This window comes from Bos indicus x Bos taurus, chromosome 19, assembly GCF_003369695.1.
Source record: "Bos indicus x Bos taurus breed Angus x Brahman F1 hybrid chromosome 19, Bos_hybrid_MaternalHap_v2.0, whole genome shotgun sequence".
Classification (NCBI taxonomy): domain Eukaryota; kingdom Metazoa; phylum Chordata; class Mammalia; order Artiodactyla; family Bovidae; genus Bos; species Bos indicus x Bos taurus.
The window spans coordinates 48,323,504-48,445,399 of record NC_040094.1 but is presented as its reverse complement, the minus strand read 5'-3'; the positions used below and the strand labels follow the sequence as shown (position 1 = coordinate 48,445,399).

Here is a 121,896-nt window from a genome sequence, read left to right as displayed (position 1 = left end):
TGGAGGAGGGAGTTGCAAACATGGAAAGTGAGAAGCCCATAATGAACTCTGTAATTTTGGATTGGAGGAATTTGTGTGAACTCAAAGTTTTATGTATCTGTGTTCTAATTTGGATGCTTGTGTTAAAGTTCTATAGGAGCATGTCCTTGTTTTTAGGAAATGTACACTGAAGTATTTAGAGGTTAGGGCTTCATGTCCACAATGGATCAGATGCCTCAAATGGTTCAAGGAAAAAAAAAAAAAACTGTATGTATATAACATATATGTAGGGTGGGGAAACAGAGAGAAGAGAAGAAGCAAATGTAATGAAATGATAACAATTGGGGAATCAAGGTGAACAGGTTATGGAAGTTCATGATGCTACCCTTGCAACTTTTCAGTGAGTTTGAAATTATTTCAAAATAAAAAGTTGTAAAAATAATTTCCAGATGTATCAAAATCTAAGTAATCCTCCTTCGTAGGATCTGTGCCCCCAAGTATCTCACATATACACAAAGATGTGCATGTATGAGTTCATATTTAGAAATCATAATGAGAAAATGTAGGAAATATGCATCAGTAGGGAATGGTTAAATAAACTATAGTTAAACATTCCATGGAATGTTGTGCAGGCATAAAAGAGAATAAGGTAGATTTACTTGTACTGACAATGTACTGACGTGGGAAGATCTCCAGGATGTATTGAAAGGAATAGCAAGTGACAAACCAAGAGGTGGAGTATGATCCCATTTGTGGTTTCATTTTTTTTTTAATATTTATTTATTTGGCCACATTGGGTCTTAGTTGTGGCTCCTGGGATCTTCCATTGAGATCTTTTGTTGGGGTGTGTGGGCTTCTCTGTAGTTGCCATGCACAGGCTTAGTTGCCCTGCAGCGTATCGGATCTAGTTCCCATGCAGGGATTGAACCCATGTCCCCTGCGTTGGAAGGTAGAGTCCTAACGCCTGGACCACAGGGAAGTCCCCCATTTGTGGGTTTTTTTTTAAGTTTTTAAAAAACCTGCTTTGAGTGTCAGTTCTAAGTTGTACGTATGTGTGTATATCAATGCTTATAAACACATTTTAAAATAGTCTGAAAGAATACACATCCAGCTATTAGCAATGGTTAACTCTAGGGAAGGAGAATAGTATTGTATTTTCCACATTTCCTGTTTTGTTAATTTGCAACCCTATGGACTGTAGCCCATCAATCTTCTCTGTCCATGGGATTCCCAGGCAAGAATACTGGAGTGGATTGCCATTTCCTTCTCCAGGGGATCTTCCGAACCTAGGGGTCGAACCCATGTCTCCTGTACTGGCAGGAGGATTCTTTACCACAGAGCCACCAGGGAAGCTCATGCATGTAATAATTTCATTATCAGTTGGAAAAAAGAAGCCTAAGTACAGAAAGGCAGAAATATATATAATACATTCTAAAAGAATTCCTCTCAAGGTGATTATAATATTTAATGCTGGCAATTATCTCAGGTTATCTGGAAAACTCCTAGTCCAACCCCCACATATAGAGAACTGATCTTCCAGTGAAGGTGCCCAGGTACATTTGATCATTAATTTAATAGAAGATTAGGCAGCCGGCTGAGCCACTCCTCGCTTGCCAGGCCATCGTCCAGAAGCGAATTCCCTTGCAGCTCTCCAAAAGGAGGTCAAACGAGTCCCCGGGGATTCTCAACAGAAAGAAGTTGCCAGAGGTTAAATTTGGCATCGTAGCCAAGCCCTAGACTGGGATAAACTGTGCCAGCACTTTTCAGTTATGCTTTCAAGACCTTGATCAGAACAGGCAGGACTAGATAGCTGTTTCCAAGAGTGCCTTCGCAGCCTGAATTGGAAACAATTGTTCAAACCTGAATTGCGGGATGAACTTGAAAATGTCAAATTCCTCCTCTGCCTCCTTGACCTATATTATCATTTTTTAAAGGATATTTAAATTCCCTTTCTTTTCTCTTGCTCCAAGCAGTTTATCATAGTAATAATTTCTGCTGACCTGATCAGATCCTCAGTTTAGCCTTTCTTAAGACAGGAAATACAGGCTAGCCATCTGTTTTATTTTTCTTTTATCTTTTTAAGTGTAAATGGCCTATTTTGTATTTAAGTTCCTTTCCCTCCCCCCTTTATTGGCCTTTTTTTTAAAATAAAAATATTTTGGTGAACTGTAATTCACATACCATCAAATTCATCCTTTTTTAATAAATAATTTTTGTTTATTTTTGGGCTGTGCTGAGTCTTTGCTGTCGCACAGGCTTTTCTCTGGTAGTGGTGAGCGGAGGACTACTCTGCAGTTGTGGTGTACAGGCTTCTCATTGCAGTGGCTTCTCTTGTTGCAGAGCTCGGGCTGTAGGGTGCACAGTAGTCGTGGCTCCTGGGCTCCAGAGCACAGGCTTAATGGTTGAGGCACATGGGCTTAGTTGCTCCACAGCATGTAGGATCTTCCTGGATCAGGGATTGAACCTGCGTCTCCTGCATTGGCAATCGGCTTCTTTACCACTGAGCCACCAGGGAAGCCCCCTAAATTCATCCTTTAAATAATTCAGTGGGTTTTAGTAAATTCAGAGTTGAGCAACCATCACCACCATAGACTTTAGAACATTTCATCACGCCAGAAAGAAACTGTTTACCCATTAGCAGTCATACCCCATATCTCTTTCCCTCCTGCTCTAGATAACTATTACTCTCTTTCTTTCTATATAGATTTGCTTTTTCTGGATATTTCATATAAATGAAATCTTTCAATATGTAGTCTTTCATGTATAGCTTCTTTCATATAATGTTTTGAGGTTCATCCGTATTGTAGCATGTGTCAACTCTCCATTCCTTTTTAAGTAGCAGAATAATATTCCATTGTTTGGCTATATCACATTTTATTTATCAATTCATCATTTTATGGCTATTTGAGTTGCTTCCACTTTGGAGCTATTATGAATAATGCTGCTATGAATATTTATATACATGTTTTTGTGCAAATATACATTTTCAGTTTTCTTGGGTATATACCTAGGAGTAGAATTCCTGAATCATTTGGTAACTGTATTTTTAACCTTTTTGCAGGGGAGAGGATGCTTCTCTGGTTTTGTTTCTCTTTTTTAATTTTTATTTTATATTGGATTATAGTTGAGTAACAATGTTATGTTAGTTTCAGGTAAACAGTACAGTGATTCAGTTATACATACACAAGTTTCTGTTTTCAAATTCTTTTCCCATTTAAGTTATTGCAGAATATTTAGCAGAGCTCCCTGTGCTATACAGTAGGTCCTTTTTGGTGATCTATTTTAAATATAGCAATGTGTACGTGTCAATCCCAAACTCCCAGTCTATCTATCCCTTTCCCCTACTCTCCCCTCAGGGTGGTGGTTGTTTAGTTGCTAAGTCATGTCTGGCTCTTTGTGACCCCATGGACTATATAATCTGCCAGGTTCCTCTGTCCATGGGATTTCCCAGGCAAGAATACTAGAATGGGTCACTATCTCCTTCTCCAGGGGACCTTCCCCACCCAGGGATCGAACCTGCATCTCCCGCGTCGGCAGGAGAATTCTTTACCACTGAGCCACCAAGTAAGCCCCTAGGGTAAGCATAAGTTTGTTCTCTAAGTCTGTGTATGAGTCTGCTTCTGTTTTGTAAATAAGTTCATTTGTATCACTTGTTTTAGATTCCAAGTCCAAGTGATATCATATGTTTGTCTTTGTCGGTCTGACTTTCTTCCCTTAGTATAATAATCTCCAGGTCCATCCATGTTGCTGGAAATGGCATTATTTCATTCTTTTTAATGGCTGAGTAATATTCCACTGTGTGTACCATTTTTAACTTTTTGAGAAATCTCCAAACTATTTTCCAAATCAACTGTACCATTTTACATTCCTACCAGCAATGTATGCAGACTCTAGTTTCTCTATATCCTTTCCAATGCTTGCTGTTGTCCGTTCTTTTGATTATAGCTATTTTGTTGGGTGTAAAGTGGTATTTCATTGTAGTTTTTAAAAAATATTTATTTATTTTAATTTTTACATTTTTTGGCTATGTTGGGTCTTAGTTGCATCACACAGGATCGTTGGTATGGTGCACAGGCTCCAGAGTGCATTGGCCCAATATTTGTGGTGCATAGGCTTAGTTGCCCCACGGCATGTGGGATCTTAGTTCCCAGACCCGAGCTCAAACACGCATTCCCTGCATTGTAAGGTGGGTTCTTAACCACTGGACCACCAGGGAATTCCCTTCATTATGGTTTTAATTTGCATTTCACTAATGACTAATGATGTTGAACATATTTTCATGTGCTTATTGGCCATTTGTATATTTCCTTCAGAGAAATAGCTATTTTCATCCTTTCCTCATTCTTTAATGGGGTTGTTTGTCTTTTTATTGTTGAATTGTAAGAGTTCTTTATGTAGTCTGGATAATAGTCCTTTACAAGATATATGGTTTGCAAATATTTTCTCCCATTCTGTGGATAATCTTTTCACTTTCCTGATGAGGAAGAAGGAATAATAGAAAGAGGACATTAATGGATAAAGATTTCTTTTTCAGGTGATAAAAAATGTTCTGGAATTAGATAGTCATGATGGTTATACAACTGTGAATATAGTAAAATCACTGAATATATTAAAATGGCAATTTTATGGTACATGAGTTACATCTCATTTTTAAAATATAAAAGTCACTTTAAAAAGTATCAGCTGATCCACATGACTTCAAACCTAAAATCACCATTTCATTTGAGTTGAACAATTTCTTTTTACTGATGCTGCTAGATGCTCAGATACAAAGGTGAAAAGACTTTGTTTCTACCTTTAAAGAGGCCAGAGTCTAAAAGGGGAGATCATCATATACATACTTCATTTTAATTGAACTTGGTTAGGACTAAGATAGAGGTGTGCTTTGGGATCATGAGGGTCATACTAAGAAACCTGGGCTTCATTAAGGCAGTAAAGAATCATTGAAATTTAAGCTGGGAATTGACATGATCAGTTTTGTGTTTTAGATACATCATCTTGGCAGCTGTGTAGAAAATTGCTATGAAGGCAGCATGGCTACTATCAGTTCAGTTAGGAGACAATTGCAGTAGTTTGATGAGAAGTAGTGGAAACTTGAATGAAAGCACTGGTGGTAAGAATAGAGAAGAGGTCAGGTTCAAAAAATATTAGGTAAAACTCTACAAAACTTGGTGTGATGAGGCATAAGGGGGAGGGAGAAAGCTGAGATGACTCAGATTTCTGGCTTGAGTCAGTGGGTGGATGGTGGTGACATTAACTGAAAAAAAAATATAAAAAGAAGAAATTTGTGGGCTTAAGTAATAACTTTAGTTTTGCACCAAACTTTGGCATGAGACACCTGGAAAATGGTCAAGTGGATGTGTCCAGTAGGCAATAACCTCACTCTTTCTCTGATACAGTTTCCTGATTTATAAAATTGCAGTATTGTAATGAAAATAAACTAACTAACTATTAGAATTGGTGTTAGGGGTATTCACTTAATCTGCTTTGGGAAAATTGCAGACTCTATTAACTATTAAATATTTGCCTAGCTTTCTGAAAAGAAAAAAGAAAACACCTTGCTCAGTGGTATCAGAGGCATATTTATATTTACAGGTGCAACTTCATTTAAGCCCACCCAATGAAAATACAAAAAGATCAGTCAGAGGGTGGTAATTTGCTATCCCCAAAGACTCAATGTAAGATTCTTTTAATTAGACACTCCTCCTAGTGAATATAAACCAATTGCCTTAGAGATATTAGACTTAACATAAATTTCAAAAATAATAAAAGTTAACATTTATTTTGTGCTTGTTGCATGCTAGGCAAAGTGCTAAGCTCTTTATAACTATTAGCTTTTTTATCCTCACATTAACATATTGAGGTAGATATTCTTAGCATTCTCATTTTATAAAGAAAAAAATGAAGGTTTAGAGAGATTAAATAATAGAACCAAGATCATTAATCTAGTAAGCAATAAAACCAGGATTCAAACTCAGGTCTCTCCTGAGTATAAGTTTGTGAAGAAGAGCTATTATTTTATATGAAAATCCATGGTTATATGCATGCTTAGATCAATTTAATGATCAAAATAGCAATCTAATTTCACTTATACGGAAATTATTAACCTTCCACTATTGCATTCTTTGCAGCCAAAGATGGAGAAGTTCTATTCAGTCAGCAAAAACAAGACCGGGAGCTGATTGTGGCTCAGATCATGAACACCTTATTGCCAAATTCAGACTGAAATTGAAGAAAGTGGAGAAAACCACTAGACCATTCAGGTATGACCTAAATCAAATCCCTTCTGACTATACAGTGGAAGTGAGAAATAGATTCAAGGGATTAGATCTGATAGATAGAGTGCCTGAAAAACTACAGACAGAGGTTTGTGACATTGTACAGGAGGCAGGGATCAAGACCATCCCCAACGAAAAGAAATGCAAAAAAGCAAAATGGTTGTCTGAGGAGGCCTTACAAATACCTGAGAAAAGAAGAGAAGCTAAAGGCAAAGGAGAAAAGGAAAAATATACCCATTTGAATGCAGAGTTCCAAAGAATAGCAAGGAGAGATAAGAAAGACTTCCTCAGTGATCAATGCAAAGAAATAGAGAAAAACAATAAAATGAGAAAGACTAGAGATCGCCTCAAGAAAATTAGAGATACCAAGGGAACATTTCATGCAAAGATGGTCACAATAAAGGGCAGAAATGGTATAGACCTAATAGAAGCAGAAGATATTAAGAAGAGGTGGCAAGAAAACACAGAAGAACTATACAAAAAAGATCTTCATGAACCAGATAATCACAATGGTGTGATCCCTCACCTAGAGCCAGACATCCTGGAATTCGAAGTGAAGTGGGCCTTAGGAAGCATCACTACGAACAAAGCTGGTGAAGGTGATGGAATCCCAGTTGAGATATTTCAAATCCTAAAAGATAATGCTGTGAAAGTACTATACTCAATATGCGAGCAAATTTGGAAAACTCAGCAGTTGCCACAGGACTGGAAAAGGGCAGCTTTCATTCCAATTCCAAAGAAAGGCAATGCCAAAGAATGCTCAAACTACCACGCAACTGCAATCATCTCACACGCTAGCAAAGTAATGCTCAAAATTCCCCAAGCCAGGCTTCAACAGTATGTGAACCATGAACTTCCAGATGTTCAAGCTGGATTTAGAAAAGGCAGAGGAACCAGAGATCAAATTGCCAACATCCACTGGATCATTTTGATCCATTGGATCAAAAGCAAGAGAGTTCCAGAAAAACATCTATTTCTGCTTTATTGACTACGCCAAAGCCTTTGACTGTGTGGATCACAATAAACTGTGGGAAATTCTGAAAGAGATGGCAATACCAGACCACCTCACCTGCCTCTTGAGAAATCTGTATGCAGGTCAGGAAGCAACAGTTAGAACTGGACATGGAACAACAGACTGGTTTCAAATAGGGAAAGGAGTATGTCAAGCTGTATATCGTCACCCTGTTTATTTAACTTATTATGCAGAGTACATCATGAGATACACTGGGCTGGATGAAACACAAGCTGGAATCAAGATTGCCGGGAGAAATATCAATAACCTCAGATATGCAGGTGACACCACCCTTATGGCAGAAAGTGAAGAGGAACTAAAGAGCCTCTTGATGAAAGTGAAAGTGGAGAGTGAAAAGTTGGCTTAAAACCCAACATTCAGAAAACTAAGATCATGGCATCTGGTCCCATCACTTCATGGCAAATAGATGGGGAAACAATGGAAAAAGTGAGACACTTTATTTGTGGGGGCTTCTAAATCACTGCAGATGGTGACTGCAGCTATGAATTTAAAAGATACTTGCACCTTGGAAGAAAAGTTATGACCAACCTAGATAGCATATTAAAAAGCAGGGACATTACTTTGCCAACAAAGGTCCATCTAGTCAAAGCTATAGTTTTTCCAGTAGTCATGTATGAATGTGAGAGTTGGACTGTAAAGAAAGCTGAGTGCTGAAGAATTGATACATTTGAGCTATGGTGTTAGAGAAGACTCTTGAGAGTCCCTTGAACTGCAAGGAGATCCAACTAGTCCTGGATGTTCATTGGAAGGACTGACGTTGAAGCTGAAACTCCAATACTTTGGCCACCCGATGTGAAGAACTGACTCATTTGAAAAGATCCTGATGCTGGGAAGATTGAAGACAAGAGAAGGGGACGATAGAAGATGAGATGATTGGATGGCATCACCGACTCGATGGACATCAGTTTGAGTAAACTCTGGGAGTTGGTGATGGACAGAGAGGCCTGGCCTGCTATAGTCTATGGGGTCGCAAAGAGTGAGACATGACTGAGGGACTGAATTGAAGTATTGCATTCATATCCTTAATTCCTCTCTAGAATTCCTAATTAATTTCCAGATTCATTTTCTAATCTTCTTGTAGGTCTCATTTTTCTCTCTGCCCATCTTCCCATCTTCTCATCACATTGTTCTATTTGGTACACAGATTGAAGACATTCAGTAAAATAGGGAGGCTTCTGCTTTCACATAGCAACATTTATGGTAGCTTTCAGAAGGGCCTTTGTCAAACTCATTCCCTAGCTGTGTTCCCAGATTCAGGACTCATTGTGGTTCAGCCCAGAAGCCCATCAACACAAAAACTTATTGGAGGAGGAGGAAAGGCCAAAGCAAATGTATGTTCATGACAAGATGGCCAGTGGTCCCAGAGGAGTTTGCTGAGTGGGAATGGAGAAGTGAAGAGCCATTTGTTCTTCATTAGACAGCATGGCTGTGCTTTTTCAGAAAATGGAAAGAAAGCCAGCTGAGCAGAATCATGTGTGGTAATGAGACATTTGGGCACACAGAATGGGCACCACAGAATTCTTCATAAGATGGGGGTAGGCTGGCAGTAGCTGCTCGGGGCTCACCTAGAATATGTTTGGGGGGACTTCCCTGGTGATCCAGTGGTTAAGAATCCGCCTTTCAATGCAGGGGACGCAAGTTCGATCCCTGGTAGGAGAACTGAGATCCCACATGTCTTGGGACAAATAAGCCCATGCACCCCAATGAAGAGCACCACAACAGCAATATGATGCTGCCAAAAATAATAAAATATAAAGAAATAAAGAAGATATGTTTGAGTGACGGTATTTCTGGACTCCTCAGACCCAATTAGATTGTTTAGGCTAATAACAATCCCTGTCCATGATTATTTATCTGAATAGTGACCAAAAGTTTTTAGAAGGACCTTCCCAAAGGATAGAACTTTAATTTAACTTGCAGATTTTAAAAAACTGTTGGACTGAATTTATCTTTTCAGGATGAGACGGCACCTCAAATAATCAGGATGCATTGTGCTCAGGATCTAATTTCCCAAATGTCAGCATGCAATCCATTTCAAAAGTAATTCACTTTGCAATGTGTTTTCCCCATTACACTCATATGGCAGAAATTATTGCAAATAATAGCCTACAAAGCTGGGATAGTCATTAGATCAGCTAAAGGGTCAGACTGGGCTGTTGATGGTGAAGCTTATTTCTGTTGAAAAGACAAAGAGAATCCACACTATTTCAAAAATAAACATATTTGATTTCTTCTATCAACTCTGCCTCTTTCTGGATTCACATATTCACTCCATTCTTCAAGCTTATCTGTACACAGTTGCTTGAACATGACTTACTATTTTGACTCTTTGCCTTGGGTGTTCTTCTCCCTGCTTAGAAAAATCTATGCCCTTTCTCTTCTATATATTCCCATCTAACCTTCAAAACCAGAACATATCTCTTTTCGTATGCCTTTCCTAGGATCACATCGCAAATGTGATCATTTATTATTTTTAGTTTCCTTAGCTATTACAGCTTTCGTTTACACTATACTCTTTTTTTCTTGAAGCTATTAAAATATTTGTTTGGATTTCGTCTCAAATTGTGTTGTGTGCACATGTTTTAGCCCCAAATTATTAATAGATTTTACATTCTTTGAAGAGTTAGAGAGCTGTGGTTTTTATTTCTTTAGCATCTAGTAATAGAACAACAACTCACAAAAACTAAATACCATATTTGTGATAAACTCGAACCAGTTGTAGACATTTGACAGTGATACCAAGAAAGATTTCATTAAACAGGTATCAAATCAATTTCAGAAGATTAAAGATGAACATCTAATCTTTCCCTTGTGATTCTTTCATCTCAGAAGTTACTAAAGCTTTTCCTATATATGTTTATAGTAATTACCTTTATCAAATCTCAGTATAACAGTTTATTAACTAATGCATAGAAGGTTCTGTCCTAGAAAACACAAGGTCATCTCACTCATTACCAACTTATTCTTCAACAGATTTAATTATCCAACAAATATTTACTGAGCACATACTGTATAGAAAACATATAGTAGACACTTTTAAAAGACATTAAATTTACAGAAGAAACCAAGAAACACAAAGTGAAATAAAACAAAAAAAATAACAGCACAAAAAGTTGTCAGTTTAGGTTTTGAATAAGTGAGCCGTACAACATGGTGCTGAGTTAGAGGGGTGGGAGAAGAGATATAATTGAAGTGTCAGTGAACTCTTCCTGAAGATGTTGTGTTGTAAATTTGGCTTTAGAGAATGAGCAAGGGAGAGACCATAGGCCCAGAGACAAGAATGTATATGCCGTGTTTGAGTGGCAGTGGGTTTGTTCCATCTCTATGAAAAGCTTTTTAAACATCACATCCATTCATCACAAATAAAAGGGGGGAAAGTGGAAACAGTGATAGATTTTATTTCCTTGAGCTCCAAAATCACTGCAGACACTGACTGCAGCCACAAAATTAAAAGATGCTTGCCCTTAGAAGAAAAGCTATGACAAACCTAGACAGCATATTAAAAAGCAGAAACATCACTTTGCCGACAAAGGTGCGTATAGTCAAAGCTATGAATGCCAAAGAATTTATTTGAACTGTGGTGCTGGACAAGGCTCCTGAGAATACCTTGGATAGCAAGGAGATCAAACAGTCAATCCTAAAGGAAATCAACCCTGAATACTCATTGGAAGGACTGATGCTGAAGCTCCAGTATTTTGGTCATCTGATACAAACTGTCAACTCATTAGGTAAGGCCCTAATGCTGGGAAAGATTGAAGGTAGAAGGAGAAGAGGGCATCAGAGGATGAGATGACTGGATGGCATCACTGATGTAATGGACATGAACTTGGGCAAAATCCAGGAGATGGTGAGGGATGGGGAGGCCTGGTGTGCTGCAGTCCTTGGGGTTCCAAAGAGCTGACACGACTGGGTGACTGAAGAACAGTGGTTTTTCTGGTAGCCATGCACTGATGTGAGAGGTGGGCCTTAAAGAAGGCTAAGCACCAAAGAATTGATGCTTTCTGTATTGTGGAGCTGGAGAGGACTCTTGAGAGTTCCTTGGACTGCAAGGAGATCAAACCAGTCAATCCTAAAGGAAATCAACCCAGAATATTCATTGGATGAACTAATGCTGAAGCTGAAGCTCCTGTACTTTGGCTACCTGATGCAAAGAGCTGACTCATTGGAAAAGACCCTAATGCTAGGAAAAATTGAAGGCAGGAAGAAAAGAGGGCAACAGAGGATGAGGTGGTTAGATGACAGCCCCAACTCAATGGATGTGAGTTTGAGCAAACTCTGGGAGATAGTGAAGGATAGGGAAGCCTTGTGTGCTGCAGTCCATGGGGTTGCAAAGAGTCAGACACGATTTAGCAGCTAAACAATAACAACAACATCATTATTATTCTTGTTTTGAACAATTGGTACCAGTTTAGATATCTTCTTTCTGGTGTTGTTTGTTCCTTCCTGCGTTTCTGGGCTTCTAGTTCATTTTCTTTCTTTTTTTTTTTTAATACAGAAACTTAAAAAAAAACTATTTATTGACCACACCATGTGGCTTGTGGGATTTTAGTTCCCCAACGAGGGATGAAACCCAGGTCCTTGGCAGTGGAAGTGCAGCATCCTAACCACTGGACCACCAGGGAATTCCCCTAGCTCAGATTCTTGGACTTCTACTTGAAAAATTCTTTCTATTATTTCCTTTTAGTGCACATCTGTTGACAATGAACTCTGTAGGTTCTTATTTTTATGAAGATGTCACTGTTTTACCTTAATTTTTAAAGGATATTTTTTATTAGGTATAGGATTCTAAGTTTGCTTAATTCTTTCCACTCCAAAGATGTAATTCCATTGTCTTCTGGTTTCCATCATTTATTTTGAAAGTTTTATTGTATTGTCAACTTTACTGTAGCTCATTTGAAGATAATGTACTTTTTTTCACTCTGGCTGATTTTAAACATTTTTATATTAGCATTTAGTTTTCATTGGTTTGACTAAGTGTGGTTTTCCCTGTATTTATCCTGATTCAGATTCATAGGGGCGACACAGATGATGAAATGGTTGGATGGCATCATTGACTCAATGGACATGAGTTCTAGCAAACTCTGGGAGATCGTGAAGGACAGGGCAGCCTGCCATGCTGCAGTCCATGGGGTGGCAAAGAGTCAGACATGACTTAGCAACTGAACAACAGATGCATAGATCCTATTGATTCTATACCATGATGTCTTCTATTAGTTTGGGGACATTCTTGGCTAGTATCTCTTCAAATATGGTTCATGCCACATTCCTTGTCTCTCCTCCTCTGGGACTCCAGCGACAATTATAATGATACCGTTCATCATGTCCTATATGTCTCATATTCTTTTCTCTATATTCCATACTTTTTCCTCTGTGCTTCAATCTGGATATTTTCTATTGCTCTATCTTCTAGTTCAGTAAGCTCTGCTGCTAGGTCTAATACTGTTAAACCCATCCATTGGATTCTTAATTTAGTTATACTTTTTAATTCTAGGATTCACAAGTAATTCTTTTTTATTAATACCAATTCTCTGCTGAAATTCTCCATATTTTCATATAATTCCTTGAACATACTAATTACATTTAATATATATATTTACAGCTGTGACTAAATAAATAAGTATGTTTGTCCCCTGTAGGTTTACCTCCATGGTCTATTTTCTCTTGATTTTCAATCATTTGGTCCTGTTTCCCAGCATTACTGATCTTTTTTTTCTTTTTTTTTGAATGCTAGACTTTATAAAATTGTAAGACTCTGCATGATGGTGCTATTTTCCAAAGAAGACTTCACCTTTCACCTTCTGGCAGTGAGGTACACTTCAGGCACATTGCCTTTATCCAGGTAAGACTGGCTTACCCTCATTCTAGGGCATAACCCTTCCAGGACTTTTACTTAAAACCTTCTTTGTTTATCAGAATCCTTTCTCCTTAAGCAGCCCTGTAATGGTTAATTTTATGTGCCAACTTGACTGGGCTGAGTTGTACCCAAATAGCTGATAAAAACATTTCTGGAGATGTCTGTGAGGGTGTTTCCTGGAGACTTTAGCATTTGAATCCGTAGACTAGGTAACGAAGAGCACCCTTACCAAAATGGGCAGGCATCATCCAATCTGTTGAGGGTCTGAACCAAACAAAGAAGTGGAGGAGGAGAGAATTTTCTGTCTCTCTCTTGAGCTAGAATGTCCATCTTCTCCTGCCCTCTAGCCTTGGTGCTTCAGGTTCTTGGGCCTTTAGATTCCAAGACTTACCCCAGTGGGTCCCCTCTCTCAGGAGTTCAGCCTCAGACTGGGAGTGAATCATCAATTCCTCTGGTGATCAGGGCTTCAGACTTGAATTAAATTATACCACCAGCTTTCCTGGTTCTCCAGCTTGCAGATGGAAGATAATGGGACTTGCTTCCATAAATCCTTGAGTCAATTTCTATAATAAGTCTTAGGAATTCCCTGATTGTCCAGTGGTTAGGACTCTATGCTTGCATTGCCGGCAGCACGGGTTTGATCTCTGGTCAGAAAACTGAGATCCCACAAGCTGGGTGGGGTGGCCAAAAAAAAAAAGAATTGCTATAATAAATCTCTTCTATTATCTATCTAGCTGTCTATCCATCCATTCATCCTACTGGTTCTGTTTCTCCAGAGAACCCTGACTAATATAGACCATGAACTCCAACTTTTGTTTCCCAGGACAATCTCGAAATACTACTACTGGTACTAATACTATCACCATTGTGGATAAACTTAAAAAAATTTTTTTTTACTAATGTTCTGCTTCCTTTTTTTATAGTTGAACTACATCTACATTGTCAGAGCATATAGCCATTATATAACATATCTTTCTTTGCGCCCTCACTTGGTCTTACTTATGTAAGAAACTGTATTTAATGTTCACCACCAAGCCTTACACTGATGTCTCCCCAGTCATTTTGTTTTGTCTGAAGCTCATTTACCTGTAGATTCTTCAGAAAAGGCCCATTGGAATAATATTTCTTGAGTTCATAGATGTCTAGTAATTTTACTAGATTTTGTCATTCTGTGCTTCTGGAATGTTCTACCAGTGTGTCATTTCAAATATTTTTTTCCAGAAAGAATTTCTTGAATATAGTTTTACTGTTAATTGTTCTCTTATTTTGTTTTCTTCTTTAGGGTCTTCTGTTGTCCGTATTTTGGATCTTCTTGGTCACTCTTCAGTATCTGTCACTTTCTTTCAAATCCTTTTTTGTCCCTTCATCCAAAAATTTTAATAAATATTTTCTTCTGTTTGACTGATTTCTTGTCAGGCACTACTGTTCAATTTATTTGCTCTTATTTCCTCTCTAGAATACTCTTTATTTCTTAAATTATTGTTTATTTCTTATTATTTCCAGAATGCTATCACGTCTTGTCTGAGTTTCAAATTCTTTATTTCTGTTATTTCATATCTTTTATTATTTTCTAGTGTCTTTTAGCTCATCTGGAACTAGAAGTTTATGCTTGTCATCTGTTTTATGGTTGTCTTTGCGGAGTGCTTTCGTTGTCTGTTGGGATGTTACTCAGCTCTTTGTCTCCCTTTCTCTTTCCTTCAAAGAACTATGTGACCTCGGAATTTTTCTCTTGCTTCTTTTAATGTGAAATTCGTTTCCCTCAACTTTTTTTTCAGTTTATTTGTCTGTGCCAGGTCTTAGTGGCAGCATGCATGATCCTTAGTTGTGGCATATGAAAGCTTACTTATGAATAGTTGCAACATGAGGGATCTAGTTCCCAGACCAGCGATTGAACCCAGGCCCCCTGCTCTGGGAGCATGGAGTCTTAGCAACTGGACCACCAGAGAAGTCCCTAGTTTTTCTGAACTTTTCTTATAAGGTGGCATTCGGGAAAACTTTCCTTACTTCATAAAACTTCCTCTGATTTGGGGGCATGTCAAAAAATCAGGCAACTTGCTTTATGGTATTTCACCACTTTGGTCCAGAGGTTTTCTTTCCCTCCTGTCTGTTGTCCGTGTCCTGTTAACTTTTATTCTATTCCAAGTATCTTATCTTTTTGAGGTTCTGTCCTACGAAGAGGTTGGTTTTGCGAGTTCATAGGAGCTAGGCTGCTCCAGCTTCATCAGACCTTATTCCCATGGGTAGAGGAGCCTGGCAGGCTACAGTCCATGGGTCTGCAAAGAGCTGATCACAACTGAGTGACTGAGCACACTGGTTTTGGTTAAAACCCCTTCCAGCTTCAGCTGGTGTTCTCACATTGCTTGTCCTCATCCCAGTCAATGCCTTTGGGCTATTTTGGGGGTCTCCTGTTCTCAGTTCCATCAGGTGTAACTTCTTTATTGTTTCTTTCACATGGAACTGATACCATGAAGATTCTGGGGCTATTGATGCTTGGTACCCCTCTGCTTGCATTTTTGGAGTTTGTGAAAACACTTTGTCACTTGGTTTTGTTGAAAATGTTGTTCATGGGTTTTAGGTTTTGCTATCCATTTGTTCTGTCTGTTTTTATGTAAGAATTCAGAGAGATGAAAAATATGCTACTGATGCTGTCATCTTCCCAGAATCCTCTCCTGAGTTAATTCAATTATAAGTGTATTTTGTATTACAGTCCCTCTGGGAGTCTGCTCATAACTTATGGGTGTTGACATTTTGCTTCTGCTTGGGTCTGAGAAGGTTAAGGGTTTTAAATCTTAGCTGTTTAGGATACCACAATTAATGACCAAACATAAGGAAGCTAAAATATGAACATAGTAAATTGCCAACTCACATGAATTTTTAAAAAAACCTTTAAATTTAATTACAGCAGAAATATTTCTGAGGATGTGGGGATTGCTTTTAACAACAAATGAAAGAAACCATTTGTGTGTATATGCTTAGAATTAACACAGTGCAGTTTTCTTTTATGGGGTACATATGCATAAATTACTTTATACATGCTCCATAGGATATAATATATTTGCATATATTATAAATTTAATTTTAATTTTATGGCTCTTGTACTTAGGAAATTGTAACAACTGGCAAAAAAGTTTTTGATTTTTAGTAGGCGGGCAATCATTCAATACTATCATTAGCTCTAAAAGAATCTAGCATGGACTTTTAGAACTAGAAAAAGTCTTAAGTCTTTTTTCCAGACCAGAGATCCGGGCAATCCAGTTAGATTCTGCCTCCAGAACCTAACTCAACGTGTTTAAGTACAAACAATTTTTTTTATTGAAATATAGTTGATTTACAATGTTGTATTAGTTTCAGGTTTACAGCAAGGTGATTCATATATATCTAGGCTTCCCAAGTGGCTCAGCAGTAAAGAATCCGCCTGCCAAGAGGAGACGCGGTTTTGATCCCTGGGATGGGAAGATCCCCTGAAGGAGGAAATGGAAACCCACTCCAGTATTGTTGCCTGGGAAATCCCATGGACAGCGGCGCCTGGCAGGCTACAGTCCATGGGGTTCCCAAAGAGTCAGACATGACTGAGCCACTGAGCACCACTATATATATTCAAGTATTCTTTTTCAGATTTTTCTCCATTATAGGTTATTCCAGGATATTGAATACAGTTCCCTATGCTATACAGTAGGTCCTTGTTGTTTATCTGGTCTACATATGGTAATGTATATCTGTTAATCCCAAACACCTAATTTGTCCCTCCCTTCCTGACTTCCCCCTTTGGTAACCATAAATCTGTTTCCTATATCTAGTACAGACAATTTTTTAACAATTAACAATCTCTGTAAGAAATAGCTTTCTGGTTTGGCTATCTATTTTCCTGCCAGATGAACTGAGGTGTACTGACAACAAGCATAACAGACAGAAACAGTACTTAAGCAGGACTTCAAAAAATTGTATCAGAGCTATGGTAGCTAGGAAACAGCAGCACAGATAGTGCAATGAAAAGGAATAGTTGAGGAGCCAGGGGTAACTCTAGGGCCATGTTATGATGCTATGCGAGTGGCATTGCACACAGTTGCCATAGCTACGGAGCTGCACGAGCTATAGACACGCAGACCCTATGTACCCACCCACTCTGCCGCAATTGCTTTCCACACCTGCCCCTCCGAGTTTTCTACAGCTCCAGTGTAAGGAGGAAAAGGCCATATGGCTTAAATCAAAATATTTTTTTCACTTCTAAAAATCAGAATACCAGAGATTCAGAGCAGAAGGCGAGGAAGCATTGGAAAACGCTTCTTTCCCAGGGGTCAGGAGGTTTCAGAACATCCATTTCAGGAGGAAAGGCTGGTGACCTTTAGTCGCCCACCTCCATGTCTGCTTTCATGTTCCTTTTTACCCTCTATTCCTCTCCTGGCGACATGGATCCTGTCTCTCTCTGCCTTCCCCACCCCCAACTCCTTGTCTTGACAGCAGCACCAGGGAGAGTTTTAATATTATTCAAAGGAATATATGTGGATTAAAGTGCTAGAGCAGGGGATTAGATATTTTGGTACTCTGTTTTCTTCCAAGGGGATTAAAGAAATTATTTTGGATGCCACTGCCAGTTTTAAAGCAAAACCAAGGTAAGCCAGGAAGGGGGAAAAAATCGTTGTTGGGGGTAGGGAGTAGGGAGGAAAACAAAGAGCAGGGACTTTCCTGGTGGTCCAGGGAGTGAGAAGAGAAGAACAGGCAGAGTACAGGGGGTTACAGGGTGGTGAAACTCTTCTATATAACATTTTAATAGTGGCTACATGTCATCACATATTTGTCCAAACCCTTTGACTGTGTGGATCACAATAAACTGGAAAATTCTGAAAGAGATGGGAATACCAGATCACTTGACCTGAGAAATATCTTTGAAATTTCAAAGAAATTTCACTTGAGGTCAAGAAATATCACTTGACCTCAGAAATATCCTGAGAAATATTTACTTGAGAAATCTGTATGCAGGCCAGGAAGCAGCAGTTAGAACTGGACATGGAACAACAGACTGGTTCCAATTAGGAAAAGGAGTACGTCAAGGCTGTGTATTGTCACCCTGCTTATTTAACTTCTATGCAGGGTACATCATGAGAAACGCTGGGCTGAAGGAAGCACAAGTTGGAATCAAGAATGCCAGGAGAAATATCAATAACCTCAGATATGCAGATGACACCACCCTTATGGCAGAAAGTGAAGAACTAAAGAGCCTCTTGATGAAAGTGAAAGAGGAGAGTGAAAAAGTTAGCTTAAAGCTCAACATTCAGAAATTAAGATCATGGCATCTGGTCCCATTGCTTCATGGGAAATAGATGGGGAAACAGTGGACACAGTGACTGACTTTATTTTTTTGGGCTCCAAAATCACCACAGATGGTGATTGCAGCCATGAAATTAAAAGACGCTTGCTCATTGGAAGGAAAGTTATGACCAACCTAGATAGCATATTGAAAAGCAGAGACATTACTTTGCCAACAAAGATCTGTCTAGTCAAGGCTATGGTTTTTCCTGTGGTCATGTATGGATGTGAGAGTTGGACTATAAAGAAGGCTGAGCACCGAAGAATTGATGCTTTTGAACTGTGGTGTTGGAGAAGACTCTTGAGAGTCCCTTGGACTGCAAGGAGATCCAACCAATCCATCCTAAAGGAGATCAGTTCTGGGTGTTCATTGGAGGGACTGATGTTTGAAGCTGCAACTCCAATACTTTGGCCACCTGATGTGAAGAGATGACTCATTTGAAAAGACCCTGATGCTGGGAAAGACTGAGGGCAGGAGGAGAAGGGGACAACAGAGGATGAGATGGTTGGATGGCATCACTGACTCGATGGACATGGATTTGGGTGGACTCTGGGAGTTGGTGATGGACAGGGAGGCCTGGCGTGCTGCAGTTCATGGGTCACAAAGAGTTGGACACGACTGAGCGACTGAACTGAACTGACAGACTGTGCCACATCAAGAGTCAATTCTAGGACCTTCAGGTGGTTAAGACATTACCTTCTAATCCAGGGGGTGCGGGTTCGATCCCAGGTGAGGGAGCTAAGATCCCACATGCTCCATGGCCAAAAAACCAAATCATAAGACAGAAACAATAATGTAACAAATTCAGTAAAGACTTTAAAAATGGTCCACATCAATAAACAACAACAAAACACTTGGGCTTCCCTGGTGGTCCAGTGGTTAAAAATCCACCTACTAATGCAGAGAACATGGATTCGATCCCTGGTCTGGGATGATCCCCCATGCCACAGGGCAACTAAACCCATGTGCCACAACTACTGAGCGAAAATGCTTAAAGCCTGTGCTCTGCAACAGGAGAAGCCACCACCATGAGAAGCCCACGCACTGCAACAGAGTAGCCCCTACTTTCCACATCTAGAGAAAGCCCACAAACAGCAACAAAAACTCAGCATGGCCAAAAATAAATAAATAAATCTTAAAAAAAAATAAGCCTTTAAAAAACAAAAACATAGAACAGAAGAAGGAAGCATCCTGGGTATAATTAGGGAGGTCTGCAGGTATCACCCTGGATTTGGGGGTGGTAAGATGGACAACGATAAACACAGGGGATGGTGCCCAGCATAACATGTAATTATCCCTGGTGGACTCTACCTGATGACATAACTTGTCAAGTGTGGAACTTACTTCTTCACATTCATAGATATAATGTGAACTGAATGGCTGAGGGACTTTCTGAACCTACTTTGGAATTTTCCATGAAGCCTCCAGATCCTTTACACACACATTCTTTCTCTGCTCATCCCACATAAGACAGTTCTGTCCTGAATGTCTTAAACTGGTGTGGCAGAGAGGAAAGATAGCTTTGCCATCTGCATTAGTTTCCTAGTTAGTTGCCATAACAAAGAACCACAAACTAGGTGACTTAGAACAACAGAAATTTATTATCTCACAGTTCTGGAGACTGTTGTTGTTGTTCAGTCGCCAAGCCGTGTCTGCCTCTTTGTGACCCCGTGGTCTGCAGCACACCAGGCTTCCCTGTGCCTCACCATCTCCCAGAGTTTGCCCAAGTTCATGGCCATTCCATCGGTGATGCCATCCAACCATCTCATGCCCTCTTCTCCTCCTGCCTTCAATCTTTCCCAGCATCAGGGTCTTTAACAATGAGTTGGCTCTTCCCATCAGGTGGCCAAAGTATTGGAGCTTCAGCTTCATCATCAGTCCTTCCAATGAATATTCAGGGTTGATTTCCTTCAGGATTGACTGGTTTGATCTCCTTGCCGTCCAAGGGACTCTCAAGAGTCTTCTCCAGCACCAGAGTTCAAAGGCATCAATCCTTTAACACTCTGCCTTCTTTATGGTCCAACTCTCACATGACATCCAAAATCATACTTCTTCTGAAACCTGCTGGTGAATCCTTGCTTGCCCAGTCCTAGCTTACCCTTGTTTGCCTGTAGTCCTTACTATTCCTTGGTTTGTAGATACATCCCTCCAATCCTGCATTATCATGTGGAGGTCTCCCTGTGCCTCATCATGACATCGTTTTTCACAAGGACGCCCAACAAACTGGGTTACAGTTACATATATTCACTGGACTCTTTATTGAAGTAAAGTGAAGTGAAGTCTCTCAGTCGTGTCCGACTCTTTGCGACCCCATGGACTGTAACCTACCAGGCTCCTCTGTCCATGGGATTTTCCAGGCAGTAGTACTGGAGTGGATTGCCATTTCCTTCTCCACTGGATCTTCCCGACCCAGGGATCGAACCCAGGTCTCCCACATTTTAGACAGACGCTTTACTGTCTGAGCCACCAGGGAAGTCCTATTTATTACTATTTATTACTCAGCCATAAAAAGGAACAAAATTGAGTCATTTGTAGAGACACAGATGGACCTAGAGAGTGTTATACAGAGGGAAGTAAGTCAGAAAAAGAAAAACAAATATGGTACATTAATGCATATATATGGAATCTATAAAAATGGTATATAGATGATCTTATTCGCAAAGCAGAAATAGAGACACCAATGTAGAGAACAAGCGTGTGGATACCAAGGGGGAAGGGGAGGGGTGGGAAGAATTGGGAGACTGAGATTGACATATATATATATACTATTGGTAAGTATGTATAAAATAGATAACTAATCAAAACATACTATATAGCACAGGGAACTCTATTGAATGCACTGTGGTGACCTGAATGGGAAGGAAGTCCAAACGGGAGAGGGTTTATGTATATGTATGGCTGATTCATTTTGCTGTGCAGTAGAAACCAACACAACATTGTTATGCTATACTCCACTAAAAATTTATTTTTATAAGTGGAAAGAATTAAATACTGAAAAAAAAAAAAAACTGGATTAGAGGCCCACCCTACTTCAGTATGATCTTACTCCTTACCTCTTATACAATTTATTTATTTATTGGGCTCATTTATTTAATAAAAAAAATAGTTGAGTATATTTTAAGCAGCATTTCTATGTGCATGGACTTGGAAATGGGGCTCTTTTAAATTACCTCCATTCTCCATATTGAGCAGAATTTCCCATCTTTTAAGATGAATAGCCTTTAAATGAATGAGTTAATAAGATGTTAGCTAGAAGGCTATGAAGAGTCATGAAAGACTTTTTTAGAGGTGAGAGATGACCATATACCTATGCACAAGGAGAGAGACCATGGACAAGGGAGAAATGACAGATCAGGAATGAGAGGGAGTAATATGTGTAGAAACAAGGCTTGAATCAAGAATGGAAGATCTTGGGATTTGGAGCACAGATAGAGGAATTAGCTTTGAATGAGAGTAGCTTCACTTCTTCCTTAAAAACAGGAAAGCAGGAAAGAAAGGGTACAGGCTTTCTTCAGTTATTGGGGAGAGTCTAGAAACAGGGGTCAGATACCTTTGTTTTCTCTGTGGTTGGATATAGGGTGAGCAATGGAGTTGGAAGCCTGGGAAGCATGGAAGCTTTGCAGTATCAGCTGTGAGGAACAGGAGAATGAGTCACATATGCATACATACAAGGAATTCCAAATAGACAAGCCTAGGATGGAAACTGTGATTTATAATGCACCAATACAGAGGCTAGGTAATGTATTTAGGGGCTGAGTAAGCCCTAAACTGCTCACAAAGAGACAGTAGAGAAGTATGTAGTTGAGTTGGTAGAGGGTTAGCATTTGCAATGCAGTCACAAATAAAGGACAGTCAGGTAGGGGTCCAGAGGATGGGAAGCGAGTGGATGAAGTGATGAAGTACAAAAGTTGAGCTGACCTTGAACTAAACCCATCCCCCAATGGTAACAGGAAAATGGAACAGACTGGACAAAGGTCGATGACAGCGCCCCAGTGGCACCTCCAGAAATGGCAGCATCACTCAGGATGCAGTGTTGCTGTTGTGAGCAGGTTTTCTACCTACCCCTTCGGTAACAATTGTCCTGTCATTGTGGTGACAAGTACACTCTATTTTTGCTTTTGCTATTATATACATATATATATAATTTAATTGTGTGTGTGTGAGGAGGGGCCGTTGCACTGGATCTTTGTTGCTTTGCACTTGCTTTTTCTCTAGTTTCGGTGAGTAGAGGCTACTCTTCGTTGTGGTGCTCAGGCTTCTCATCGTAGTGTCTTCTCTTCTTGTGGCTCCCTGGCTCTAGGGCATGAGCTCAGTAGTTCTGGCATACCAGTTTAGCTGCTCCATGGCATGTGGAATCTTCCCAGACCAGGTATCAAACCTGTGTCCCCTGCATTGGCAGGCAGACCAGGTGCCACCAGGGAAGTCCGCTGTTGCTAATCTTGGTACATAGATTCACTATCTCCAGAAGTCTTTAAACTCCCCGAGAGTGAGCATGAGATAGGTATGGCCAGTACTCAACCCTATTGAACACAGTCCTTAGATCAGGCCATTACATTGGTCTTTGACCTTTGGATCAGGTGTCCAGCCTTGGCCCAATCAGCTGAGGTCAGGGTGATGGGGTCATACGGCATGTACTTGATGCATAAGGGGCTTCTCAGAAATGTCAAAGACTTCTCACAATACTTTCCAGAAAGAATAAAACTGCAAGCAGGACTATTCTCATAAACATTGGAATAACATTTCTCCTCTTGGACTTTCTGACAGATTTCCATCCATTTCTCTCTTCTCTCCCATTTGGGGAGCTGGACATGGTTCAAAAAATTCCCTTTATAGAGCACCTAATTTTGTAAGTTGCATATGTTGTAGCTGCTTGAAAATTTACTCCACCCACACTCCCTATTCACATACACACATAAATAAGTTTATACACTTATATATATATATAACCTTGGATCCTGTTTTTGAGGAAGAAATGAATTATTTTCTACACATAGCTTTCTTTCTGGTGTGCTGATATTAACAGTAGTAATGTAGAATCTTCCAAAGTGTGACAAAATGAATGGTTTCAGTTTCAAGGTGGAATTTTTTACCACTTAATATAAAACATTCTGGCAATGTCTACCAATGTCTATTATCAAGAGTAGGGCTCTGCAAACTCTTTCTGTAAGGAACCAGAGAGGAACTATTTTAGGTTTTATATCACAACCACTATCCATCACAACCACTCAACTCTCTCTTTGTAGGACTAACACAGCCGTAGACAATGTGTGTATCAATGAGTGTGGCTGTGTTCCAGTAAAATTTTATTTACAAAAGCAGACAGCAGGCTGGACTTGGCCCAAGCTTGTAGTTCACTGATTCCCTATCTAGAGGATAATTATTTATGGCTTCTCCTGTTAGGCTGGGTAAGAGCTGAACCTCCCAATAGTAGTGTTTTTCTAACAGATGGCCTGGAGGTTCACAGCTCTATTGACTTTCCTTATGTAGATGTAGTTACACAATAATAAATAACTGAAGGTCACCACATCACACAGCTCTGGAGCCATGCAGTGCCTGGCCTGTGTGGCCATATGCAGCAGCACTGAATGTATTTAAAGTGTTTTTCTGCTGTTCCAATCTGAGACCAGATTGAAGAAGTGAAGTGAAAGTCGCTCAGTCATGTCTGACTCTTTGCGACCCCATGGACTGTAGCCTGCCAGGCTCCTCTGTCCATGGAATTCTTCAGACAAGAATACTGGAGTAAGTAGCTGTTCCCTTTCCCAGGGGATCTTCCCAACCCGGGGATCGAACCCAGGTCTCCTGCATTACAGGTGGATTCTTTACCGTCTGAATTATCAGGGGCAAAGGAATATGATGTGTGTTCAGTTATTTAAACATCCAACATATTGGTTCAGACACTGTGACAACAGCCAATAATATATCAATTAAGATCCTTGTCCTTAAGGAGCTTGTGGTTTAGTAAGGTGTTTGCTAGAGCTGCCCAAACAAAGTACCACAAACTAAGTGGCTTAAAAAAAGACAAATTTGAGACTTCCCTGGTGGTCCAGTGGTTAGCAGCCTTGCAACACAAGGGGACGCAGGTTTGATCCCTGGTCTGGGAACTAACATTCCACATGCCATGGAGCAACTTAGCCCATGCATGGCAACTACTGAGCCCACACGCCCCAACTAGAGAGTCTGTGCAACACACTGAAAGGTCCTGTGTGGCACATCAAAGATGGAAGATCTCAAGTGCTGCAACTAAGACCCAGTGCAGCCCAAAAACCAAATAGGAAAATCATCACTAACTCTGAGTGTTACTCACTCAGTCGTGTCAGACTCTCTGCGATCAAACTTGGGTCTTCTGCATTGAAGGCAGATTCTTTACTGTCTAAGCCACGAGGGAAGCCCTGTCACTATTATTTTAAAACACACACACACACACAGAAAGTTATTATCTCAGAGTTCTGGAGGTTAGAAGTCTGAAATCAAGTTAAGAGCTGGGCCACGCTTCCTCTGAATGGGAATCCTTCCTAGACTTCCTAGACATGGGAAGGAATTCCTTCCTAGACATGGGAGAATCCTTCCTAGACTCTTAGCTTCTGGTGGTTTGCCTGCAATCTCTGCCTTATAACCGCAGCTCTTCAATTTCTGCCTCTATCATCACGTGGCATTCTCCCCTCTTTTGTCTGTGTCTCTGTCTCTTTTCCTCTTCCATTAAGGATACCAATCATAATAGATTCAGAGCCCACCCTACTCTAGTATGACCTCATCTTCTCTGAGCTAATTATATCTGCAACAACCCTATTTCCAAATAAGGTCATACTCTGAAGTACAAGGAGTTGGGACTTCAACACATCTTTTTTGTGGGGGACACAATTCAGTCCCTAACACAAAGTGAGAATATGTGTGAAATGAATGTGAAAACTTAGGGGTGCTATGATGGAAGTTGGTGTCGAGTACACGGTGAGGGCAGAGAGAGAGAAGATAAACTTTACCTGGGAGAGTCAGGAAAGGTGGTATGAATGAGGTGAAGCTTGAGCAGATTTTGGAAAATGATGCTGAATGTTTTCCAGGTGCAGATGGGGTGTGAGCTGGGCCTGGGGATTGGAAGAGCGTTCCCTGTTGGAGCAGCAAGAGAGGCAGGAAGTACTGTAGTATGATGTAACCCATTCCATAATGGTCCAGTACAACCTGAGAGGGCTTTAGGCTTCCTGTTTTCCAAAGAAATAAAAGTGAGGTCCAAACACTTTGGCTATTTGATGCATCCATGAGTTAAGATCACTGGCAGCTTCAAAATTTCAATACAGAAGGGGATCAGGAGGATAATCTAATTGGAAGGTTTGTGACTAATCAAAGCTGCTGCTGCTGCTGCTAAGTCACTTCAGTCATGTCCGACTCTGTGCGACCCCATAGCTACATGTGCATAAAAAACACTGTTTTTCTCTAGTTTTGCTTAGTTTTCCTGTTATAGATGAATAAAGATAGCAATGCTGTCTAAAGATGCCTTCATTAGCACTTAACATAAAATGGAGAAAATTGAACATTTCTTTTTAAAAGTACTCATTTTTATTGATTAATTTGGCTGCACCTGGTCTTTGTTGTGGCATGGAGGATCTTTAGTTGTAGTGTGTGGGATCTAGTTCCCCGACCAGGGATGGAAACTTGGCCTCCTGCTTTGGGAGCATGAAGTCTTAGCCACTGAACCACCAGGGAAGTCCCAACTGCATGTTTCAAAGAGTAAGCACACTCAGAGGTGGCTTGAAGGGCCAGTGATGGAGACTGGAAAAGCGCCAACCCTCCTCCTGGCCTCTCACCCATTCACATCTCTAGGGATTGAGTGTTGATTCTGTTCCTAACACTGTACTAAGTGCGCTGCTGCTGCTGCTGCTGCTGCTAAGTCGCTTCAGTCGTGTCCGACTCTGTGTGACCCCATAGACGGCAGCCCACCAGGTTCCCCCGTCCCTGGGATTCTCCAGGCAAGAACACTGCAGTCGGGTACTAAGTGTTACATGCATTATATCTCATTATCCCTAATTTATAGAAGAAGGCAGTGAGGTTGAGAGGGGTTAAATACATTCCCTCACTCAAACAACTAGTAATTTCATTTTAATGATCATCTAAAAAAATTATAATAAATACGTGAACTAGGATGCTGCCCTGTCCAACGCAGTAGCCACTAGCCACATATGTCTATTTGAATGAAAATTAATTATTGAATAAAAATTCCGTTCCTGGGTTACACTAGTCCTGTTTAAGTTCTCCATAGTCACATGTGGCCAGGGGCCGCCATGTTGGACAATGCCAGATATAGAACATTTTAACTAAGAATAAGATGAATACTTTATCACTGAGTGCTAGCTCAGGATTTTGCTCCTGTTTGCTTTGTGTCTGTGATCATTTTGGCATGACATGGCATTCCTAACTGTCCCAGGCTAATAAGAATAGAGTTGGCCTTAGTATGGAAATAATGCATTACCACTGTATTAATGAAGATAATCTAATAGTTCAAATAAAGAAAATGGAGAGATTATTTCATAAATGCACCAACATCAAAAGAGCCTGCCCTGTGGCGATCAGTACCCTGTTTACTCTGTAATCAGTTATGGAGTTGCTGCAAAATAGCATCATTCATCTCATTAAATTAGTACTGTCTATTTAAATATCATTGGCTCCTTAGTTTTACTTAAATTTATTATTTAAAAGAAGCCTTTGGTTTATAAGAAGTATAACTTTTAGGGATTTGCACCTAGTTTTATTTTTTTGTATAGATTTCTTTGTTTCTTTGTTTGGCTGTGGTGGGTCTTTGTTGCTGCACATGGGCTTTCTCTGATTGCTGCAAGCAGGGGCTGGCTACCCATTGCAATGGGTTCTCTTGTTGCAGAGCACGGGTTCTAGGGCTTCAGTAGCTGCAGCACGTGGGCTCAGTAGCTGTGACTCACGGGTCCTAGAGTGCTGGCTCAGTAGTTCTGGCCCACGGGTTTAGTTGCTCCGTGATACATGGGATCTTCCCAGACCAGGTGACCCTTGAATTTCAAGGCGAATTCTTGACCACTGAAGCACCAGGGAAGACCTGCACCTAGGTTTTTTTGTGTACATACTAAGATAACATTTATACTAAGGATAATTTAAATAACTTATTCAACTTATATGCAGAGTACATCATGTGAAATGCTGGGCTGGATTAAGCACAAGCTGGAATCAAGATTGCCAGGAGAAATATCAATAACTTCAGTTATGCAGATGACACCACCCTTATGGCAGAAAGTGAAGAAGAACTAAAGAGCCTCTTGATAACTGTGAAAGAGGAGAGTGAAAAAGTTGGCTTAAAACTCAACATTCAGAAAAACTAAGATCATGGCATCTGGTCCCATCACTTCATGGCAAATAGATGGGGAAACAATGGAAACAGTGACATACTATTTTTTTGGGCTCCAAAATCACTGCAGATGGTGACTGCAGCCATGAAATTAAAAGACGCTTGCTCCTTGGAAGAAAAGCTATGACCAATCTAGATAGCATATGAAAAAGCAGGGACATTATTTTGCCAACAAAGGTCCATCTAGTCAAAGCTATGGTTTTTCCAGTAGTCATGTATGAATGTGAGAGTTGGACTATAAAGAAAGCTGAGCATCAAAGAATTGATGCTTTTGAGTTGTGGTGTTGGAGAAGACTCTTGAGAGTCCCTTGGACTGCAAGGAGATCCAACTAGTCCATCCTAAAGGAAATCAGTCCTGAATATTCATTGGAAGGACTGATGCTGAAGCTGAAACTGGAATACTGGCCACCTGATGCAAAGAACTGACTCATTGGAAAAGACCCTGATGCTGGGAAAGATTGAAGGCAGGAGGAGAAGGGGATGACAGAGGATGAGATGGTTGGATGGCATCACCGACTCAATGGACACAAGTTTGAGTAAGCTCCGGGAATTGGTGATGGACAGGGAAGCCTGGGATGCTTCAGTCCATGGGGTCACAAAGAGTTGGACACAACTGAGTGACTGAACTGAACTGAATTTAAATAAATATAAGAATCACTGGAGAATTTTCATTCCTCTTATAAGAATTCATTTTAAGGACTTCCCTGGTGGTCCAGTGGTTAAGAACCTGCCTTGCAAAGCAGGGGAGGCGGGTTCCATCCCTGGTCGGGAAACTAAGATCCCACATGCTGCAGAACAACTGAGCACTGCCACTACTGAAGCCCAAGCACCATAACTAGAAAGTCCGTGGGCTGCAGTGAAAGGCCCAGATGACACAAGGAAGATCCTGTGTGCCACAACTAAGACTGGATGCAGCCAAATAAATATTAAATAAATATTCATTAAAAAAAAAAAAAAAAAGAATGGGTCATTATATTACCCAAGATTGAGAAACACTATGAAAGCCTTTAGGATGAAGAGACCTGAACACCTTACCTGTAACATATAGTCCCAGGCCCACAGAGTGGTATGACTGTCAGGATCCTATCAAATCTGGATGAACTAGAGCCTCATAGCTCAGTTGGTAAAGAATCTACCTGCAATGCAGGAAACCCCAGTTGGAGTCCTGGGTCAGGAAGATCTGCTGGAGAAGGGATAGCCTATCCACTCCAGTGTTCTTGGGCTGCCCTTGTGGCTCAGCTGGTAACGAATCGGCCTGCAATGTGAGAGACCTGGGTTGGGAAGATCCCCTGGAGAAGGGAAATAGCTCCTGCTATTCTGTCCTGGAGCACTCTATGACTGTATAGTCCATGGGGTTGCAAAGAGTCGGACACAACTGAGCGATTTTCACAATAGCAAGAGCCCTCTTGGGCACCAGTATGCCATAATTCTACCCAGGGGTATATGTTATACATATTTTTAACTTTATTTATTTTTGGCTGCACTGGGCCTTCATTGCTGCGTGTGTGCTTTCTCTAGTTGCAGAGACGGGGGCTACTCTTTGTTGCAGGGCACAGGCTTCTCATTGCGGTGGCCTCTCTTGTTGCAGGGCACAGGCTCTAGGCATATGGTCTTCAGCAGTTGCTGCTCAGGGTCTCTAGATTGTGAACTCAGTAGCCATGGCACACAAACTCAGCTGCTCCGAGGCATGTGGAATCTTCCCTGACCAGGAATCGAACCCGTGTCCCCTGAATTAGTAGGCGGATTCTAATCCACTGGATCACCAGACCCTACCCAGAGATATATTATTAACAGAAGACCAACTGCAGCTGTGGCAAGACTTTCACACTGACAAAGCACACTTTTCTAATTACCCCGTTCTAGAATTCCGACAGTGAAACTTGATTTACACCATTCCTAAATGCTGATTTTCCCACCACCTCATTCATAGTTCTTAGTACACAGAACATGTTTGTAGTGAGGAAGGAGACCACAAAGCCAGACTTATATTTCTCATTTTCTGGCTCATGAATATTTGTTTTTTCCTCGTCTTCATCAAATCAACTATTCTCAAGCACCTCATGGATGGGAAATAGGACTCGAGAGCGTCATTTTTATATTACCACTTCACAATGTTTTACCAAAAGATTTCATGTCTTCTCACTTAATCCTTGGCCTCCAGCTTCCCCCTTGAAATCTGCAGATGAGTTTCACACTCTCAGAGGCAAACACCGCTTTTCTCGCCATAAATGAGAAACAGGTGTATCTAGGCTGGGCTATCTCACTGGGTGCACCCCAGGGCTACCATCAGCTCAAGCTGGTCTTTTCACTGTGATTGCAGTCGTCAGAGAAGCCTATTCAGGCAACTCCTACATCACTGGGAAAGTAAACTATTATTTTTAGTGGTTTTGTAGATTACGTTGAGACTCCTTATTTATGTTGTTGCCCAGAATATGTATCCCCAGAACCTTGAATTTCTTACCTCTTATTTCTGAAAAATGCTTGGTAAATATTCCCACTATTTGCTGCAAAATGAGACTTCAGGAAGACACAGGTTCTTATGTAAGCAGCAAATAAGCTCCCAAAACCTATGAACTGGAAGGATACTGCTACTGCTACTCCTAAGTCACTTCAGTTGTGTTTGACCCTCAGCGACCCCATGGACCACAGCTTTCCAGGCTCCTCCGTCCATGGGATTTTCCAGGCAAGAGTGCTGGAGTGGGGTGCCATTGCCTTCTCCGGGGAAGGATATTAGAAACTGCTAAAAAAAAAAAAAGAAAAAAAACACCTGCTTACCACCTTTCAGTATCCCCCAAAGATATGCAAACTAATACTCACAAGAGTTTTTGAACTTCACTTCCCTCCCCTTGAGAAGTTTCTGGTTGTTAAGTAAGGCCATCTTTTACTCAGACTTTTGCAAGTGGAATTATAATTGTTGAAGTTCAATTATGCTACACTAATAATAGTGTTCACCACTTATTTGGCTCTTACTCTATACTAGATACTCTGCCAAGCTGTTTATGTATTTTATTTTTTCCTTACGACTACTTAGTGAAGGTAGGTAGTATTATCTCTATTTTATAGATTTAAAAACCAAAGGAGAAATGGGGAGGCTTAGAAATTAGTCTGAGGTCATGTAGATGCTGAACGTCTGAGTCAAGATTTGAATTCAGAACTTCATGAAATCCCAAGCCCACACTCTTAGCCTTGCAAACAGTAATAAAATAAGACTATATATAATAATTTGCCATATTCGAGTTAATTTGTTGTTACTTCTCAATCTAAGCATTCTGATTTTTTTTTTTTTTAATTAGAGGAGGGATTGGGGGCAAGAGGAGAAGGGGAGGAGAGAGGATGAGATGGCTGGATGGCTTCACTGACTCGATGGATGTGAGTCTGAGTGAACTCCGGGAGTTGGTGATAGACAGGGAGGCCTGGCGTGCTGCGATTCATAGGGTCGCAAAGAGTCGGACATGACTGAGCGACTGATCTGATCTGATCATTGCTTTTTGGGGTCCAGGTGGCTCCGTGGTAAAGAATCTGCCGGCCAAGCAGAAGCCATGGGTTCGATCCCTGGGTCAGGAAGATCCCCTGGGTCAGGAAGATCCCCTGGAGAAGAAAATGGCAGCCCACTCCAGTATTCTTGTCTGCAAAATCCCATGGACAGAGGAGTGTGGTGGGCTATAATCCCTGGGGTTGCAAAAGAGTCAGACAGGACTGAGCAACTAAAGAACAACATTGTTGCTTTAGAGTATTGTGTCAGTTTCTGCTGCACAGAAAGTGAATCAGCCACCTGCGTATGTATTAATATGTATTAATATATCCCTCTTTTCTTGGATTTCCTTCCCATTTAGGTTACCACAGAGCATTGAGTAGCGTTCCCTATGCTATACAGTAGGTTCTCATTAGTTATCTATTTTATACACAGTAGTGATTTTCAATATTTACTTCCCATTTTCGGGAAAATGTCAAGACAAAGTTTCACTATGGTCAGTTACAGATCATTCTTAAGTTATATCGCATGGTATCAGCAACTCAAATATCCTTCACAAAGTACCTTTTCTCCCTGCCCCCGTCCCCCCCACTTAGTTCACGAGGTTTGGCCCTGAGTCCCCAAAGCACTTTCATCTGTAGTCAGAGAGTCCTTATGAAGAGAACTGATGCCCCTTTTCATCCCAAGGTGAACTCTCAGCAGTGCTCTGCAATCAGGACTTCACTTCTCCAAGTGGGGTCACCTTTGCCAGAGAGTTCAGCCACCCACAGCTGGGCGTCCACGGGACAGGAACAGAATAATGAATTGCCCACTTGAAGATTCAAGGGGAATTTTGAGAGCCTGGTGTTTTTCCAGGTTCTTGGTAAGCATCCTAGTTTCAGTAAAAAAATTACTGCTCTTTAGAAAAGCACAAGCAGGGTTTACATTCAGATTACTTTTGGAGAATCTTGGTATTTCTTTTGAGTATCCTTAGGTAATCTTTGATAAGTAACTCCATAAACCCTAGAGTAGCCAGTTTGTTGTAAACTCAGCTTTGCCCTCCTCACTCTGCCCCCACGTTCAGGTCCAGGAGCATATTCAGAAGCCGGCTTGCTGGTGCTTGTGCTCAGTTGTGTCTGACTCTTCGTGACCCCAGGGACTGCAGCCTGCCAGGTTCCTCTGTCCATAACATTTTCCAGGCAAGAATATGGAGTGGGTTGTCATTTCCTCTTCCAGGGGATCTTCCTGACCCAGGGATCGAATCCACGTCTCCTGCATTGCCAGGCAGATTCTTTGCCACTGAGCCACCTGGGAAGCCCTATCTACTCATTATTTTTGCCCCTTATCAGTTTATTTAGGGGAAAATGTATCCCCAGAGAAGTGTAACAGTTTGACAGGTACTAACTGGTTAGTTATTTCACATGCTGTAAAACCTCTTCCATAAAATTTATCTAATGTGGAATTTGTGATGTTTGTTCTGAACTTGTCCAAAGTTTGTGTTTGCACCAGAATTACAAGGATTTGCTAGGCAAATAAATAATGTCTGCATAATAGTAACTTGCAAAGAAAAGAGCTTAAAGTGAAGGGAGTAAAAAAGTCTTTTGCTATGAACTGAATTGCATATCCCCCAAATTTGTATGTTGACGCCCCAACCCCAAATGCAATGGTACTTAAGGAGGCCCTTTGAGAGATAATTAGGTTCAGGTGAGGTCAGGAGGGTGGGATCTATGAGGGGAGTCTGTGTCTGATCAGAAGAGATAGCAGTGAGCTTATGCACTCACTCTGCCTTGAGTAGCCAGCTAGTTGGGTCGTCTGCAAACCAGGAAGCAAACCCCACCATGTCAGCTCCCTGATTTCAGACTTGAAGCCGCCACAACCGTGAGAAAATTAATTTCTGTTATTTAAGCCACCCAGTTACGATGTTATGGTAACCTGAGCTGATAAATGTATCTTTCATGTCTTTAGAAGTCCCTATTTGCATGTAAAGCTAATTAGTAATTTTACAGTTATCATTTATGTGTGTGTTCATTAAAGGAAAGCTAAGCCTCTCCTTGGCCGATGTTTTTTATGATACTCTTTAACTTGGAAGTGATAAAACTGCCTTTTAAAACATTGTATAGGGCAGCTTTTTCAATAGTTTGGACAGAGTTGTAGCTAATTAGCCAGAATTTGTGAATTTTTATTCTTTTGCCCCCAAACTCTGAAGAAGTTATTATGTATCATAACACGTTATAACCTATTAAACACTTGGGCATATTTCTCACAGCAGAATTGTGTATCTTATTAAACGAACATTGAAATGGAATGAATTTATGTGAATAATCGTTGAAGCTGGGTATCGAGTATGTGGGGTTTGTTGTATTATTCGCTCTATGTTTGATGTTTGTGGACATTTTAAGATGTTGATAATACAGAGTTTTAAATGATTATGTACACATGGGCTATGTATGAGCTAATGTGTTGACAAATTGACCTTGCAACAATATAAGTGTGGTTGCTTAGCTGTGTTTTGGTCCATAACCAGTTTTTTTTTTTTAATGGAAAAAAAACACAATCTCCTGGTCTTTTCTTCAAAAGTGCAAACCGTGCCAGCTGATTTGAATGAGAGAGAATGTTTTTCACTCTATTTTCACAGCTGTCTTATCAGTTTCCTAAACTCAATTAGGGTGGAGCACAGGAATTTCAATATGAGGGGACTAGGGGCTTTGTTGTGGTCTGAAGATAATGTTATCTTCCTGGGCTAACCTCTTAGAGTGAAGACATTTCCCCAGAGGGGGAAAAAGTAGCGCCTTAAAGATGTCTTCATAGACTTTGCAGAATGGTTGAAACTTAACAGTCTATGGAGAACTCTGCCAGACTCGTGGGAAAATGATTTGGTATTCAATTGTTTTCACTTGGGCACTTTCCCAGACTAGATAAAGCCTCTCCATTCCATCCTACCCCTCCTCCACCCTAAAATTCCCTGAACCCTAGGTGTGGCAGGCTTGCTTTTGTTCAGGATGAAATAGGGCAAGAACTTTCAGGTAGATAAGGAAAGTACCCTTTCAGTTTCTTGCCTGCTGACGTCATGCCTGTGTTCTCTTGGCTTCAGTGTGGAAATGAGAATTTCCACAATTTTAGAGGGAGTGTCTGTTACTGTTCATCACGAGCTGAATAATTATTTAGGTTCTTGACCTCTTTACATGATCTGGATTTCCATGCCTGTGAGATATGAATTGAGCTGAGGACTTTATGAGAAAGAGGTTTTTTTTTTTTTTTTGCAGAGTTTTCATTTTACTCATAACCTAGTTTTAGACTGGAGATGTGGGTGGTGCGTATTCAGGCCCTTCATGAGGCATTACACAATCTATTTGAGTTATACAAAGTGGATAGAAAAGTGCCTATAACCCATTTTTTAAAAAGTGTTTCATAATAGACTCGAAAACCCTAGAAAATTCTTCAGGGCGTGGAATTCTTGACATTGTTTCTTGATGGAAGAGAAGAATTCTCAAATAATTGTAAATACTCACTGCTTCTATAGGTCACAGGGTAGAAGGGGGGAAGGAGGTTAAGTGCGACAGACTGAGGGTATAGGGGAGGCTTTGCCCCCTGGGACTCATCAACCACTTATTGGTTCAAAGGCCTGAACCCTAGACCTAGACGAGAATCCCATGTTCGACTAGAATCCCATATTTGGTGGACCGCAGTTAGTATAACTATTAGATTTATCATAACAGATTTTCACTGGAAAATTTCACTAAGAGTAATAGAAGTAATGAATGAAATCTGAAACTTAATTTGGAAGCCCCTCATGCCCCCTAAGAAAAATGAAAAAATGGCTTTTCATTAAGATAAAAGCAAACATTAAGATCTTCTCTTTCCCTGTCTCTCCAGAATTTTTACAGGAAATTTATTTTCTATGCTTTCATCATCATGAATCATATTTTGAGAGCTCATAAGATCTGTAGCAATGTCATTAGGCAATTGGGGAAATTATGTAGAGGTTTATGAGTCATAATGGTCCCAGATTTCAAAGATCGTATCTTGTACTAATTTATTAAATGTTGAGTACCTGCTATGTGCTAGGCACCCTTTTAGTGTGTATGGCAAAACTACCCTTTTCGTAGTGTAGGGTGTTTGGCAAAACACAAGACAGACGAGGCTCCAGCTCTCGCAGAGCTTGCGTTCTAATGTGGATGGACTCACACAAAGCAATGAAGCATCAAGTAGTAATAAGCACTCTGTGCGTGTGGGTGCATGCCTGCGCGCTCAGTCATGTCCAGCTCTTTATGGCCCCATGGACTGTAACCTACCAGGCTCCTCTGCCCATGGAATTTCCCAGGCAAAAATGCTGGAGTGGGTTGCCATTTCCTACTCCAGGGGTTCTTCCCAACCCAGGGATTGAACCCATGTCTCTTGCATGTCCTACATTGGCAGGCAGATTCTTTACCATTAGCACCACCGGGGAAGCCCCAGTAAGTGCTAATATCAAATAATTTAGGATAGGGTGATAGCAGATGAGTGAATGTTTTCAATTGGGTGATATGGGAAGGCCATTCTGAGAAGGTGACATTTGTTTTTTGTTGTTGTTTTAATTTCGTTTTGGCTATGCTGGGTCTTCATTGCTGTGCACAGGCTCTCTCTAGTTGCCATGAGTTGGGGCTACTCCTTGTGGCAGTGCCCTGGCTTTCCATTGTTGTGGCCTCTCGTTTTGGGGTGCCCTTCAGCATATGGGATCCTCCCAGACTAGGGAGTGAACTTGTGTCCCCTGCATTGGCAGTAGATTCTTAACCACTGGACCACCAAGGAAGTCCACAGAAAGTGACATTTGAATTGAGACCCGAGTATTGGAAGAAGTCAGCAATGGAAGATCAAGGGAGTTGATAATCTAGGGAGAGGGAGCAAATAATACAGAAGTTCCAAACCTTAACCTGCACAAGGAACAGAAAGACAGTATGGTTAGGGCTTGGAGAGCAGCAGCAGGAATGATCTGGTCAGAGGGAGGACCAGAACCCTAGCAATATAGAGCCACGAAAGCCAGAATTTATACTAACCATGATGGAATGACATTGAAGGGTTTTGAGCAGAGGAATGATATTACTTGAGTATAAAAATATTACTTTGGTTACCACATGGAGAATGGATTATATAAACTGTCTATAACAATTTCAGTAAGAGATAGTGATGGCTTGGATCAGGATCAAATGGAGCAAAGCAGATAGGTTTGGGATGTGTTTGAGGTAGAGTAGATAGCTCTTGGTGGTGGGTTCAAGGTGGGGGGAGGAGAAAATGGATGATCCCCCCAGGCTCTCTGGGCTCCTGTTAGAGCTTTTTGCCAGATAAGGAGGGGCTTCAGGCTGGAAGAGGCATTGATCTGGCTGGGGAAAAGAGATTTTGCCTTCAGTTCAGTTCAGTCGCTCAGTCGTGCCTGACTATTTGTGACCCCGTGAATCGCAGCATGCCAGGCCTCCCTGTCCATCACCAACTCCTGGAGTTCACTCAAACTCTTGCCCATCGAGTCAGTGATGCCATCCAGCCATCTCATCCTCTGTCGTCCCATTCTCCTCCTGCCCTCAATCCCTCCCAGCATCAGGGTCTTTTCCAATGAGTCAACTCTTCACATGAGGCGGCCAAAGTATTGAAGTTTCAGCTATAGCATCAGTCCTTCCAAAGAACACCCAGGACTGATCTCCTTTAGGATGGACTGGTTACCTCCTTGCAGTCCACGGGACTCTCAAGAGTCTTCTCCAACACCACAGTTCAAAAGCATCAATTCTTCGGCACTCAGCTTTCTTCACAGTTCAACTCTCACATCCATACATGACCACAGGAAAAACCATAGCCTTGACTAGATGGACCTTTGTTGGCAAAGTAATATCTCTGCTTTTTAATATGCTATCTAGGTTGGTCATAACTTTCCTTCCAAGGAGTAAGCGTCTTTTAATTTCATGGCTGCAGTCACCATCTGTAGTGATTTTGGAGCCCAAAAAAATACAGTCTGACACCGTGTCCACTGTTTCCCCATCTATTTCCCATGAAGTGATGGGACCAGATGCCATGATCTTAGTTTTCATGAATGTTGAGCTTTTAGACAACTTTTTCACTCTCCTCTTTCACTTCCATCAAGAGGCTTTTTAGTTCTTCTTTACTTTCTGCCATAAGGGTGGTGTCATCTGCATATCTGAGGTTATTGATATTTCTCCCGGCCATCTTGATTCCAGCTTGTGCTTCTTCCAGCCCAGCGTTCCTCATGATGTACTCTGCATATAAGTTAAATAAGCAGGGTGACAGTATACAGCCTTGACGTACTCATTTTCCTATTTGGAACCAGTCTGTTGTTTCACATCCAGTTCTAACTGTTGCTTCCTGACCTGCATATAGGTTTCTCAAGAGGCAGGTTTTGCCTTGGGAGCATGTTAATTTGGAAATTAAACATCCAAATTAGGTGTGAAGTAGGCAGGGGTCACAAAGAGTTGGACATGACTGAGCAGGCACACAGACAGCTGGTTAAGAAGGTTGGAGCAGGAAATACATATTTGGGAGATGTCAGCATAGAGGGTAAGCAAGAGCCAATGAAGTGGGTTGAAGAGAAAATGAAAAGGTGAGAAATGAAGACAGTAGCTACAGACAGCTTTTTTTAAGGTGGCACTGTAAGTGGAGAATAGAGAAATACAGTTCCAAGAGCATGAGGGGTCAAGGACTATTTTCTTAAAAATAGTTTATATGAATATATATGCATATATATATACTTGTGTATATATATACTTTTTTAAGTTCTCATGCTCAGTCGTTTCAGTTCTGTCTGACTCTGTGAACCTCTGGATCGTAGCCCGCCAGGTTCCTCTGTCCATGGGATTCTCCAGGCAAGAATACTGAAGTGGGTGGCCATGCTCTCCTCCAGGGGATCCTCCTGACCTGGAGATCAAACCCGCGTCTCTTGGATCTCCTGCATTGCAGACAGATTCCTTACTGCTAAAGCACTGGGAAAGCCTATATATTTTCAGATGAGAGTACTAAACCGTGTAAGCTGATGGGAATGATGCTGGACAGAGGGGAGAATTATAGTCTAAGAGGTCACCTTTTCCATCTCCTCCAAGCATAGACCCAAATAGAGAGGACAATTTGGAAAGACTAAAAGCATAATTTACATTTGTTATGTATATATTTCAGGCTTTGGGAGAGCAGCGGGACAGAAAGAGAAGAGAAGCTTGGAGAAAAGGGAATTAGGAAAGGCAAGAGAAGAAAGAAATATGATTTTTAAAAATAATACAGAGTTAGAAAATATATCTGTGGGACCTGGAGAAGGGGGCTGAGAAATGAATGAGTTATACTTCTACCCTCTAGAGACACATTTTTCTAGGAGATAGCACTTCCATTGCCCACCAGAGTCTTTCTGCCCTAGGGAGGGCATCAGTTAAGAATGCTGCCGACATTCAGAGTTCCCTGGCGGTCCAGAGGTTAAGACTTTGTCTTCCAATGCTGGAGATGTAGGTTTGATCCCTGGTTAGAGAGCTAAGATCCCATATGCCTCATGACCAAAACATAAAACATATAAGCAATATTGTAACAACTTCAATAAAGACTTTAAAAACGGTTGACATCCAAAAAAACCTCTTAATAAAAAAAATTCTCAGTGCTTCCAATACAGGGGATGCATGTTCAATCCCTGGACTGGGAACTAAGATCCCACATGCTGTGCAGTGCAGCCAAAAAAAAAAAAAAATTTTTTTTTTAGGAAGAATGGTGCCGACATAAACTCCTGGCTCTAGTTCTTGCTGGAAGGGAGCAAGTTATGGAAATTCTTTGTGCCTTGGTTTCCTTACCTGAAACATAAGCTCAGAAGTGCTTGCCTTGTGAGGTTAATGTGTGAATTGAAAAATGAAACTATTCTTGCAAAGCACATGGCAAACTCATTCTCCTTCTAGACACCTCTGAGCCTTTGAGCAGATCCTGCCTTAGGTCCCTTGAGGCCAGGGAACATGTCTTGTCTTTTAATTTTCCAGGGCATTTTATATATATAGCCCTAACCGTAAGTGAATTTTGAATGCTTGCCCTTTTCCCCCTTCTTTTCTTTCCCTTTCCTTCTTCTGTGCGAAACCCCGTCTCGTGCTGCTCACCCCCCTACCTCATATCCCTTTATACTTGCATTTTTGGTCTGTAGAGTGTTCTGTTGGATGTAGAATCACAAAAAGGTAGGACTTTGGCTTTATTCTATCTTCCCTCCCAAAGCCAGAAAGATTTCAAGTTGAACACCTTGATTTAAAAATGAAAAGTTTATGCCAACACTAAATTTATCTTTTATTGCAGCATGTACAATTTCTTTTCTTGATCTAGTTGATCAGCGCCACAAAGATTGGTTCCCAAGAAACTCTCTGACCCAAGATCGAGCACAGCCCAACATCGGTTTCTGACATTCTTAGTCTGTTTTATTATGAAATATTTCAGTCAGAGGGAACAATAGAAGTAAAAGCAAAATATACAAACATAGACATTTCATCAAGTTTAAACTGCCTATATCCCCACTCTCCCCATAAGTAATCTCTATCTTGAAATTTGTACTTAGCTTTTATGAAATAGTATGTTTTTTTTAATTTTTATTTTTTTATTGGACTGTAGTTGATTTACAGTGCTGTGTTTCAGGTGAACAGCGAAGCAATTCAGTCATTACATATACATATATCTATTCTTTTTCAAATTTTTTTCCCATTTAGGTTATTATAGAATATTGAGCAGTTTCCCGTGCTATACAGTAGATCCTTGCTGGTTATCTATTTTAAATATAGTCATGTGTACATGTCAATCTCAAACTCCCAACTTGTCTGTCTCCCCCACCTTTCCCCTTTGGTAACCATAAATTTGTTTCATATTCAGATTTTTATCCTTGATTTCGTATGTACGAGTCCGTATCAAGTTCTGCTTTCCTCAGGTTTCTGATGTGAACATATAGTAGGATCTCAAAGTGTTGAAAGAATAAAGCTTGCTTGCTTGAGAATAGGAAATCGGTCTTTTCCTTCCTTCTCTGTTACTCTTCCCAAAGTCTGTCTCACATACTTGGTGATCTTGGATGGTAAAATAGATGCTTAATAACTTAATGACCAGAGATATATTAATCCATCTTTTGTTACCCAGTATTATTGACCAGAGATGTTTCAATGTTCACTTACATAACAAACAGCTGGCCACAGGCATTAGTTTCTGCAAAAATCCACCAATCAATAATGTGTTTTAATTACTGTTACCCTATATAAAATTTATGAAGTACATCATAGCTATCCAACCAATTCTCATGGGCTCTGCCTCTAATAGAGGCAGAATGTAATACCATAAAGTTAAGTAATAAAATCACCTATGTATAGAGGGAGAGTGCTCAGTTGATTCTGACTCTTTGGGGCCCCATGGACTGTAGCTAGGCAGGCTCCTCTGTCCATGGAATTTTCCAGTCAAGAATACAGGAGTAGTGTGCTATTTCCTACTTCAGGGGACCTTCCCGACCCAGGGATCAAACCCTTGTCTCTTGCATCTCCTGAATTGGCAGGTGGATTCTTCACCACTAGTGCCACCTGGGAAGCCCCCACAAATTATTCAGTTGAGTTTCGGGCATGTTGAAAATCCTTTTAGTTGCTGTTTGTGGCTATTCGGTATCTGTCTTTACCCACCGGAGAACATGTTGTCTTAGACTCCACTAATGAGAGGCACTTGCATGAGACCTGGTAGGGAAGAGGAGACGCCACTGTCTTCTAGAGGCTGTGTGCTTAGTTACTCAGTCATTCATGTCTGACTCTTTGTGACCCCATGGACTGGGGCTTGCCAGGTTCCTCTGTCCATAGGGATTCTTCAGCCAAGAATAGTGGAGGGGGTTGCCATGCCCTCCTCCAGGGAATCTTCCCAACCCAGGGGTTGAGTCCAGGTCTCCTGCATTGCAGGCAGATTCTTTTCCATCTGAGCCACCAGGGAAGCCCCTTCCAGAGGCAGTTATGGGCAAAAGTATGGGCAGCAGCAGATGGAATGGCCGACTTGGGATTCTGCCTACAGCTTTCGGGCGGGTGGTCTGAGAATCCTCCCATTGCTTTACAGGCAGCTGAGATGGCAGTAAGTGCATAATGGCAGTAGCTTCCTTATGATCCCTGTACTTCTAGACTTCCTGAAAGAGATTCTAACCACTATCTTTCCTGCAGCTTTCCCAGAGTCATGAAAGCCTCTAATTCCCTGCATTAAACCCCTTCCTATTTGAAATACCTGGAGTGCTGACTGTTTTCCTGATGGTACCATGACAGATAATGATAGGACCTAGTCCACAAGCTTCTAGGAAACTCTAGAAGAAAAGCACTTGATATGGTAATAGATGTTCCCCAAGCCCCTTAGAGCAGTTGTGATGGGACCATTGGAATTGATGGGCCCTTGACACTGGGAATGGAAGCTCTTCAAGTTGTCACCCAAACCTATGCTTGTGGGATCTACAGAAACAGGGCTTATGGTAAAAATGAAATAATTAACAGTGAGTTTGTAAAATGTGTAGAACCTACTGAGACAGAAGAAGTGCAATGGAATGAATTGTCTTATTATTTTTTTATTACATATTGTTTTATTACATATTGGGTTGGCCAAAAAGTTCGTTTGAATGTTATGGGAAAACCTGAATGAACTTTTTGGCCAATTCATACATTCTATGCAGTTACATATATCTGAAAAACACACAATAAACAGAATACAGGCCACAGAGTTAGGTGGCTGAGGGACGGGGTTTGGGGAAAGATTCATTTTCTACTACATATGCTCTTGTCCTTTCTGAACTTTATGTTGTGTACATGCATTTTCTACTCCAAAAGCATATTTATGTTTAATAGCAACAGTTGTATACTGGATTTTGTGTAGTGATTTTACAGTCATTAGAGTTTTTAAAAAATCATAAACTCTAACCATGTAAAATGTTGACCATGAAATGAAAAGACAACAATCTGTATCCACTGCTTATGGAACTTTGTAGAACTGCTTTCAGGGAATTAGAAAGGGTGTCAATTTGGTAATGTTTAGTAAAGTTAGAAATGCACAAACTCGATCATCATCAAGTCCTCTTCTATGTACATACTCCGGAGAAAAACTCATACATCAGGAGAAAGGTACAAAGATGTTCATTACAGTATTGTTTATAATAGAAGAACTGGAATCACAAACGTCATTATTAGGAAGTAAATTGATAAAAAATAAAATACTATGGAGTGGAATCTAAAGTGTGACACAGGTGAACTTATTTATGAAATAGACACATAAGTATAAAGATTCACTTTGCTGTATACCTCAAACTAACACAACATTGTACATCAACGATACTCAAAAAAAAAAAATAATTTAAATGGCCTAACTCTATAAATGTCAGCATGGATAGTTCTCAAAAATGTATTCTTGAGAAAATAAAGGAGCTGCTGAGCCACACATACAATGTGGCAGCATTGAGGTAAATTCTAAAACACATACTAAACGTGTTTTTGAAAAGGGGGGAGCTATAAGAGTTCATAACTAATTCACGAGAGCGGTGGTCTCTGTTAAGAGAGATGTAAAAAAATAGACTTCATTCTTACTTTTTCTTTTCTAAAATTATGAATCAAAATGATCCAGTATCCTCTCTTTTTTCATTCTGGTAGTAGATGTAGTTTTATATTATCTGTACTTTTCTATGATCCTTCTCAAAATAATAATCTCTTATTCCTGATCTCCCACTCATTCCCCAACCAGCTACAGTCTGGATTGTGTCTTGCATCCATCAGGATCCCAGCAGGAAACAAAGGGTACACTCAAATTGGTTAACATTAGCGGGTTTATATAAGAATTTTGGAGAAGGAAATGGCAATCCACTCCTGCACTCTTGCCTGGAAAATCCCATGGACGGAGGAGCCTGATAGGCCACAGTCCATGGGGTTGCAAAGAGTCAGACACAACTGAGCGACTTCACTTTCACTTTCATATAAGGATTATTTACAAAGATGCTGACAGGGTATAGGGAAGCCAAGTATGGCGCCCCAGGGGCTCGTAACAGCAGGAAGCTGTCACTGTCCTGAAGGAAAAGGTAAAGGAGCCTTTATAGGAGCAGAGCTTGAGAGAGTACTATGCGGAGAGGACCACGCAATAGGAGTAGTGATCTTTATCAGAGAGTGAGGCCAGTCTCTGGTGACCCTCCTCAAACTGGAACTGGAGAGATTATGGACCTCCACCTTCCTCTCCTCTCTCCCTCTGATTTCCTGTCAATGCTTTCCTTTGGCCAAGCCCAGCCTGAAACTGTGGGGCCAGGAAATCCACTGATGCTGCCCATACAGGTCAACCCCCCAGGGCTCAGAGCAGGGACAAACCGAAGGTATCCACAGGCGCCACCATGTCTCACCAAGTTTGCCAATGCCTGCTAATAGTCAGATCCAGGAGATGCTTCAGATGTTGTTAAACTTAGCTTCTTGGTTGTAACTTACAGTTGACTTGTTCTCTTCCTTTTTACTCTGTTCTTATACTCTGTTTCCCAACTAATTCAAATGGGTCCTTGCTAGTCTTGTTCATTGGAAACAAGATTACCCCTCTCAAGTGTTAGAATTCTCCATGTTTCCTTTTCTGATGCTTTGCTCTCATTCAGTCACTCCGTGCATATAATTTGCGACTCTTGGCTGATTCAAGACTGAATCTTTTGTCTCTAGCCAAGAACTTTCATCTCAATTCCAGACTTATTTATTGACAGCAACATGGGACTGTCTCATTGGCTTCTCAAAGTCAGCATGGGAAAGCCAAACACATTCGCTTCTCCTATAGACCTGCCCCTTATGGTTCCCACCAAGTGAATGGCCCTGCCAACGGTCCAGGCAGAAACCCTGAAATCTCCTTCCTCTAATTCCTTACCTTCCACATAGTGTCCGCTTCTCTTTACCTTGAAGTGGAGACTGGGTCAAAGAAGAGCTCAAGTGCAGAAATGATGAGCTTTTAATTGGATTTGTCCTGGAGGAATGACAGAGCTGGGAGAATAAGACCCGAACCAGGATATCCAATCTAAGCGGCTTCTCAACTGTGTTGAGCATCAGATTTTTCTGGGTACCTGGGCCTCACCTGAAACCAATTAATCCAAGACTCTGGTGTTAAGAACTTAGAGAAGACACAGCTCCCATGTGTCTCCTCTAATTCTGATTCTCTACTACATCACTTCTGAAACCAAATGTGTAGATATTCCATACTGCAAACAATTCTGTGATACCAGCTGACTGTCCTACGATTTAACTTAACTCTGACACTGGAGATAGTGGCAGACACGGAGGGGTGCAGGCTTAGTCCTACAAGCTGCCTCCCCTACGTCAGGCACCAAGTGCAAACCCAGGTTTTCACCTGTGCTTCTGTCAGATCGGCTATAAATCTGAGCTTCCCAGGCTCCCGTCCTCCGATTTGCTTACTTTGCTAGCTTGCCTCACAGAAGTCAGGAAACAAGTGTACTTACTAGATGACCAGTTTATTACAAAGGACATTAAAGGATATGAATAACCAGATGAAGACATACGTAGGGAAGGGTCTGGGAGGGTCCTGAGCACAGGAGCTTCTGTCCCAGTCGCGTTTCGGATGCGCCAATTTCCCAGCACGTGGGTGACTGCTTGTTCATCAGCCTGGAAGCTCTCCAAATCCTGTCCTTTTGGGTTTTTATAGGAGGCTCATTACATAGCTACGATTTGATTATAGGTCATCGGTGAGTGTGTTGCAGGAAGGGGACCCCTTCCAGGGCCCAAAAGTGGGCTCTTGTCTAACACTCAGAAATGAAATGTCCAAGGAGACACAAGTGCTGACAGAGCAAGAGCCTTTGCTGGGAAGAGGCACCTGCGAGGAGAGCAGCAGGGTAAGGGAACCCAGGAGGACTGCTCTGCCGTGCGGCTTGCAGTCTCAGGTTTTATGCTGATGGGGTTAGTTTCCGGGTTGTCTCTGGCCAATCGTTCTGACCCGAGGTCCTTCCTGGTGAAGCATGCATCGCTCAGACAAGATGGATTCCAGCGAGCAGGATTCTGGGAGGTTGGTAGGACATATGAACTGGTATCTGTCTCCTCTCTCCTTTTGACCTTCCCTGAATTCTTTCCATAGGTGGTAGCTTCTTATTTCCACATTCCTTCCCAGGACCTCCTGTTGTAAGACAACTCATGCAAGTGGCTACTAGCTGACCAGGGCAAGTGGTGTCAGTCAGTGGTTTCCCCTAACAACTGGACTCAATCTCAGGAGCTCCCTGCTCCCCAGAGATGGGGGTGGGGGCCTGGGGTGTGGAACTATAAGCCCCACCCCTCTAAAAGTGATCAGTTCCCCTGGCAGCCAGCCCCAGCCTCTGGAGCCTTCCAAAAATTACCTCATTAACATAAACTTAGTGAGGTTGATAGGGGCTTGTTATGAATAACAAAAGACACCCATTTCACCTTTCTGCTTTAGCCTAAAGCTATTTCAAGAACTGAGCATAAAGCTAGATAGTGTAACAAAAGAAGCCCCTATGGTTCTTCACAAGGGTTTTAGGAACTATGTGCTAGAACAGTGGACAAAGACCAAATATATATTTCTTATTGTAAATCACAATATCACAGGAATGAACTCTGTCTCTCCCACACTAACCCCCCGCCCCCACCCAACAAATTCATATATTGAAGCGCTAACCTGCAATGCAATGTGACTGTATTTGGAGAGAAAACCTTTCAGGAGGTATTAAGGTTAAATGAGGTCATAAGAATAAAGCCCTAGGACTGGTATGCTTATAAGAAAAAAAAAAAAAAAAACCTGCTGTATAGCATAGGGAGCTCAGCTCTGTGTTCTGTGATGACCTGGGTGGGTGGGATGGGAGGGAGATGGGTTGGGAGAGAGGCTCAAGAGAGAAGGGGTATATGTATACATATGACCAATTCACTTAGTTGTACAGCAGAAACTAACATAATGTTGTAAGGCAACTATACCCCAATTAAAAAAAAAAAAAACACCAGAGTTCCCACGCACTCCCGCCCAGCGCATGCACAGAGGAGAGGCCACGTGAGGACTCATGAAGGGGGTCCTTTGCAAACCTTGGAGAGGCTGCACCAGAAACCAACCCTGACAGCACCTTGATTTTGGACTTTGGGCCTCCAGAACTGAGTAAACTGAATCTTTGTTTAAGCCACCCCATCTGTGGTATTTTGTTATGACATCCCAAGCAAACTAAAATACCTGGTCGAGAGTCTAGACAGGGATCTTTCTCATAAACTCCCTGAGTGATTCTAATGCACAAGCCAGGTTGGAGAAGCACTGAGCCAGACAGAAAACTGGAGATACCTATAAAAAGACAAATGCGGTGACTAACCAGGGAGGCCAAGGAGGAGGAGCAACCCAGATAAAGGAAAGCCAGCCTCTGGGAGGCCTTTAACATCTCGACACAGTTTCAGCTTGGGCTTCCACTGGCACAGCAGAGTAATTAAGGGGATCAGGGTAGAGTGGCCAAGCCCTCAGCAGTCATCAGCTCCTGATAATTCCACCTCCTATTTTCCAGTTCTGCCTCCTCATCTCCATCAGCACTGTCCCTTTCCTCCTCTGCTCCAGGATGGGGGTTGGCAAACCATGACCTGTGGGCCAAGTCTGGCCAACCATCTGATTGTTTTTGTTGTTGTTTCTTTTTAAGTGTTATTGAAGTATAGTTGATTTACAGTGTTCCATTAATTTCTGCTATGCAGCAAAGTGACTGATTTATCCATATATATACTTTTTCATATTCTTTTCCTTACAGTTTATCACAGGGTATTGAATATAGTTCTCTGTACTATACAGAGAACTGTTGTTTATCTTGTTGTTTATCCATTCTATATATAATAATTTGTATCTGCTGATCCCAAACTCCCAATACTTCTCTCCCCCTCGGCAACCACAAATCTGTTCTCTTTATCTGTGAGTCTGTTTTGCTGATAGGTTCATTTGTATCCTATTTTAGATTCCGCATATAAGTGATATCATATGGTATTTGTCTTTCTCTTTCTGACTTACTTGGCTTAGTATGATAATCTCTAGGTCCATCCAAGTTGCTGCAAATGGCATTATTTCATTCTTTTTAATGGCTAAGTAATATTCCATTGTATATATCACATCTTCATTATCCATTCATCTGTTGACGGATATTTGGGTTGGCTATTATAAATAGTGTCTTAGCTATTATAAATAGTGCTGCTATGAACATAGGGGTGCATGTATCTTTTCAAATTATAGTTTTGTCTGGGTATATGCCCAGCACTGGAAATGCTGGACATGGCAAATCTATTTTTAGTTTTATGAGGAGCCTTAATACTATTTTCCATAGTGGATGCACCAACTTCCATTCCCACAAGCAGTGTAAGAGAGTTCCTTTCTCCCACAGCTGTTCCAGCATTTATTATTTGTAGACTTTTTGATGATGGCCATTCTGACTGGCGTGAGGTGATCCCTCATTGTCGTTTTGAGTTGCATTTCTCTAATATTAGCGATGATGAACATCTTTTCATGTGCCTATTGGCCCTTACGTCTTTTTTAGAGAAACTAGGTCTTCTGCCCATTTTTTGATTGCGTTGTTTGTTTTTTTTGCTTTTGAATTGTATGAGCTATTCGTATATTTTGAAAATTATGTCACATCAATTGCAAATTTTCTTCCAAGCTTGCAGGTTGTCTTCTCATTTTGTTTATGGTTTCCTTTTTGTGCAAAAGCTTATGAGCTTAAGTTCCATTTGTTTGTTTTTGCTTTTATTTCTATTTATGTCAGAGAATGTTTTGCCTATGTTCTCTTCTAGGAGCTTTGTGGTGTCTTATATTTAAGTCTTTAAGACATTTTGAGTTTATTTTTGTATGATGTGAGGGTGTGTTCTAACTTCATTGATTTGCATGCAGCCGTCCAAGCTTCCCAGCACTGCCTGAAGAGACTGTCTTTTCTCCATTGTATATTCTTGCCTCCTTTGTCAAAGATTAATTGTCCATAGGTGTGTAAGTTTATTTCTGGGCTCTCTATTCTATTCCACTGATCCGTATGTCAGTTTTATGCCAATATTATGCTATTTTGATTACTGTAGCATTGTGGTATTGTCTGAAGTCTCAGAGGGTTATGCGTCCTGCTTTGTACTTTTTCATCAGGATTTCTTTGGCAATCCTGGGTCTTTTCTGGTTTCATATAAAGTTTAGGATTATTTGCTCTAGTTCTGTAAACTAAAAAAGTCATGGGTATTTTGATAGGAATTGCATTAAATCTGTAGATTGCTTTGGGTAGTATGCCTATTTTAACAGTAGTATTTCATCCAATCCAAGAGCATGGGATAGCTTTCCATTTCTTCGAATAATCTTCCATTTCCTTTATTAATGGTTTGTAGTTCTTAGCATATAAGTTTTTACCTCCTTGAGGTTTACATTCTTATTTTATTTTTCTTGATGGGATTTTTAAAAAGATTGTTTACATTCCTTTTCTGATATTTCATTGTTAGTGTAAAGAAATGAAACTCATTTCTATATGTTAATCTTGGATCCTGCTACCTTGCTGAATTCATTTATTAGTTCTAGTAGTTTTTGTCTGGAGTCTTTAGGGTTTTCTATGTATAGTATCTTGTCATCCCTACCAATCTGAATACCTTTTATTTCTTGTCCGATTGCTGTGGCTAGGACTTCCAGTACTATGTTGAAGAGAAGTGATGAGAGTGGGCATCCTTGTCTTGCTCCAGATTTTAGTGAGAAGCCTTTCAGTTTTTCACTGTTGAATATTATATTGGCTGTGTGTTTGTCATAGTTTTTATTATGTTGAGATATGTTCCCTCTATACCCACTTCCATAAGAGTTTTTAGCATGAATGGCTGTTGAATTTTTATCCAATGCTTTTTCTGCATCTGTTGAGATGATCAGGTGGTCTTTGCCTTTTCTTTTGTTGATGTGGTGTATCATATGGATTTTTCATACACTGAACCATCCTTGTGACCCTGGGGTGGTCCAACTTGGTTGTGGTGTATGATCTTTCTTATGTATTGTTAGATTTGATAATTTTTTTTTTGAATTTTTGCCTCTGTATTCATCAAAGATATTGGCCTGTAGTTTTCTTCTTTTAGTGGTGTCTTTGGTTTTGATATCAAGGTGATGGTCAGCCACCTGTTTTTATAAAGTTTTATTGGAGAACAGTCACAACTGTTTTTGTATGGTTGAAACCTATATGCAGGTCAGGAAACAACAGTTAGAAATGGACACGGAAGAACAGACTGGTTCCAAATAGGAAAAGGAGTACGTCAAGGCTATATATTGTCACCCTGCTTATTTAATTTATATGCAGAGTACATCATGAGAAACGCTGGGCTGGAAGAAGCACAAGCTGGAATCAGGATTGCCAGGAGAAATATCAATAACCTTAGATATGCAGATGACACCACCCTTATGGCAGAAAGTGAAGAGGAACTAAAAAGCCTCTTGATGGAAGTGAAAGAGGAGAGTGAAAAAGTTGTCTAAAAGCTCAACATTCATGAAAACTAAGATCATGGCATCTGGTCCCATCACTTCATGGGAAATAGATGGGGAAACAGTGGACACAGTGTCAGACTTTATTTTTTGGGGCTCCGAAATCACTGCAGATGATGATTGCAGTCATGAAATTAAAAGATGCTTACTCCTAGACAGCATATTCAAAAGCAGAGACATTACTTTGCTAACAAAGGTCCATCTAGTCAAGGCTATGGTTTTTCCAGTGATCATGTATGGATGGACTGTGAAGAAAGCTGAGCACCAAAGAATTGATGCTTTTGAACTGTGGTGTTGGAGAAGACTCTTGACTTGGACTGCAAGGAGATCCAACCAGTCCATCCTAAAGGAGATCAGTCCCGGGTGTTCATTGGAGGGACTGATGCTAAAGCTGAAACTCCAATACTTTGGCCACCTTATGCGAAGAGCTGACTCATTGAAAAAGACCCTGATGCTGGGAGGGATTGGGGGCAGAAGGAGAAGGGGATGACAGAGGATGAGATGGCTGGATGGCATCACCGACTCAATAGACATAAGTTTGAGTAAACTCTGGGAGTTGGTGATGGACAGGGAGGCCTGGCGTGCTGAGATTCATGGGATCGCAAAGAGTCAGACACGACTGAGTGACTGAACTGAACTGATGGCTGTTTTGCACTATGAGTATTTACAACAAAGACAATAGTAGCCTACAAAGCCTAAACTATTTACTATTTGACCCATTACAGAAAAGCTTTGTGGACCCCTGTAGTAGATGATATACCCTAATGGTGGTGTAGAGGCCAGAGACCAGTCATTTATATATTAGTGTCTCACTGGTCCAAAATAATAGAAATCCTTCACAGTGTAACCAAGTTGGCATTTACTGAGCACCTACTATGTGCCAGACTCTATAGTAAGCAGTAGGAATACAATCCTAGACAAGAGAACCATATTGTCCTTATACTCCAGCAAGAGGGAGCCCTACCGGGGGTTCCTCACTTTATGAAGTCACACATATTACCAATACACAGACACAAATTTATGGGGGAATACATGGTGCGTCTGTCACTTGCACCCTCATGCTGAGCATTGGCAGAGCATGACCTCTAACTCTAAGCAATGATTCTTTGCAGCTTATTCAGATCCCGGGGAGATGACTCACTATATCCCTGACAGTATGTCCTCAAAATTCTAGATGACTTTGTCAATATCACAGAGGTTTGTGGATTGCGCCACTGCTGATGTTGGAGAAAAACACTTCTTTGGCACACAGGGAGAATTTGAGCAGTGGGAGGTCTCAGTGAAGTTGCTCAGTTGTGTCTGACTCTTTGTTACCCCATGGACTGTAGCCCACCAGGCTCCTCCATCCATGGAATTTTCCAGGCAAGACTACTGGAGTGGGTTGCCATTTCCTTCTCCAGGGGATCTTCCCAACCCAGGGATTGAACCTGGGTCTCCTGCATTGCAGGCAGACACTTTACCGTCTGAGCCACCAGGGAAGTCCCAGGTAAGATCAAGGCAAATTAAATATGTGGTGAAATCTACTTCCTTCCAGCAGTAGATTGTTGCAAAACGACATATGGTTTTGCAGTGGGGCTGAGGGTCCATTTGCTTCTCTTAGTACCCTTCCAATTTATGGCTCTCGGAGTACTTATGAAATCATATGATATTAACTGTATTAAACCATTTGTATTATATTTGTGCATTTGTGGTCTAGACATACTATACAAAGAGTGATGCCAGTTCTGCACATTGTCAACTAATAGGCTTCGCACACTAGAATTGAACTCCTTTTATTTATGTATCTATTTAATAAGATTTCATCAAATCTTTACAAAATTAAATTTAACGTTTAACTTTAAACAGTTTCAATGTAAAATTTTGCCATTCACTATATGTTTTACTTTGCCTTTTTTTTTTTTTTTTTTTTTTTGCTGGTCTGTGCTGTGCATGGTATGGGATCTTATTTCCCCTACCAGGGATCAAACCTGGGCCCTCAGCAGTGAAAATACAGTGTCCTAACCACTGGACTGCCAGGGAATTCCCTTATTTCGCCTTTTTAATGCATGGTTTTGAATAACTTAGAAGAAAAATAGCATATATAAAATCATGTTTTCCTCATTTTTACTTTACATTTTGGGTGTAAGTAATCCAAATTTTTTGTACTTTTAATACAATTTTATTTTTAATCCTTTAGATTATTACAAGCAATTGAACACACATTATGTGAAAACCTAGATTATAATAATATAACATGGTTTGGCCAAAATGAAGACAAAAATAAATTTATAAAATAATACAGTAGTTCATTTTCATTACTCAGATAAACATTGGTCCATCAGTGGAATACTCATTCACTCATAATTTAAAATTTTGCCAGCTTTTAATCACATCAAAACAGTACCTTGATATGTAATTTTCACCACATATGAAGGGATACTTGTCAGGGTAACAAGAGTTTAAAGGTTTTTTATTTAACTGTTTGCTAGCTTGTAGTTTATAATGCTTAATATTTAGGCAAATGATACATGGGAATTTATACTCTTGCCCCAGGGCCCTCAAATGGAGAAGCTGGTCTGTAAGACCCAATCTTTGTACTTAAGGAGCTCATAGTCTAAAGGGAGAGACTAGTAGGCCATTGTAATTGTTGTTGTAAAATAATAGAGTGCTAGAGAAATGTTTTCAGCGGATGGGATGTGGTCATGGAGGTCTTTCTGGAGGAAGCTATTTCTAGGCTTAGAGCTAAAGGATAAATTAGCTGTTAGCTAGGTCAAGAGCAGGAAGGAACAGAAATGGGAAAAGGACATGGGATGAGAGTTCCAGCCAGAAGGAACAGTGTATGGCAGGGGTAGTAAAACTGTCCTTTTTTTTTTTTTTTTTCAAACTTTTTATTTTGTATTGGGGGAAAGCTGATCAACAGCATCGTGATAATCTCAAGTAAACAGGGAAGGGACTCAGCCATACGTATACCTGTATCCGTTCCCCCTCGTACTCCCCTTAGCAGCAGAGTTTTTCTATAAAGGATCAGATAGTAAATATTTAAGCCTTTGCAAGTCATGCAGTCTCTGTTGCAACTACTCAACTCTGCTGTTGTATGTAAAAATATGTTGCTATGTGTATTGTAGACAAAACATAAGTGTAGGGGTGTGGATGTGTTCCAACAAGACTTTATTTACAAAACAGGTAGCAGGCTCGAAGATCCTAGTTTGCCATTTCCTTAGTAAATGGGAAGGCCCAGAGTTGAGAGAAAGCTTATTTGAGGTGCTGAGAGTCCATTAAGATGGCTGGTGCAGAGAGGATGGGGTGGGAGCAGGGAGGGAGGAGTTTGAGGAGTTAAGAACAAGGCTACAGGGACTCCCCTGGTGGTCCAGTGGCTAAGACTTCATGCCTCCAATGCAGGGGGCCCAGGTTCAATTCCTGGCTGGGGAACTAGGTCCCACATCCTGCAACTAAGAGTTTGTGAGCTGCAGCTAAAAATCCTGCATGCCGCAACTGAGACCCATGCAGCCAAATAAACAAAATGGAGTGTTTTTTGAATTTTATTTATTTATTTGGCTGTGCTGGGTCTTCCATGCAGCATGGGCTTTTCTCTAGTTGTGGTGAGCGGGGGCTACTCTCTAGTTGAGGCGCAAGGGCTTCTCATCGTGGTGGCTTCTCTTCTTGCAGAACCCAGGCTCTAGAGTGTGCAGGCTTCAGTAGTTGCGGTCCAGGGCCTTATTTGTCCTGCAGCATGTGGGATCTTCCTGGACCAGGGATCGAACACACATCTTCTGCACCGGCAGGTGGATTCTTTACCACTGACTCACAGGGAAGTCCAAAATAAAATAAATATCTTTTAAAAGAGAACAAAGCTGCAGAAAGTGGACGGGAGGAGTCTGGATGTGGAGACTGGAGAGGTTGCTGCCATACGTGTCCTGGGCTAAGGTAGTAGTGGGCAGAGGGAGTGAATGATTTGGGGAGACAGTCAGTGAGTGGTAATAGGTAGAGAGAGGGAGGGAGAGGGTCGAGGCCGACTACCAGACAGGCAGTGGGTAGATAGTGCTGGGGGAGGCAGGAGACCTGGGGGAAGCAGATTTGATGGGAAGGCAGGGTATCAGTGATGAGATCTCTTCCCTCAGGGTTCGTTCAGTGCTTGCCCCCCGACACACACACACATATTTATATGCAGACTGGCTTTTTTGGTCAGAAATGTGGCTGGCAGTTTCTATGAAAATACAGTCTATGAACCCTGAGAAAGTTGAGGGAAGCTGAGCCTACAGAGCTAAATACCTTTGTAATGACAATCCTGGGGAATAATTACTATTGACAGGTTTTCTCTAGCCTCTGAGGACTGTAGGCTTTAGTTACTCTGGTTCCCTTTTATTCACAACTAATTTAATGACAGCGCAAGGACCTGGTATCTGCTAGTAACAGCAGCCAACTTGGTCAGGAAAGACAGCTTCACCCAGGCAGTAAATCTGGTCAACCAGATGGGCTGGCACTTGGAATGTAAAGTGTCCCAAGATGCTGGCTCCGGGGTGGGGATGGGGGCGTGGGGGATGCTGATATTGCTGTAGCTCCTCGCCAATAGGCACCCTGGGGTGGTGGGTGTCCTGTGTGAAGTGAGGGTGCATGAGGAGAGGGGGTGAGAGGAATAAGCTTGTTGAATACACCTGACGCATACCCTCACCGGGGTGGGTTAGCTGTAAACCTTGCTTGTCTTATCAGGACAGAACAAGGGGGAGCGTTTGCATGGCTGAAACAATTAGAGATTTTCCAGATGTGAACTGATGGACTTGTGGCATTTGTCATCAGTCGGAAACACAGGCCACAGACCAGCTACCTTAGAACAGAAGCGGCTGGGGCACTTTGAAGAGCGGCGGCCCCAGTGACACAGTGGGAAGCAGGTGCCTTTTGGTGCCTCTTAGGCTCTTAGACTGGCGTTTCGTAGGCCTCCATCATCTCACCTGGATGACTGCCTCCCTGGTTCCCCTCTTGCCCTCTTCCAATCAGGCTGCCTGAGTGACCTTTTTAAAATGTAAATTGGATTTTGTCACTTCTCTGTTTAAAAGCCCTTCACGCTTTTCCACTGCATTTAGGAGAAAATCCAGACTCTTTATCACAGCCTGCAAGACTGCCCACTGTGGCCCAGGTCTCCCTCAGCAGTATTTCTCCTCTAGAATTCCTTCGGCTCAAGTACACTGGCTTTCTCTCAGTTCTTCCAGTACTCCACGCTCCCCACTCGAGGGTTCTTGTTGTTCAGTTGCTAAGTCATGTGTTACTCTTTGCGACCTCATGGACTACAGCACACCAGGCTTCCCTGTCCTTCACTATCTCCCGGACTTTGCTCAAACTCCTGTCCGTTGTGTCGATGATGCCATCCAGCTATGTCCTAACTATTCCCTTTATTCCCTTATTCTAGAAAGTTCTTTGTACCTACCCCAATCCCTAACGTGGCTGACTCCTCGTATTTCAGATATCCACTTTAAAATCACACCTCAGGACACAGACAGTAGAGAACAGACCTATGGACATGGCAAGGGGCCGGGGACACATGGAAGGGGAGGAGAGGGTGGGATGTATGGAGAGAGTAACATGGAAACATATATATCACCATATGTAAAATAGATAGCCAGTGGGAATATGCTGTGTGACTCAGGGAACTCAAACCAGGGTCTGCAACAACCTAGAGTAGGGGGATTGGGAGGGAGGTGGGGAGGGAGGTGGGAAGGAGGTTTAAGAGGGAGGGGACATAGGAATACCTGTGGCTGATTCATGTTGATGTTTGGAAAAATCAACACAATATTGTAGAACAATTATACTTCAATTAAAAAATAAATTTATTCATAAAAAAATCATACCTCAGGGTTTCCCTGGTGGTCCAGTGGTTAAGACTGTACTTCTGAAGTGGGCGCTGGTTCAATCCTTGGTCAGGGAACTAAGATACCACATGCCACTAGGGAAGGCCAAAAAATAAAAATAAAAATCACATCTCACAGGAAGTTTTCTTGACCACACAGGCTCCCACCCACTGCTACCCACTAAACTGTAAGCTCCTTGGAGGCAGGCACTATAATTAATTTGTTCACCACTGTTTTCCAGAGACTAGCACAGTGCCTGGAACATGTATGCTCCATAGATATTTGTGGAGAAATTAATAAATGAGTAAATAAAAAACTATTCAATTGATCCATCAATGGATGTATCCATCCATAACTGTATCTGTCCATGTGAATGGACATCTGTGAATGTGTAACTTCTGGTTACCTCTTCTGGATTACAAACCACTGAATTTAATGGCTTAACACAAATGTATTATCTCGTGTTCTATGTATCCAGTGTTCTCAACCGGGCAGTTTCTCTTGAGGTCTCTCATGTGGTTGCCATCAGGTGGCAGCTGGGGCGAGAGTCATCTGAAGTGACAGTTAATGCAGGCTGTCAACAGGGAACAGAGCTGGGCTGTCAACTAGAATGTCTTCCCCTGGATTCTCCGTGTGGCTTGGGCTTGGTGGCCAGGTTCGAGAAAGAGTGTCCCAAAGAAGTATCTCCTTTTGTCTAGGACAAGGGGTCCCCAATCTCTGGGATATAATGCCTGATGATCTGAAGCTAATGTAATAATAATAGAAATAAAGTGCACAATAAATGTAATGCACTTGAATCATCCCAAAACCAACACCCCCTGATTCCCCATCCATGCAAAAATTGTCTTCCATGAAACTGGTCCCTCGTGCCAAAAAGTTTGTGGACCACTGGCCCAGGAGAACAAGGCAGAAGCTGCATGGCTTCTTATGACCTGGTCCCAGAAGTCCCACATTGTCATTTAAGCCATATTCTACTAGTGATCAGTAAGTCACAGGCAAGCCACATTCAAGGGAGGAAATTTTATAAGGGCATAAAGGGCTAGTACTGAGAAGCATGGTTCCCTGGGGGCCATATTTGCAGGCTAGTTGCCACGGCCTCTTACATCATGAAAATATAGGTGCCTCTTCCTAGTTTTGGAGAAGGAAATGGCAACCCACTCCAGTATTCTTGCCGGGAGAATCCCATGGACAGAGGACCCTGGTGGGCTACAGTCCACGGGGCTGCAAAGAGTTGGACAGGACTGAGCGACTTCACTTTGACTTTCATTCCTAGTTTACATTCTTTGTTTATTTGTCTTAGGCTCTTCCCCTCACCTTCTATAACTTGTGTCCGTTACTGCAAGGACACTTATGGGTAAGAGTTGAGCATCTCTCCCTCAAGTGTTCAGAGGGCTGACACTAGCCATTCAGTTCCTAGTTACTCCAGGAAACTGGTCTCTGTTTTGGATGCTAACTTGCTGTGGGAGGAGCAGCAGTCTTTCTGCGCCTCTTGGTGTGATGGAAGAGAGGCCGGGGATGCTGGTCGACATCCAGGAATCTTGGTGCTCACTGTTCATCGCCAAGAGCAGTGCGCTGACCCCGGCCAGCACGCTCGGCACTGAAATCACCGGCTTTGAGAGCCAAGCCCTCAGAGAATTGAGTTTGGGATAGTTTCAAGGGTGGGAGATGCCAGGCCTGTCTCAGTTCTGCCTTGCAGCTAGTGTTTTTCATCCAAATGTGAAAAACTCTGTCCCTCCACCTCTCTCGCACTCCCACACCTCCTCCTTCCCCTCTTTTCCAAATGTCCTTCCAGCTGCTATTTTCGATTCCAGCCTCAAGGCAAATGTTTCACTGTAGCAGAGTTACTGTAAAATTCCTTCCCGTGCTCCCACAGATAATGGGACAATTCCCTTGAGGACCTCAGAAACCTACCACTTCAGAAGTGGCACAAAGGCAATCCCAAAAGGCAGATCTAAGGAAACAGAGCTCTCATAAAAGGTTATCATCAGAGGGACAGGGTCAGACGGTATGATTGTTTTTCATGGCTCTGGCTGAGTCTAGGCACATTTTCTTTCTCTTTTGAGGACCATCTGTTTCAAAGCACCAGAGACAACTGGGGGGCAGAAAACAGTGTTACGAAGTTTGCCTAATGGGCCCGTAAACATACGAACCTGGGATATAAAAAGAACTTCAGTGGGCAGTGTATACACAAGGAGAAATACCTTATCTAAAAACAACTTGAAAAACTGCAGAGGAAGCAGCATCCTTGAAAAACAATGAGTCATAAATCTTTTTTTTTTTTTTTAACTCTGATGGACAGAGAATACATAAAAAGGGCTGCACCGAATACTGATGATAGGTGTTTCCATTTCACTGCCATTTCAGCATGTCTGGGGAAGGCGGGAGGATCGTCTATGTCAAGTTTAAGAAATAACACTGTCTGAATCATCATGAAAAGGAATCCCTCCAATTAAACAGTTCTGGAAATCTGTGTGTTGTCTTGAAGTAGTGCTGCCTGGTTGCTAATTGGTTTCTCCTGTCATGCTTCAGCTTTTGAAATATACATTTCAGTTCAAATTCATTCCTTCAGTACTAAGGCAAGTTCAGATGGTCACCTTTATTGAATCTGCTTTAAATTGTAAAAACTGGTTGTTGACTGTCAGAGACAGAGATAAACATCCTTCCTAAGCAAGTCAGAATGTAATTTACAAAAGTTACAAAAAGTGATGATAGTCAAGTGTTTCCTGCGGGACTCTCCCAGGAGACAGGTAAGTAGAAAGGTGAAGGTTTATGAGGACAAATTTATAGGTGTGGGGTAGATTTGGCCTCAGTTTCTAATCCCTTCCTCTCTTTATGTCCCTTACCAGGGCATTTTGTAGATCCTCCCCAAGAGGGAAGGAATAGATTTTTCTACCCTTTGACTCTGAGTTTGGCCATCTGATTTACTTGGGCCAAAGGAACTTTCATATGGATGGTATAAATAGAGGCTTAAAGAAGGACTTGCTCCATTGAACATCTTACTTTTCCACCTTTGCCACTGCCAAGAGAAGAATGTGACAGGCTGACTGGCTGGTTCCTGGAGAAGAGGGAAAGACACACGGGCAGAGTTGCCCTGCTAAGCTCAGTCTGCAAGAGAGCCTCAGCTGACTGCCCATGAATGAGCAAGCTCAGTCCAGATCAGCCAACCCCAGCCAATCCCTAGATGCATGAACTGTAATAATAAAGGATTGTTATTATTATGGTGGATTACTATTGTTATGCAATAGCAACTAATCCATAGAGGTGTTATGGGGTCATATTGACTCAGGTAGTTCTACAACCTCAGAATAGCCCTAATATCATAAGGGTTAATAACCAAATGAGTCAACAGAGACAGTAGTGGATATTTGCATAATGGGTCCACCGTTCCTATCCAAAACCACAGGAAGCCTTCCTTAGCCTCAAGAAAATTCCTGAAACTTTACCTGAAACCTCCATCTTGGCTTGGATTCCTCCACAAGTTGACATTGAGATAAGGACTCAAATGCAAGTAGTTTAAGTGGTGTAAGTGTGGGAGTGGGTGATATAAGGGAGGGAGCAGATATTAGACAATAAAAGATGTGTTGCCAAACCAGGCGGCTCAAGTGGTAAAGAATCTGCCTGCCAATGCAGGAGACACAGGAGAAGTGGGTTCGATCCCTGGGTTGGGAAGATCCCTTGGACGAGGAAATGGTAACACACTCCAATATTCTTGCCTGAAAAATCCCATGGACAGAGGAGCCTGGTGGGCTACAAAGAATTGGACATGACTGAGCATGCATGCACACTCCCATGTCAGCTACTATGAACAACTGGAGCTCAATCACACTGGGTGAGCTGAGAGCCAGTGCTGAACATTCCTCAGAGTAATCCCATCCAAGGGACAGGGAACTGGGGTATTTCTTCACCTCTGGACAGTCACTCTGTCTGAAGGCTGCCACAGGAGTATAATATCTGGGTACTTCCAGCCACACTAGCAGTGGCCAGAAAAACTCTCAGACACGGAAATGCAAAAGCTGGTGATCAGAAGTCTAATCGTCTTGTACCAGAGTGATAAGGCAAGGGGATAAGGGTGGGGTACTGATGTGTCTGTTGCTACTGTTGGGGTTCTGCCTCAATTTGGGGAGCATGAAATCGTGGTAGGCTGGGTGCCAGGTGGGTCAAGAATGTGCAGGTTAGATGGGAGTAGTAGGACTCCATGTGCTTCCCCATGCTGGTCTTTTTTTTAAATATACATACATATATATATATATATATATATATATATATATACACTTATACACATTTTTCCTGTGACTTTTCCAGTCGTTTTTTATCCCTCCTATCACTTTCTATTGTATCCATTCCTCTGGGGTGAAGATGGGTGGCAATATCCATGACTGGCTTTTTTTGTAAGCTGCCCACAAGTCTTGACAGCCCCAGGTCTGTCTAGTCTTTGGAGCAAGGAGATTGATGCTATGAAATTGGAAATGCAGGCCCTGCAATTTTACAACACCTACATACAGTGTCAGATTTCCATTTGAAAAGCACAACATCCAGTGTGATAAGGACAGTCACAGCTAACTCAGTAGCTGTGGCGTTAAAAAGCCATGTGTATTGATCAGTGCTCCTCAAACGTTTTCATCAGTTCCAATACCAACAGAAAAAGTTAAACCATGTGCCCTCAACCCTGCTGGTAGCCCAAAGTGGGTTTATTTGAATATAAAATGTTTTAAATTATTTAACACTGCATGTAGTGGACATGATGGTTTTGTCTGCCAACATCATTTCCTGAGGGAAATCACTGTCCACCTACTGCATCATTGCTGGGGGTGTATTGTTCATAATGGCTTTGATCCCTAGTCACAGGGCTGAGCTGCTGGCATGGACCAGGGAAGGGTACCAATTCTGTACTGATCATGGCACCCCACTGACACAGCACATATCTCAAGCAAAGAACAATTGCAGTGTCTTCATAAGTGAAAGTGTTATTCGTTCAAATAGTGTCCAACTGTTTGTGACCCCATGGACTGTAACCTGCTAGGCTCCTCTGTGCATGGGATTCTCCAGGCAAGAATATTGGAATGGGTAGCCATTCCCTTCTCTAGGGGATCTTCCCAACTCAGGGATCAAAGCAGGGTCTCCCACAATCTGGGCAGATTCATTACTATCTGAGCCACCAAGGAAGCCCCGTCTTTTCATAGGTGTATGGATATAAGGAAAAAGAAGTTCTTTTCCTTCTTGTGACTGGCTAAGTAAGGTAAATAAGGATCTGAGTTGCCAACAGTCAGCTTAAGTGTAAGTTGGAGAAAGCCTCCATACAGAAGGGGGCAAGCAGAGCAGATAGATGGAGAGAGTTCTGACAACATCACTGGAGCACCTGTATATCCAGCCGTACCTGAAGTTGCATGGGCTTTCCAAATAAGTGAGTCCTGCCAATAAAAGGCAGGTAGTTTGTTTAAGCTAGTTCATTTGAGATGGAACAATTTCAACAATTGCTTAGTAAAATAGACATTCCAGGAAAAGTGCCTTGTTTATCCTGTGGCTTCATATTTACCCCTGCACATGGTCACCTATCCCCTCAGCATGTGTGAGGCCTTAGCATCTTTATCTCAGTTCAGTTCAGTCGCTCAGTTGTGTCCAACTCTAGTCTTCAAATCAGCATTGATTCAGAACACTTTTGCTTTAAATTTCCCCAGCTCCTCCCCAATCCAAGCTGCCTTCGAAGAGTTTAAGCTCTTTGCTGTGTCTTATCCCAGCTACCTATTCTTCCCACCAGTCTCTCCAAAACTTACAGGTTTGCTCCCGTGCCTCCTTTCTTTATATATGTGTGTGTGTGTGTGTGTGTGTATTATTGTTATTTATTTATTTTTGGTTGTTGCTGTTAGGGCTTTTCTCTAGTTGCGATATGACAGCTTCTCATTGCAGTGTCTTCTCTTGTGGCAGAGCTCAGGCTCAGTAGTTGTGGGCATGGGCTCAGTTGCTCCGTGGCATGGGGAATCTTCACAGACCCAGGATCGAACCCATGTCTCCTGCATTGGCAGGCGGATATTTTACCACTGAGTCATCAGGGAAGCCCCTCCTATGCTGCCACCTTCTTCTTTTTAAAGCTAATAAGTTTAAAAAAATTATTTATTTGGCTGCTCCGGGTCTTAATTGTGGCACACGGGATCTTCATTGCCAAGTGCAAGATCTTCATTGAGGAATGTGGGGTCTTTTTCAGTTGTGGCCATGTGGGCTCCTAGTTTCAGCCTGCAGGATCCAGCTCCCTGACCAGGGATCAAACCTGAGTTCCCTGCATTGGGAGCGTGGAGTCTTAGCCACTGGGCCACCAAGCAAGTCCCCTTCTATTCCTTCTTGGATCCTCTACTATCCACTTAATATCATTCTTTGCAGATCTCTTTTCTGTGCCTCCCTACCCTTACTATCTTGATTATGGAAAATATAACCTTTGGGTTCGCACAGAGTCGGACACGACTGAAGCAACTTAGCAGCAGCAGCAACCTTTGGGAAAATCAAATCCATGGGATGTTAGGAGAGAAACTTGTGACTGATTTCTGGGGTCAGAGCAGAGAAGAATATAGCAGGGCAGCATACCATCACCAGAGCAGACTGGGGACATCACATGGAGTGGAAGCGGCGAGTCTGGTTTTCAGGCACAGAAAGCAAAGGCAGGATCCCAGCCCCAAGACAATAACCACAAAGCATTCCTCTTTTATGAAGAAGCTATGTACCTATCGCACTATACTTATGTGCTATAGAAGTACACAAAAGAAGTAGACAGGCCCTACTTTCAAGGCAGTTTTAATTTAGCCGAAGGATAAAGTAAAAATCTAGAGAATGATCACGAGGTAAAACATAACAGTGCGTGGCAGAGCAGAACAAAGAGCATCAGATGAGTAATCAGCAGATGCGGTGGAAGGGAATGGCTGAGTGAGGTAAATTCGTGAAAGAGGGAGTCTTGGAGGAAATTAATCTTGAGCCAGGCCCTGAAGGAAGTAATTGACAAATGTAAACTCGCCAGCTGGCTATGGGGAAAGCAGCTCTGTCTGCAGGGGTTGTGTAACTCAAATCTGCTCTGACCTGTTTGTGAAGACACAGGCCAACTCTGAAGCTATTCAGCCTGCATCTGTAAGGCTGCACAAAACCACTGTTTTGGTCAAAAGAATGCAGTAGTTTGGCGCTGGGTGCACCCTGTAGATGATATCATGTCTGTAGATCAAAGTGGAGCCAGTGTCACCTGCAAGGGGAAAAAAAGAGTTGGAAAATAGTTTCTAGTTAGGCCTTTTTTTTTTTTTTTTTGGCCTCTGTTTCCAAGGTGAATTTTTAAGATAAAGATTTTCATCTTGATTACAGCTCTTGGTAAGTAAAGGTCATTTAAAAACTGTGATTCCTTGCAGTGAAGTGCAGAACTTATGGCAATATAAATTCTTGTTATGTTAAACGTGCTAATTGAAGCAGAAGCCCTCTACAAAACACAAATAAAGAAGCAAACCTACTTTTTGCCTCAGGAGCACAAAGCTAAAGAGAATCCAGGAGGTTGCAGGTTGTTCTCTCCTTGTGGAAGATACCAGATAAAACATGGTCTTTAGCTATAACAAAAACGTATTTTTAAGTTTCTTATTCTGGCAAAATAAAAGCAAGTTGTAAAGAAACCACTTCTGTCAAGACTAGAAGCTTTGGCCTTATTGCCATTGTTAAAAGCAATCCAAGAAATACTATTTAAGGCTAATTTTGCTGTCCTTTTAAGAAAACATTTGAAACCATAAACAGCCTGTAATGAAAAAAACAAAACAAAACCAACAATAATCCGAATTGGAAGGACGAATTCCTCTTTGTTGGCAAGTATCAAATTACAATGTCCCCTGTCCGTGGATAAGACAGAGAACTGTGTTCTTTGAGGCTGCCAACCTCTCACTTGACAACCAGTACAAAAATTTAACAATAAATGAAACTGACAGCCTACTTCACCAAACTGAGAATACATCTGAACTTCTCCAGAAAGACAGCCAGACTTGAGTTCATTTCCCTGGAGGCTGAGTTACAGCAACACCTAATGCAAACAATGATGGGCACATATTTATTTCCAAGGCATTGGTAGCCTGTGTCTGGTTCCAGTCTTACCGCAGAACCAAGATCAACTTTCACAGCTTTTCACTAAATGGATGGGATGTGAAATTACTCACATTGACAATCGGCGTTTGCACGGGCTCCAGTAATTACGTAGCCGAGCACAGCAGGAAAGAGGCACTAACAAAAGCATATAGACAATTGGTTATCATCAGTTTCCTCGGGGGCTGGCACATGTATCTGCAGTAAAACAAAAACAAACAAAAAAAGAGGTATTGGGTAAAGCCTATTCCTTCCAAATCCAACAGGCAGAATGCAGTTAGCAGGTGACTTCTCCAGCCATCTTTAGAAAGTCTGTGCACCCATATCTAAACATAGTCAGGATCTGTGGGCTGAGGAACCAAGGACCTCACTATCTGTCTCATCATTTCTGCCCTCCACCCCTCTTCCATCTCATTCCACTAATCCCATCTTTTATTCTGCTCCATTTGTGACATGAGAATCAAAGGACCTCTTTCACAATGGACCAGAGTGAACAGCTTCATTTTCATCTTTTTTAAAAATATATATATATATTTATGTACTTATTTATTTGGCCCCACTGGGTCTTAGTTGTTGTACGCAAGACCTTCCATTTTTGTTGCAGCATGTAGGATCTTCAGCTGCAGCGTGTGGGATCTAGTTCCCCGACCAGGGATGGGACCTGGGCCCCCTGCATTGGGATCTCAGAATCTTAGCCGCTGGATCTCCAGGGAAGTCCCCCTTCATTTTCATCTTTAAAGGCTTCCTACCTTCGGATTGGTTTTTATCTCAAATGTATCAGTCTATGTAACAAGGACAAAGAATGAAGACAAAGGTAAAGCAAATTAGGACCCAGATAGAGAGCCTGTGGAGTGTGGATGTGAGAGAAACTGCTCATTGTCTCCAGATCTCAAATTTGTCTTGCAGTCACCAAAAGATTTGCCTTGCAGTCCTGATCCAGGACTTAAGAAACATCCTTCTCAGGAAGGAGTCCACAAGGTCAACTTCCTCACTGTTACAAGAATGATTTATTTCCTCTAAAAGATTCCATCTAATTCAACCAAAAGCGAATTTAATTTTTTAAAAAGCCCTTTATGTGCTTGTATAAATATAACTTAAGTAGGAAGTTTCTATTAATATTTTGACAGTTTTGGGAATAAAGGTATAAGTGGGAAAACAATTCTCATGAAGTACATTAAAAACTGGATTAAAAATGCTAGAAGATCAGGTTCATCTTTTGTTAATTTTGGTTTCATTTGGGATCTAGGCTGTTGATCTGTCAAGAGAAAGACTCATTTCTTTCATTCCTTTGCCTGTCCAAAGTTAAAATAATAATAGGAAAATATTCCTATCCATGTTTGGTATCAATTTCCTTTTTGCAGTCCCAGAAAACCAGATTGGAGAAGAAAACCAACAGTTTACTGAATGTCAGGCATTATGTTAGGTACTTTATATACAGTATATATTTCATAAATGTTATCTAATTTAATTTTTACAACACTGAAGAATTATTAAACCCCAGGGTGTCTGGCTTCTAAGCTTGAGATCCTCCCTCACCATTCCATTATGGCACATGGTTTGCCAATTTTCTGAGAAAGAGAATACAATAAAATTTACTTGACAGTAAAATCATAATGAAAATAACTTAATCTTCTACTGTGATCAAAAAGGCACTTTATCTCCAAGTTTTATTTTTCTAAACAGCAGCTATCAAGGCTTAGTTTTATCTTATTACTTTTATATCCATCACAATAAAAAATAAAACAGGAATAGGTTAGGCTGCAACTATATGATCCTATGTCATATTCTAATATCAAATTATTAATCGCTGTTTCTAATACAATGAGAGGCTAGAAAAAAAGTAATTATTTGGTTGTCCAGAAAGTCTGTTCAGGTTTTTCCATAAGAGTGTACAAAAACTCAAATGAACTTTCTGGCCAACCCAGTATTTAAGAATATTGATTGTGTAGATTCCATATGGTATTTGGTATTATTTACTTAGTTGTATAAATCCATTATGGCCTGCTATCAGCATTTGGGCCCAAAGACTTTAGGCAAAATTACAGGCCTTAATCTCTCAAACAAACATCTTGTTTTCTCTTTAACTGTGACCTTAAATGATAGTAGACAACATAAACAGGTTCGAGAAAGGTTGAGAAAAATTTGTAGATCTCAGCTGCCTAATAGATTTAGAAGAATTAAGTAATTTTGGGGTACATCCATAATTTCTGAGAGCGTTATCATGGAAAACCACCACTCTTCCCACTGAACGTCCCTTAGAGAATATTGAGAGATTGCATTTTTAATGCCTTTCTCATCATCTTTCCCTCAAAACCCATTTTGCTTTTTAACTATCTAATCTGTTAATTTTATCACCATTTTTTAAGTCTCCCAGGATAAAAATCTTAGAATGGCATCTCCCCAAATAAGTTCTATGAAATACTAAGGCCTGTGATATACTCGTAAGGTTTTACCAAAAGAAGAATCTCTTTAGGGAATGCTAGGTTAAAGAAAATTACCGAGATTCCACTTCCAGTGATGGCCCAGGAGCCAGATACTGAATGTGGCCAACACTATTAACAAGGGAATGGCATGGGATGAACTTCCCCTTTTTACAGCTGTTTGCCTTCATATAAAGCAGGCCCCTACTGGGAGCTGCCCCAAGCAGAGTGGCTAAAACTCAAATAAAAACTCAGTGTTACTGAGTTGAAGAACTAGAAGACACAGTTTGGGTGACTACAGCAGCTAGAAAATGGAAGGAATTTAAGAAAAAGAACCAGAAAGGGGGAAAGCCCACATTCTATGCATAAATTCTGCTCAAATCTGTCAGATATTTGTACTGTGCATGTATGGTACAGACTCCAATCAACCCTAAAAGAAGTATACTGAGATTTCAGTTGATTCCCTTCTCAGAAAAGATAAGTGTTTGTAATTTGAGCTCAGCCACATTATCTTTCTACTAAAAAAACAAACAAACTTTTTAAAGGAAGATAATAGAATTCAGGATTTCTACAGTGTATTATTATCAATGTCCAGGATGCAATCCAAAATTCAGCACACAAAGAAATGTGATTCCTACTCAAGAGAGAAGATAATCAACAGAGACCAGCCCCTCTAGATGACCTAGATAATGGGACTGCAGACAGTAATTTTAAAGTAGGCCTATATGGGGAAAGAAACTTAAAAAAAAGAGAGTAGATATATGTTTATGTGTAACTGATTCACTTTGCTGTATATCTGGAAATATTAATAACACAACACTGTAAATCAGCTACACTCTAAGGCTTTCTTGGTGGTCCAGTGGTTAAGAATCTGCCTTGCAATGTGGGAGATGCTGGTTCCATCCCCGATCTGGGAAGATCCCACATGCCACAGGGCAACCAAGCCTGTGTGCCACAAGTACTGAAGCCCACACAACCTAGAGCCTGTGCCCCACAACAACAGCCACTGCAATGAGAAGCCCGCCCACCGTTAGAGAGTAGCCCCTACTCGTGGCAACTGGAGAAAGGCTGCATGCAGCAAAGAAGACCCAGCACAGCTAAATACAAAAAAATAAATAATCCATTAACAACTATGCTCCAATAAATTAAATAAAAATGTTAAGTAGCCATTATAACAAAGTTAATGATTATAAGAGAAAATAAGCTCACAGTGAATGAAAAGATATGAAATCTCAACAGAAAAATAGAAATTCTACAACCAAAAAATATAATCTCAAAATTATACAGATTGCTTCAGTGCAGAATTTTTAAATGTGTTCATGTGCATCGTGAATGAATAAAATGAACGATGAAATTGTTTCCCGAGTTTCATCACAGAATACCAAGAACATCTAGAGAACACAGAGTAATACTACTGAGATTCAAGTGAAGGTATCTGTGATTAATCTGTAAACAAAAGCTCTAGGACTTTGGTTTGACTCTGGTACTAAAAACTCTATAGGGCAGATATATTTCTTAGATATGAGACAGAGAACAACTTTGTATTAAGTACTTATTATGTGCCAGGCAGTTAATTTCATAAAATAATTTTATTGTTCTTGATTTCATATAAAGTATTTTACTAATGAATTTGAGCAAACTCTGGGAGATAGTGGAGGACAGAGGAGCTTGGCATGCTGCAGTCCATGGGGTCACAAAAAGTAGGATACGACTTAGCAACTGAACAACAACAAAATTTTACTAAAAAAAAAAACAAAAAACTACGCATGGACATCACCAGATAGTCAACACTGAAATCAGATTGATTATATTCTTTGCAGCCAAAGATGGAGAAGCTCTATACAGTCAGCAAAAACAAGACCGGGAGCTGACTGTGGCTCAGACCATGAACTCCTAATTGCCAAATTCAGACTTAAATTGAAGAAAGTAGGGAAAACCACTAGACCATTCAGGTATGACCTAAATCAAATCCCTTATGATTATACAGTGGAAGTGACAAATAAATTCAAGGGATTAGATCTGATAGACAGAGTGCCTGAATAACTATGGATGGAGGTTCATGACATTGTACAGGAGGCCGGGATCAAGACCATTAACAAGGAAAAGAAATGCAAAAAGGCAAAATGGTTGTCTGAGGAGGCCTTACAAATGGCTGTGAATGGAAGAGAAGTGAAAGGCAAAGGAAAAAAGGAAAGAAATACCCATTTGAATACAGAGTTCCAAAGAATAGCAAGGAGAGATAAGAAAACCTTCCTCAGTGATCAGTGCAAAGAAATAGAGGAAAATAATAGAATGGGAAAGTCTAGAGATCTCTTCAAGAAAATTAGAGATACTAAGGGAATATTTCATGCAAAGATGGGCACAATAAAGGACAGAAATGGTATGGACCTAACAGAAGCAAAAGATATTAAGAAGAGGTGGCAACAATACACAGAAGAACTGTACAAAAAAGATCTTCATGACCCAGATAATCACAATGGTGTGATCACTGACCTAGAGCCAGACATCCTGGAATGTGAAGTCAAGTGGGCCTTAGGAAGCATCACTATGAACAAAGCTAGTGGAGGTGATGGAATCCTAGTTGAGTTATTTCAAATCCTAAAAGATGATGCTGTAAAAGTGCTGCACTCAATATGCCAGCAAATTTGGAAAACTGAGCAATGGCCACAGGACTGGAAAAGGTCAGTTTTAATTCCAATCCCAAAGAAAGGCAATGCCAAATGTTCAAACTACCACACAATTGCACTCATCTCACATGCTAGTAAAGTAATGCTCAAAATTCTCCAAACCAGGCTTCAACAGTATGTGAACCGTGAACTTTCAGATGTTCAAGCTGGATCTAGAAAAGGCAGAGGAACCAGAGATCAAATTGCCAACATCTGCTGGATCATTGAAAAAGCAAGAAAGGTCCAGAAAAACATCTGCTTCTGCTTTATTGACTATGCCAAAGCCTCTGACTGTGTGGACCACAACAAACTGTGGAGAATTCTTAAAGAGATGGGAATATCAGACCACCTGACCTACCTCTTGAGAAATCTGTATTCAGGTCAGGAAGCAACAGTTAAAACTGGACATGAAACAACAGACTGGTTCCAAATAGGGAAAAGAGTATGTCAAGGCTGTATATTGTCACCCTACTTATTTAACTTATATGCAGAGCACATCATGAGAAACTCTGGGCTGGAGGAAGCACAAGCTGGAATCAAGATTGCTGGGAGAAATATCAATAACCTCAGATATGCAGATGACACCAGCCTTATGGCAGAAAATGAAGAGGAACTCAAAAGCCTCTTGATGAAAGTGAAAGAGGAAAGTGAAAAAGTTGGCTTAAAGCTCAACATTCAGAAAACTGAGATCATGGATCTGGTCCCATCACTTCATGGCAAATAGATGCGAAAACAGTGAGAGACTTTATTTTTTGGAAGGGCTCCAAAATCACTGCAGATGGTGACTGCAGCCATAAAATCAAATGACACTTGCTCCTTGGAAAAAAAGCTATGACAAACCTAGACAGCATATTTAAAAGCAAAGGACCTTTGCCAGCAAAGGTCCATCTAGTCAAAGCTATGGTTTTTCCAGTAGTCATGTATCGATGTGAGAGTTGGACTATAAAGAAAGCTGAGCACTGAAGAATTGATGCTTTTGAACTATGCTGTTGGAGAGGACTCTTGAGAGTCCTTGGACTAAAAGGAGATCCAACGAGTTCATCATAAAGGAAATCAGTCCTGAATATTCATTGGAACGGAGCAGGCGATGGCACCCCACTCCAGTACTCTTGCCTGGAAAATCCCATGGACGGAGGAGCCTGGTAGGCTGCAGTCCATGGGGTCACGAAGAGTCGGACACAACTGAGTGACTTCTTTCACTTTTCACTTTTATGGATCGGAGAAGGAAATAGCAACCCACTCTAGTGTTCTTGCCTGGAGAATCCCAGGGATGGGGGATCCTGGTGGGCTGCCATCTATGGGGTCACACAGAGTTGGACACAGCTGAAGTGACTTAGCGGCAGCAGCAGCATTTATTGGAAGGACTGATGCTGAAGCTGAAACTCCAATACTTTGGCCACTTGATGGGAAGAACTGACTCATTTGAAAAGACCCTGATGCTGGGAAGGATTGAAGGCAGGAGGAGAAGGGGACAATAGAGGATGAGAAGGCTGGATGGCATCACTGACTCAATGGACATGAGTTTGAGTAAACTCTGGGAGTTGGTGAGGGACAGGGAGGCCTGGTGTGCTGCCCGCCATGGGGTTGCAAAGAGTAGGACACGACTGAGCGACTGAATTGAAGAAAAAGAACTTCTTTTCAAGGTCTTCCATTAGTACATATACACCAGCATTCAAACTCAGTTCTGAAAAAAACACAAAAATATTTGGCCTTCCCTGGTGATCCAGTGGTTCAGACTCTGCTTCCAATGCAGGGGCCACAAGTTTCATCCTGGGTCAGGGAACTAAGGTCTCACACATACCATGTGGCAAAAAAACCCACCACCAACAAAAGCTCAATTCTCCCTGAATTCAAAGTCCACACTCTTCATTCTATTCCCTTGATACCCAAAATATGATATGTGAACCAGCAGAAAGAGAATTATCTGGGAGCTTGTTAGAAGTGCAGAATCACACAGTCCTGTTGAAGATCTACTAAATCAGAACCAATCTGCATTTAACAAGGTGTTTGGAAAACTTGTATGCATGTTAAAGCATACAAATGCCTTGAGAAGCATTGGTCTAAACAGTGGTTCTCAAAGTGTAATCTCTGGACCAGCAGTATTAGCATCACCTGAGGACTTGTTAGAAATGCAAATTCTTGGACCCAGTTCTAGAACTACTAAATCAGAACATCTGTGTTTTAACAGGCTCTTCAGATGATTTGATGCACACTAAAGTTTGAGAGCAGGCAGTTATACTATGCTGCCTTACATTAAATTACTGAAATCACTGAGCCTAGCTAGATGGGAGAAGGTGTAAAAGGCAAGAGTGAGTGAAACTTGGATTCTGGCAAAAATGAATGAAGACCTAATAGGATAAAGTTTCAAGTTATAACCTATATGAAGAAAAGCATACAATATTACTGGAAGACATATAAAGATATTAAATCTAAATATGAAGGAAATGTAAATGCCTTAAAAATTAACATGCTCATTGAATATAATTAGAATTGCTGTCCTAGTAAGCAGGAGTTTAATAAAGCATAAGAATTTATAACTAGATCAATGAAATAGATTATATGACTCCAAATGTAGTGATTTTCAGAAGCATAACCCCTACTATATATTATACCCTCAGTGTTAATTTAATTTATAACTGGAAGTTTAAACCTTTTGGCCTCCTTCACCCATTCCACCCATACCCACCTTCTACATCTGGCAACCACCAATTTCTTTATATCTGTGAGTTGACTTTTTGTTTTAAATTCCCATTATAAGTGAGATTATACAGTACTTGTCTTTCTCTGTCTGACTTATTTCATTGACCATAATGCCCACAAGGTCCATCCATGTTGTTGCAAATGATAATATTTTCTTCTTTTTTATAGCCAAGTAATATTCCAACACACACACACACACACACACACACACACACACTCGTGCTCAGTTGCTTCAGTCATGTCCATCTCTTTGAGACCCTGTGGACTGTAGCCTGCCAGGCTTTTCTGTCCATGGGATTCTCCAGGCAAGAATACTGGAGTGGGTTGCCTCCTCCTCTAACATTTTCTTCCTCCCATCCATGGACACTTATGATGCTTCCATATCTTGACTACTGTAAATAATGCTGCAGTGAATATGGTGGAGGAGGGTGCATGTATCCTTTCAAGCTAGTGATTTCATTTTCTTTGGATAAATACTGAGAAGTGAAATTTCTGGATCATATATTTCTATGTTTAATTTTGTGAGGAAACTCTATACCCTTTTCCATAAGGGCTAAACCAATTTATATTTCCACCAACAGTATGCAAGCATTCCCTTTTCTCCAAATCTTCACTGGTATCTGTCATTTCTTTCCTTTTTTTGGTAACAAGGGTGACAAGACTTGATAACAAGTCATTCTGATAAGTGTGAAATGATATTTCATTTTGGTTTTGATTTGCATTTCCTTGATGATTAGCGATTTTGAACACCTGAAATGTACCTGAAATACATAAAAATGTACCTTGTGGCCATCTGTATGTCTTTTTTGGAAAAAGGTCTGTTCAGATCTTCTGCTCATTTTAAAAATCAGGTTGTTTGCCATTGAATTGTATGAGTTCTTTATACATTTTGGATATTAATCTCTTATAAGATATATGACTAGCAAATATTTTCTCCCATTTGGTATGTTACCTTTTCATTTTGTTGACGGTTTTCTTTGCAGTGTAGGAGCTTCTTAGTTTGACGTAGTCCTGCTTGATTTTTGGTTTTATTTTTTTGCTTTTGTTCCCTTTGCTTTTGGTGTCAAATCTAAAAAATTTTCATCACCCAGACCAATGTCAAGGAGCTTATTGCCAATGTTTTCTTCTAAGAGTTTTATGGTTTCAGGTCTTTCATTCAAGTCTTTAATCCATTTTGAGTTAATTCTTTTGTATAAGATAGGGGTCCAGTTTCATTATTTTGCACATGGCTGTCCAGTTTTTACAACAGCATCTATTGAAGAGACTGTCTTTTTTCCATATTCTTGGCTCCTTTGTCTTAAATATATGAAGCATATTTGCATGAGTTTATTCCTGGGCTCTTTATTCTGCTCCATTGATCTATGTGTCTGTTTTTATGTGAATAGCATACTGTTTTGGTTAATAATTATATTCCAAAATTTAAACCATTAATAATGTTAATTAAAACACATGTTTTTACTTAAATTTGGTTGATTTCACTAGGTAATACATAAATACCAGAAAGTTTCCATATGGAATGGCAAAGTAGCAGAACTTTTCTAGAAAGCTAGTTGACAATGATTTCATCCAGTAATCCCACTGATGGAAATTAATCCTAAACAAGTAATCAGAGTTTATCCCATAAAAACAAAAAATTAAAAACAGTATAAATGACAAAACCCAGAAAAACAATTACAGATATATGATGGTAGATTCATTAGATATAATCTTATGCAGCCGTTAGAGTCATGTTTTCAAAGAAAATTTAATGATATAAATATAGTTTAATATTAGGTTAAACAAGATAGAAAGTTATAGACAGTAGAATTTAAACTTTGTACAAAGTGAAAATAAGCTAAAATATTAACAGTGATTTTTCTCTGGATTGTATAAAGAGGGTGATCTAATTTTTCTTATATTTTCTCTTTAATGATAAACATTTATTAACTTTTTATAATGACTTAAAGGCATTTTTTAAAAATAATAAGGAGATTCATGAAAACTCATTTTCTGCCACTATTACCAGCACAAAAACAGGGCTATATCTTACAGAATTGATCAATTAAAAGCTATTTATGGGGTTAGTCATTGAGTTATATGCTACTAGGGGCAAAATAAAGAAATAGTCACTTTCTCTGGCCCCCATTAGCTTAAAAACTCAAATGGAGACATTTACTCCAGTCTCTATTTTATGTGTACACAGGTGATGAGAAATAAGCAAACAATGCCCCCAGATTCCCCCCAAAATGAATTTTCACTACCTGCTTCTATTACTGCAAATCTCAGAATTCTGATCGTAATCATTGCTCCCTGATGACTGCTTTCTGCCCTGTTTGTTCCCTCCTCCCTTCTCTGTTGGTTGATAGCGGTTCTCTGCTTCTTCCAGAGTCCCCCCTAGCCACACTTCCCCCCAACCCCCATATATATATATACATATATGTGTATATATATATAGTTTCACATCCCTTCCTTTTTTGTTCACTCGCTAAGTCATGTCTGAATCTTTTGCTCACCAATGGACCACACCCTGTCAGGCTCCTCTGTCTCTGGGATTTCTCAGGCAAGAATACTGGAGTGGGATGCCATTTCCTTCTCCAGGGGATCTTCAAAACCCAGGGATCAAACCTGTGTCTCCTGCATTGACAGGCAGATTCCTTACCACTAAGCTACCTGGGAAGCTGGAGAAGGCAATGGCACCCCATTCCAGTACTCTTGCCTGGAAGGTCCCATGGAGGGAGGAGCCTGGAAGGCTGCAGTCCATGGGGTCGATACTAATCGGACACGACTGAGCGACTTCACTTTCACTTTTCACATTCACGCATTGGAGAAGGAAATGGCAACCTACTCCAGTGTTCTTGCCTGGAGAATCCCAGGGATGGGGGAGCCTGGTGGGGTCTGTGGGGTCGCACAGAGTTGGACACGACTTAGCAGCAGCAGCACCTGGGAAGCCCCTGCCTTCCTTAAGGTGTCTGTTAAATCACACAGCACGAGAGAGAATAATACATATCAACATCTGGCAATTGGTTGACAGTTTTCATCTTCACTGCTTTTGTTTTCTGGCCAAGAACTATGATGGTTCTGAGATTTCCCCCTACATGCAAATTAAGAAGTTAGCCTGTCATGGTTTCCTGGTTTCTGGCAGATGATGTCAGGCTCTAAGGTCAGAGACAAAGGACTTTATTACTCATGGAACATCCAGCAATATAAGCTTCATGATTCCATTGGTTCCTCTTGCCCTCAAAGTCTCAAAGAGCAATATAGAAGGCTCTAGGTGGATTCTCTGCACACAGTAGATATGTCTCAAGGCTGAGGAACCTTAAGTTCAGGTGATCTGAATTTTTAAATAGACTGCAAATAATCCTGCTCAAAGTTTGCCCTGTAGGGAGACATTATATTATTATATTTGACAGTAAACAAACTTGACCTTGGTTCCAGTAGGGGATACAATCTCTTTCTTCTAAGGCTCTTAAATGATACAAACATCCATGAAAAGTTAGGCTGGGAAAAAAGCTGCCAGTGTCCCTGCTCACAAGATAGGAAAAGAAAACACGGACAACCCATGGAAAATTGTCTCCTCACATTTTTTCCAACATTTTTGGACAACTTTTTATTTTGATATAACTTAATCTTGAAAGTCACTCAGTTTTGTCTGATTTTTTGTGACCCATAGACTGTAGCCCACCAGGGTCCTCTGTCCATGGTATTCTCCAAGCAAGAATACTGGGGTGGATTGCCATTTCCATCTCCAGGGGATTTTCCCAATCCAGGGATAGAACCTGGGTCTCCTGCACTGCAGGCAGATTCTTTACTGTCTGAGCTACCAGGGAAGCTCCCAATCTTAAGTTGCAAGCAAGACCCTCAATCTTAAGTTGCAAGCAAAAATAGTTCAAGGAAAGCCCTTATACCCCTGTGTCTGCTAATTGGTTTGTCTCATTTGCTTTTATCATTCTGTATATATGTGTGCATAAATGCACACATGCATATTCTGAGCAAACTGAAAATAAGTTGAAAACATCATGCCACAGAGTAGAGGTTTTTCCCAATGTTGGTGATGTTAAATTTGATCTGTAGGTTAAATAATGTTTGCTCAATTCCTCCACTATAAAGTTATTCTTTTTCCCTTTGTGATTAGTAGTATTTTGGGAACTACTTTGAGACTATGTAAATATGCTATTCCACATAAAAAAATTTACCCACAGGTTTTAGCATCCAATTATGACTACCCAACTTCATCATTTCCTCTATATTCTTATTGCCTTGCTACTATAAAGAAGAGCTTTTGCCTCTCCCACGTTTATTTTTTCATTTATATTTTGTCAATATGGGCTCATAGATTCCTATTTTGCAAAGCAGGTTATAGTCTATCACTATAATTATTATGATGCTCATATTTTCTCATATTTGGCAAGTAGGAGCATCTTCAAGTCCTCTCCAGTGCAACAAGATCTTCTAGGCTCATCTTACACTTTTCCCATTTCAGACCTGGAAGAAGTCTTTTCTCCAGTGCTTGCTTTCAGAATTTTGAAATCAAGATCTTAATTCTTAATGTGCTGATTGCTACTGGTGTGATATTGTTTCTAGGCTCTCACAGCAAACACATACAATCATAAGTTCATGCTGGTATCTCCAATTTCAAACCAACACTGAAAGATACAAACCAACACTGAAAGAAAAAAGTTTTTTTCTTTATTGAGACATAATTAACATATAATGCTGTGTCGATTTTAGGGATACAGTATAATAACTTGATTTATGTATCTGTTGAGAAATGATTACCACAATTTCAGTTAACATTCATCACCACATAGTTACAAGGTTTTTTTACTTGTGATGAAAACTTTCAAAATGTACTCTTAGCAAATATACAGTATAGTGAAAGTGAAAAATGAAAGGGAAGTCACTCAGTCGTGTCCGACTCTTTGCGACCCTGTGGACTGTGGCCTACCAGGCTCCTCCATCCATGGGATTCCCAACCCAGGGATCGAACCCAGGCCTCCCACATTGGAGGCAGATGCTTTAACCTCTGAGCCACCAGGGAAGCCAAATGTACAGTATAATTTTGTTTACTATAGTTACAATGCTGTACATTACATCCCAGAATTTATTTTGAACTGTAAGTATGCACTTTATGGGGGTTTCCCTGGTGGCTTCAGTGGTAAAGAATCCTCCTGTCAATGCAGGAGATGCAGGAGATGTAAGTTCAATCCCCGGGTCAAGAAGATCCCCTGGAGAAGGAAATGGCAACCCATTCCAGTATTCTTGCCTAGGAATTCCCACAGATAGAGGAGCTTGGTGGACTACAGTTTGCTGCTGCTGCTGCTGCTGCTGCTAAGTTACCTCAGTCGTGTCCAACTCTGTGCGACCCCATAGACGGCAGCCTACCAGGCTCCCCAGTCCATGGGATTTTCCAGGCAAGAGTACTGGAGTGGGGTGCCGTTGCCTTCTCTGGGACTACAGTTTATGGGGGCACAAATCTGATCTCTTTTTCTTAAATTAAAAAAAAAAAAAACGCTATTGGACTCTTGGTAAGGATTACATTTAACCTATAGATGGCTTTTGGGAGTATGACCAGTTTAACAAAACACCCTGAGTATGACGTTAGCTATATATGGCCTTTATTATTGTTGAGATACATTTCTTCTAAACCTAATTTGTTAAGAGTTTTTATCATGAGTGGATGTTGAATTTCATCTGTTTTTTTTCTTGCATTTACGGTGATCATGTTTTTCTCTTTAATTCTATTAATATGATGTCTTACATTGATTTGCAATGTTGAACCATCCTTGTATCCCAGGGGTGATTTATGCTTGATCATGGTGAATGGTCCCTTTAAGAATGCTGTTGAATTTCATTTGCTAAAACTTCATTGAGAATTTTTGTATCTGTTTTTATCAGGATAATGGCAAGTAGTTTTTTCCCTTTTGTCCTTTTCTGACTTTGTTATCAGGGTAATGCTGACTATGTAAAACGAGTTTGGGAATGTTTCTCCCCCTGCCCTTTTTCAGATCAGATCAGTCGCTCAGTAGTGTCCGACTCTTTGCAACCCCATGAATCGCAGCATGCCAGGCCTCCCTGTCCATCACCAACTCCCGGAGTTCACTCAGACTCACGTCCATCGGGTCAGTGATGCCATCCAGCCATCTCATCCTCTGTCATCCCCTTCTCCTCTTGCCCCCAATCCCTCCCAGCATCAGAGTCTTTTCCAGTGAGTCAACTCTTCGCGTGAGGTGGCCAAAGTACTGGAGTTTCAGCTTTAGCATCATTCCTTCAGAAGAAATCCCAGGGCTGATCTCCTTCAGAATGGACTGCTTGGATCTCCTTGCAGTCCAAGGGACTCTCAAGAGTCTTCTCCAACACCACAGTTCAAAACCATCGATTCTTCGGCGCTCAGCCTTCTTCACAGTCCAACTCTCACATCCATACATGACCACAGGAAAAACCATAGCCTTGACTAGACGAACCTTTGTTGGCAAAGTAATGTCTCTGCTTTTGAATATGCTATCTAGGTTGGCCATAACTTTCCTTCCAAGGAGTAAGCGTCTTTGAATTTCATGGCTGCAGTCACCATCTGTAGTGATTGTGGAGCCCAGAAAAATAAAGTCTGACACTGTTTCCACTGTTTCCCCATCTATTTGCCATGAAGTGATGGGACCGGATGCCATGATCTTTGTTTTCTGAATGTTGAGCTTTAAGCCAACTTTTTCACTCTCCACTTTCACTTTCATCAAGAGGCTTTTGAGTTCCTCTTCACTTTCTGCCATAAGGGTGGTGTCATCTGCATATCTGAGGTTATTGATATTTCTCCCAGCAATCTAGATTCCAGCTTGTGTTTCTTCCAGCCCAGCGTTTCTCATGATGTACTCTGCATACAAGTTAAATAAACAGGGTGACAATATACAGCCTTGACGAACTCCTTTTCCTATTTGGAACCAGTCTGTTGTTCCATGTCCAGTTCTAACTGTTGCTTCCTGACCTGCATACAAATTTCTCAAGAGGCAGATCAGGTGGTCTGGTATTCCCATCTCTTTCAGAATTTTCCACAGTTTATTGTGATCCACACAGTCAAAGGCTTTGGCATAGTCAATAAAGCAGAAATAGATGTTTTTCTGGAACTCTCTTGCTTTTTCCATGATCCAGCGGATGTTGGCAATTTGATCTCTGGTTCCTCTGCCTTTTCTAAAACCAGCTTGAACACCAGGAAGTTCACGGTTCACATATTGCTGAAGCCTGGCTTGGAGAATTTTGAGCATTACTTTACTAGCATGTGAGATGAGTGCAATTGTGTGGTAGTTTGAGCATTCTTTGGCATTGCCTTTCTTTGGGATTGGAATGAAAACGGACCTTTTCCAGTCCTGTGGCCACTGCTGAGTTTTCCAAATTTGCTGGCATATTGAGTGCAGCACTTTCACAGCATCATCTTTCAGGATTTGGAATAGCTCAACTGGAATTCCATCACCTTCACTAGCTTTGTTCGTAGTGATGCCTTCTAAGGCCCACTTGACTTCACATTCCAGGATGTCTGGCTCTAGGTCAGTGATCACACCATCATGATTATCTGGGTCGTGAAGATCTTTTTTGTACAGTTCTTCTGTGTATTCTTGCCACCTCTTCTTAATATCTTCTGCTTCTGTTAGGTCCATACCATTTCTGTCCTTTATCGAGCCCATCTTTGCATGAAATGTTCCTTTGGTCTCTCTGATTTTCTTGAAGAGATCTCTAGTCTTTCCCATTCTGTTGTTTTCCTCTATTTCTTTGCATTGATCGCTGAAGAAGGCTTTCTTATCTCTCCTTGTTATTCTTTGGAACTCTGCATTCAGATGTTTATATCTTTCCTTTTCTCCTTTGCTTTTCGCTTCTCTTCTTTTCACAGCTATTTGTAAGACCTCCCCAGACAGCCATTTTGCTTTTGTTCATTTCTTTTCCATGGGGATGGTCTTGATCCCTGTCTCCTGTACAATGTCACGAACCTCATTCCATAGTTCATCAGGCACTCTATCTATCAGATCTAGGCCCTTAAATCTATTTCACACTTCCACTGTATAATCATAAGGGATTTGATTTAGGTCATACCTGAATGGTCTAGTGGTTTTCCCTACTTTCTTCAATTTAAGTCTGAATTTGGCAATAAGGAGTTCATGGTCTGAGCCACAGTCAGCTCCTGGTCTTGTTTTTGCTGACTATATAGAGCTTCTCCATCTTTGGCTGCAAAGAATATAATCAATCTGATTTCGGTGTTGACCATCTGGTGATGTCCATGTATAGAGTCTTCTCTTGTGTTGTTGGAAGAGGGTGTTTGTTATGACCAGTGCATTTTCTTGGCAAAACTCTATTAGTCTTTGTCCTGCTTCATTCCGTATTCCAAGGCCAAATTTGTCTGTCTTGAGACCCTATGGACTGTAACCCTCCAGGGTCCTCTGTCCACGGAATTGTCCAGGCAACAATACTGGAGTGGGTTGCCATGGCTTTTTACAGGGGATCTTCCTGACCCAGGAATTGAACCTGCCTCTCTTACATCTTCTGCATTGGCAAGTGGGTTCCTAACCCCTGCACTACCTGGGAAGCCCAGTTATAACTGAAATCTACAGAATTTCCCTTTTAATTGATGCTCTGATGCATTGGTTGCTCAGGAGAATGTTTAATTGCCATGTATTTGTGAGTTTTCCAATTTTCCTTCTGTTATCGATTTCTAGTTGTACATCATTATAGTCAGAAATATTAATACTTGGACTGATTTCAATCTTAAGTTTTTAGGACTTGTTTTGTGGCCTAGTATATGGTCTATCCTAGAAAGTATTACATGTGTGGCTGAGAAGAATTTGTATTCTGCTGTTGTCAGTGGTGTTCTGTATGTCTGTCAGGTCCATTTGCTCTATTGTGTTGTTCACATCCACTATTTCCTTACTGAGTCTCTGTGTGGATGATCTATCCATTGCTGAGAGTGGGGTTATTAAAATCCCCAACTACTATTTTGTTGCTGTTTATTTCTCCTATTAGATATTTTAATTTCTCCTTTATATATTTAGGTGCTTCCATGTAGGGGCACAAATATTTACAATTGTTACCTCTTCTTGGTGTGTTGATCCCTTTATCATTAATGACCTTTGTCTCTTTTTATCATTTTTAGTTTTGAGTCTGTTTTGTCTAAGTATCTGATAGCTACCTCTATACTTTGAGAAGTCTGATAGCTAGCTCTATTTTTTTTTCACCTTTTGCTTGAAATACCTTTTTCCATTCCTTTACTTTCAGTCTGTGTGCTTTAAGGCTAAAGTGACTCTTATATAGGCAGTATGTCATTGGATCGTGTTTTTATATTTATTCAGCCATTCTGTATCTCTCGATGGGAGAATTTAATCCATTTACAAGTAAAGTAATTATTGATAGGTCAGTACTTATGATTGCCATTTTGTTAATATGTTCTGGCTTTTGTAGATACATTATTTCTTCTGCTGCTGCTGTTTGTGAGTGTGTTTTCATATCTTTTTGTATCAGTATCATGTATCAGAACTTCTGTACCGTGTTCCTTTGTGTACTTACTACAGGTAATTCTCCCGTGTGGGTACCATGAGGCTTACATAAAGTATATTAAAATAACAACACCCTATTTTAAAGTGATAACTTCAGTAGCATTTCAAAACTTTTACTTGTCCTTTTCTTCCCCCTCACATTTTAGATTGTGATGGTATACTTTACATATTTTTTATATTGTGAAACCAATAAGAGATTATTATAGGTTATTGAAGTTTTTTTTCTATTCTGTAACTTATCTTTTAAAAAAATCGGAGTATAGTTGGTTCACAATATTGTGTTAATTTCTGCTGTACAGAAAAGTGAATCAATTCTACATATAAATATATCCACTTTTTTAGATTCTTTTCTCATATAGGTCATTACAAAGTATTGAATTGAGTTCTGTGTGCTATACAGTAGGTCCTTATTAGTTATCTATTTTATATATGAAGTGAAGTGAAGTGAAGTCGCTCAGTCTTGTCTGACTCTTTGTGACCCCATGGACACCAGGCTCCTCCGTCCATGGGATTTTCTAGGCAAGAGTACTGGAGTAGGTTGCCATTTCCTTCTCCAGGGAATCTTCCTGATCCAGGGATCAAACCCAGGTCTCCCACATTGTAGACAGATGCTTTACAGTGTGAGCCACCAGGGAAGTCCTTATTTTTTATATAGCAGTGTGTATATTTTAATCCCAATCTCCCAATTTATCTCTCCCCATCACCTCACCTTTCCCCCCTGGTAACCATAAGATTGTTTTCTACATCTGTCTTATAAATAGGTTCATTTGTACCATTTTCTAGTTTCCACATATAAGTGATATCATATGATATTTGTCTTTCTCTGATGTACTTAACCCAGTAACACCATCTCTAGGTCCATCCATGTAGCTGCAAGTGGCATTATTTTGGTTTTTTATGGCTAAGTAATATTCCATCGTATATATGTACAATATCCTCTTTATCCATTTATCTGTCAATGGACTTTTAGTTTGATTCCATGTCTTGGCTATTGTAAATAGTGCTGCAGTGAACACTGGGGTTCTTGTGTCTTTTTGAATTATGGTTTTCTCTGAATATATGTTCAGGAGTGTGATTGCTGGATCATATGGTAACTTTATTTTTAGGTTTCAAGGAGCCTCCATAGTGCTCTCCATAGTGGCTATACCAATATTTCCACCAACAGTTTTCTCCACATTGTCTCCAGCATTTGTTTGTAGATTTTTTTTTTTGATCATGGCCATTCTGACTGGTGTGAGGTAATACCTCTTTGTAGTTTTGTAGATTTTCATTTCTCCAGAGAAGGCAATGGCACCCCACTCCAGTACTCTTGCCTGGAAAATCCCATGGATGGAGGAGCCTGGTAGGCTGCAGTCCATGGGGTCACTAAGAGTCGGACATGACTGAGCGACTTCACTTTGACTTTTCACTTTCATGCATTGGAGAAGGAAATGGCAACCCACTCCAGTGTTCTTGCCTGGAGAGTCCCAGGGATGGCAGAGCCTGGTAGGCTGTTGTCTATGGGGTCGCACAGAGCTGGACACGACTGAAGCAACTTAGCAGCAGATTTTCATTTCTCTAATAATTAGTGATGTTGAGCATCTTTTCATGTACTTCTTGGGCATCTGTATGTCTTTAGAGAAATTTCTATTTAGGTCTTTCACCCATTTTTTGATTGGGTTTTTTTAATATTGATCAGCATGAGCTGTTTGTATATTTTGGAGATTAATCCATTGTCAGTCGCTTCATTTACAAATATTTTTACTCATTCTAAGGGTTGTCTTTTCCTCTTTTTTATGGTCTCCTAAGCTGTGAAAAATCTTTTAAGTTTAGTTAGGTCCCATTTGTTTATTTTTGTTTCTATTTTCATTATTCTAGGAGGCAGGTCAAAAAAGATCTTGCTGTGATCTATGTCAAAAAGTGTTCTGCCTATTTTTCCTCTTAAGAGTTTTATAGGGTTACACTTAGGTCTCTAAATCCATTTTGAGAATTTTTATTGTTTGTATGCTGTTGAAAAGTGAAGTCGCTTAGTCGTGTCCTACTCTTTGTGACCCCATGGACTGTAGCCTCCCAGGCTCCTCGGTCCATGGGATTTTCCAGGCAAGAATACTGGAGTGGGTTGCCATTTCCTTCTCCAGGGGATCTTTCTGACCCAGGGATCGAACCTAGGTCTCCCGCATTGTAGGCAGACGCTTTACCGTCTGAGCTACCAGGAAAGCCCATGTATGCTGTTAGGGAGTGCTGTAGTTTCATTCTTTTTCATGCAGCTGTTCGGTTTTCCGAACAACACTTTTTAAAGAGACTGTCTTTTCTCCATTGTATACTCTTGCCTCCTTTGTCATAGATTAGGTGCATGGGTTTATCTCTGGGCTTTCTATCTTGTTCCATTGATCCATATTTCTTTGTGTGTGTGTGTGTGTCAGAACCACACTGTCTTGATTACTGTATCTTTTGTGGTATATGTAGTCTGAAGTGAGGGACCTGATTCCTCCAGTTCCATTTTCATTTCTCAAGATTGCTGTGGCTCTTCAGGGCCTTTTGTGTTTCCATACCAACTGTAATTTTTTTTGTTCTAATTCTTTGAAAAATGCCATTGGTATTTTGATAAGGATTGAATTAAATCTGTATATTGCTTTGGGTAATATTTTCATTTTCACCATATTGATTCTTCCAATCCAAGAACATGGTATCTCTCTCCATCTGTTTGTGTCATCTTTGATTTCTTTCATCAGCATTTTATAGTTTTCTGAATACAGGTCTTCTGCCTCCTTAAGTAGGTTTAGTCCTAGGTATTTTATTCTTTTTCACACAATGGTGAATGGGATTTCCTTAGTTTCTCCTTCTAGTCCTGTGTCACTAGCATATTTGTTGTTGTTCAGTCACTAAGACATGTCCGACGCTTTGCCACCCCGTGGACTACAGTACACTAGGTTTCCCTGTCCTTCACTGTCTGCTAGAGTTTGCTCAGTCATGTCCACTGAGTCAATGATACCATCCAACCATCTCACCCTCTGCCACCTCTTTCTCCTTTTGCCTTCAGCCTTTCCCAGCATCAGGGTCTTTTCCAATGAGTCAGTTCTTCACATCAGGTGGCCAAAGTATTGGAGCTTCAGCATGAGTCCTTCCAATGAATCTTCAGGGTTGATTTCCTTTAGGATTGACTGGTTTTATCTCCTTGTAGTCCGAGGGACTCTCAAGGTGACTCCCCAGCACCACAGTTCAAAAGCATCAATTCTTTGGCACTCAGCCTTCTTTATGGTCCAACTCTCACATCCATACATGACTACTATATAAAGCAGCTTTGACTATATGGACCTTTGACAGCAAAGTGATGTCTCTGCTTTCTTATATGCTGCCTAGATTTGTCATAGCTTTCCTTCTAAGGAGAAAGCGTCTTTTAATTTCATGGCTGCAGTCATCATCTGTGGTGATTTTGGAGCCCAAGGAAAGAAAATCTGTTACTGCTTCCACTTTTCCCCTTTCTATTTGCCATGAAGAGACGGGGCAGATGCCATGATCTTAGTTTTTGAATGTTGAGTTTAAGCCAGCTTTTTCACTGTCCTCTTTCACCCTCATCAAGAGACTCTTCATTTCCTCTTTACTTTTTGTGTGAAAGTGGTATAATTTGCATATCTGAGTTTATTTCTCCCAGCATTCTTGGTTCCAGCTTGTGAGTAATCCAGCCTGTCATTTTGCATGATATACTCTGCATATATGTTAAATAAGCAGGGTGACAATATACAGCCTTGTTGTACTCTTTTCCCAATTTTAAGCCAGTCCATTGTTTTATGTCAGATTCTAACTGTTGCTTCTTGGCCTACTTAAAGGTTTCTCAGGAGACAGGTAAGGTGGTCTGGTATTCCCATCTCTTTAAGACTTTCCCACAGTTTGTTGTGATCCACACACAATCAAAGGCTTTAGCATAGTCAGTGAAGCAGATATTTTTCTGGAAGTCCCTTGCTTTCTCTATGATCTAACAATGCTGGCTATGTGATCTCTGGTTCCTCTGCCTTTTCTAAACCCAGCTTGTATATCCGTTAGCTCTCAATTCACAAACTGCAAAAACCTAGCTTGAAGGATTTTGAGTATTACCTTGCTGGCTTGTGAAATGAAGACAGTTGTATGGTAGTCTGAGCATTCTTTGGCCTTGTCCTTCTTTCAGATTGAAAACCTGATCTTTTCTAGTCCTGTGGCCACTGCTGAGTTTTCCAAATTTGCTGACATATTGATTGCAGCACTTTTACAGCATCATCTTTTAGGATTTTAAATAGCTCAGCTGGAATTCCATCACCTCCACTCACTTTGTTCATAGTAATGCTTCCGAAGGCCCACTTGACTTCACAGTCCAGAATGTCTGGCTCTAGGTGAGTGACCACACCCTCGTGGTTATCTGGGTCTTTAAGGCCTCTTTTGCATAATTCTTCCGTGTATTCTTGTCACTTCTTAATCTCTTCTATTAGGTCCTTACCGTTTCTGTCCTTTGTTGTGCCCAAACTTGCATGAAATGTTCCCTTGATATCTCCAGTTTTCTTGAAGAGATCTCTAGTCTTTCCCATCCTGTTGTTTTCCTCTATTTCTTTGCATTGCTCATTTAACAAGGCCTTCTTATTTCTCCTTGCTATTCTCTGGAACTCTGCATTCAGTTGGGTATAACTTTCCCTTTCTCCCTTGCCTTTCATTTCTCTTTACTCAGCAAAGCCTCCTTAGACAACCACTTTGCCTTCTTGCCTTCTTGTTCTTTGGGATGATTTAGGTCATTGCCTCCTGTACAATGTTATGAACTTCCATTCATAATTCTTCAGGCACTCTCTGTACCAGATCTAATCCCTTGAATCTATTTGCCGTCTCCACTGCATATTCATAGGGATTTGATTTAAGTCATACCTGGCTGGCCTAGTGGTTTTCCCTGCTTTCTTTAATTTAAGCCTGAATTTTGCTATGAGAAGCTGATGATCTGAGCCACAGTCAGCTCCAGGTCTTGTTTTTTGCTGACTGTATAGAGTTTCTCCATCTTTGGCTGCAAAGAATATAATCAATCTGATTTTGGTATTGACCATTTGCTGATGGTCATGTGGAGTTGTCTCTTGTGTTGTTGGAAAAAGATGTTTGCTATGACCTGTGTTCTCTTGATAAAATTCTGTTAGCCTTTGCCCTGCTTCATATTCTACTCCAAGGCCAAAGTCTGTTACTCCAGGTATCTCTTCTCTTCCTACTTTTGGATTCCAATCCCTTATGATGGAAAGGGCATCTTTTTTGGTGTTGTAGGTCTTCATAGAACTGGTCTACTTCAGCTTCTTCAGCATTAGTGGTTGGGGCATAGACTTGGATTGCTGTGATGTTGAATGGTTTGCTTTGGAAATGAACCTAGATTATTCTGTTATTTTTAGGTTGTATCCAAGTACTGTATTTTCAACTCTTTTGTTGACTATGAGGGCTACTCCATTTCTTCTAAAGGATTCTTGCTCACAGTAGTAGATATAATGCTCATCTGAATAAAATTCACCCATTCCCATCCATGTCCATTTTTGTTCACTTACTCCTAAGGTGTTGATGTTCACTCTTGCCATTTCCTGCTTGACCACATCAAGTTTACCTTGATTCATGGACCTAACATTCCAGGTTCCTAGGCAATATTGTTCTTTACAACGTTGGATTTTACTTTCACCACCAGACACATCCACAACTGAGCACCGTTTGCTTTGGCCCAGCCATTTCATTCTTTCTGGAGTTATTAGTAATTGCTCTCTGCTCTTCCCCAGTAGAATGTTGGACACCTTCTGACCTGTGGGGCTCATCTTCCACTGTCATATTTTTGCCTTTTCATATTTTTCATGGGGTTCTCACAGCAAGAATACTGGAATGGTTTGCCACTTCCTCCTCCAGTGGACCACATTTTGTCAGAACTCTTCACTGACCCGTGTGTCATGGGTTGCCTTGCATGGCATGGCTCATAGCTTCATTGAGTTATGCAAGCCCCTTTACTACAACAATGCTGTGATCCATGAAGGAGTTGCTAGTGTGCGGGAATGCAAGAAATGTCTGCGCAGTAATTCTATATCCTGCAACTTTACTAAATTCATTGATCAGCACTAAGTTTTCTGGTGGCATCTTTAGGATTTCCCAGGAAGGGCGGCGGTGAGGAGATACCCCTCGTCCAAGATAAGGAGCATTGGCTGCGCTTTGCTGGAGTAGCCATGAAGAGATACCCCACGCCCAGGTAAGAGAAACCCAAGTAAGATGGTAGGTGTTGCAAGAGGGCATCAGAGGGCAGACACACTGAAACTATACTCACAGAAAACTAGTCAATCTAATCACACTAGGACCACAGCCTTGTCTAACTCAATGAAACTAAGCCATGCCCGTGGGGCAACCCAAGATGGGCGGGTCGTGGTGGAGAGATCTGACAGAATGTGGTCTGCTGGAGAAGGGAATGGCAAACCACTTCAGTATTCATGCCTTGAGAACCCCATGAACAGTATGAAAAGCCAAAATGATAGGATACTGAAAGAGAAACTCCCCAGGTCAGTAGGTGCCCAATATGTTACTGGAGATCAGTGGAGAAATAACTCCAGAAAGAATGAAGGGATGGAGCCAAAGCAAAACCAATACCCAGCTGTGGATGTGACTGGTGATAGAAGCAAGGTCCAATGCTGAAAAGAGCAATATTGCATAGGAACCTGGAATGTCAGGTCCATGAATCAAGGCAAATTGGAAGTGGTCAAACAAGAGATGGCAAGAGTGAATGTCGACATTCTAGGAATCAGCAAACTGAAATGGACTGGAATGGGTGAATTTAATTCCGATGACCATTAATCTACTACTGCGGGCAGGAATCCCTCAGAAGAAATGGAGTAGCCATCATGGTCAACAAGAGAGTCCAAAATGCAGTACTTGGATGCAATCTCAAAAATGACAGAATGATCTCTGTTTGTTTCCAAGGCAAACCATTCAATATCACAGTAATCCAAGTCTATGCCCCAAGTAATGCTGAAGAAGCTGAAGTTGAATGGTTCTATGAAGACCTACAAGACCTTTTAGAACGAACACCCCAAAAAGATGTCCTTTTCATTATAGGGGACTGGAATGCAAAAGTAGGAAGTCAAGAAACACCTGGAGTAACAGGCAAATTTGGCCTTGGAATATGCAATGAAGCAGGGCAAAGACTAATAGAGTTTTGCCAAGAAAATGCACTGGTCATAACAAACACCCTCTTCCAACAACACAAGAGAAGACTCTATACATGGACATCACCAGATGGTCAACACCGAAATCAGATTGATTATATTCTTTGTAGCCAAAGATGGAGAAGCTCTATACAGTCAGCAAAAACAAGACCAGGAGCTGACTGTGGCTCAGACCATGAACTCCTTATTGCCAAATTCAGACTTAAATTGAAGAAAGTAGGGAAAACCACTAGACCATTCAGGTATGACCTAAATCAAATCCCTTATGATTATACAGTGGAAGTGAGAAATAGATTTAAGGGCCTAGATCTGATAGATAGAGTGCCTGATGAACTATGGAATGAGGTTCGTGACATTGTACAGGAAACAAGGATCAAGACCATCCCCATGGAAAAGAAATGCAAAAAAGCAAAATGGCTGTCTGGGGAGGCCTTACAAATAGCTGTGAAAAGAAGAGAAGCGAAAAGCAAAGGAGAAAAGGAAAGATATAAACATCTGAATGCAGAGTTCCAAAGAATAGCAAGAAGAGATAAGAAAGCCTTCTTCAGCGATCAATGCAAAGAAATAGAGGAAAACAACAGAATGGGAAAGACTAGAGATCTCTTCAAGAAAATCAGAGATACCAAAGGAACATTTCATGCAAAGATGGGCTCGATAAAGGACAGAAATGGTATGGACCTAACAGAAGCAGAAGATATTAAGAAGAGGTGGCAAGAATACACAGAAGAACTGTACAAAAAAGATCTTCACGACCCAGATAATCACGATGGTGTGATCACTGACCTAGAGCCAGATATCCTGCAATGTGAAGTCAAGTGGGCCTTAGAAGGCATCACTATGAACAAAGCTAGTGGAGGTGATGGAATTCCAGTTGAGCTATTTCAAATCCTGAAAGATGATGCTGTGAAAGTGCTGCACTCAATATGCCAGCAAATTTGGAAAACTCAGCAGTGGCCACAGGAGTGGAAAAGGTCAGTTTTCATTCCAATCCCAAAGAAAGGCAATGCCAAAGAATGCTCAAACTACCGCACAATTGCACTCATCTCACATGCTAGTAAAGTAATGCTCAAAATTCTCCAAGCCAGGCTTCAGCAATATGTGAACCGTGAACTTCCTGGTGTTCAAGCTGGTTTTAGAAAAGGCAGAGGAACCAGAGATCAAATTGCCAACATCCGCTGGATCATGGAAAAAGCAAGAGAGTTCCAGAAAAACATCTATTTCTGCTTTATTGACTATGCCAAAGCCTTTGACTGTGTGGATCACAATAAACTGTGGGAAATTCTGAAAGAGATGGCAATACCAGACCACCTGATCTGCCTCTTGAGAAATTTGTATGCAGGTCAGGAAGCAACAGTTAGAACTGGACATAGAACAACAGACTGGTTCCAAATAGGAAAAGGAGTACGTCAAGGCTGTATATTGTCACCCTGTTTATTTAACTTATATGCAGAGTACATCATGAGAAACGCTACACTGGAAGAAGCACAAGCTAAAATGAAGATTGCCGGGAGAAATATCAATAACCTCAGATATGCAGATGACACCACCCTTATGGCAGAAAGTGAAGAGGAACACAGAAGCCTCTTGATGAAGGTGAAAGTGGAGAGTGATAAAGTTGGCTTAAAGCTCAACATTCAGAAAACGAAGATCATGGCATCGGGTCCCATCACTTCATGGGAAATAGATGGGGAAACGGTGGAAACAGTGTCAGACTTTATTTTTCTGGGCTCCAAAATCACTGCAGATGGTGACTGCAGCCATGAAATTAAAAGACGCTTACTCCTTGGAAGGAAAGTTATGACCAACCTAGATAGCATATTCAAAAGCAGAGACATTACTTTGCCAACAAAGGTTCATCTAGTCAAGGCTATGGTTTTTCCTGTGGTCATGTATGGATGTGAGAGTTGGACTGTGAAGAAGGCTGAGTGCTGAAGAATCGATGGTTTTGAACTGTGGTGTTGGAGAAGACTTTTGAGAGTCCCTTGGACTGCAAGGAGATCCAACCAGTCCATTCTGAAGGAGATCAGCCCTGGGATTTCTTCTGAAGGAATGATGCTAAAGCTGAAACTCCAGTACTTTGGCCACCTTATGCGAAGAGTTGACTCATTGGAAAAAACTCTGATGCTGGGAGGGATTGGGGGCAGGAGGAGAAGGGGACGACAGAGGATGAGATGGCTGGATGGCATCACTGACTCAGTGGACATGAGTCTGAGAGAACTCCGGGAGTTGGTGATGGACAGGGAGGCCTGGCGTGCTGCAATTCATGGGGTCGCAAAGAGTCAGACACGACTGAGCAACTGATCTCATCTGATCTGATCTGATGTGTAGTATTAGGTCATGTGCAAACAGTTTTTTTTCCAATTTGGATTCCTTTTATTTCTTTTTCTACTCTAGACTGCTGTGGCTAGGATTTCCATAACTGTGTTGAATAAAAGTAAGAGTGGACATCCTTGTCTTGTTCCTGACAATAGAGGAAATGCTTTCAGTTTTTCACCATTGAGAATGATGTTTCCTGTGGGTTTGTTATATATGGCTGTTATTATGTTGAGGCATGTTCCCGCCATGCCCACTTTCCAGAGAGGTTTTTTTCTTTTTTTCCATAAATGGGTATTGAATTTTGTCAAAAGCTTTTTCTGCATCTATTGAGATGATCATATGGTTTTATTCAGTTAACATGATACATCACATTGATTTACAAATACTGAAGAATCCTTGCATCCCTGGGATAAATTCCACTGGTTCATAGTATATGATCCTTTTAATGTGTTGTTAAATTCCCTTTGCTAGTATTTTTGTTGAAGATTTGTGCATTTTTGTTCATCAGTGATATTGACCTTATAGTTTTTTGGTTTTTTTTTGTAGTATATTTGGTTCCTATAACGGGGTGATGGTGGCCTGGTAGAATGAGCTTGGGAGTTTTCTTTCCTCTGCAATTTTTTGTAAGAGTTTCAGTGGGATAGGTATTAACTCTTCCCTAAGTGTTTAATAGAATTTTTCTGTCAAGTCAGCTGGTACTGGACTTTTGTTTATTGGGAATTTTTTCATCACAGTTTCAATTTCATTACTTGTGATTAGTCTGTTTTTATAATTTCTATTTCTTTTTGGTTAATCTATTTACAGGTAAGGTAATTATTGATATATATTTTCTTATTGGCACTTTCTTAATTGCTTTGTGGTTTTGTTTTTTGTTTTGATAGGTCTTTTTTCTTCCCTTCTTTTGTTCTGTTGTGATCTGATGACTATCTTTAGTGTTGTGTTTCAATTGTGTTTTCTTTTTCATGCATGTATTGTAGTCCTTTGGTTTGCTGTTTCAATGAGGTTTTGATATAGCAGTCCACACACATACACACACACACAAGGTTGTTTTAAGTTGTTGGTCTGTTTCCCACCTAGGGAAGTTCTTTAGCATTTGTTGTAAAGCTTGTGTGGAAGTGAAAGTCTCTCAGTTATGTCCGACTCTTTGCAACCCATGGACTATACAGTCCATGAAATTCTCCAGGCCAGAATACTGGAGTGGGTAGCCTTTCCCTTTTCCAGGGGATCTTCCCAACCGAGGAATCGAACCCAGGTCTCCTACACTGCAGGTGGATTCTGTACCAGCTGAGCCACAAGGGAAGCCCAAGAATCCTGGAGTGAGTAGCCTATCCATTCTCTAGCATATCTTCCTGACCCAGGAATCGAATCAGGGTTTCCTGCATTGCAGATGGATTCTTTACCAACTGAGCTATCAGAGAAGCCCAAAGCTGGCTTGGTTGTACTGAATTCTTTCAGCTTTTGCTTGTCTGTAAAGCTTTTGATTTTCCATTGAATCGGAATGACAGCCTTGCTGGTAGAATATTCTTGTTTGCAGATTTTCCCCTTTCATCACTTGAAACATATTGTGACACTTCCTTCTGGTCTGCAGAGTTTCCTCTGAAAAATTAGCTGGTAACCCTACAGTAATTCCTTGTATGCTATTTGTTGCTTTTCCCTTGTTGGTTTTGATTTTTTTTTCTTTGTCTTTAATTTTTGTCAATTTGATTAATATGTGTCTCAGTGTGTTACCCTTTGAGTTCATCCTATATGGAACTCTGTGCTTCTTGTGTTTCCTTTCTCATGTTAGAGAAGTTTTCAGCTATAATGTCTTCAAATATTTCTAAGGTCTTTTCTCTTTCTTTTCTCATTCTGCAATTCCTATAATGTTAATGTTGGTGCATTTAATATTGTCCCAGAAATCTCTGGGACTGTCTCATTTCTTTTCATTATTTTTTCTTTGTTCTGTGACAGTGATTTCTACCATCCTATCTTTCAGCTCACTTATTTGTTCTTCTGCCTCACTTATTTTGCTTTTGATTCCTTCCAGTGTATTTTTCTGGAGAAGGCAATGGCACCCCACTCCAGTACTCTTGCCTGGAAAATCCCATGGACAGAAGAGCCTGGTAGGCTGCAGTCCCTGGGGTTGCGAAGAGTCGGATATGACTGAGCGACTTCATTTTCACTTTCATGCATTGGAGAAGGAAATGGCAACCCACTCCATTGTTCTTGCCTGGAGAATCCCAGGGACAGTGGAGCCTGGCGGGCTGCCGTCTGTGGAGTCGCACAGAATCGGACATGACTGAAGCGACTTAATAGTAGTAGTAGTACTAGTAGAAGTAGTAGTGTATTTTTCATTTCAGTTATTTTATTGTTCATTTCTGTTTGTTCTAAATATTCTGGCTCCTTGTTAAGCATTTCTTGTATCTTCTTTATCTGTGGTGATGGTTTCATCATTAAGTTGGGTCCAACTCTTGTGAGCCCATGGACTGTAGCCCATCAGGCTCCTCTGTCCGTGGGGTTTCCCAGGCAAGAATACTGGAGTGGGTCACCATTTCCTTCTCCAGGGTATCTTCCTGACCCAGGGACTGAACCTCTGCCTCCTGCATTGGCAAATGGTCTCCTGCATTACAGACAAATTCTTTACCAACTGAGCCACTAGGGAAGATGTGCCTCTATTCTTTTTCTGAGATTTTTAAAATCATCTTTACTATCATTACTCTGAATTTTTTTTTCAGGTAGATTGCCTATCTTCTCTTGGATTTAGTTGTTCTTGTGCATTTTTACCTTGTTTCTTTGCAACAAATTTCTCTGTCATCTCATTTTATCTAACTTTCTGTGCTTGTGGTCACCTGTCTGCAGCCTGAGGATCATAATTATTGCTATGCCTGGTGTCTGCCCTATGGTGGATGAGGCTGGTCCAGGGGCTTATGGGGGCTTTCTGGTGGAAGGAACTGCTGTCTGCCCTCTGGTGGGTGGAGCTGGGTCTTATCCCTTTGGTGGGCAGGGCTGTGTCATATGGTGTGTTTTGAGGAAGTTGTGAGCTCAGTATGACTTAAGGCAGCCTGTCTGCTAATGGGTGGGGCTGTGTTCCTGTCTTGCTCATTGTTTGGCCTGAGGCATTCCAGCTCTGGAACCTGTAGATGGTTGGTGAGGCCTGGTCTTGGTGCCAAAATGGGGACCATTTGGAGAGCTAATGCTGATCAACATTCCTTAGGGTCTCTGCCAGCAGTGTCCTTGCCCCCAAGTGAGCTAGTCAACCTCTGCCTCTAAAGAAGATCCTTCAAGACCCCTAGTTAGGTCTAGCCCCAGTTCCTATGGAGGTACTGCTTTCTGTTGGGTCCCACTACACACAGAGTCTTGAATACACCCTCCAAGAGTGGAACCTCTGTTTCTCCCAGCCATGTGGAGCTCCTGCACTCAGTCTCTGCTAGCCTTCAAAGCCAAATGCTCTTGGAGTTCTTCCTCCCAATGCCTGACCCTCAAGACTGATTTGGAGGGCTATTTTTATGTGGGAACTTCCCTGTGTAGCCTGTATGACTTTAATACTTTTTGATGCAAGGGCTGTTTATAGTATAAGTGTCTTCCACCTCTTTTCTGAATGTATGCAGGACATTATCCCTTGATAGGAGGTATGACTGATGTTGTGGTGACTTGAGTCTGCACTGCATGTTGAATGGGGCCTCCCCCTTGATCTGTGGTTGTTACTGCCCTGTCAGGGGTAGGGTTTGCTCCCTAGTTGTTGGAATCAGATCAGATCAGTCGCTCAGTCGTGTCCGACTCTTTGTGACCCCATGAATCGCAGCACGCCAGGCCTCCCTGTCCATCACCAACTCCCGGAGTTCACTGAGACTCATGTCCATTGAGTCAGTGATGCCATCCAGCATTCTCATCCTCTGTAGTCCCCTTCTCCTCCTGCCCCAAATCCCTCCCAGCATCAGAGTCTTTTCCAATGAGTCAACTCTTCGCATGAGGTGGCCAAAGTACTGGAGTTTCAGCTTTAGCATCATTCCTTCCAAAGAAATCCCAGAGCTAATCTCCTTCAGAATGGACTGGTTGGATCTCCTTGCAGTCCAAGGGACTCTCAAGAGTCTTCTCCAACACCACAGTTCAAAAGCATCAATTCTTTGGCGCTCAGCCTTCTTCACAGTCCAACTCTCACATCCATACATGACCACAGGAAAGACCACAGCCTTGACTAGACGAACCTTTGTTGGCAAAGTAATGTCTCTGCTTTTGAATATGCTATCTAGGTTGGCCATAACTTTCCTTCCAAGGAGCAAGCATCTTTTAATTTCATGGCTGCAGTCACCATCTGTAGTGATTTTGGAGCCCAGAAAAATAAAGTCTGACACTGTTTCCACTGTTTCCCCATCTATTTCCCATGAAGTGGTGGGACGGGATGCCATGATCTTCGTTTTCTGAATGTTGAGCTTTAAGCCAACTTTATCACTCTCCACTTTCACCTTCATCAAGAGGCTTCTGAGTTCCTCTTCACTTTCTGCCATAAGGGTGGTGTCATCTGCATATCTGAGGTTATTGGTATTTCTCCCGGCAATCTTGATTTTAGCTTGTGCTTCTTCCAGTCCAGCGTTTCTCATGATGTACTCTGCATATAAGTTAAATAAACAGGGTGACAATATACAGCCTTGACGAACTCCTTTTCCTATTTGGAACCAGTCTGTTGTTCCATGTCCAGTTCTAACTATTGCTTCCTGACCTGCATACAAATTTCTCAAGAGGCAGATTAGGTGGTCTGGTATTCCTATCTCTTTCAGAATTTTCCACAGTTTATTGTGATCCACACAGTCAAAGGCTTTGGCATAGTCAATAAAGCAGAAATAGATGTTTTTCTGGAACTCTCTTGCTTTTTCCATGATCCAGCGGATGTTGGCAATTTGATCTCTGGTTCCTCTGCCTTTTCTAAAACCAGCTTGAACACCAGGAAGTTCACAGTTCACATATTGCTGAAGCCTGGCTTGGAGAATTTTGAGCATTACTTTACTAGCATGTGAGATGAGTGCAATTGTGCAGTAGTTTGAGCATTCTTTGGCATTGCCTTTCTTTGGGATTGAAATGAAAACTGACCTTTTCCAGTCCTGTGGCCATGGCTGAGTTTTCCAAATTTGCTGGCATATTGAGCGCAGCACTTTCACAGCATCATCTTTCAGGATTTGAAATAGCTCAACTGGATTTCCATCACCTCCACTAGCTTTGTTCGTAGTGATGCTTTCTAAGGCCCACTTGACTTCACATTCCAGGATGTCTAGCTCTAGGTCAGTGATCACACCATCGTGATTATCTGGGTCGTGAAGATCTTTTTTGTACAGTTCTCTTGTGTATTCTTGCCATCTCTTCTTAATATCTTCTGCTTCTGTTAGGTCCATACCATTTCTGTCCTTTATCAAGCTCATCTTTGCATGAAATGTTAACTATGGAATGAGGTTCATGACATTGTACAGGAGACAGGGATCAAGACCATTCCCATAGAAAAGAAATGCCAAAAAGCAAAATGGCTGTCTGGGGAGGCCTTACAAATAGCTGTGAAAAGAAGAGAAGCAAAAAGCAAAGGAGAAAAGGAAAGATATAAACATCTGAATGCAGAGTTCCAAAGAATAGCAAGAAGAGATAAGAAAGTTGTTGGAATAGGGAGCCCCAGATCTGTTTCTAAGCTGTGTTGCTGATTTCAGTGTGAGGTAGGCAGAATTGGAGCACTCTCACTGAGAGAGGTCACTGGGTTTTCCTCCTCTTGAGCTGTTCACCTGTGAGTGTATTCTGCTGTGTCACTTTTCACCCATTGTGCTCACAAATTGCACTGTCACTGGAACTGCTCTCAGCCCCACCTTAACTGTGAGTATGCTGGCAGTTGGCCCTGATGTCTCTCAGGCATTGTTTTCACCAGGCCACCTGTGCAGATCACTGAAGTCAGGTCCCTGGACTGCAGCAATCATGCACCTGGACCTGCTCTGGGAGTTACGGAGGAAGCTCAGATTCTGGCCTGGTCCAATCCCTATGTGTACTTGCTCACAAAGCCCACATCTGCTAAAGCCAGACCCATCCCCCATTTGGATGTTCCCCAGGTACTGACTTGACAAAGCCAACAGCAGGGGTGTAAATCTATGGTTCCTACAGCTGCAAGGAGATCTCTCAGCTCTGCTTGCACAGCCTCTGAGGCTCAGCTGTGGTTTTGCCCCCACCTCTGTGTGGGGGCCTCCCACCAGCATCTGCTGCTGAGGCTGCCCCAGAGTGCACTCACCTGCCCAGGGGGTGGGGGTGGACTGGCATCAGGCAGGGCACCAACCCACTGGGACTGGTGTGGTCAGAGGAAGTGGCAGCGTTTTTTAACTCTTAAACTAGGGTTGTAAGTGAATTACACACTGCTGTTACCATATTACAGAATCTAACTTCGACTATATATTTACCAATAGCAGTGAGTTTTACATTGCCTTCTTATGTTTTTATGATGTTGAGTGGAATCCTTTTATTTCCACTCAAAGAGCTCCCTTTAGCATTTCTGGTAAGGCTGGTCTAATGATGAACTCCCTCACCATTTGTTTGGGAAAGGCTTTATTTCTCCTGTATTTCTCAAGGACAACTTTGCCTGGTATAGAATTCTCGGTTGATAGTTTTATTTTTTTTTTTTCTGTCACTATAAATTGTACATAAACCAACAACATAATCTAAAAGATGGGGGGAGGGGGTTGGAGAATGAGAAGTGTAAAGTCTGAGAATTCTATTGAGGTTATCACTTTAAAATAGGGTATTTTAACTTGTTTTATAAAAGCCTCATGATACCCACAAGGGAGAAACCTGTAGAAGTTACACAAGATAATAAGATAAAGAAATCAAAGCATACTGGTATCAAAAAACATTCAGAATATTTTGAATTTATCATGCCATTCTCTTCTGGCCTAAAGAGTTTCTGTTGAGAAATCTACTGATAAACTTGTGAGATACCTTCTCTTTTATTTTGCTGCATTCAAAATTCTTTCTTTGACTTTTGACAATTTAATGATGATGTGTCCTGGTGTCACCCTATTTAAGGTCAACTTATTTGAGGTCCTTTGGGCCTCATGGATCTAGATGTCCATTTCTTTCCCAAAGTTGGGGAAGTTTTGAGCCATTATTAAAACTTCTAAAAATAAAAAAAAATATATTTTTGGCTGTGCTGGGTCTTTGTTGCTTGTGGGCTTTCTCTAGTTTCAGTGAGTGGGGGCGGCTCTGTGTGTCACGTGGGCTTCTCACTGTGGTGGCTCCTCTTGCTGTGGAGCACAGGCTCTAGGTGTGAGGACTTCAGTATTTGCAGCACGCAGTTTAACAGTGCTTCACACGCTCTAGAGCACAAGTTCAGTAGTTGTGGCCCATGGGCTTGGTTGCTCTGCAGCATTCCCAGATCAGCGATCCTCTGCATTGGCAGGTGGATTCTCAACCACTGGAAGTCCAGCCATTACTGCCTTAAACATACTTTGTTCATTTTTCTCTTGTCTTTCTAGAATTCTCATAATGCAAATATTGCTTCCACTGATTATATCCCACAGGTTCTATAGGCTTTTTTCACTCTTTCATTCTTTCACCTTTCAAGTGTCCTGTCTTCTAGGTCACCGATTCTTTCTTCTGCAGAATTGAGTCTGCCTTTGAGACTCTGTTGAATTCTTCAGTTCGGTCATTGTATTTTTCAGCTCTAGGATTTATTTATTTCTTCTAACTTCTCATTTTGCTGATGCATGGTTTTCCTAATTTCACTTAGCTTTCCAATCAATAGATTGGTATCACATTTCCATATGAAGAACAGCATTATTATGGCAAAGAAATCTTATATTTGTTGATCAAATACACTGTCACCCCTTTAACCAAGAAGGCAATAGTAGTTTTTTATTTTTAAGAATTACAAAATAAAAATACATTAACAGAATCAATAAATGATGTTCTGCTTAACAAACTGCTTTTCTCGAATCCTAAGTAGGTAACCGTTTTCTAGTTATAGGTTCTCTTCTAGGCTGTTTAAAAGGCAAATTTAAATAGCACAAAGAGAAAAATAAACACTGAAAGAGGCTAGTATTTTATGGTTGTGCTATGAAGCATGCTTGATAAATTGCACCTGTGGGGATTTCCAGGTGTACGTGTGTGCACATGATGCAGTGAAATTCACTGACTGAGAGAAGGGGAAAGTGGAGATGTATAACTCAGCTTTTTAGAAAACTAGCAGGCAGACACACTAAGATATTTAGGAATGCTGTCTTTAAACATAAAGACATATATAGGACATAGGGAGAAACACCCCAGTTTAGGAACTGGATAGGACTAATTTTGAATCCTGGCTTGGCTATCAGCCAATTGTAACTCCTTGGAGCTTCAGTTTTCTTATTTATAAAATGGTGATAAGAATATCTAAGTAGGAGGGGTGTTGTGAGAATTAAATGTGATTAAATGTTAGTGACTTGTGGTTAGGAATCAGGCTTTTATTCATCACACAGCCAGGGGTATCTGTCTGCTTTCCTGTTCCATCTGCTCTTAAGGGTATAATGTCATAAAGAATGTGAATTTGGGAATCAGTTCGATTCCAAAGAGGAATTCTGGCTTTGCTACTTAAGAATTTGTGATCTCAGGCAAGTTAATGTCCCTGAGCCTTATCAGAGAGAGGGATACCCACCACCTTAGATTAAAAATGTGCAGATTAAATCATATGATTATACTTAGCTCCTGTCACAGCAACTGGTAGGAGATAGGCAATGCAAACTGTAGTGCTACAACATGTGTTTTACATGTGAATTACCTTACCTGCCATAGGTAAATAGGGAATTGATATAACACGGAAGTCATGTTGTTTCCTATGCAATTATTTTTCTTAGCATGTTAATATTTTGAAGCAACCAGAGACACAGAGGCACTCTTTCTTATAGCAACTACCTCTAAGAAAAGCTGAATTTTTTTAGCTGCAAAAAGTAACTGATTCAGTGACTTTAAGAATCCCTGTTATCATCATGTTATGCTTTCTATGAGAAGTCGGGGTACAGACGATGAATCTGTGAAGACATTTCCCTTTAAACTACAACACTACTCCTTAAATCACATGTTTAATTTTGATTAAACTGATCCCTCTTAGAAATGAATGTTCTCCAGGACTTTTATCTCAAAAGAAGCACCAGCAGTCCCTGAATTCAAGGAATGCAGTGTGCAATGTTCAAGCTAAGGTTTAGTAGGGCTACTATTTTGTTAGTACTGACATTGTTTTTGTTAGTGCTTGGGTTACAAAATTGTACTGGTTTTTTGAGTGGTCTTCCCAACCTTATTTTTTTTTTATCCCAGGTAGTCCAGTTCTTTTCAATGGGCTATGCTGTAGACCATAGGAACTTTACAGGAACACATAGATGGTGTTGTAGCAGGGACATCTGTATACATTCCCTTTCCCTCGAATTTTTTTTGTTTTGAATTTTTTATTTTGTATTGCAGTATAGCCAATTAACAATGTTGTGATAGTTCCAGTGAAGGGATTCAGCTACACATATACATGTATCCAATATTTCTTTCTGTATAAAATCCAAGCAACACGAAGTATAATAATGAAAACAATGGCTCTCATTTTTTGTGCAGTCTTTACAAATGAGTCAACCCTCATTTAATTCTCAACAATCCTGTGAACTAGGGGCCACTGTTACACCCATTTCATAAATGCGGAAACTGAGATTTATAAATAACATGAGTAAACGGAGATTAAGTAACTTGCCCAAGGTCACAGCTAGAAAGTAGTAGAGTGAGAATTTAAAAACCTGTGCTTTTTCAATGCCTTTAAGCACGCATCGTATTGTTTTACTTTGTCAGTCTGTTAGCATACATGGGATTACACTAAAATGGTTTAATTTTACAGGCGTTGCCCTATTAGGCGATGTAAAGGAAACTGTTAGTAATTCACAGCTATTTACATTTCACAAGACTCGTGTTCCATTCTAAGAGATCAGGCTCATCAATTATTTGCATTTGGTAACACGTTAATTATACAAATAATTAGCCTTGAGATGAGACATCAACATGAAAGTATAATGAATAGTTTTGCTAATTGCTCTTTTCTGTTATGGACAGTCCTTGATCCAAATTATTACCACCTCAATGTTCAGCCTGCTAAACTCTAACTTTCACTTCATGGAAAAGTCCAAATCAGTGATGACAATTAGATTTCTCTGTCATGCCAACCCTGACCTGTTGATTAGGACTCTCCAGAGCACTGTGTTGAAAAGCATTCTGGGGGAACGAGGCGATCTGGGCCTCAGGGGCATCACAGGATGATAGATGAGTCTGTTCACAAAGGTGAGCCTAAGTTGACAATAGGTGAGCCAGAGGAGCTGCCATCTCTAGCCTGAGCATTGAGAAACTTACTTCTGCCTTGGACATCATTTGTTGTTGTTGTTCATAGCTTCTTACTTTCTGTTCCCTTGAACAATCCTACAAGTGAGCTGTATTCTTGGCTAGGAATATAAAAATGAATCCGTCATGGATTGTCTTCTAATAAGAAAGGAGTAAATGGCCATACAAATCAAAAAGTACTGAGTGCTCTAAAAGTAACAGATACAGTGACACAAAGAATCAGAGGAGAAAATGGAGCATTTATAGAAACAGGGAGGCTGGGGCAGAGTGTCTCTTTTGAGTTGATCCTTAAAGGATAACTAGAAATGGGGGGGGGGGTGCCAAAGTGAGAAAGGCTCAGCATTTTTTCCTTTTTTGGGGGTAGATGTGAATCACTTGCTGTAACAGTAAAGAAGGAAATGTGAAACAGGGGCGGGTACAAGGGGAAAGAGTTCAATGTGGTTGGAATGTAGGAAAATAAAGGAAGGTAAAGTTGGGAAACAAGGGTGGGCCCGGGTTGTGAAGGGCCTGGGAACACCAGGTTAGGAATTCTCTAGAACAATGTCTTTCACAATATGTCCACAGGATGCTCATCATTTTCATGTAACAAAAGAATCCTGTTGTTAACTATTGGAGAAACGTTGAATAAAACACACAGATTTCTATAACATAGAAGTTTGAGCTTCTAAAATGCTTATATACACTGTAGATTTCCACGAGGCACTTGCAGTTTGCAAAGATCCCAGACTTAGTGATTGTAGAATGTTTTTCTTGGGCACCTCATGAGGTTAGCATTCTGCTGGAACTTTATGCAAAGCATGATGCCCACAGAGTACATAGGTCAACATTACCTGCTAACTGATCAACTGACGGATCTTCTAGGAACCTGTACTAGTGTTACAGGAATACAGAGAAGATTCTTTGCCCCCAGAGAAGCCATCAACCCCTTCCCTCCCTCTCTGTTAACCCCTGTACTTTATTGTTTTAAGTCTCTGTCTTAGCTCGGTTCAGTTGTACTACTCTCATTCCTGGAACTCAGATTCATCCCCTGATAAAACCTTGCCTTGTTTCAGAGCTCTGATAGTACCCTGTTTTAAGTCTCCTGTCATCCTGGATCCCAAACGTGGTGTCAGCACTCAGCTGCCTGATGCCCCCAACCTGCCTGGACTCTTTCTTAGCCACTGCTCTGGTTGCCACATTTTTTGAGTGCTTCTGGTCCTCCTGGGAAACCTCAAGCTTTCCCCACTCACAGCCATGGGGTGACTGTGGATCTGGCTTCTGTTACTTGTTCAGAAATGAGGCTCCTGTTTGCTGCATTCTGGAGAGCTGGGCTCATGCATGTCTGAGAAATATCCTTCTGCCATTCCTGGTTGTTGCAGCTTCCAGGTGAGAGTCTATCATTCTGCTTGGAAAAGATGAGCAAGCAACCTCTAAATTTATCATTTGATTATCCCCCTATGGAAGAGAAAAATCTTAGCAGTGACATGTGAGGGCTGTACTCCTTGAGTCGATTGGGCAAAATTAGGTGGGATCACTCAACCGTCTGGAATAAGCAGTGGAATTTCTAAGTGTTTAGAGATTTGAGACTGTCTCTGTTGGGTGTTGAACAAGAAACCAACGGGGGTGAGATTAAATGAGGCTGGCTGAGTGGGCAAAATCTTAGCAGACAAACTTTGCTGAGAATAAGGGCATGATAGGGAGGGAGAGTACAAACTATAGAAGATGGCACTGCCACTACGAACCAGCTATTGTGACCCAGAAAAAGGACTTGGGATTCATTGCAAGTGTGTGCAGCAAAGACTCTGGGCCCACAGAGGCCTACGTGTTTTGTGAAATTATTAGGAAGAATAAGGAACAAAAACAGAGAATATTACCTTTGTAAGAAATGTGTAGCTCGGGTTGATGCAATTTTGAGAAAGGTGACGAGGCATTTCAAGTGGCCCAGAGACTGGACAGGCTTCTGTTTCAGGACAGGGTGGAGGGTACAGGGGATGTGCTACAGTCTAGAAAATTGCTAAAGGTTCAGGTAATAGGAACACAGACCAAAATACACTTATTAGAACTAGGAATTGTCCTGAGACAGTCTCAGGATTTCAAGCAAGTAAAAAAATGGTTACTAAATGTATGGCATTCATTACCCCCCCCCCCCCCCGAGAGGTAGCACAGACTGAAAATAGAAATAGCCTCCAAACTGCTGACATAATATTGTGCCCACTGGAACTACCATATATGACTGAGTGAAATCTGATTGTCATAGATGAAACAGAGAGGCCAGTTGTGTCTTCCTAACACACAGCATTAGCTTAATTCTCAGCATCAGTGGAAAAGATCTTGGGTTAGAATTACACATGCCAATCTTAAAAAAAATAAGGTAAGGTGCCTGCATGATATGTATATTGTCATATTATCAAGTGCCTACCTTTTATTGGATACCAGGCTAGGCACTTTATAATGATCTTTAATCTTTATAATAACACAAGAGGTAATAATTATCCCCATTTCATAGACAAGAAATTGCTCAGATAGGTTAAATAACTCTGCAGGGTCACAGAACCAGTAAGATGGAGGCAATGTAACACTCTTAATGGTAACACTGGATTTCCCAGGCGGTGCAGTGGTAAAGACTCTGCCTGCCAAAGCAAGAGACACAGGTTTGATCCTGTGTTGAGTTGGGACAATCCCTTGGAGAAGGAAATGGCAACCCACTCCTGTATTCTTGCCTGGAAAATCCCCATGAACAGAGGAGCCTGGTGGGCTACAGCCCATGGGGTCATAGACTTGGACATGACTGAGCAGGCATGTGCGTGCACACACACCCAACCAGCCAACAGTCCTCCAAATGATGCTTCTGTCCTTGACTCATTGCTAAATAAAATGACCTCAGTCATTGTAAGATCAGCACATTTGTTCATATTCCTCAAAAGTTCAAAGTACAAGAAAGAACAATTGGGGTCCTGGGGCTGATACACAAAGGGAAATAGAGCAGGATGGGGGTCAGGGTTTTCACGTGTTCTGATACGTAGCTCTCACAAAACCCATTTTGGAGTTGAGAAGACGGTCTTCTTAGGTCTTTTACTAAGAGGCCCCAGTGCATAGTCAAGGGACTCGTTATGTGAAACCCAATCTGTCTAATGCCAAAGCTGCATCCCTTTTCTCTCTCTTTCCTACAGGGAGGCAACCTCAGAGGTTCCTCCATTGCCACAAACTCCTGGGGGACTTTGCTCTACATGTGCCAAGTGAGTGCTGGCAGGGGCAGAGGAGTCCCATGCATACAGAAATTCCAGTTGGAATTGTCTATTTTTCAAAAGTCTTTATGGAATTTGTTACAATATTGCTTCTGTTTTATGTTTTGGTTTAGTGGCCATGAGGCATGTGGGGTCTTAGCTCCCTGACCAGGGATCGAACCCTTGCCCCCTGCATTGGAAGGTGAAGTCTTAACCACTGAACCACCAGAGAAGTCCCTGGAATTGTCTGCTCAATGGATTTTCATCAGTCCCATCTTTACCTTGTCAACATTTTGCCAAGTTGTCTTGTCTAGTCGGCTATTGTGTTGGTTTTTAACAAGGCGGATAGATCTTCTGATTTCTCCAAATGTTGAGGTTTCTCAACCTCGGCACACTGGCATTGTGGGTAGGCTACTAATTTGTTGTTGGGGACTGTCCTCTGCCTAAACATCATAGATTGGTTAGCAACATCCCTGGTCTCTACCCGCTAGTTAGCAATAACAACCCCCTCCCCCACCAGTTATGACAACCAAAAATGTCTGCAGATCTTGCCAAATGTCACCTGAAAGAGAGGGGGGGCAAAATCACCCCTGGTTGAAAACCAAGGCTGTCACTCAAGGGGGCCACATGGCCTCCTTCCTTGCCTTTCTACCAAAAACCCAACAAACCAACTCAGCCCTCCCAGGAATGTCAGCCAAGGAGCGGTGGTCCAGTGAACACCTGTGGGTGAAGCCTGGCTTTTCTGCTTTGGGGAGGGAATGAAGTACACAGATTGCTGGCCCTGTACTTACTCGATGCCCCCACGAGATGTGAAAAATGTAGAGCTTTCAATGTGCAGATGGCTTGCACTGCTTAATTACCAACCAAAAGCATGCTAACATTTTCCTCCCTCCCTCTGCCTGCAGCAGCCCGCCAGGAGCAGTGGAGGCATTAACCGCAGGGAGTGGGTGCCCTTTCCTGCATCCTTATCACACACTAATTATTTGATTCTAAAGAGACAAAGTAGAGAGAATGTAACATATGATTCTGATGACAAACAGTTTTTTAACTGTCTGCTGTTCCTAGTGACTAGAGCATAGGAGCTGGTTGCTAAGCAACTGGGAAACTGCAGACTCGTGTACTGGCCATGCTGGTTTCGGAAATGCGCCATAAAAGGAATTCCCCAGTGAGAAGGGATCCCATACCATTGCCTGGTTGCCATGGACACCATATATAAGTGATGGATCCTGGGCTATAGGCCGTGTTTAAGAAAAACTGTGTTACCATTGCTTAAGGCTTGAATGGTATGAGACAGGTATGGAAGACATCTTCTACGTTATTCACGCATCCAGCCCCTTCTCACGTGCTCCCCAGAAAGAGGTCTGAATCTAAGTGGCTGAGACATTCCATCCAATTTCAGCTCTGCTCTTATTTAATATGTTCCAGTCTTTGCTAGCATTGGAAAGGAGTCTGCAATCTGGGGAGCAAGTTTTTAAGCAAGAAAAGATGCCTCGGGTGGCAGACAGGCTGTCTGTCTGTCTATCATCCAACCCTGTTTGGGGGCCACAGAGTGCCTGGATCAGGCACCAGGGCAACTCTCTCTGTTCACAGGTTCTATGGGGATTTTGCAAAACAAGAGATTAGCGGTGAAAAAGACAATAGCCGTGACTCCAAAATGCAACTGGTGTGTCAGGCCGAGCGAGGCACACAATGGGCCACTGCGATTCTGTCAGAAATTAGAAACAGACCTCAGATACTAGGATGAAAAATCTGAGGCAAATATAAAGATGTGGAGCTTAACGTACAAAGACGTGCAGGTTTAACCAGGCTTCCTATGCTGAACAGTTGAATAGACAGGGCTTGTTGCAACTTCACAGGCTACACAGCCTTGTGGACAGGAGACTTGGGACACTCACTAGCCTCTAAGCCCCAGGCCTCACAGATGGGGAGACTGAGGCCCAGCCAGCACAGCAACTTGCTCAGAGAGCACAGGCACTTCTGAGGGGAGGTCTGTAAAGGACAACTGTGCATTTTTAGTTTTGCAGCATAACCAACTGCCCCCCAAACTTAGCAGCTGAAAACAAACACTTCACTATTATTAAAATAATCAACAAGGACCTACTACATATCATAGGGAACTCTACTCAATATTTTGTAGTAACCCAAAGGGGCTTCCCAAGTGGTGCTAGTGGTAAAGTACTCACCTGCCAGTACAGGAGACGTAAGAGACATGGGTTCGATCCCTGGATCAGGAAGATCCCCTGGAGGAGGGCATGGCAACCCACTCCAGTTTTCTTGCCTGGAGAATCCTATGGACAGAAGAGCCTGGTAGGCTCTCAAAGGGGTGCAGAGATTTCAACATTGTAAATTGACAGTACTTAAAATTTTTTTTTTAATTTATCATGTTACAGTTTCTGTGGGTCAGGAATCCAAGAGCATCTCAACAGGGGGCCTCAGACTTGGGGGTCTCTCACAGGCTACCATCAAGGTATCAGAGGGGCTGCAGTTGTCTCCAGGCTCCACAAGAGGAAGATCACTCATGTGATGGTAAGCCGACCTGAGATCCTCGCTGGCTGTTAGCTGGAGATTTCAGTTCCTTGTTCCGTGGGCCTCTCAGTAGGACAGTTTACAACATGGCAGCTGGCTTCCTCATAGTCAAAGATGGAAGCCACAGCCTCTTTAAACCTAAGCTTACAAATGATGTCCCATCATTTTGGTCATATTTTATTCATTAGAACTGAGTTATTTAATACAAGGTCCATCCTGTACCAAGAGGAAAGAGATTCCATGAGGGCATGGAGACCAGCTGGGGATCATTGGCTATCACAGAAGCTGCCTACCACCATAACCAAGTATGCTTCCAGGATCCAAGATGGCAGAGGGGGAGAGCCAGGGAGTCTAGGAAAGGGCAGCTAAGAGACGTGATAGATAAATATGAGAAAGAGAAATACAGTAGTACAGAAGAGGAAGAACCTGATAGAGTGGGAACAGAGAAATGGTGGAGGAAGGGAATTAGGGAGTTGGGATGAAGGACATGAGCTATAAGAAGAGAGAGAAAATAGTTCCTGGGTTGTGGCACCAAAAACAAACAAAAGAAGTGAAAATAGGATGGAGAATGAATGGGGAGTGGAAGTAAGGGAAGGGAGCTGGGAAGCAAAGAGCTCAGTGTGAGAGCCATGAGAGTCTCAGTCTTCAGCTTCCCAGACAGCCTTGCACTGTCCTGAGCAGGTATACTAGAAATAAATGTGGCCCCAAACGTTTACTTCTCCTGAATCCACTGAGAACCTCTGCTGCTTTATTAACTGCATGGGAAGTGAGAAGAGACTGGCTTTCTCTCCCTTCAGCCCAGCTCTTGACTCCCTGTTTGACTTTGGGTTTAGTGACTCAACCATGCTGGAATGCAGGGTCCTTATCAGCAAAACAGGTTGGCTGGATGATCTTTAAAGTTTTTTTCTAGCTCTGAAACCTCACAAATTACACATCAGGGACTAGAATGAGGAGTCAGCATAGAAATGGTCCCTGGATCTGATACAGGCTGCCACTTAGGCAGATCTGATGCAGAACTGACCTGCAGTCCATTTTGCCAAATGCCAGTCCATCAGTTTGCCTGTGAGGGAAGTTCAGCTCCACTCATGTGTAGTATCTCTGTGCAATAGAGACTCCATGAGCTTAATTCTCAGCACCAAGATCCTCATCTGATGCTATGTTAGGAACGTAGACTCTTCAACCCTCAAAATAGTAGGAAACCACCCAAGGCATGGTTTGTTCAGCTGCCAGAGAGCCATTACGGATAAAGACAAAGCAGGACTCACCGGGAACGTGAGGCTCCAGGGCCTCCAAGATATAGATACTAGGATGCCTGGGTTTAATCACTCTCTTCAGTTGTCGGTGTTTTGTAAGTACCAGCTGCAAAGGACAGCATCCCATACCTCTGTTGGAGCCCTGCCTACTTGGGCAAGTTATAGATGGTCTGCCTGCCACACCATGGTTCATGAGGTACCCAGAGATACGCACACACTTTCAAAAATTGTCTAAGATACATAGAAAACAAACATATGGATACCAAGGAGGGGAAAGGGGTGGGATGAACTGGGAGATTGGGATTGACATGTACACATTACTTTGTATAACAGATAATTAACGAGAACCTACTGTATAGCACAGCTTCCCTGGTGGCTCAGCAGGAAACAATCTGCCTGCCAAGGCAGGAGACACAGGTTCAATCCCTGGGTCAAGAAGATCCCATGGAGAAGGAAATGGCAACCCACTCCAGTATTCTTACCTGGGAAATCCCATGGACCGAGAAGCCTGGTGGGCCACAGTCCATGGGGTTGCAAAAGAGTTGGACGTGACTTAGCAACTAAACAACAACGGAATATAGCATAGGGAACTCTACTCAGTGCTCTGTGGTGACCTTAATGCGAAGGAAATCCAAAAAAAGAGTGGATATATATAGCTGATTCACTTTGCTGTACAGCAGAAACTAATACAACATTGTAAAGCAACTATACCCCAATAAAAAATATCCACTGCAAGTGATGGATGGAGCATTTTGAAAAGGCTTGATGTTAAGCCTTGGCTGTGGCCACTGGTTCCATTTCCTAGTGTTTCTATATAAAGAAAATATTTTGAAGGAAAACTTCACTTTCCTAATAATAAGTTTCTAAGAACCTTTTTCTGATTTGCAGAGAATTCAGCTAGAAGACACTTAACGATGAAGAAGAGTGGGTGTAGTAACTCCCAGGCATGACGGAGAAGCTGAATGTAGCAGATGCGCTGGTGTCCTGCCCACAGCCACTTACATTTGGCCTGGCTTCCATTTGCCAGCATTTACCATCCAAGAGCTGTCTTGGATTTCGACAGCCCTGCCTGGGTAGAAGGTAGAGTGCTAGGAACTGATTAAATATCATCCACTCTCTCCCCCAGAAGCAGCCCTCCACCAGTGACTGAAGGAGTCTGATATAAATAACCCTAGTTCCTCACCCTCACATGGCACAGATCTGAGGGGTGTCTTTACACTGCTTCCTAGAGATCCCTGGAAGGATCGAGGCCCACTACCTTGCCTAAGTAGGAACCAGCTCCAAGATGCACCTCATATTGACTTCCTCCCCTTGCCTGTATCTACTCTCCCTCTCCTCCTGGTGTTGGATGGCATCACCGACTCAATGGACACGGATCTGAACAAACTCTGGGAAACAGTGAAGGACAGGGAACCCTGGCATGCTGCAGCAACAAACAATCGAACCCAAAGGAGCGAACGAACAACAACAACAACTGGTGTTTCCTGGCGTGCCTTCTCTAATAAACCATCTGCCCTTTAACTCTTTTCTCGCGACCTGCTTCTAGGTGAACCCAAATGTCTGCTAGGCAATAGGAAGGAACAGGAAAAAAAAAAAAAAGACGGTTATTTAAGGATTTCTGTAAGCAGTGTGCTCTCCTGGTACATTTCAGAGCTTGTTCACAGTGCATTACCCTCCTTTATAGAAATGCTGTAGGACAGGTTAGGGAAAAAGTGCCACCCACAAGACAGACGAAGTCAGAAATGAAGATGAAGCATCTCTGAAATGGTCAAGGAGGTTGCTAGGAACATTGATGCAATTGACAAAACTTCTGTTGACTCACAACTTTCCTGATAGGAGCATCCCTAGAGATGCATGTCCACAGAGTCATCCGGGAAAAGGCACTGACAGGGGCAGGGTCTTTTCAGAGGAGATGGTGCTGGAGTGTGGTGGTACCCACACTGGATCATATGATTGCCTCCGGCAGCATCTGGTCCCGAGGCTGCAGTGCTGCCGAGTAATGGGGGAAGGGAAAGCTGAGACACCATAACTTGAAGGGCAACTGAATAGGAAGCAGCTTACCGCATGTGGCCTCAATTTTCCTCTAAAAGCGCATAATACAACTGTCAAAAATGGCACTCTGAACCCAAATTATGAGATAATTATGTTCAGTCCCAAATTCAACACAATAAAGGTTATTTGCTCACAAGCCCTAGCAACCGTCTCATAAGGGGGAGAAAAACACCGCACAAAAACAAAATGTAAACTCACAAGGCAGTAATAAAACGAGCGCACAGCTATTCATTTCAAGTCTATTTTGAAAAGCCTTTGGTAATACCAGTAATTCCCCGTAAAGCTCCTATTCTCCTGCCACAATTCCCTTCTGGAGATAGAAAAAGGTTTTTCTGTTCTACTGTCATTCCATTTAGGGAGATGAAGTCCACTTTCCTTCCCAATTTTGTGTTTTTCATTCTTAAATAAAGTTAAAGAAACCCCTGACCACTTTCTATCCAGCTAAGCCTACCGCCTAGGCAGGCCTCAGTGGCAGTCTCCATGTGGATCCTTGTTTTGCACAACAACATTCATCCAATGGTCTTAACAAGGTGCTTAAATGGAGCCTAAGAGCTTTGTCCACAAGTCAAGAACATTTCATTCCCCCAAAAGGTAAAAGAAATTCAACCAACCATCTGCCGATCTCTAAATATTCTGAATCTTCCGAGCATGCAGGCCTGGAGGTCTTTCATGTCCTGGAGGACACCAGGGAGGCTGAGCAACCCCTCAGGGTACCTACAACAGAGGAAGGAAGAGATAAGGGCTCAAGACAGACCTTTGATTGCAAGAACAGAAACCTACTCAAACAAGTTCAAGAAAGAGGGTGATGGCTATATGATCTCATGGACACGGAGAAAAAGTTGAGCAATCAAGCCTCAGAGAGGATGGGGACCAGCAGCAGCTTCGGGAGGTGGTGGGGGAGTGAGGTGGTGGGGAAAGGAAAGGCAGGGCTGTGTGCAGGGTGAAAGGGCATGTGGGCACTTAGTCCCTTTAATACAGGAAGACAGAAAAAGAATAGAAGCTGCGGAATTAAATAATAGGAACCAAAGCCAAAAGGAATACATGCATTAACTGAGGAGTGAAGAAATGTCATCAACAAATGCTTCAGCCGGCAGTCAGCACCTCCCTGGCACTAAAGGTCGGCCTGTCCCCGTCAATCAACTAAAACTTGGACTCTGCCTACCTTTCAAGCCCCTTCACAAATGTGCATGAACCCACAGTTAAGACTTTCCCCAGTTTGCTACTTGGAGAGACACTGCTTTGAGAAACATCCCCAGTGTTCTCCTTTCTTGCTGCAAGTAATAATAAACCCTCCCTTCTAGGTGTGGGGTGAAGATCAGCTGTCCCTAATGTACAACCAGCCTTTTCAGTACTACAAATATACTACAAAGACCTTGTTTATCCACAATGGTCATTCTGATTTACATGGTTTATATTCTGATTTCTATGGACTAATTTTAAAGAAAGTTGTATTCATGGAAAGAACCAGACAATAGCCAGGACATAGAAGCAACCTAAATGTCTGTTGACGGATGGATGGATGAAGAAGATGTGGTACATATATATAATGGAATACTGCTCAGCCATAAAAAGAAACAAAATTGGCTCATCTGTAGTGATGTAAATGGACCTAGTGTCTGTCACACAGAGTAAAGTCACATAATGAAAAACATATGGTATATTAATGCTACATATATAGAATCTAGAAAAATGACACAGATGAACCTATTAGCAGGGCAGGAATAGAGATGCAATCATAGAGAATGGACTTGTGAACACAGGGTGGGAAGGGGAAGGTGGGATGGACTGAGAGAGTAACAATAACATTTGTACACCACCATGTATAAAATAGCTAGCTAGTGGGAAGCTGCTGCATAGCACAGGGAGCTCAGCTCATTGCTCTGTGATGATCTAGAGGGGTGGGGTGGGGTGGGATGTGGGGGTGGGAGGAGAAGAGTACAAGTACAGAAAATGGGAACTGCATTTGAAATTGAGACCAGCAACTTAACCTTTGTGTGTGTAGAAAGTGTTAGTTGCTCAGTGTGTCTGACTGTTTTCAACCCCATGAACTATAGCCTGCCAGGCTCCATAGGTTCTCCAGGCAAGAATACTGGAGTTGCCATTCCCTTCTCCAGGGGATCTTCCTGACCCAAGGATTGAACCTGGGTACCCCACATTGCAGGCAGATTCTTTACAATCTGAGCCACCAGGGATGCCTGGTTATTGCTATATTAAAACCTTATAGGAAACGCAAACCAAAAAACTACTAGAGATACACACACAAAAAAGGAAAAGCAACTGAAACACAGCAGTAAAGATGGTCATCAAACCACAAGAGAACAGAAAAAAAGAACGGAAGAAATAAGACCTACAAAAACAAACCCAAAGCAATGAAGAAAATGTCAATAGGAACATATATATCAATAATTACCTTAAATGTAAATGGATTAAATCTTCCAACCAAAAACACAGATTGGCTGAATGAATACAAAAACAAGACCCCATATATATGTTGTCTATAAGGGACCCAATTCAGATTAGGGAAACATACAGACTGAAAGTGGAATAGAAAAAGGTATTCCATGCAAATGGAAACCAAAAGAAAGCTGGAATAGCAATACTCATATCAGACAAAATAGACTAAAACAAAGACTGTTACAAGAGACAAGGAAGGACACTGCATGATCAATGGATCAATCCAAGAAGAAGATATAACAATTACAAGTATATATGCACCCAGTAAAGGAGTACCTCAAATGCTAACCAAAGCGATATCTGGTTAAGCCAAATGCTAACATCTTAAAAGGGGAAATGGACAGAAACACAATAATAGTGGGAGACTTTAACACCTCACTTCCACCAATGGACAGATCATCCAGACAGAAAATAAGGAAACACAAGCCTTAGTTGACAGATTAGACCAGATCAGATCAGATCAGTCGCTCAGTCGTGTCCAACTCTTTGTGACCCCATGAATCGCAGCATGCCAGGCCTCCCTGTCCATCACCAACTCCCGGAGTTCACTCACACTTATGTCCATCGAGTCAGTGATGCCATCCAGCCATCTCATCCTCTGTCGTCCCCTTCTCCTCCTGCCCTCAATCCCTCCCAGCATCAGAGTCTTTTCCAATGAGTCAACTCTTTGCATGAGGTGGCCAAAGTACTGGAGTTTCAGCTTTAGCATCATTCCTTCCAAAGAAATCCCAGGGGTGATCTCCTTCAGAATGGACTGGTTGGATCTCCTTGCAGTCCAAGGGACTCTCAAGAGTCTTCTCCAACACCACAGTTCAAAAGCATCAATTCTTCAGCGCTCAGCCTTCTTCACAGTCCAACTCTCAAATCCATACATGACCACAGGAAAAACCATAGCCTTAACTAGACGAACCTTTGTTGGCAAAGTAATGTCTCTGCTTTTGAATATGCTATCTAGGTTGGCCATAACTTTCCTTCCAAGGAGTAAGCGTCTTTTAATTTCATGGCTGCAGTCACCATCTGTAGTGATTTTGGAGCCCAGAAAAATAAAGTCTGACACTGTTTCCACTGTTTCCCCATCTATTTCCCATGAAGTGATGGGACCGGATGCCATGATCTTCGTTTTCTGAATGTTGAGCTTTAAGCCAACTTTTTCACTCTCCACTTTCACTTTCATCAAGAGGCTTTTCAGTTCCTCTTCACTTTCTGCTTACTTACTTGATATTGATAAAACATTCCATCTGAAAGCAGAATACACTTTTCTTCTCAAGTACATATGAAACATTCTCCAGGATCACATCTTGGGGCACAAATCAAGCCTCAGTAAGTTAAAGAAAATTGAAATCATATCAAGCATGTTTTCTGACCACAATGCTGAGATTAGAAATCAACTATGGTGGAGGGTGGAGGGGGACACAAAACACAGAGGCTTCTCTGGTGGCTCATATGGTAAAGAATCGGCCTACAGTGTAGAAGACCTGGGTTCAATCCCTGGGTCAGGAAGATCCCCTGGAGAAGGGAATGGCTTCCCACTCCAGTATTCTTGCCTGGAGAATCCCATGGACAGAGGAGCCTGGCGGCTACAGTCCATGGGGTCACAAAGAGTAGGACATGACTGAGTGACTAACACTTTTACTTTTCATGGAGACTAAACAATATGTTACTAAATGATCAATGGATCACTGAAGATAAAAAGGAAATTAAAAAAAAAAAACCTAGAGACAAATGACAACAAAAACATGACAATCCAAAACCACTGGGACACAGCAAAAGCAGTTCTAAGAGGGAAGTTTATGGCAATACAATCTTATATTGGGAAGAAAGAAAAATCTCAAACAATCTAGCTTTATACCTAAGCAGCTGTAGAGAGACAAACAAAACCCAAAGTTAGTAGAAGGAAAGAAATCATAAAGATCAGAGCAGAAGCAAATGAAGGAGATGGAGAAAACAATAGAAAAGATCAAAGAAACTAAAAGCTGATTCTTTGAAAAGACAAAATTGATAAACCTTTATCCAGACTCATCAAGAATAAAAGGGAGAGGACTCAAATCCATAAAATTAGAAAAGAAAAAGAAGTTAAACTGACGCCACAGAAACAAAAGATCATAAGAGACTACTTCAAGCAAGTATATGCCAATAAAATGGACAACCTAGAAGAAATGCACAAATTCTTAAAAAAGTACCCCCTTCCAAAACTGAACCAGGAGGAAATAGAAAATAAAAACAGGCCAAGCACAAGTACTGAAATTGAATCTGTGATTAAAAAAAACTTCCAACAAACAAAAATCCAGTACCAGATAGCTTCACAGGGGAATTCTATCAAACATTTAGAGTTAATACCTATCCTTCTGAAACTCTTCCAAAAAACTGCAGAGGCAAGAACACTCCCAAGTTCATTCTACAAAGCCACCATCATCCTGGTACCAAAACCAAAGATATCACAAAAAAAGAAAATTACAGGCAAATATCACTGATGAACATAGACACAAAGATCCTTAACAAAAGACTAGCAAACAAAATCCAACAACACATTAAAAGCATCATACATCATGATCCAGTGGAATTTATCCCAGGGATACGATGATTCTTCAATATAATACATCAATCAATTTGATACACCACATTAACAAACTGAAGAATAAAAACCATATGATCATCTCAATAGATGCAGAAAAAGCTTTTGACAAAATTCAACACCCATTTATGGTAAAAACTCTATAGAAAGTGGGTATAGAGGGAACCTATAAGGTTCAACACAATAAGGGCCATATACAACAAATCTATAGCAAACATCATTCTCAGCAGTGAAAACTTGAAAGCATTTCCTCTAAGATCAGGAACAGACAAGGATATCTACTCTCACTACTTTTATTCAACATAGTTTTGGAAGTTCTAGCCATGGCAACCCAAGAAGAAAAAGAAATCAAAGGAATCTAAATTGGAAAAGAAGTAAGACTGTCCCTGTTTGCAGATGACACGATACTGTGTGCAGAAAATCCTAAAGATGCCACCAGAAAACTACTAGAGCTCATCAGCGAATATGGTGAAGTTGCAGAATACAAAATCAATACACAGACATCTCTTGCATTTCTATACACCAACAATGAAAGATCAGAAAGAGAAATTAAGGAAACAATCCCATTTTCCGTCACATCAAAAAGAATAAAATACCTAAGAATAAACCTATAAGATACTGATGAAAGAAATCAAAGATGATACAACCTGAGAGATATATCCTGCTCTTAGATGGGAAGAATCAATATGGTGAAAATAACAATACTGCCCAAAGCAATATACAGATTCAGTGCAATCCCTATCAAAAAATATCAGTGGCATTTGTTTTACAGAATGGATGCCATAAATAAAACAAAAAGACAGCCCACAAAATGGGAGAAAATATTTGCAAATGAAGTGACCAATAAGAGATTAATCTCCAAAATATACAAACAGCTCATGAAGCTTAATTAAAAAAGAAAAGAAAAGAAAATGGGTGGGGGACTTCCCTGATGGTCCAGTGGTTAAGAATCCACCTTGCAGTGAAGGGGACTTGGGTTCCATCCCTGGTCTGGGAACTAAGATCCCACATGCCTTGGGGCAACTAGGCTGATGTGCCACAATTAGAAAGTCCGTGTACCACAACAAAGCTCTCATGTGCCACAACTAAGACCTGATGTAGTCAAATAAATATTTTTTTAATTCATTAAAAAATGGGCAAAACATCTAAGTAGACATTTCTCCAAAAAGACATATAGGTGGCCAAAAAGCACATGAAAAGATGTTCATCAAGACTAATAGAGAAATGCAAAACAAAAGTACAATGAGGTATCACCACATAGCACTCAGAATGGCTCTCATCAAGAAGTCTGCAAACAACAAATTCAAAGAGAGCGTGGAAAAGGAACCCTTCTACATTGTTGTTGGGGATGTAAATAGGTACAGCCACTATGAAGAACAGTACAGAGATTCCTTAAAAAACCAAAAATAGAGCTACTATATGATCCAGCAATCCCACTCCTGGGCATACATCCAGAGAAAACCGTAATTTGAAAAGATACACGCACTCCATTGTGATCGCAGCACTGTTTACCATAACCAAGACATGGGAGGAGGAGCCTGGTAGGTTACAGTCCATGGGGTCGCGAAGAGTCGGACACCACTGAGCGACTTCACTTTCACTTTTCACTTTCATGCATTGGAGAAGGAAATGGCAACCCACTCCAGTGTTCTTGCCTGGAGAATCCCAGGGACGGGGGAGCCTGGTGGGCTGCCGTCTATGGGGTCGCACAGAGTCGGACACGACTGAAGCGACTTAGCAGCAGCAGAAAAATGGTACAAATGAACATATTTACAAAACCAAAATAGAATCGTGAGTGTAGAAAACAAACTTATGGTTACCAGGGCAGGGGGTAAAAGAGTGGAAGATAAACTGGGAGATTGGGATTGATATATACATACTACTATATATAAAATAGATATCTAAAAGAGCTTACTGTAGAGCACAAGGAACTCTACTCAATACTCTGTAATGACCTACGTGGGAAAAGAATCTTGAAAAGAGTGAGTATATGTATATGTGTAACTGATGCACTTTGTGGTGCACCAGAAACAAATCAACATTGAAAATCAACTCTACTCCAATGAACATTTTTTAAAAAGAAGACAAGACTATTATCTGCTTCAACACAGGTTCTTTAAACCTCTTCCAGCTCCCTGATCAGAGCCTTTGTCCACCCCTCATCTGTTACTTCTCCCAATCTTTCTACCTAATTCTTTCCCATGCTTTCCTACTACTCATTTCATAACCACACTCTGTTGTCCCATCGCATGTGATCTCTTTGGAACCTCTGCAGCCTTTGTGTATTCCAGTGTGATGGAAGTTATCACTGGAGGTTCGGTGATGCCTTTAAGATATCCTGAGTTAACTGATGCCTTGAACATGCCCCAGGGAAGACCCTGAATACCGAAAATCTTCCTGATCTGCTTGGCACCCTCACCTCTTCTGCTACACAGACACTTACTCTGCTCTCATTTCTGGTTTCATTTGGGACTTCACACTTCTGATTCCAACCATAAGAGTTCTCCATGGTTTTTGATCAGACTGGAGAGTGTGTGCAGGCACAGACGTACCAAAGAGGAAACAGTAACTCTGATGATCCTGCCTCAATTCCTTCTTTTGCCTTCCTGTCCTCAGCTGCCTCTGAAACATCCAGGTGTGAGACTGCTACATACCACTCAGGTGCTGAGGGGCTCACACAGCACCATCAGCCCTGTCCCTGGAGAGAGGCTTGGCCAAGGTCAGGCTGAGCCTGGTGCCTGTGGAGATGCTTTGAGGTTGACGGTACAGGCGGGTGTATCCTGCTGGAAAGCCTGTCCCTGGAGATTTGGGTCCTGCAGCTCCTGCCTTCATTTCCTCTGCCCTGATTCTGATGGTGACAAGGGATCAAATGTACCGCTGGCGTCACTGCTTGCCGATTACCCAAGAGTCCTCACAAGACACCTCTGGCCCGCAGCCCAAGTTCCATGAGGGTAGTAATAAACTCTCACTGCTTTGGAAGTGTAGCACTCAGCACTGATCCTGGCCAAAAGCAGCTGATTCTTATCAGAGGCTGAAGGACTAGTTTTACTAGAGTTCCCATGCCCAAACTTGAAAAGCAAGTTCAGCTGCCCCTTTACTCCTCTAACTTGGGGTTCCATCCTATTCTTTAAAAAAGGCCAAATGCGCTAGCTCTCTAATGACTCTTGAGATCACCATGTGGCCCAGTGACCACTGGCTGCAGGTCACTGAAGCTGACCAACTGTGCTGGTTTGCCTGGGACTGAGGGGTCACCTGGGACTTTGGCGTATTTGATGCTAAAAGCGGGAAAGTCCCAAGCCACCCAGGACAAGTTGATCAGTTTTTCAGAACTCTTGGTGTCAGAACCCTCACATGTGCACAGGATAGAGTGTTTCCCTGGAGACTTGGATGGGAAGGAGCAAGAAGAACAGGAATTTTCGTCATCACCACGTAACTGGACTGTATGCTAAAAATGTTGATGGTTATTTGTAGGTTGAGGACTGTATCACTTGTCCAGAATTGGGCCATGGCCCTGGAACACCCAAACCTTCCTTCCCTCCACCATCCACTCCTTCCTGCAAGGTCACCAGGGAACCTCTACTCACTGAGGACAAAGTGCAGCAAAAGGATACTTACTCTGACACTTTGGCCCCAACCCGTACTGTCACAACTCCAGTGAGTTGGCCAAAATCATTCATGGAGCTGAATCAGAAGCAAAGCACATATCCAGTCCTGAAGGTCAACCCACGCCAATATGAGAAAAAGCCACGCCAGCAAAGTCCCCTTTGAGCAGAGCAAAGAAGAAGGCAGGGGTACATGGGCAAGAGTATTTGCCCCAGTGGCCAAAGTCAGGTGGGTCTCCTAGCCAGGGCACAGGGAATATCAGTTGAGCCTGAAACCAAGACCCCTCCTACCCCTCAACCCCTTGCAAGCACTGCCATCCAAACTCAGGCAGTGGCTGGGCCTTCAGGCCATGCCTTATTTTCCTGGAATCCTCACATGCAAAGGATACAAAGAGACTCTCCATGTGCTCTGCGGCCTTTAGCTATTTTAAAAGTTCTATGTCTATAGCCCATTAAAATGCCCTGATTGACCAATTTATTGAGCTTGCCTCCTTTGGGGGGAGCCAGGTTTCTCTGCTTTGGAAACCATTACTGTGTAAGTGTAAGTATAAGAGTCCCAAACTCTGGTGTTTTTAAAGGTATCTGTTAAAAAAAAATAAAGGTATCTGTTATATGGGAAAAGAATCTTAAAAAAATGAGTATGTATAACTGATTCACTTTGCTATACACCTGAAACTAATACAATATTGTAAACCAACCATATTCCAATTAAAAATTATTTTTAAAAAGATATCTTTGATTCAGACAATAAATGCTGGAGAGTTGTGGAGAGAAGGGAACCCTCCTACCCTGTTGGTGGGAACGTAAACTGGTACAGCCACTATGGAGAACAGTACCGAAGGTTCCTTAAAAAACTAAAAATAGAGCTACCATATGACCATGCAGTCCACTCCTAGGTATTTATATATGGAGAAAAACATGATCCAAAAGGATACATGCAGCCCAGTGTTCATTGCAGCATTGTTTTCAATAGCCGAGATATGGAAGCAACCTAAGTCCATTAACAGTGGAATGGATAAAGAAGAAGTGGTACACATATCCAGTGGAATATTATACAGCCATAAAAAAGAATGAAATAATGCCATTTGCAGCAATACAGATGGATCTAGAGATTGTTATATGGAGTGAAGTAAGTCAGACAAAGAAGGAGAAATATTGTATAACATCCTTTCTATGTGGAATCTAAAAAGAAATGATACAAATGAACTTACAAAACAGAAAGAGACCCATAGACTTAGAGAAGGAACTTACAGTTGCAGGGGGAATGATGTGAGGGAGGGATAATTAGAGGGTTTGGGATGGACATGTAAACACTGATAGATTTTAAATGGATAGCCAACAAGGACCTACGTACAGAACAGGGAGCTCTGCTCAATGTTATGTGGCAGCCTAGATGGGAAGGAAGTTTGGGGGAGAACGGATACATGTATATGTGTGGCTGAGTCCCCTTTGCTGTTCTCCTGAAACTATTACAACATTCTTAATCGGCTATACCCCAATATAAAGTAAAAAGTTTAAAAAATAAATATCTGTGATTGGCTTAAGGTGAAACTTCAGCTTCTCAGTTTCCTCACCTATAAACTTGACAGAACTAAATTTGGGGCATTAAGATTTCTTCTCACTTTATGATTCATCTCTCTCTCTCTCTCTCTCTCTCTCCCCCCCTCCCTCTTTCTTCTCTCTCTCACATACACACACATTCTGCTTTATTTCTGGATATTAACTCCAAATGTCATACCAAACTATATTACAGCCTGAGGCAAAAAAGGAAAAATCAGTAGAACTTGTCCTCTATTTAAATATTGATATTTTGTTCATGGGGTTTTTGCATTAATTTTAATACACTATTTAAAATCTTGACTTAGCTGGATTTTTGGTGCCCCCTTAAATGATGTGCCCAAGGCAAGCACCTCACTTGCCTTGCCCTACTTCCAATCCTGTTAGGCCCTCTCTCCCTCTGGGTGATGAGGGAAGGGAGACTCCACAGATGGGCAGAAAGAAGAGACTAATGCGATTCATTCTATGAAGTTAGCCAGAGCCAGCTGTAGTGGTTATTTTATTATAGATAACCCACTCTGCTGGCTCAGACAGTAAAGAATCTGCTTGCCAAAGCAAGAGATGCGGATTTGATCCGTTGGTCAGGAAGATCCCCTGGAGAAGGGAATGATGACCCACTCCAGTATTTTTGCCTGGAGAATCCCATGGACAGAGGAGCCTGGTGGGCTACAGTCCATGTGATTGCAGAGTCAGACACGATTGAGCGACCAACGCTTTCACTTTTTCACTTTCAACCCACCTATAATTTCTAGTTTTTATTTTAGTTCCCCCAGACTAACAATTCTTTGAGTATGGGGACCCTCATATCTTTTTTTTTTTACGTTCTTGGCCTTTACACATCAAATGCCCCGCACAGTTAAGCACTGAATTATTAGAACAAAATGACAAGACACACAATGAATTCTAGATTTCACACCCACCTTCTCTTGACCTTCCAGAAGACACCTATCTGTCATTTAAATTATTTTTAAGTTCAAATGATAAAAACACAAGTAGCTAGAAAACCAGAAAGGTAAAAGTGTGGCTTTGGTGCAATGTCATCAGACAACAAGGAAGACATCTGGGGTTTGTTCCTTGCTTTTTTCTTCTTCTAGAGTTAAGATGAGCAGAGGGGGACTTCCCTGGTGGTCCAGTGGCCAAGACTCCATGCTCCTAACGCAGGGAACTCGGGTTTGATCCCTGGTCAGGGAACCGGATCCCACATGCCGCAGCTAAAGATTCTGCATGCCACAACAACAAAAATCTCGCAACCCACAATGAAGATGGAAGATCTTGCATGCCACAACTAAGACCCAGCACAACCAAATAAATAAACTTTTAAGCTTTTTTCTTTTTAAGAGGAGCAGAGGGAGGTAAGATGCCGACAAACAAGCTTCATGGAGCCAACAGGATTCCCAAAGTCTGAGGAAGGTCACCATTCTTTGACCTAACAAACCAAAGGATGCATATTACCCACTGGCTTGGGACAGGATTTGCAGGAAAACCTTCTGACTCCATTCATCTGATCTTGGGATGGAGCATTACGGACTTCGTATTGAAATGGGATCTGAGGTGGTGAGGGAGGGGGTATATGTGTAATTACAGCTGATTCACTTTGTTTTACAGCAGAAACTAACACATTGTAAAGGAATTATACAATTTTTTAAATAAAAAAAACCCCAGGATCTGTGAAAAGTCTGCATTAGAGGACATTTCAAAGGAATTTTATTTCTTTCAATTAAATGCATAAATAAAAACTGATAGTATAATAGGGCTTTCCTAGGGGTGTATATTGTTACCCTGTTTATTTAACTTATATGCAGAGTACAGCATGAGAAACACTGGACTGGAAAAAACACAAGCTGGAATCAAGATTGCCGGGAGAAATATCAATAACCTCAGATATGCAGATGACACCACCCTTATGGCAGAAAGTGAAGAGGAACTCAAAAGCCTCTTGATGCAAGTGAAAGTGGAGAATGAAAAAGTTGGCTT

The 121,896-nt window shown here is 41.4% G+C and overlaps 1 long non-coding RNA gene and 1 other non-coding gene across 2 annotated transcripts; one reads left to right on the top strand and one right to left on the bottom strand.

Annotated features, from left to right (window-relative positions):
• The first annotated feature begins 6,201 nt into the window (after window positions 1-6,201).
• Window positions 6,202-109,964, top strand: LOC113878186. Its single transcript, XR_003506930.1, has 4 exons — window positions 6,202-6,242; window positions 13,022-13,129; window positions 106,297-106,432; window positions 108,574-109,964. It is a non-coding gene; the product is annotated as an uncharacterized LOC113878186 (long non-coding RNA).
• On the bottom strand, window positions 51,100-51,171 carry TRNAC-GCA. The gene has a single exon. It is a non-coding gene; the product is annotated as a tRNA-Cys (tRNA).
• Window positions 109,965-121,896: the final 11,932 nt, after the last annotated feature.